Source organism: Miscanthus floridulus, chromosome 2 (genome assembly GCF_019320115.1).
Source record: "Miscanthus floridulus cultivar M001 chromosome 2, ASM1932011v1, whole genome shotgun sequence".
Taxonomy (NCBI): domain Eukaryota; kingdom Viridiplantae; phylum Streptophyta; class Magnoliopsida; order Poales; family Poaceae; genus Miscanthus; species Miscanthus floridulus.
Window position 1 is genome coordinate 84,304,905 of NC_089581.1, and position 144,179 is coordinate 84,449,083.

Below are 144,179 nucleotides of genomic sequence, written 5' to 3' on the forward strand. Positions count from 1 at the left end.
ACGGTGGTGTTGCTGGGGTGACGAATGGGCGGCTCAGCAAGGCTTGGCATGGCTATGGCGACGGCGAAGGTGAGGAGGTGCTCGGCTGCTACTACGGCGAGGAAATGAGGCCAAGGAAATGAAAATGGTGAGCACGGGAGGGAGCGGGCGGACGCTGGGGAGTTGAAGGTGCGTGTCTGCCTGCCTTGGCCGCGCTGGGCAGAGCGCCGGTGACGCGCGGCTAGCCTCACATCCACGCGGCGGCCAAGGCCTGAACCGGTCGACCACTGAAGAATTGCGATTCAGTTCGTTCAGTCGAGCGAGTAGCAGCCTGACAGCGCATTTTTGAGTCGATCAAACTCCTAATCCATGGACTTCTAGCCAAAACTTCCTAAACCAAAGTTGAAGCCCGAAGTACCCGCTACAAATCTTGTTCAAAGAACTTGTTCTAATTGCAACAGAAATGGAGTAAAATCATCCCAAACATCGGCTGTCAGCACGGTTAGGGTACAAGACTTAGAAAAATTTCTTGTGTGGAAATCTTGATTTTGCTGATTTTTGTGGGACCCATTCAAGCATGCTAGGGGCTGAATCAGTCAATGACCTAAAAATAAAAGTTGTTCCTTATGTCAAATACTACAACTTTGCTTTAGTGATCTCCTCCATGCAAGGTCTCTAACACCTAGTTCAAACTTGGTCAAACATGTCACATTTACATGATGATACACATCAAAGCATGGCTTAATGACCTTTTTACCCCTAACCATGAATATCAAAGTTGTTCATAAAGATACTCTAAACATGTTTAAGCAATTTGCAAGGTCATTCAATCATTTCATGTAGTAGTCACTCATAGGGCTAGTTAGTGTAATCACAAGAAAGCTTAAGTGTTTTTCATGAAATGCAACCATGAACAAGGTCCTATTTGCTACCCTAGGTGTTGCTACATGTTTGTGTGACTCACATCCACCAAGTACACGTGTCCACTCATGATCATATGCATAGACACATGGAGACATGAAATAACGAGAAAAGTTGCATATGTTTAAGAAACATGCGATAATAAGCAAACATTGCAGATGTTTCAATCCAATGTTTCAAGTGTCAAAGCTTATATATGAATGCTTTATGATCATGCTCATGCTATGCAAGTCAAGTTATGCAAGGCTAACACCCGAGGTGTTACAGCAGCAGCAAAAGGAGGGGCTCTCTACGGTAGTGGCTGGAGGTTGCAAGGAGGCACAGAGGCAAGGGAGATGTGATAGCTTGGTGCTCCGCCTCGGCGTCAATGGCGGTCGTCTCTAGCAGCGCGCACGTGGTACTGAGGCCAAGATAGAGCATAAGAGGGAGTGGAGAGAGTGAGGGAGAGACTGAAGAGGGGGCTTAGATGGCTCTAAATCGAGGTGAGGAGGTGGCAGAGGTGCGTGGCATGGAGGAGGATGCACGGCGCTGAGCATGGTGGCCACGGGGCATTGCCTCTAGCACGTGGTTTGTTCAGGTGTGGATGGTGGCAAATTCAATGCTAAGGACAGTGGTTTGTTCTTTCCATAGGGGGAGATCAAGGGAATATTCCATGGAACCTCACCCCTCCACTCCACCTATAAAAGGAGAACCTCTCCCCCTCATTAGAGAACAACACATCAAGGAGCAAGACCACCACACAAGAGCTACATTCTGAGGGCTTAGGCCCTAGATAGCTTGTAGAGTTAGATGGGAGTGATGTGAGGGAGAGTATGAGAAGAGCCAGACTTGTCGATGTCTCTCCAAACTTGTACCTTGACAGAATATTCGTTAAGTAAGTGTTCGGGTCTCTTATGGTATAAAGTCTTTTGATTAGTTAAGCTTTACTCTTACTTGCTTGTGGGTTCGTCATCCGTTCTTATAGCAGATACTCTAGTAGAGGGCCCTAATAAAGATAAATAACCCCACTAGAATGCTAGAGTAGTAGTCAATAGTATAGACAAGGTGTCTAGGCTAGAGGCTACCTTTGTTTGCCTCACACCCTCCAGGTTGAGGGGTTGGCAGCAGGTGGTGATAGCCCTGTCCATCCCTTTTAATCCCTCATGTTCTGGTACAATGTAGAGCCATAGGCTGTCTATGTCTAGCAGACTAGGTGTTCACTAGTGCCTAAAGTAAGCAAGTAGAAGTAGTTCTCCTTGACCCAAAAGCCATAGGGATCCATCTCTACCCTTTCCAACTTTACCCCTTGTGTTGTCCTTAGATGAATTAGCTAGAAGAGAAATCTAGGTTCCCTGTTGATATGATACCTTGAATACTTCTGGGTGAAAGCTACAATGGTAATTCTGTACGCTTGCAGATTAACTTCTATAGACATTAAGAAATACAAACATGCCCTCCAATCAGGGCTAGGAGTAGGCACTGCCTGGACTAGCTACTCAGCAGGGGGCATTATGTTGACTGGCTGCGCTTCCTTGATGGATGGAGTCATGAGATCTTGAACAAACACACCTACTGAGAGTTTAGCTCTAGAAGACCCTAGTTTAGACAGGCGGTCGGCTGCTTGATTAGCTTCCCGAATGATGTGATGAACTCGATGCCATAGAATTTCCCTACCAATTTTTTGACCTTGGCGCAGTAGGCATCCATCTTCTCACTGGTGCAAGACCAGTCTTTGTTGACCTAGTTGATGACCAAGGTGGAATCACCGAACACCATGAGGCATTTCACTCCAAGTTCAGCGGCGATATGGAGGCCATGGAGAGCTACCTCGTATACAGCAGCATTGTTGGTGGTTGAAAAAAGGATCCGAAGCACGTAGCGGAGCTCGTCGCTAGAAGGGGTGATAAGCAACACGCCTACACCGGCGCCTTCAATCTTGAGCATGGCATTGAAGTACATCTTCCAATGCTTAGGGCGGTCGATTGATATGGGATCTTGGACTCAGTCCACTCGGTGATGAAATCTGCCAAAACTTGCGACTTGATAGTCGGTCGACTCCTAAACTTGATAGAGTAGGTGCCGAGCTCAACCGCCCATTTGATGATACGACCGCTGGCTTCTTTGTTGTGGAGGATATTGCCAAGGGGGAATTTAGTGACTATGGCAATCTTGTAGTACTCAAAATAATGATAGAGCTTGCGGGATGTGATCAGGAATATGTACAATAGCTTCTGGACCTATGGATACCGAGTCTTGAACTCATTCATGACCTCGCTGATGAAGTAAACAGGTCGCTAGACCTTGTATGCATGCCCAGCCTCCTCACAATCGACGACGATAGCCATGCTAACAACCTGAGAGGTCGCGGCGATGTAGATCAGTGAAGTCTCATTGGATTTAGGCGTAGTCATAATTGGAGGCAAACTCAGGAACTATTTGAGCTTAGTGAACGCATTGCCGGCCTCCTTCGACCACCGAACCGCTCGCTAGCCTTTAGAAGCTTGAAGAAGGGAGACCTTTCTCACCCAGTTGCGATATGAAGTGGCTCAGAGCCACCATGCATCCCATAAGCTTCTGGATGTCTTTCACATAGGTCGGCCGCTTCATTCTAGTGACAGCCAAAACTTTCTCTAGGTTTTCCTCAATTCCCTAGCCACTAATAATGTAGCCTAGAGGGATACCATATGGAACACCAAATATGCACTGGTGGGATTCACTTTCCACCGGTATTTACATTGTTGATGTAGGCCTCAACGTTGTGCCCTATTTTATCTTTAAGGCAACGTTGGATGGCTCTCTGATATGTCGCACCAACATTTTTTTAGTTCAAAGGACATGGTGGTGTAACAGTAGGCATCGCACAGTATGATGAAGGATGTTTTGATCTGGTCCTCCTTTAAGAAGATCTGGTGATAACCAGAATAGCAATCTAGGAAAGAAAGCAATTCACAACCGACAGTGGAATCTATGATCTCTTCAATGCGAGGCAGACCGAATGGGTCTTTAGGGCAGTGTTTGTTGAGATTAGAGTATTCACCGCACATTCTCCATTATTTATTGTTCTTTTGAACGAGCACTGTGTTAGCTAGCCACTTAGGATGATACACCTCTTTGATAATTCGGCTGCTAAAATCTAGTTTAACTGTACCCTAATAGCCTCCTTCTTGTCCTATGTGAATCATTAGAGCTTCTACTTGATCGGCATGGCAGTTGGTGAGGCATGTAAGGAGTGCTCGATCTACTCCCTTGGTACCCTAGGCATGTTGGTAGGTTTCCATTGAAACACATCCGTGTTGGCATGCAGGAAACTAACTAGTGCGTCTTCCTATTTGGGGTCCAGATGGGCCCCGATCTTCATGGTCTTGGCTAGATCGATGAAGCCAAGGCTCATCTCCATGGTTTCCTTGGCCTTGTTAGCTTCCTAGGGTGCCTGCTTCGTTAGGATCTCCTAATCATCTTTAGGCACCTTCTAGGATTCGGTGAGGTAGGTCTCCATGCGTGTGGAGAGGACGAAGGCTTTGGTGAGGGTGAGGCTTTCCTTTTCACAATCGTAGGTGACGGCAAGGTTGGCCTATAGGGAGAGGACTCCTCTAGGCACTGGCATTTTGAGCACTAGATAAGAATAGTGTGGTATGGCCATAAACTTAGTCAGAGCCGGATGACCAAGAATGGCATGGTAGGTGGTGTACTCGATGTGGAATATCTCAATGGTGCTGAACTACACTAGTAGCATGATTTTGCTGAGGGGTTGAGATGCCCTACTAGGAACAATCCCCTAGAATGGAGAGTCAATGATGGTGGGGTCTTGCTTTGATAGGCCCAACTCCTTGAGGGCGCTGGTGAAGAGGATGTTGAGGGAACTCTCTCCATCGATGAGTACCTTCATGATGCACACCTTCTGGATGATGGTGTCCAAAATGAGCGAAAAGCGTTCAGAGTAAGGAATCTCCGCCTACTAGTCAGACCTGGTGAAAGTGATGGGCTAATCGGACCGGGGGAGGAATCTAGGATCAGTGATGGTCTCCATGGTCCTGATGGCCAGGACCCACTGGGTGGTGAGCTTCTAGTTGCACCTATTCTTAGGGGCTGCACAGCCCCTAAAGATCATGTGAACAGTCTTGCTGGGGTCTTAGAAAGAGGCTCCCATATCCCTGGGTGGCTCACGATGCTTGTCTACATCATCATCATGATCATCACGCTTCTTGTTCTGCTCTTCAAATAAGGCCTTGGCAAGGCCCATGCACTCCCTCAAGGTATGCTTCACACCCTAATGGACCAGGCATGGGCCATCGAGCATCTTGTCAAACTGTGTGTTGTAGTTGTGCTTGGCACGAGGCTACTCAATGGAGCTGATGAAGTTGTTAGGTTGGCGATGTCGTAGCTACCCTTGTTTGTCGTGGTGGTCATGATCATTGAAATGGTGTTCGCGGTCATCATGGTGGTGATCATGATTGTCAAGGCGCTGGTCATCATAGCGATCATCATCGCGGCATGCTAGGCGATTGGTCCGGGGAGCCTAGCCAACTTCTTCTTTATGGCGCTGATTGGCCTTTTTAGCATTGGTGTACTGGTTGGCCATTTGGAGCATCTCACTGATCATTATTGGTAGCTTCCTATTGAACTTCTATGGAGGTCATCATGATGATAGAGCCTATGGTAGAAATAGGTGATCACTTTAGCCTTGAGGATGTTTGGAATCCAATTCCTTACTTCTGAGAAGTGATGGATGTAGCTCCAAAGGAGCTCTCCTATCCTCTTGTAGATCCTGGCTAGGTCATGCTTTGTAGCCAACCATTTATAGGTTGCCTTGTAGTTCTCAATGAACATATTCTTGAGCTCATCCCAAGAGTCAATGATGTCAGGCTGAAGGCTTGTGAGCTAATTCATTGCAGTGGGTTGGAGCATGACTATCAGGTAATTTGCCATTACGTTGGCCTTGCCACCACCAGCTTTCACGGCGATGGCATAGCTTGTCAGCCACTGCTTAGGATTGGCATGGCCGTCATATGACTAGACCCCATAGATTTTGAACTTAGCGAGCCACTACATGGTGTGGAGCCTTGTCAGTGAAAGCTCGAGGTCCATCGACATCACCGATGATGATGGCTTGAGCGATGGCTCCTGTGGCACATGGAGTGGTGGTGGCGGCGCCTACAGCTGGTCAAATGATATTGCTGATGGTGGGCCGAGTGGCGTTGCCAGAATTAGCCTACTTAATCAGTGGAAGGGTGGCCTCGGGGTTGCCCCATTCTCAGTCATACTCTTATCAGCAGAGGATCTCTCCTGCATGGTGAGAGTTGTTAATCCTGTTAATGCGGTGGTGAATGTCGTGGAGCTAGTTGAGATGGCCCCAAACCTCCTGTCTAGGTTGGTTGACCTCCTAGTTGGCATTGGGGTTGGCGTAGCATGGCATTTTATAAGGGTTGACAACATGGTTTCCTCTCGACCCCCTTTGAAGATAGGGGCTGCTAGCCTAGAAATGGCTTCCACCTAGACGATTAGAGCAAGCCTGCCTTGACCTTATAGATCGGTTCGACCCAGTGGATTGAGATGGAGCTTGCTTTTTCATGAATCTCGAGGACCTAGACTGTCATTGCTTCAAGCATGGCAATGGCCTTTTCGAGCTCGGGAGTCTACTAGAGCCTACCCATCTAGTTCATGGCCACGGCAAGGTTGGCACTCGGCGTCGACTTGGAGAAATTCATCAGTGAGATTGTAGGTGAGGCGTCGCCCTCCTTGCTGGTCGCCTTCACCCCCACCGATGGTTGCACACCACTGGCTGCCACAGCGGCAGCGGCTACAGCTGCGCCTTCTACCATTCAGTGCTTGGCACGGTCAGTGTTCTTATTTTCTTGAGCGATGCGTGAGGAATTGGTTTCCCCATCCTGAGGGGGGCTATCATAGCTGATCATGAAAAGCTCCCTAGGGAAATGCCTAGGCGGCGATGGAGTCTCGGTGAGGGTGTCGGTAATAGTCTCAGTGACGGTCTTGGTGAGCCCTCTGATTCTGCCTCTAGATCTTAAGATGGGGAGTATGGAGTCATTGTTGAGTTGGTGAATCTGCACCACGTTGATCGCTGGTGCAAACTAGTCAATGATGGGTAGATAGGGCTCAAAGAGCATGTGGACACGACCGATCTGATCGGCATATAGATCACGCAAGGCTTCTTGGTAGGTGGTGGCCGAGTTGACTAACCCATATGGCTAGGGGCCATAAAACTTTGCATCGGGGCTTCTTGCCTGGCCCTAGGAAGATCAGATCTAGAGAGAGGTCGACGCTACACCATGCGCCCTTCTGGAGTCACCATGATGGTCAGATATGTATCTTGCCACCTCGGGCGGTGCGATCGAGTAGAACGCTTGGTGTGAACTGGCATAAAGTGCTAGAGCAGAGAGAACTCATCATTGTTAGGAGACCGATCCATGACCGACTCAACAAGCGACAAGCACTCAGCTAGCTTTTCGTCAACCCAATCTATAGAGGAGATCAAATCATTCGGCTGGACAAGTTTCCTCAATCGGCATGGCACCAAAGAGCAAGCTGCTAGAGAGGAAAGCAATCCCAGGAGAGATCCTGAGATTGGATCTGCTGGTGTAGATCCTGGAGTGATCGGTGCTGGGTTAGACTATGCCAACTGAATGACTTCCCCATCACTATTGGCATTGATGACCTAGGTGATGGATACAACCATGAACAATTGGCTAGTCCTAGGAGCAAATGGAGAGCTCAGGAGACGTACCATTAGGCTCTCCATGGGATCTAGTGCACACCCCTACCTAGCTCACCCATTGTCGACTGAAGATGCTCGGTAGTCCACCAAGGGGGCTACCCATGATGGTACATTGGTCGAAAGGGTGATCGAGATCAGGAGCAAGATGGTGACAAGACACAAGATTTATATAGGTTCAAGCCATTAGCTTAACGTAATACCCTAATCATGTGTCTGTTAGTTTGTATTGTCTATCGTATATGATTGCGTGTGTTTTGAGGCAGTCCCCTACCCGCCTTATATAGCTCAGGGTAGGGTGACATGCTGATCAGGTCTACAAATAATCAGGTAACAAATAAGATTTACATGGAATATTACATTCAGTATATTTTAATAAATTCTATGCTATCTCTAGGATGTCTCCAAGATGTCTTGCGGCGTGCGCCAAGCTATGACGTGAGCCACAAGCCTTGTTCTTGTGGGCTAGACCACCCCTTGCAGTGCGGCCCATGTAGTCTATGGTACGTACCTAGGGTCAGACCCCCATAGGGACCGTTCTCCATCTCCATTTGACCTATGGGACCCGATGTCTTGCATGTCACTTTACTCTTGCAATTCATCATAAAAGTCTTCGCTTGGTCCTTTCTCCAGCTGATGTGTACCTATGGGACCCTTCTTCATCCAACCTATGGGACTCGATGACTTATGTGTCATGTGTACCTATGGAACCCTTCTCTATCTCCATCTGACCTTTGGGCCATTGGGGTTTAATTTCTCAAACAAAGGTCTGATACTTGGAAGTCAAAACCAGGATCTGGACCAAGGAATGGAATGTCTTTACCATTGTGCTAGATGCCTGGCTATGCTGATATCTCTTTGGAGTCGCTATAGTATCCTATTGGCTATGTGGATGCCCTATAGGTTGACCTAAATTGGATATCCCCTGCAAGTGGAAACAAATCTATGCCCGCTAGACTTGCGATGGTGGAGGAGGCAGAGGTAGAGGATCCCCGGTCTGCTGTGGTGGCTCAGACATCCTTTTGGTGGCATGGCGGGGCTCTCTTGGTGGAGCATGGTGGCATTGGCGTCTACATGATTAGGTGTGTGCTATGGCAGAGAGGGCTTTGCAGCTGATCCGTGCTAGTTCGTAGAACAAAGGTATGAATACCTCCTGCTATGACTATAGGACAGCATTTTATGTACACGATAAAGTAAAGTACACATAAAGAAAGGCTATTTTGTATGAATTTCAATTGAAATCAATGCTTTTGTCACACAAAAAATAGAAAACCAGACTATCCCATAGTATGATATGAACAAATGCATAGATTAGTGCTCTTGAACACTATATGCTTTATTCTAATGCTAGTTTTGCCATTGTCCACCCAATGGTCTAAACTCTAACTGACTTTGCATACTTTTGCTGCAACAGATGGACCGATCCTAGATTCCTTATGGGAGACCATTCTCACCGACATTGACCAAAGGAGTTGAAGAGTTCATTGAGCCGAGATTTTTTGGCATGTGCAAGTAAAAATGCAACATCCATGCCGCCTCTGTTGTGCATTAGATTGAGCCAAGATTTGTTCAAATGAACTCCTTGCTGCATGGCTGTTGCAAGTTCAACAATTTTGATCAGACACATGCAAATAAGACGAGTTGGGTTCATGACAGATCAGAGCCACTCATTTTGAGCATGATCAGAGTGACTCATGACTACTACCACTACTGATACGTGTTTGGTTCACCAAACTGAGGCACAAAGCAACCATTGCATGGTTGCCAAGAGTGAGATATGTCCGGCCCTGGTCAGATTTATAATGCTCAGACTATCACATGGGCAACGAGATAATGGTAAATGTTCCTTTGTGAATGAAAATGTTTGCACAAATGCATACAACACATATACTATTCGATGCGTTTAAATATATGGTAGCAGGACTTTCTGGTTGGTGAGACTTGCTCCTCTCAAAGAAACCTTGTGTGGTTGCCGAGAGTGAAGTGAATGTAGGATGAAAGCTAGACATAGGTGAATTGACCACCATGGACATGGTTGATACTTGAAAGCCTAGTGATGTGGTGATAGGTCTTTTCACCCTCGGGTGCCATCGCACTCCCTTAGGAACCACAACTAGTTGTACCATAGAAGGCGTGTTTGATTAGAGATGCAGGAGTATTGACGTTCGCAAGTGTACACTGATGAAAATAGAGCATGTCTCCTCCATTTAGGCCAGTGAGACAGCATTAGTCTTGCAACTGGTTTTTACATGATAGCTCCTCCACTGATTTCCCAACAGTGTGTGCACTCCTTGCATTTGTGACAACACCAGAAACACAGAAAAAGAAAGCCCGCTAATGAGAGGAGAATGAGAATAGAGACATACTAGCAAGGATTCCTCAAGACTGTCAAGTTCCATAGTTGGCATGGTAGGGCTACAAGAAGACATGGTAGGACCGAGCTAGAGTGACCTAGAGTGCATGAAGATCCTTCTTCCTAGAATGTATGCAGAAACATTGGTAAGTGCCCATTCTCTGTGTGCTGAATCCAATCGCTGGGGTTTGCCATTGAGAATGAACTTGTCCCTCTATCTAGCAATGTTTATCATTGTGCATGCAAAAACTACCAGCCATAATGGCTATTGGCAGGACCTTAATGACCATATCTGACTACCAATTTATATCTAAAAAAGGAGAAATAAACAAACTTTCGATACATATGCTTTTACTATTGACATATTTCCACATGTATTGGATACTTAGTGTTTTGCAGGACATATACATCAAATACATGAGAATATGAACAAAAGGCGCAACTTAGAAAAGCATAAAGCAGAAAAATGCAAAAGAACCAAGCAAAGGCCTAAGCAACTAACAAATCTGGGTCGAGCACCAACGCAGATGAGTCCCAGGCCCACCCAGAAACCAACCACTCAAAGGCGGTCATGAGGTGGCCCCACTAGGGTGCGGGCACAATAGGTGTGTGGCCGCACCCCACTGGCTAGCTCCTGGGCCTGGCTTCCTCTAGCAGTTGCATGGCAGCATGCTTGGTCGATTTTCGATGGTTTCCAAAAATACCTACGCCAAACCGACCATCAGCTAGTATAAGAAGAGGGGTGGAGCTCTCCTTCAACACACACCTCATTTGGGCTCTACACTACACCTTGTACTCTTTTTAGCTTTTAGTAGTATTTTGGAGCTAGCAAGAGCTATCAAGGAGGGCTTGGCTCCTTGGAAGAAAACAAAGAAAGCTTGGTATGAATACAAAGAGAATTTCTTCCCAAGTCATGCTCTCATATTATCGATATAGTAGTGAATATGAACTAGACTATAGTTCTCATGTTATAATCTTGACATATGTACTAGCATATAGTTTATGTGTTATGATCTTAACATGTGCAACTTTATGCTTAACCATTCATATGACTTGTGTGAGTAGAAGTAGAGCTAAGTTGAGGTGGTGGTTCGTCGTTACTTCGGGTTTGCCCATGTCCTATGCTTGTCGATCCATAGGGTCAGAGTCCTAGGAGGTATGGGTAGTTTCTTTATACATGGGCGTGGTGCCCAGGTGCACTGGGAACATTTGGATATGATGGTAACTCCATGGTTGAGGGGTAGGCGGTAGGTGGTGATAGCCCTATCCGTCCCTTGTAATCCCCCACATTCGGGTATTGTGTAGGAGTCTTAAAGTCTCTCGCGCTTGCTGGCAAACTAGTGCTCAGAGTCTCCCTATCTATCTTACACATAGTTCTAACTCTAACCATGTAATTTGTATTATCATCAACTATTCTTTGCATGGCTATATTAGAACATTCATACTCCACCTAGGAATATTCTTTTATTCTTTGTTTTCTTTTTATCCTTGAGGTTGGCCCAGATGTGTGTCCACTATCCTTGAAATACTATTTTACCCCTATCATATACTATTTGTTTACTATGCAACTATGTAATCTTGTTCATAGCCATGCTAGACTCTTATACCTTGCCCTCCTTTGGGAAAATATAAATAATGATACCCTGAATACTTTTGGATCAAATGCTACAATGATAGATCCATGTGCTTGTGGATATTTTCTGTAATCATTAAGAACTATCGTGTTGGTGCTCCTTGGCGGTGTTGCTAAGATTTAACCAAATCTAAGTGATGGTGCTAAGAAATACCAACTGGCATTTCTAGTGCCACTGCTAGGGATGAATTCTATCTCCAAACTTGGTAGTGATGCTAAGAAACGCCAACATGCATTTCTGGCGCCGTTGTCAGGGATGGCATAGGTTAAAAGAATCTAGTAGGGCATGATCATGATCACATGCATGTAATTGTAGCCATAGTTTATGTAGGCTAACTTTGCTTGTTTTCTTCCTGTTGTGGATGAAAATAGGATAGTGTATGACTAGTTTTGTCTTGTCGGAAAACTACACCGATTATCTAGAGATGCTCCTAAGGAAGAACAGGTCCCATACCGCTTCTTGCTCCGCTACTCCGCCAGTAGTTGAATCAGTCGCCTCTACACCATCTGCTACTACTGCTATGGCCAAGACACTCCATGACTACTCCTATCCCCATTGTTGCCTAGCATGCCCGTTAGGCCCACTATCAACTGGGTAATGGAAACTTCGAGCTACGCACTGGCCTGATCACAATGGTGCAGGCAAACCAATTCTGTGGTTTGCCTAGCTAGGACACAAGTGCACACTTGTAGCACTTCCTTGAGCTATGCAACACCATCGTCATCAAAGACATCGCACCAGCAAGCATTAGGCTCTGTCTGCTTCCCATCTCCCTTGCGAGGAAGGCGAAATAGTGGTTTTTCAAGGAGAAGGAAGCAATCAACACGTGGGACAAATGTTTCGGGGCGTTCCTTGCAAAGTTTTTCCCCATGGGCAGAACCAATGCTATCACACCCAATTTTAAGGACAAAACTGAATGCAATATCTTATGTGCGCTCAGATATCAATCACACACATAAGCTGACAAATTATAAAAAGTACCATCACAAGTGTTTATTACATCACAAATATTATCACATAGTCTTCACATAAATATAGCGGTAATGTAAAGATAACTCTCTCATGGAAGCTCCATAGCATAGGGACATCAACTGATTGACTACAAGACTAGTAATCCTCAGGGAAGTCGTCATTACCATTGCAATCTATTACCCATCTAGGATTTTTATCCAAATAATGAAAATAAACAAGATTAAGTACATCTCATACTTAGCAAGTGTAACATGGGGTTCATGAGTCTCAAAAGGTAGACACTAGTTTGACTGCATTTAATTTTTCATTGTCACAATTTTAGCATTTGAGTACCAACAAGTTGTCTTAACCCATTGTAAACACATGATCAGGTAAACATGAATAATGAATAGCATAAACAAAGTAACCATTTAATGTTCATCTATTCCATAAGAATTCTAGGCCACTCATGACCATGAGTATGGCTGATATACTAGTTTTACACTCTGTAGAGGCTATACACTTTCACTGTGAGTCGTGATTCCCATTTGCCAGGGGTTTGCAAAGCCCCAAAACACTTCCAAGGTGAGCAGGTAGGGTACACTATGATGTCTTTCAGAGGTTCATCTAACAAGTTAGGGCCGCTAGGATTCACTTGGCAAGCAGATGTAGGGCTCCCCTTCCAAATGGCACATTCCACATAGGATATACACACAAGGACAGAGGCCGCACTATACCCACCGTGTCAAGCCCCTTTTACGCCATAAAGGTAACTGCTAACAAGCTAGAAAAGGTCCTCAACTTGAGTAAAGCTAGAGCCATGTGGCCCCCTATTTGCGATGCTTAACTCACATTTCTAACCGCCAACTATCATAGAAAAACTAGTTGAAATAAACACCAAGCTTAGTCATAGGGTTTTAGAACTAACAATCTCCATAGTCTCCACAAGTTTGGTGTTTGACCATTTGTAGAAGGGCATTCAAGGAATACATGGAAAATACATTCAAAATGCACAAAGAAACAAAGTATGACACTAGTATTGTGCAAAGCAAAAAGAGCCCAGAAGGAGAAGGCCCACTACCAAGCCAAATCAAGGCCTAGCCATGTGGAGAAAGAGAGCCCAAACCCAAATCAAATGATCTCCAATTGGCGTAAAACTTCACGGGCATGGCCTATACACCCCTAGAGGCCTGCCACAGTGAAGGTGGTGGCAACAGGGCCTAGTCAGGGGTCAACTGACCCCTAGGGTCACCCACCCCCTCCCTAGCGCCTCTTTGTCGCTCCTTCGAATGGCAGTCACATGGTGCCATGCAAAGGCAATGGAGACTAGGCTTTGTGCCAAATATAGATGCACACACCGCCTTACTCCACCTATAAAAGGAGGCCTACCCCTCCTCATTCCACACACCAAAAGGCAAAGAGCTTCTCCACTTTTGAGCAACACTCCAAAGGGCTTAGGCCCTAGTAGCTAAGTAGAGTAGTAAGGGAGAGATGTGAGGGAGAGTTTGGGGAAGAGCTAGGCTTGTCGGTGTCTCCCCAACTTGTACCTCGATGAGCAACTTTACTTTGATAGGTTCTCCCTGCTAAGTGAGTGTTCCTAGTTCCTTTGGTATAAAGTCCTTGACTAGTTAAGCTATACTGTTACTTGTTTGTGGGTTCAGTCATCCGTCCTTGTGGCGGGTACTCTAGTAGAAGGGCCCTGATAGAGACTAGATAACCATTGCATGCACGCTAGAGTAATAGTTGATAGTGTAGACAGTGGTGTCTTGGCTAGAAGCTATCTTCATTTGCTTCATTCCCCATGGTTGAGGGGTAGGGAACAGGTGGTGATGGCCCTATCCATCACTCATACTCCCCCATGTCCATGTTCAACATAGAGCGAAGGCCGGTATCAGCTTGGTAGACCAGGTGTAAGCCGGCGCCCAAAGTGAGCAAGTCAGAGTCGTGTTTATCTATCCTTAGACCATAAAACCATAGGAATCCATTTCAACCTCTACTAATTCTACCATGTGTTATCCTTGGACAAACTAGCTAGAAGAGTACCTCCGTTCCCTGTGGAAAATACGATACCCTGAAATTACTTCCGTGTGCTTGCGGATTATTTCTGTATGCCTTAAGAAATACCAACAAGCATTTTGGCACCATTGCCGGGGAATGGTTCTCGTATTTTCTCCATACCTAGTTCATCCTCGTATCTGTATCTTTTCTTTTTGTATAAAAAACACAAAAAAAGACTTTTACCATGAAGCCTACACCAAATCCAACCCTTTTCACTTCAAAGGGAGAGTTTCCTAAGTGACCTGCTAAACCAAAGATTTCATCTGGCTATGAACTTCACCCTAGCTTGATAGCCATGGTTCGAGCACAACCCTTCTCTGGGCTTGAAAATGAAAACCCTTTCAATCACTTGCTAGAGTTCGAGGAAATGTGTTCGTGCCTGAGCATCTCAGGCATGACATAAGAAATACTAAGGTGGTAGGTGGTGACAACCCTATTCGTCCCTCATACTCCCCCATGTCCGGGTTTGACTTAGAGCAAAAGGTGGTATCGCTTGGTAGACTAGGTGTAAGTTGTCGCCCGAAGTGAGCAAGTAGGAGCCATGTTTATCTATCCTTAGACCATAAAATCATAGGAATCCATTTCAACCCCTGCTAATTCTACACTTGTGTTGTCCTTGGATGAACTAGCTAAAAGAATACCTTCATTCCCTGTGGAAAATACGATACCCTAAATACTTTCGGGTGAAGTGCTACAATAGTAATTTCGTGCGCTTGTGGATTATCTTTGTATGCAGTTAAGAAATACCAACACCCTCATAGTTGTATTGTAAGTCCCGGGTGATCACTTATAAATAAGTCCTTAGGGAGAGGAATCTAGAGCACCATAAAACCCAATGCTCCAACGCTCTTAAGCCAAGTTGCTAAAAAGCATATTTAAGTGTTTATTGCATACACCATTAATCAAGTTACAAGATCATGGTTTAAGTGGAGCACTAGGTTCATACTACCCAATGCATTATCCCAAAGGTGACAAGGTATAAGTTCACAGCTAGGTAATCCTAGGTAACAAGGAAACACATGCATTATGAATTTAAGTGATTAAAGTGAATAGGACAACAAGGATCATCCCATGCTATACTTGCCTTGCTCAAAGGGTTCCTGTTGATCTGAGTTGTCAACAAAGAACTCTTGGTCACCAACGTATTGCTCACTGTCTGTACTCGATCAACACAGCAACATACAAGCATCCAGAGACAAACATGCATAGCAAACAAAGACTATAGATTAGAATAGTACACCAATAGTATAAAAAGATGTTGAAAAGTTTATAAATCTAATCTATGCATTACTACGATCACATAGACGCAAATTGCACTCAAATCAGATCTAAAACGGAGAAGATATGATGAAATTGGGCTCTAGATGGAAGATCTATAAATAACATGAACTATTTTTGATTTAAAATAAATCTAATTCAGATTTAAAACAAAACCCGGGACAACAGGTAGGAATATCAAGAAACCAAGGGGCTCTTTAGAAAAAGTGATAGTCGAAGGGGTATCGTTGATTGTGACCCGTTGGATTCAATATGCGCAGCTCAGATTAGATCAGGGAGAGAGAGTGGACTGGCCGGCCAGAGCAAAGAAAGAACGCAGTGATGGATAAGGCCGGCAGCTAGAATAGCTCATCGGTGAACTTAAAACAGGCCCTAGAGACCACCATCGAGCTCACGGGATAGCACGAGAATCAAGAGGAGCTCGAGACGAACTCACCTAGGGGCTTTACTAGCTTGAAGAGGACTCAATGATGACATAGAGCTCAGTGAGGTGGATGGCGTCAATATACATGGTCTAGCAACCTCGGTTAAGCGATTGGAAGTGAAAAGAATCTAAAGAAAAGCCTCTATGGGTTCCTTACTACATGGCAAAACTTAGCGAAGGGTCAAATTCATTGAAGAAGCGATGAAACAGGCTCAGCTGCTTCGACAACATGCTCTACTAAGGTTTCGTGGTGGCTGTGAGCTCTAGGTGAGGAGGCATCTTGTTCTAGGGTTAGGTGGAGGCAGCATGTGCAGGGGCTTGCTATTTATGGGGGCCTCGGCGTGTAGGTCATGCCAACCGAGTGATGACGGCATGGAGGTGGACTCCCAGCGATGTCTGGATCTAAGGCTATAGGAGATTGAATACAACACTGACGAAGCAGGCCCACCATCGATGACTAAAGGCACCAGACCGGCTAGTTAGTTGGACAGAGAGAGATGAGGGAGGCACTAGTGCATGCTTTGCTGGGCCAGCCTAGGAGCGAGAACATGGACCGCGGAAGAGAGTAGGTAAGGAAGCAAGTGGGCTGGTTGTTGGGCTATGGGAAGTGAGGGCACAGCTGGGCCACGGAAAGGCAAGGCTATGCGGGCCAAAAACCAGGGAGAGAGAGGGAAACAAATGAAATTCCTTTTTCTTTTTATTTCAATTGTTTTCCTAATCCATTTTCAAAACCATTTGAATCATTTTGGTGTTTGGTTTCAATCCACACAATACAAAAATAATATGCAGCAGCATGTATGCTCAAATATGTAGGTAGACCTTATAGTTGATTTTAATTTAACAAAATTTATCATTTACTCTATGTTTGTATGCACACATAAATGCATAAATAAATCAAATTAACCTATTTTGAAACATTGCAAATTTTAGGGTGTTACAATTCTACCCTCCTTAAAATGAATCTCATCCTCAAGATTTGGATGGTGCTTACTCAAACAACTGCGGATATGCTTTTCTCACATCCTCCTCTGTTTCCCAAGTTGCCTTATCCTCTGTATACCAATTCTACTGCACCTTTCATATCTTTATTACTCGACTCCTTGTAACCCTTTTTGTTGTCTCCAAGATCTTTATCGGGTCCTCCTCATAAGTAAGATCTTCCTTAACAGAAGCTCCTCTAATGGTATCTGCTCTTCTGGTACCCACAAACACTTCTTTAGCCAAGACACATGGAACACATCATGCACACCTAACAAACTCTCAGGCAGTTCCAACTAGTAGGCCACTTCTCTGCGTCTTGCTATAACCTTGAATGGTCCAATATACCTTGGTGCTAACTTTCCTTTCATATTGAACCTTCTCACACTCCTCATCGGTGACACTTTTAAGTAGACATAATTTCCTACAACAAAAGCCTGATCTCTTCTTCGGTTATCAGCATAACTCTTCTATCGGGACTGAGCTGCTATCAAGTTACCTCTAATTATCCATACATGTTCTTCTACATTTCTTAGAACTTCGGGCCTGAACACTTGACTTTGTCCCGTTTGATTCCAAAACAACAGAGTTCTACACTTCCGTCCATACAAAGCCTCGAAAGGTGCCATCTTGAGACTCTCCTGATAGCTGCTATTATATGAGAACTCCACATATGGCAAACTCTTATCCCTACTAGTACCATACTACAATGCACAAGCTCTCAACATGTCCTCCAAAATCTGATTAGTCCTTTGAGTATGTCCATCTGTCTAAGGATGAGAGGCTGAGTTAAAGTTCAACTTAGTCCCCAAGGACTCATGTATACCCTTCTAGAAGTGTGATGTAAACTGCGAACCTCGGTCAGACACAATTTTCCTCAACACTCCATGTAGACACACTATTCTTTCCATATATAGTCCTACCAATTTTGGTCCATGGTAGGTAGTCTTGACCGGCAAAAAGTTGCAACCTTAGTGAGTTAGTCCACTATCACCCAAATTGAGTCATAACCACTTTATGTGCATGGTAACCCAACTATGAAATCCATACCAACTTTTTCCCACTTCCATTCAGGTATCTTCCCCTCTGTTCGGCTGATACATAAGCCAGCTAAAGCTATTTTGTTGTAAGAGAAAAATACTATAGATTCTAGCTGATAAGCCGGCTGATAAGTTCAAGTGAATAGGGCCATGATGTTCTGCTTTAACTCTTTAGCACGTATCACACAAAGCAACATACTCCGCCACATCTCTCTATAATCCATACCACTAATATCTCTCTTTAAGATCCATATACATCTTGGTACTTCCAGGGTGTATGGAATAAGCTGACTCATGTGCTTCACGTAAAACTTGGTACACCTCTTATAGCCTTATTCTTAGGCACACAAAGTCTCTTCCCAAACCATAGAGTTCCATTATCATCCATATGGAAACCTGGTGCCTTGCCAATCACTATATTCTTAGCTATCTCTTTTAACTTCTTATCCTATAACTGGCCCTTGCTTATCTCCTGCTCCAAGGTAGGCTCTACAACCAATTCTGCTGCATTAGTGACAAAACCCAAGTTCAAATGCTCAAACTCCAGACACAACTCCTTTGACGTAGGTATCACTTGCACCTTGTTGGCATAGCTTTCCCTGCTGAGTGCATCCACCATGACGTCTGCTTTCCTAGGATGATAGTGCACCTCTAAGTCATAGTCCTTGATCAGCTCCAACCATCGGCGCTGCATCAAGTTCAGATCCGACTAAGTAAAGATATACTTTAAGCTCTTATGATCAGTGTAGATGTCACTCTTATGACCAATAAGATAGTGCCCCTGTATCTTCATAGCATGAACCATGGCTGCTAACTCTAAATCATGGGTGAGATAATTTAACACATGCTTCCTCAATTGTCTTGATGCGTAGGCCACTACTCTTCCTTCTTCCATAAGAACACAACCAAGACCCTGATGAGATTCATCACAATAAATGGAAAAGTTCTTGCTCAAATTAGGTAAAATCAACACTAGTGCTTTAGTCAATCTCTTCTTCAACTCCTCAAAACTAGCCTGACACTTTTCTGATCACACAAACTTGGCATTCTTCTCTAACAAAGCTATCATGGGCTTTGTAAGCATAGGGAATCCTTCAATAAATCTCCTGTAATATCTAGCTAGTCCCAAAAAGCTACAAATCTCACTCACATCCATAGGGGGCTTCCAACTCAGTACATCATTCACTTTGCTTGGATCCACTGCTATTGCACCATTAGAGACAACATGACCCAGAAAAGAGACTTCCTTCAACCAAAACTCATACTTGCTTCGCTTAGCATACAACTTGTGTTCTCTAAGCTTTTGTAAGACTAGCCTTAGATGCTCTACATGATCTTCCACATTCTTGGAGTAGACCAATATATCATCGATGAATACCACAACAAACTTATCAAGAAATTCGATGAACACCTATTCATCATGTACATAAAGTATGCAAGCACATTGGTCAAACCAAAGGACATAACTGTATACTCATACAATCCATACCTCATAGTAAATGCTGCTTTGGGTATGTTAGAGCGTCGAATCTTCAATTGATGATAGCCAGAACGAAGATCAATCTTAGCAAACATACAAGCACCTCTCAACTGATCAAACAAGTCATCAATCCTAGGCAATGGGTTCTTATTCTTGATAGTGAACTCATTAAGTGACCGATAATCAACACATCCTCTGACCACCATCCTTCTTATCAACAAAGATAACCAGTGCTCCCCAAGGTGAAGAACTAGGATGAATGAAACCTTTATCTTGCAACTCCTTTATTTGTTTCTTAAGTTCCTCTAATTCATTAACCCCATTCTATATGGACGCTTTGCTATGGGTGCAATTCTAGGTAAAAGCTCAATAATAAACTCAATGTCGCGAATAGGTGGCATACCTGGCAAGTCATTGGGGAACACATCTGGGAACTCATCCACCACTAGGTCCTTCTTGTTGGCGCTATCATCAAGCTGGTTCACTATGGCTGTCGGATGAGCTTGCAGTACCACATCAACACTGATTCTATCTCCCTTTGATGTTGTTAGAACTACTACATTCTCCTTACACTGAATCACTGCTTGGTGTTTCATCATCCAATCCATGCCTAGAATCGCATCAATGTCAAATGTTCTCAACACAATGGGGCTCACTTTAAACTCTACCCCCTTAAAGATAGACTAGTTGGGAGACAACGATAAGAAGCTTGCATACTTCGTCCAGGTGAGTTTACTAGTATGGCATTCTTCATGGCACATAAAGGTATGCTATGCATTCTAACAAAAGCTTGTGAAATGAAAGAATGTGAAGCTCTAGAATAAAAAAGAATGGTGGCAGGAGTGGAGTTGACATCAAACATACTGAGCATGACTTTGGGCTCCTCAAGTGTTGTTTCTATGGACACATGGTTCACCCTTCTAGTGTTGGTTGGCTGTGGATATACCTTCTGGTTTCTATTCTAACCCTAGGGTGTTCACTAGTTCGACTTCTCAGAGCAGTTATAAGACATGTGACCCTCTTTACCACAGTGGAAACACTTGTTGGGAGTATTAGGGGCACTGGTCTTCATTGGAGTGTTGTTGGGTGCTCCCTGGCATGGAGTCTGATTACTACTGGTACTGAGGCCATTGCTGATTTTGATTGTGGTTCCACATATTAGACGGTCCATGGTATCTCTGCTAGAATCCTTCTTGTGGTTGGTGCATGGGCAAGTATTTCTTCAAGAAGCCTAACCCTAAAGCCTCCTCTTCTTAGCCTCCATCTCCTTACGCTTATTGTCAATCACAACAGCGTGATTCACGAGTGTTTTGAAGTTGGGGTATGTATTAGACATAAGCTGGAGTTGGAGACCATCATATAGACCCTTAAGAAAGCAATGCTTCTTATCAGCATCATTAGCCACCTCATTAGGAGCATAACGTGACAATTGAGCAAATTTGTCATGATACTCGGCTATAGACATAGACCCCTATTTCAAAGCTCTGAATTCCTCCTGCTTCAGCTTTATCAATCCTTCAGGTATGTGGTAGGATCTGAAATTCTCTCTAAACCTCTTACACTGAGAGTTACACAAAAACATGCTTTTTCCGTCCACCAAATAATTACTCCATTTACTTTATCATATGTCTCTCTCTCAAAAAATTTCATATGTCAAAAAGAATAGTATGGGCTATGCTTAAAAAAAGAGAGAGAAAGAAAAGAAAAATGTCCATGCCAAAAGGCATGAGAGGAAAAAATGTATGTCAAAGAGCATGAAGAAAAGAAAAGAAAAAGAAAGAAATAAAGATAGCCCATACTTTCAAATAAAAGGCATTCGTCCAAAAGAGAGAGTCATGATTTAAAGGAGTACCAAAAATATTTAGAATTAGGAAGTTATAAAAATTCCACACACTTGCATGTCTTGATCAAAGTGTATGACTTGCATCTCCTTGAGGTCCGGTTTTTGACTTATCAAAATATGTGATGCAAGTATGCCTCAATTTCATACCTACCCAAAACTCCACTCAAAAGCCTTTAGTGGTAGGATATGAAAAGAAGGCAAAATTCCAAATGTCTTTGGTAAGGTTTCAAACACATTGAGCGATCGAGAGAATCATTTGAGGAACTTACATTTTATTTTGCAAAATTCATAAAACCTCTAGATACATGGTTAATCAAGGAATGAATGATTAGTGATTCTATTAGAACTGTTCTATCTTGCAACCGTCCAAGAACTTGAAAAAGCTATACGCTCCACAAGGATCAAGGTAAAGGGTGGATAAAAATGCCAACTTATTTGAATTGTGGAAGAATACTTTGTTGTAGGAATGGCACCTATGAAATATATTCGGCATAGTAGCAACTCCTAATCAACAACCAAGTACTTAGCTATTTGCTCGGGATGAGCAAAGGTTAACTTGGGGGATGTGTTGGCGGTCACTATCGATCAAATCTGACTACCAATTAATGTCCAAAATAGGAGAAATAAACAAACTTATGAAACATATGCATATACTATTGACCTAGTTCCACTTGTATTGGAGAAAACATGTTTTGCAGGACACATTCGAATACAAGTGGAAAACCAAGCAAAAGGCATAATCAGGCAAAGCATAAAGTAGATTTGCGCAACCAAATATCAAAGAAGGAGAAGAAAGCCCACCTACACACCAAACATGGGCCGAGCACTGACGTGGAAGGGGCCCAGGCCCACCCAGGAACTGACCACACAAAGGCGGTCATGGGGCGGCCCCACCAGTGCGACCGCACCCCTGCTACTGCCTCCTAGGCCTAGGTTCCTCTAGTGGTTGCATGCCACCATGCTACGTCGGTCCATGGTGGTTTCAAAAAGTACCTACGCCAAACCAACCATGGATCAGTATAAATAGAGGGCTAGTGCTCACCTCTCACACACACATCATTTGGAGCTACACACCTCACTACCACTTCTTTGATTTTTACTTTAGTAGTCTTTTGTGAGCTAGCAAAGCTATCAAGGAGGGCTTGGCTCCTTGGAAGAAAAGAGGAATCTTGGTATGAATACTATAAAGAGTTATTCCATAATCATGCCCTTATATCTTCAATATAGTAGTGCATATGAACTAGAGTATAGTTGTCTTGTTATAATCATGATATATGAACTAGCATATAGTTTGTGTGTTATGATCTTAACAAGTTCAACTTTATGCTTAACCATTCATATGACTTGTATGAGTAGAATTAGAGCTAGGTTCAGGTGGTGGTTCGTCATTCCTTCGGGTTTGCCCATGTCCTATGCTTGTCGATCCATAGGGTCAGAGTCCTAGGGGGATATGGGTAGTTTCTTTGTACATAGGTATGGTTGAGGCTATCCTTACCCTCACACTCTCCATTTTCACTCCCTCTCACTCTCTCCTGCTCCACCGCTTGCAAAAATATTTTCCACAAAGCTCAAGTGCAAGGAAACTCTATAGAAAAATCCTACAATCATCACCACCAAGCCCAGCTCACAGGTAGTTTCTTTGTACATGGGCGTGGTGCTTGGGTGCACGGGAACCTTCAGATATGACGGTGGCCCTATCTGTCCCTTGTAATCCCCCATGTTCGGGTACTGTGTAGGAGGTTTAAAGTCTCTCGCGCTTGCTGGTAGACCAATGCTCGGAGATCTCCCCATACATCTTACACTTAGGAACATTCTTTTATTCTTTGTTTTCCTTTTATCCCTAAGGTTGTAATCATATAGTTTGTATGATCATTAACTATTCTTTGCATGGCTATATTTGACCATGCCAGCTCCACTTAGGAACATTCTTTTATTCTTTGTTTTCCTTTTATCCCTGAGGTTGGCTCAGATGTGTGTCCACTATCCTTGAAATACCATTTTTACCCCTATCATGAACTATTGGTTTACTAATGCAAGTATGTAATCTTGTTCATATTCGTGCTAGACTCTTTACACCTTGCCCTCCTTTGGGAAAATATAAATAATGATACCATGAATACTTCCTAGTGAAATGGTACAACGACAGATCCGTGCGCTTGCGGATAATTTCTATAATCATTAAGAACTATCATAGTTAGTGTTTCTTGGCAGTGTCACTATAGTTTACTCAATCTTAGTGATGGTGTTAAGAAATATGAACAGGCATTTCTGGCGCCGTTGCCGAGGATGGACTTAAAACCTCCACACTTGGTGATTGTGCTAAGAAATGCCAACAAGTATTTCTGGCGCCGTTGTTGGGGACGACATAGGTTAAAATAATCTAGTAGGACATGATCATGATCACATGCATTTAATGGTAGCCATAGTTTATGCAGGCTAATTCTTCTTGTTTTCTTCCTATTGTGGATGAAAAAAGGATAGTGTATGAGCGGTTTTGACCTACCGAATAAGTACATAGAAAATTCAGAGCCACTCCTAAGGAGAGAGCAGGTCTCTTGCCGCTTCTTCTTTTGTCACTCCACCAGCAAGTAAACCAGTCACCCTCGCACCATGCGCTACTACCGCTATGGCCAAGACACTCTTCGACTACTCCACCCCCGCTGTTGCCAACGTGCTCATTAGGCCCACTATCAATACAGGAGCTAGAAACTTTGAGCTTCGCTACTGACCTAATCATGATGGTGCAGGCAAACCAATTCTGTGATTTACCAAGCGAGGATGCAAGTGCACACTTGCAACACTTCCTAGAGCTGTGAGACACCATCATCATCAAAGACTGTCGCACCAGCTAGCATAAGGCTATGTCTGTTTCCCTTCTTCCTAGCGGAGAACGCGAAACAGTGGTTCTACAAGGAGAAGGAAGCTATCAGTACAAGGGACAAATGTTCCGTGGCGTTCCTCGTGAAGTTTTTCCCCATGGGTAAAACCAATGCCCTGAGGGGGGGAAATTTTAAACTTCAAGCAGACTTCATTGGAATCCATCCCTGAGGTGTGGATGAGGCTACAGGATTACATCCAAGCATGCCCTGCACCACGGGATGGAAAATTGGCTTGTGCTCTAGAACTTCTATGAAGGGCTAATGCCCATGTCAAAGGGGCACATGGATGCCGCTGCTGGAGGAGCGTTCCTTTCCCTCACCATTGATGGAGCCACGGCTCTCATCAAAAAGATGGTGGCCAATCAGAGCTAGGGGAGGAACAAAAACAACAAAAAGGCATGCATATCGTGAAGGAGGCAGATATGCTTGCTGCAAAAATGGATCTATTGTTGAAAATACTTGACGAGCGTGCCGTCAACAAGGAAGCAATGAAGAGCACCGTCAAGGCCATGGACTCACAAATGACTTGCGAAGTCTATGGAGAGGTCGAAAACTTGGGAAATGACTGCCCCAAGACCCATAAAAACGCGGCCTACATCAACAACGGGTTTTGATAAGGTAACAACAACGGGTGGAACAATCAATCCTGCCCACAAGGAGGTAATTTGAGCTTTAACTCGAATTTCAATTCAAGTCAACCCTCCTTGAAAGACCAAGTTTTAGGTCAAGCAAAAATAAACAAAAATATCACTAAAAAGTTAATGTTTAATGATAAAATGATTGAAAATGTAAATTCAAAACTTGAAAATCTATCCTCCTATGTTAAGAACCAATTAAGTTTTAATAAAATGATAGAAACTCAAATTGCTCAAATAGCTGTTGCTATTCCTGTCAATCATTTGGGGAAAATCCTAGGGCAACCCAAGAATTACCCCGAGTTTGTTCATGCATCTGCAGAGCAATAGAGGAGAAGTCTTGCCAATGGACTATAAACGTCAAGCACTTGCCAAAGGTAAATCAGTAGTTATCGTTTTAAAATACAAAATTTCAAAATTTCAAAATTTTTAAAATTCAAAATTTAAAAATTTACTTCAAAATAAACTTTTTAGAAAACTAAAATAAAAATCTTTTTTGATTGTTTAGATTTTTCTATTATCATTTCTCATTTTTAAAATATTTATGAAAATTCAAAATATAATAAAAATTTTGTGGAAAATCAATTTTGGGAGCAAAGTTTCGAAACCGAGGGAAACACCAACGGCTACATCTTCAAAGTGGCCGTTGGGAGCAACCTGCGAAAGGGGGGACCGAGCGGGCCCACCTCTAGGTGCAACCGCACCCTACCTGGCGCCGATGCGGCTGTTGCGCTCCAATGGCTAGCAGCCATTGCTCCTACCACATCACGGTCGTTGCTCTGCTCTTTAAATACCGAGAGCTCGGGTTGAGGCTCTCCTTACCATCACACTCTCCATTTTCACTCCCTCTCATTCTCTCTTGCTCCACCACTTGCAAAAATATTTTCCACAAAGCTCAAGTGCAAGGAAACTCTGTAGAAAAATCCTACATTCATCACCAAGTCAAGCTCGCGGGTAGTTTCTTTGTACACGGGTGTGGTGCTCGGGTGCACGGGAACCTTCAGATATGACAATGGCCCCTAGTTGAGGGGTAGGAGGTAGGTGGTGATAGCCCTATCTGTCCCTTGTAATCCCCCACGTTCGGGTACTATGTAGGAGGCTTTAAAGTCTCTCGCGCTTGCTGGTAGACCAATGCTCGGAGATCTCCCCGTCCATCTTACACTTAGTTCTAACTCTAATCATATAGTTTGTATGATCATTAACTATCCTTTGCACGGCTATATTTGACCATGCCGGCTCCACTTAGGAATATTCTTTTATTATTTGTTTTCCTTTTATCCTCGAGGTTGGCTCAGATGTGTGTCCACTATCCTTGAAATACCATTTTTACCCCTGTAATGAACTATTGGCTTACTAATGCAAGCATGTAATCTTGTTCATATTCATGCTAGACTCTTTACACCTTGCCCTCCTTTGGGAAAATATAAATAATGATACCCTGAATACCTCTGGGTGAAATGCTACAACGATAGATCCGTGCACTTGCGGATATTTTCTATAATCGTTAAGAACTATCGTAGTTGGTGTTTCTTGGTGGCGTCGCTAAGGTTAACTCAATCTTAGTGATGGTGCTAAGAAATACCAACAAGTATTTCTGACACCATTGCCGAGGATGGACATAAAACCTCCATACTTGGTGAATACGCTAAGAAATGCCAACAACGACCTCTCCTCCATCTCAACCCCTAGGGTGGGAACAGAGAGGATCAAGATCCACCAAGTACGCCTAGCCTTGACAAGGCTAGGTGCACCCCACTCACTCCTCCAGGACTAAGGGGACAGCTATCCCCTTAGTCTGGACAGATGCCATCACTACACCACGCTATGTAGACAAGACAACACCGCCAGGCAGGTGATGACCACTACTGGCATCCCATCATCCAAATATGGCCCGACAAGATAGTTGTATGACCCCACCCACTACGGGATGGGACGTAGGACCCCAGGCCTTGACTTTCAAGACCAATCAAGCCAACAAGGACCATGACCCTATGGGTCAGGATCGAGGCCACTAGCACCATGACCAGCAGGATGACCAATGACCTAGGAGCGGCTACCTACTCCCTCACTGTCGCCATGATGCCTCCTTGGAGACCAGGAGATGATGACGAAGGCCATGGCAAGCTCACGTCGCATAGGACAGCTAGCGAACCACCACCGTGCCAACAATGACATCATGACTAGCATTGTAGCATCACACCACGCCATGCCTCGATGTGGGCACTAAGACCAAGACGATAACCATGCTCGAGCAGTATGATGATGCCTGTTGACGGTCATTAACATCAATCATAAACGTAAAAGCTACCCCTAGTTTATGCTCCTATTTATCATCCAAACTTAGTGATCCTCTCTATGCTCCTGTTTATCCTTAGCCTTGTTGCTACCCCTAGTTAAGTTAGACTATAGCCAATCTCACATGTTTCCCTATGGATACGATACTTAAAATACTTCAGGATGAAAGCTATAGCGGTATCCTGTGTGCTTACAGATCTTTTCTATGTGTGTTAATAAATACCAACAAGCTTTCTAGCGTTGTTGCTAGGGAAATGGTTGCTGAATTAACTATGAACCTAGCTTAACTTTGTATCTTTTCTTTTGTCTTAACTTTTCTTTTAGCATGGAAAGCACACCTATATATCAATATGCTAAACCTATGAGCGCATGCCTAGAGCCAGCAAAATCTTCAAAAGCCTATCCTAACACCCGGCTATGAGCTACGCCCGTGTTTAATAAAATTAATTCAAGAACAATCCTTCTCGAGAGAAGGCAATGAAAACCCATACTTTCACCTATGAGAGTTTGAACAGACCTGTGCATGCTTGCATATTGCTGGTATGTCAGATGAAGCCTTAAGATGGAAGTTAATCATAGGAAGTATGCAAGGAGATTGGAAAACGCTATGCTCTAGATTTTGCTTATCTTTCTTTCCCATCTCTAGAGTGGTTAGGCCTTCGAAAAGAGATTCTAAATTTTGGACAACTAGAAAAAGAATCTCTTGGCACATCGTGGGAATGTATTAATAGCCTTATTACCACTAGCCCAGACCTTGCTATTTCAGACCCAATGCTTCTTCAACATTTTTATATGGGTCTTAGCAAGCATTCGACGCAATCCCTTGATATAGCTTCTAAAGGAGCTTTCCTTTGTTTCTCTGTTAGTGAAGCAAGGACTATCCTTGATAAAATTATTGGAATCACTCCCTACACTAGTATTCATGATGAACTCCTCGAGGAAGCGAAGGAATCATCTCCTGAACAAGAAGAGGAAGTTTTGATAGCCAAATCACAATCACTCCAATCCTAAGATTTAGCTATCAATCCCGAACCATCATTACCCCAAAATCTAAATCATCTAAAGCAAGGAGAAATTCAACCTTTGGAAAGCTCTTTTGAAATTAAGGATGATCTTTTTGAAGCTGAATTTTGGGAAAAGTTTAAATTTCTAGCTTCATAAGAGGCCTTCGAGTGAATACAATTCAAATCCTCTCAAGAAGAGATCTCTTAGAAAGCGTCCTAAATTAAATTCCTATGGGGAGCATCTAGAAACCCAAGGATAGAATGGCAAGTGATGCCATAGAAGGAGAGCCAAGTCATTTAGAAGCCACTGCTATCTTCTCCCCTTCTATACCCACAATAAATGTCTTATTCAACCCCATCCGTGACCTCAATGATCCCTCTTATGCTCTTTCTCCTAAGTCTCATGATGATCCAAGAAATCCACTAAGACAACCAAAGTATAGGAATCATCAAGGATCCAAGGAAGACCAAGAAGAGAAATGACAATGGCTAGAGGATATTAAGAATTCATGTGTCGATACAAGTAAAGATTGGTTGGACGAGGTCAAAACTATAAGGGTAGAACCCAAACCAAATCCCAACTGGTGAGCTTAAGTCAATCTCCTTAATAAACATGACTCATCATGGTTTGGAGGTGGCCTTGAATAAGATCAACCCAAGAGTTACCAATCTAAGTAAAAATTTTCATGAAGAATCAACCATGGAGCTTGAAAAGGAAGATGACATCAACAAGCATGGAAGCTAATTCATAAACACCTTCATACTTCCTAGTGCTCGAATGAGAAATATGTGCATAAAGAAATCTCCTAAATTAATTCATAAACACCTTCATACTTCATAAACAAGCATGGAAGATGACATCAACAAGCTCGAATCTAGTGCTCGCATGAGAAATCTCCTGAATTAATTGATCTCTCTACTACCACACACGAGATCTTCAACCCCTTCATACTTCCTATACATAAAATTTTTGAAAGGGTGGTTGTAGATGTGTTTGTATATCATAAATATTACAGATCTCATTGTGTGTTGGTATGAATTTTGAGATAGGTACACAAAGATCGATGTTGGAGGGGGAAACCACTTCACTAACATGAGGAGCATTCAAAGGTTTTCCAAGGATGAGCTTTTGTCCTAAAATAAGCACTTTTGGGAAATAACCTGAGCTTTTACCTTTTGGTGTAATACCTTTGTGAGATGAGCATATAGAAATATAATTGTGAAAATATACCTTTGGGTATTTTTGTCACTAACAATTTTAGGTTTAAAGTAAAAATAATGAATGATGAAAACGCAAGGTATGCCCAACCAATGATCATGCAACATTGAATCGCACATGAGAGTTCTATCATCCAAACATGGACTTCTCTAAAAAATCTTATTCCATGTTGCTAATTTAACATGGTTGTCTCTACCTTTAAGCCATGCTCAATTTGCTAAATAACAATCATGCTCTTTCATCTCTATTTGAGTAAATCCCTCTATTCACTCATGCTACCTTTTCTACACTAGTGTGTTTTGATTTGGAATATTAATTGAACATGATTATTAGATCAAAACATGCTTGTATAGAATTTGGTTGTATATGTAGACTAACCCATGCAGGAAACTCTCAACTCAATTTAGGTAAGTCCCAAGATGAATTCAAATCGAAGATGAAGCAAGACACATGATGAACTCTAATAACATTGCGCAAAGAAGACATAGCTCATTCGTCATGGATGGAAGAACTGCATAAAACAATGAGTGGAGCGGAAGGTCCAACAAGGTGTCAAAGATCAAAGAGCAAAAATATGGCATGACAAAAGGATGAGAAAGAAAGGGTGCAATCTAGGAGACAAGAAGCTCATGAACAACTCAAGATGCGAGGCTAGCCGAACAAGGAAAACTTCAAGCAAAAAGGGAAGGGACTATCACGAGTCATCTACTCTTCGTCACATGGTGTCATCATGCTCCAATGACAAAGGTAACATCCTAAGGTAAATGGTCATTATTTAAAAATCTTTTCCTTGATTCTATTATGCATATAAATAAGAAACAAACATGTTTGAGTTACAACTTGCTTGATCCAACCTGACGAACTCAACATGTTTAGTTCTTTAAGTTTGTTCATAACACCACTTTCTTGATCTCATAGTCTTAACCAAATGAGCTAAAAACTTGCACACCTTATCTCTGAAAGATGATAGTTGTAATCATGTAAAGCTTGATGAAAAAGTTGAACAATCTTTCCATGGGATAAGCAATTCAACCCTTTTAGCTAAATGTACTTAAATGCTACATTCATGATCAATGTTCTGATCTTACCGCCCATGTTATAATTGAACAAAGCAAACATCAACTTCATCTTGTTCAATATGCCTAAGGTTAGAGAAGAATAAGTAAAGTTTTGGTTCTGTTGGTGTTTTCTCACCAATAGAGCCCATGCACTTAAGATCTCTACCTTGTCTTTATAAGCAGGACACACTTCAACCAAAGTGTGGGAAGTTATTCAATTCCCAAAACTTCTACAAGTGAAAGTTCTTAACTTGTCAAACCAAAATCAAACTCAAAACCAAGATGGGTTTGGCACAAGAAAGTGGCATCACCATTAGAGGCACCACCACAGGAATTCTCGTCTTCAGAGCAAACCGAGGTACTCGATCAATGAACTTCACAAGGAGAAGTTCGGTTTGAAGGACTTAAAACACCAAACCCTCACTGAAAGAGCTAGCTTAGGGGACATGTATCTCCATCTACCTAGGTAAGTATTCTTTCCCTTTATTTTAGTTTTTAGTTTCTTTTAAATAGTTAAAAATGATGAATGAAAACAAAAAATAAAAGAGTGTGTGTGGTAGTTTGATTTAAGAGTTGTTAACGAATAAAAAGGGACTCTAGATAATCTCTTAAATTGAAATGATGAATAGTTGCTCTATTGTAATTCCTTTCAAGTACCTAGTTTTCAGCCTTGAATTCTTCTGAGTTTTGGAATAAAACTATTTTGATATAAATATTTACTCTGAACTTGAAACTCGTGGGTGGCATATGCCTGATCTAAGTCTAGGTAATTGATGGATATGATACAAGAAGGTTTGAGCTGCTGTTTATCTTGTTCCAAGTGACACCAAAATTCTAGAGATTTATTTTTTGAAGCTTGAATTCCTACTAGGGCCATACATGTTATTTAGGCTAGGAAAACTTCCACATATATGTTGCTTGCTTGTGCATTGAGTTTTGTCAGTCTGTGACCCTTATGAGAGATTTATCATGCTCTTAAATCAAGATCACTTACACACCACCTACATATGCACTACTCCTACACTGGGGGTAGGTGCAAAAACATGCCATTCCATTTAGATCCATCCAAAAATGTTTTACTCCTACACTGAGGGTGAACACAAAAACATGCTTGTTAGGTTTCCACTCAAAATAAATGCTCCAAGTTCTTGTTGCTATCTCTCAGAAGTTTTGTTGCAAAAAAGAGCCACGGGCTATGCAAAAGTTATTCATAAAAAAAGAGAAAGTTGAAAGAAAAAAAATGGACACAAAAGTGTTCAAGATATTGAAAATAATGGGTACTTAGGTGCCTGCCTAAAAAAAGAAGAATAAAGATAGCCTTGTCCTCTCGCAAAAATATTTCCAAGTTTTAAAAGAGAAATATGTTTTCAAGGAGCAAAGTAGAATTAGGTTAGCCACCATATATCCATACATATGCACATCTTGATTTGATTATATAACTCAACTCTTTTTGGATCCAAGGTTTTACTTTACAATATATGCATTGCAAGTATGCTCTAGCTTTCTCCCTACCTATGAACTCCACATAAGCCTTAGTGGTAGGAAGAGAAAAAGGCATAGCATCTTTATTGCCTTGGTGAGGATTCACAAATACCACTTATATTGAGAGACTTGAGAGTGTCATACAATGGAATCTCTGAGTTTTATTTTGAAAATTTATAAAAACTCCGAAACAATGGTGGAACAAAGAACTTAAGACATAGTGCTTGACTTGATTGATCTGTCTTTCAATTACTCAAGAACCAAGTGAAGGCTAAGAAGCCCCATGATTGAAGGTAATATGGGTAAGTTCGAAAGTCATATTAGTTTATTCTAATCTTGAGGAGAATTTTTGATTGAATGCATGTGTACTTTTGAGGCGTGAAAGCATTGTACCAAGTCCTGATCCATTGCTAAGTTTAGTTTTGCTCAGGGACGAGCAAAGGTTAAGCTTGGGGGAGCTTGTTGACGGTCATTAACATCAATCATAAACCATCAATATATCCTACATATATACTTAATTCAATCACCAAACATAGGTATAATATTTAAAACTAATGAGTTCCATGAGTTTTGGTGATTTCATGACTTTAGGAGGATTTAATCAGAAAACCATCAAGGATGACCTATTCGTCAAAGCAAATCATGTTCAACCATGATGGAACCGACATGGAAAGCCTCTAGAACACTCCAGAAGGCAAACCACTGCAACCTAGCTCGAGCTGCTGCCATGTGGGGCCGGCCAGCCCCACTTGCAGGCCTACCAGCTTGTGGGGACCCCGTGTCAGTCTCTCCTCGCTACATCGGTTCTCCACCGCCTTAAAGATCAAATCTACACCGTTGCTCAAGGTCAGTTTGATCCGAGGGTCTATATTTTACGTTGCCCCATATACATACGCCCCTATACCTCCTCTAGTAGGGCATCCTAAAAATCTAGAAATCAAAAGCCACAATTCATATCCTCATATCAGGATCAAACATCAGCGATCAAGAGAAGAATAGTCCTCCACATTAGGATCGATCCTTTGTAAATAGAAATAGTGAGATAGAGAGTGAGGGAAGAGTTTGGAGGAAGTGTCGGCCTATGGGTGCTCTCTTTACGGCTTGTACCACTGTGGATCCAAGTTCTACTTGAGCTTGCTTCTGAGATTTCTCTTGTAGTCAACTTCTGATTCAAGTAAGTAACGTGTTTATATTATTCATTAGGTTCACAACTCGTTCGAGTGCTTTATTCTTTATCCAGGAAGAGTAAAGTAGTAATTGTGGTGTAAGTGTGGTGCTTAGACTCTGGTTACTTGTGGATGCACCCTGCATTCCGGACCAGTGGTAGATCGTGAGGGTGATTATATAGCCTCGTTGAGTCCTTTGTAGTCCACCTCTCGTCTATAGACCAAGTAGAACGTGGTTGCAACAGAAAACATCCTCTGCTGGTGTCTTCCCTTAGTAATATCCCCAGTTGAACAGTAGAAGACATAGCTCACCCAAGTCAGAACTAGAGAACCTTAGTAATCCTCTCTATGCTACTATTTATCCTTAGCCTTGTTACTACTCCTAGTTAAGTTAGATTGTAGCCAATCTCACACATTTCCCTATGGATACAATACTTGGAACACTTTCAGGTGAAAGCTATAGTGGTATCTGTGCGCTTGCGGATCTTTTCTACGTGCGTTAATAAATACCAACAATGCTAGGACAAGATGGCCTTCCTTGCAGGTCAAGATAGCTAGTTTCTCCCTCCCTCAGGCTCACGACCACTCGGTCGGGAGAACCTCACTATGTATGTAACATCTCTCTATGTAACCTAGCCCCTTGACTCTATATAAGGGTGGCCAGGCCTCCCTTCTAGGGGGATGAACTCTCAAGATTTTATTCGGGTAGTCCTCCACCAAGTTTCTCCTATCTCTTTCCCTCTTCTTACACACCTCATTGTAAGAACTTTAGAACATTCAACCGAGGAGCATGCACTCGATCTTCTCTGAGACTAGACGTAGGGCTCTGGCTTAAATTAGTATAATTCCTTGTGTCTTTGGATGATACCATCGTCTTCCTAGAGCAGCACAACACACGTATAAATTCACTCGTCAGATGACAAAACACCGACAACATGTGTGGATAAAACAATGTTAAACCTATAATATACTCCTTGATATGAGTGATCTCTCTCATGAATTTCTTTTATTCTAAGAACATGGCTATCATTTTTTTGTTCATGAACCTCCATGTGCTCATCTCTTTTTTTTGTTTTTGCACTCGGACCTTTGTGTCCACAATTTTTTTCTTTTTCTTACTTTTGCATAGCCATGCCTCTTAAACCACATATCGCTAGAGATCACTATTTTGTAGAACATGGACTATTTATTTTAAAACATGTGTTTTTTTTGTCTACTCCCAGTGTAGGAGTAGAATATTTTGGTGGATGGAGTCATCTTTTAGGATATTCCTGGTATAAAAATAGTTTATATATGTGGCATGTATGTGATCTTGATATTGGGGGCATGATAACTTTCTCAACAAGGGTAAACAAGGCTTGACAAAACTCAATGCAGGAGTAAGTAGCATAAGTTTGGAGGTTTGAACTTCTAATCACTAGATATGGCTTTGGTAGGAATTTGAATATTATTAAGGAGCATGCTATTTGAATTTTGATTTTATAAAATAAATCCCGATCTCTTTGCATGCGAGAGCAAGGTTCATTTTTATCCTGCTTTGTCACACAATTCAATTACTTAGATAACATGGGGTCCCTATGATGAATTGTTCACAAGTATGGGAATATTAGTTAGGAATAAAGAGTATGCAAATTTTACCAAATGATAGCATGGAGGTTGAGCGTCAATTGTTTAATTTGCTAAATTTTAGTTGCACAAACTATCGTTGGAGAGGAAGGAATTAAGGGGAATCACAGGTGGTTTAACTGAACTAGAAGTTTAGCCAATCCTCTCTGAAGCTATTTGTCAACGTGTTGGTGGCAGATCTCGAATGTGGGTCTATTCTACTTGAGAGATCTCCCCCACACTTTATTTTTATACCTGTTTTATTTAACAGAAAAACAAAAAAAGAAACAAATAAGGGTTCTACCAGCTAAAACACTAGAGAGCCTAAATCTTATTAATTATTATTATTTATTTTATATTTTTAATTATAATTTATTTTTTTATTTGTTTTTATTTTTTATTTTATTCGTTCACCCAACTTTTTATCTTTTTAGCATAACTCAAAAAAGGTTTAGGTAAAGATGCATTGTAATCCTAGCCTTGATTTATCTCCATGATGTATTACCTCTATCATGTATTACCTACATTGTCATGAGCCATACAATCAAATCAAGATATGCATGTGTGTAGAGTATTTGGTGGCTAAAACTAATAAACAAAAACTACTATGTTGTATAAAACATATCTCTCTCTTTATTGGGACTTAGAATATTTTATTGGGACTTAGAATATTTTTGTGAGAACATGGGCTATCTTTATTCTCATCTTTCTTTTCCTTTCATCATCTCTTTTCTTTTCTCTTTTCTTTCTTCATTTTTTTCATTTCTTTCTTTCTTCTCCCTCTTCTCTTTTTTAAGATGATAGTCTCATGCCTCTTTTTGCAACAGAACTTTGAGAGAGATATCAATATGAACTTAGAGCATTTATTTTGAGTGGAAACCTAATAAGCATGTTTTTGTTTACTCCCAGGTGTAGGAGTAGTGAACCTCAATTAAAAGCATGTTTTTACGCCTACTCATAGTATAGGAGTAGTGCATATTTTGGTGGCGTGTTGTGATCTTAATTTTAACCGCATGATAAGTTTCTCATAAGGGTCAACAAAGCATGAAAAAACAAAACGCATATACAAGCAGCATATATGTGGAAGATTTTCCTAGTCTAAAATATATATATAGCCATGGTAGGAATTTTAGCTTTATCATACATAAACTCATCATGATTGATTTTTCATTTTTCAAAAGATAAAATCTGAAACTTAGTTTCACTTTAGAACAGGATAAATAGCAACTTAGACCATCTCATATCATATCCGTCAACTACCTATACTTAGATCAAGCATATGCTAACTACGAGTATCAAGTTCAAAGTAAGTTCTAATATTAAATCAAGTATATCCAACACTCCGGAGAATTTCGAACTGAAAACTAGGTACTTGAAAGGAATTACAGCAGAGCAACTATTCATCATATCCATAAAAAGATTATTGAAGAGAGAATTTTAAACTCCGTTTATTTATAAGCAACTCTTAAAATATTTAAGAAACTATATTTATTTTATTTTATTAATATTAAATATATTAATAGCAAATTATCATATATAATTTTTATTTTATTGCCAGAAATGCTTAGAAAATAAAATAAAGTGAAAGGATACTTACTTGGATAATGGAGGTGCGCCTCCCCCAAGCTAGCTTTTGACATATTTTGTTGTATCAAAGTTTTACATATATTTATTTTGTTTTATATGCAGATAAGTTTTTCAATGCAATGCAAAAAAGTAAATATGCTAAAGGAAAATTATGCAATTGGAAATAAATATGGATAACTACCGAGTTACATTTCGGCAAGGGTTCGGTGTTTTGAGTCCTTCGAACCAGACTTCTCCTTGCGAAGTTCATTAGTTGAGTGCCTTAGTTGGTTCCAAAGATGATGATTCTTGTGGTGGCGCCTTTGATGATGGTGACTCTGATGGTGGTGCCACCATCTTTCACCAAACCCGTCTTGGTTTTGAGTTTGATTTTGGTTTGACAGGTCATCCTTCTTGACTTATTCTTCCTCCCTTGTTCTTTGGGGATTGATTTTCTCGATGTGGTTTTGAGCGAGGCCTATTGAGGTGGTTCTTCTTAACCTGTTTGTTAGTTTCATAACTATTGAAAACACACTTTACCTTCCATCCTGGAAATTGAAAGTGGATTTGTTCCAATCTCACATACATGATAGCATCTGTAGTGTTGAGAAATAGACTTCCAAGGATGAGAGGAATTTCTTCATCAGCTCCCATGTCTCGAATTATGAAGTCGGCAGGAACATAGTCATTCTTGATTTTCACCAAGATGTCTCTTGCTACTCCCTCTGGGAGTCGAATTGTTTAGTCCACCATCTGTAAATAAATATGTGTAGGGGACAAATGTCCTTCTAATAAATTATCATAAGTTACCTTGGACATGATGTTGACACCTAATCAAGATCGTTGAAGGCGTTGTGAAACACTTGTGGTCCAATTGAACATTCAATCGTTGGTAGGCCTGGATCTCCTTTTTTGGCGATGAATGGTGAATGTACAAGATAGTTGAAGTTATATCCTTCACCATGCCTTGTGCTTATCATGTTGACATACTCAAGCTTTCCTTTCTCAAACTTGAGTTCCTGTGTTCCTTGTAGCTAATTCTTCTTGTTCTTACCTTTGGCTTGCTCAAGTGTAGTTGGAGGTTTTTCCTGTAACATTTTAGTGGACAAAAATTTACCGATTTTAAAGGAAAACTTCTCCATTCTATCTTTCACTAGTATATTGCCCATGCTAACGCTCCGGTAAAATCGACCAATACAGTTATCACCCTAGACATTCTATTGTACACAGAACTTGACAAAACAAATCACCAAAGAGAGTATACATTGAATTTCATAACAAAATAATTAAAGGTCGATTCTATAGTGGTGTCTACCAATTTAGACTTGTGTAAGCGTCCAGGCTGAAATACTTGATAAAAATCCAGTGTGTTAATGTTGTCTCATCAAGTGCCAACCCAACTGCATTGGTGGTACCCTGACAAAGAGGTCCTGTGGGGACCAACCATATGGAAACCGAAACTTTTAGTTTTACAATACAGCCGGGAAACTTGCAAGTCTTAGCTCTGTAGGGAAGAAAACAAACTAGAGGAAACTTCAACTCCCAGAATCTCAAAGTTTTTAGGGTGGCCCGATGTGCTGCTTCCCCATTGCCTGAACTGCTTCAAGTCCTCCTGCAGCACTATAGCAGCCAGTTAAAACAAATTCAATCAGACAAGAGGTAATGTACATGTTCCATACGAACCAGCAAGGAGGTCAGCTAAACATGAGTGATTAGGGGATAGCTTTCTGTGGTACATAGTTCATGAAGAACTAGTAGTAATTAACAAGTGTAATTGGTCAGACTCACCAGGCTGTATAGCTCTAGTCTTATACATAGTATATGTGCAGGTGTGTTGCATTATTTTGTCCTATTGCTTGCCATTTTGCAGCAGTAATCTCTCCATTCTTCATTTGGCTTCGATACCATGTTACAAATAAAGGAAGACTGAATTGGATTAATACTACTAAGGCCTAAAAGGGGGGACAATATATAGACTATATGGAGACATACGAAGAAAACCCAAGACACAGGAGATTACACTAATACCCTTGACTATTATACCTTAACACCCCCTCTCAAATGCAACGTGAATGCAATGGCATTGCATTGGAGAGTTGTTACTACACACTAGACTTGAAAAATAAAAGAGATGAATTACTTCCAAAATCCAAAATAAAAGATGTCGAAGCGTGCAACTCTTGAACAATGTCAATGTAGAAAATGATCTCCTTCATAAGAGGGTACTGCCTTCACAACATGTACTTCAGCAAATACCTCAAGTCTTCACAATACAGTACATCAACTTTTCAAATATGAACCTTGCTTTGGAGACTTTGAACTCAACGAGAATAGATATGTGTCAAATAAAGCCAAAGGAAGAACAAATAGATCACTGCTGCCAAATGGCAAGCTGTAGTGCATAATAGTGATCACAACAAATAGATGGCCATTGATCATGAAGTGAAGCAAAATGGCTACGAAAGAGACCAAGAGGGCATAGTCGCATCAATGATGACAATGACGATACTCAGCTAACCAAAGAAAAAAATAAAAATTGACGGATTTGACGAAGGGCGGGCCTGGTGCAAGCGGTAGAGTCTTATCGCCTGTGATCAGAAGGTCCTAGGTTTGAGTTGCGGTCTCCTCGCATTGCACAGGACGAGGGTAAGGCTTGCCACTAACAACCTTCCCCAGACCCCGCACAGAGCGGAGCTCTCTGCATTGGGTACATCTTTTTTTACTGATTTGACGATAAATTTGTGGACTCACACGGTATCAACAAATTGTAGTGTAGAGAACTGGACTTGAATGGATGCTGATGCAACATATGCAATGGAATTAAGAAAAAAAAATGGACCTCAATATAAGCAGAAGGAATGATAACAGCATCAGGAATCAAACAGCATCAAAAGGTTTGGAAGCACCACCGATGTTTGAAGAGCGGGAGCAGACTAGGCACAAAACAGAGGAGCAGACTAGGCGGATCCGAGAAGCACACCTCCACGACGGCTGGATGCAGTAGTGGAGAAGCAGAGGAGGACGAGCATGCGGTGTGCACATGGCCTGGCGGTGCGCGAAAGGGCGGGCAGCGTAGACGATGCGCACACAGGCGGGCTGCGTGGACGACGCGTGATGGACGAAGGTGAAGGGCTGCAGGCATGCGGGCACCATGGACTGCCCCAACAAACGGCAAATAGCTCCCGTGTGGATGGCGTGCATGGGGGCGAACGACGGCTGAGGCGGATGTAGACGCACAGCGCGGTAATGGGCTGCACGGACAACGCGGTGACGGGCGCGTGGGCGAAGACGAACTGATGCGCAACAGAGATCGGACGGCGCGGATAAAGACCACGTGGCGGAGACCACGGACGACGCAGGTGAAGGCCGCGAAATGACAAATTCCCCATGATCGCATGCGTAAAGAAGACCACGGCAACGCGCGCACGCATGAGAAATCCCAGGTGCACGGACCGCACGAACGCTCGCGACGGGACCGCAACGTGCATCTCGACAGGGATGATGGCACCCGACGAAGGATGATGGCTGATTTGCTGATCTAGATATAGCGAAACAGAGTTGCTGGCTTGAACGAATTGCGACGGCTGCTGCTGTATGACTATTGGACATGAAGAAAAATAAAATGAAAATCATAGATCGACGAGGTCTGCCCTCAGAATAGAGATGATCATCCGAGGGCAGCGCAACAAATAGAAGGACGGTGGTAGGATCGAAAACCTAGAGCTTTAGTACCATGTTACAAATAAAGGGACACTAAACTGGATTAATGCTATTAAAGCCCAAAAGTGTGTGTGTTGGGGGGATATATAGAGTACATAGGAAAGAAACCCTAGACACAGGAGATTACACTAATACCCTTGTCTATTATACCTTAACACGTGCCACCAAGCTTCTTGTAAAGCGAGGCTGGGCATTAATGTATGTAAGATGCGACAGGATTTCATGAGTAGAATGTCTTTTCTTGAAGGATTAAGTCCACTTTTGATCCCTCAACTATTGTGTTGATATAATTTTAACCCTCAACTACAAAATCGTCTAGTACCTGGTACCCCAACTATCAAAACCGTTCACTTTTAGCACCTGAACGGGGGCAAGGTTGTTTTGACCGACGTTGAGCAGGTTTTGACCACGCCACGTTGTTCGGCTTTTGGTGGTGTGTATGTGTGTGGGACCATAGAGATGGATGGATATGTGGCTGTCGTGACTCGCTGGTGGGAAACAAAATAAAATAACAGAGACAAGGGAGGTAGAGGCATGGTCGTCGTGCTCCCAAGGCTCGTCCACCATGGACTGACTACTAGAGCTTCGTCAACCGGCGATTCCGGCCACCATTCATGAATCCAAGAGCGCATGGGGAGGGAGGGGAGGATGAGGGGTTTCTTGTAGGCTAATCATCTCGGCTGTTGGCTGCTTGAGGGAGATCGACAAGGGCAGTTTGCTTGCTAAGCAGCAAAGAGAGCGAGCAGCGTGGAGCTTGGGGTGGATGGGCAAGCTCTGGGTGATGAAGAGCACCACGGTGAGGCACCACAGCGGTTGACGAGCTTGGCTAGGCCCCGGGCGCTCAACACCTCGGCATGCATGGCTGCTACAGAGCGCGTACATCGAAGGACGTCCGGCGCGCATGGCACAGCTGACGTCCGAAGTGGTGTGGCGTGCGACGGCAACGGTGGCTCCAAGGCAGAGCAACGATGGGGCTGAGCCGACGGGCCCGCATGGCCATGGCTTGTCGGCAACCGGGCAACTGTGTTGCTCTCGCCGTTGCCCTGCTCGCGTGTCACGGGCGTTGTGCTGCTCGAGCGCCACCGCCCTGCTCGAGCGTCGTTGCCCTGCTCGCGTGCCGCCGCTGCAACTTGGCAACTTCGCCCTACTCGCGTGCCCGCGCGTCCCAATCGCGTGCGCTAGCCGGCCATGGCGCAGACGCCTGCTCGTCTGATGGCCCCTGCGTGTGAGCCCAACGGCGGCGTGGCAGCCTACGAACGAGTGCAAGGGGAGCAGCGACCACAGTGGCGTAGCTGGTGGTGCTCAAGCTCGACATCCATGGTGCAGCCGCCTGCTCGTCTGGTGGCGGAGCAGCGTGCACGCGCGAGCCCGACGACGGCTCGACTAGAGTTGCACCTCACTGTCTCGTCACCGTCAGGAGCTACGCCTCACTATCTCGACTGGAGCTACGCCTCACTGCCTATCCGAATACTGCTGGAGCCGAAGGAAGGAAAGGGAGGGAATGAATGAGTGACGTGCGGGCCTCACATGTCGTTGAGATGCAGGCCAACGTCCTACGTGACGGTCAACGCCAGCGTGACGTGGTCAAAACCACTCAACGTCGGTCAAAACAGCCTTGCCCCCTCCCAAGTGCTAAAAGTGAACGATTTTGACAGTTGGATACCGGTACTGACGGTTTTGTAATTGAAGGTTAAAATTACACAATAGTGAGGGACCAAAAGTGGACTTAATCCTCTCTCGAACTGGAAAATGGAGCAACAGCAGAAAGGCTATACGGTGCTGAGTGAATAAAACTAAGATTGGTGTTTGGAGGCGCGAGGCCAACAGTTCAACGGCTAGATGATCTTTCACCAAATAAAGGAGCATGGAATTCAACTTTAGCAAGTTGGATCTCTTACCTGTTCTGCAGATGTAGCCATCTAAGAAAATGTTGACAGAATGCACATTCACTGTATAGTACGGGCAACGTCTAAACATGTACACACTGAAATGTAAATAAACACACTGAAAAAACATAGCAAATCAAATGTCCGATACGTGTGATGATGTATGAAATCGATTATTTGCTGGCCACGCAGAACATTTTCATGAATTTTTCCACAGCCAATTGTACCTTCCATTTCAGCAAATGTGTGCTATCACAGTGGCAAAGTCTTCAAGCACTTCAAATCCCTGCCAAGCCTGTAAACTTGACCCAACGATAGGCTGACGGTGGTTGTCTGGTCCCCATAGTGAACCCTTGCAAGGGAATTCTGCCCGCCACTAGACCATAGCAGAGCTTCATGGAGGCTCCCTTCCTTCCAGCTGATGTTTACAGTCACACCACCTCGGGCCTTTAGACCTTTAACATAGCCTTGAGGCCACTTGTTGCGGGGTAAAGCTGGGAGAAGGTACAAGTCGGTCCCAGTGCTCTGTACCAGCATTTCCGACAATGCAGCTGGGAACCTGTAAGAGAACCATTTGTTTTTACAAGATCTCCAAATATATTAATTAAAACAAAGAAACATGATTACAAAGGTTTGGGATAACCAATCGCAAAAGACACATGTAGCTCTAAGACTACGACCAAAGAGTCATCACAGTGACTCGTACAGAGGCGTTCCCAAACAAAGGACCAAAGCAGTCCAAAAAATGTAAACATGCACTTCCGCTGTAAACGACATAGGGGATGTCTTCGTGGGGGGCACGGGGCCTTAAGAAAGAACTGGCCACGACGAAGACACCAAGGATCCTCATTATCGCACTCCAATAGTACAACCAGCGCTCCCCTCAGCTATCTGATCGGGTATGTCTTAGAGGATTTACAGTCTTGAGTCGTAGATGCTGATTGAGTGCTACTGGACACAAGAAATTAGCTTCATCTCTCCAATCGTTAAATCTGAGGACCAGCAACAGTCAGCGGTCAACCCGAACTGCTTGAAAAATTATACCACTTCCATATCGATTGCCTACTGAAGAGCAGAGCATTAGAGTGCTGTCTGAAGCAAGACCTCTCGAGAAAGTAGCTTTGAACTGAAACTTCTTGCTCCAAAAGAAACTACTAAGCAAGCTGGACACGCAAGAACAAGCCACGCCAAGCAAGTTGGACACGTAAGAGCACATGCCGCAACAGGAGACCTGGAAGGCCAACCTTCCTACACAAACCTTTCTGCACCTGTATGAACATGTGCCTGCCACCCTTGACCAAAAGCCAAGAAAGGCTGACATGGAGGGCCCCAACAGCAGCAGCATCGAGCACAGCAGTCACAACAGTGCCGTTTCCCAGGGAAGCTCGGCAGCCAGAGAGCAGCAGCACGGTGCCCGGCGCCACCACTAGACCACGACACCGATGACCGCCCAAATCAGGGCAGGTAGAAACGTGACGGAACCTTTCCGTCGGGCCAGCCATGTTTGGCGGGGGCAATGACTAGCTGCCATCATGGGCGGATGCACGGAGGCTGCAGCCCCCCCATGTATAGGGAGCAGGTCCTTGTGGCCGAACTCACAGCTCCTCTAAACCAGCCTGTCACCAGACACCAGAAGCCATGCCCCCCTCCTGTTCCCATCTGCGTCGGCGTTGCGGTGTCCGACGGACTCCCAAGTTCTGACTCCGTCACTCCGAGCAGGGCTGCAGGCTGCAGGCTGCAGGTGCTTAATTACTTGTTGCCTTGCTGAGGTAAAAACGTGTGCAGTCATCTTGCTTGCTGGTCAGCCATCAAACCCCACAGCTAGAAGCCTTGCTTGTTGTAATGTGGGCGCAGGTTGCCTTGCTTGCATGGCATGTGGCGAGCGCACGGCATGAGGGCGTAGTGATCGCGTTGGCAGGTGCTTACAATGTGCTCGACGAAAGGTATGTGCATCTCTGTATCTATCATGAAACTGTATTGCCAGCCTTTCCATTATTGTATAGCTACTATGATTTCTAGGCTTATATTATTTAGCCCCCCTTGTTCTGTTTCTGGATCCGCCACTGGCTGCCGTGGCCAGCCCATCCAACCCATGGATGGTGCTGCCCACATTAACCTCCTTGCAAAGACTCGCCTCAAGTCTTGCCCTCGCCGCAACAGCACGATGGAGGAAAAGGCAAGACGACCGCGGCCCCGCTGATGAACAAGACCGCTGCGCCCGCGATTTAGATGCAAGTGACGACGCCTACCCGACGACGTTGCCGCTGTTGGTAGACTGGACGACCAGCAGGACACCCACTTCCCTTGGTGGCAGAGCAAGTAGGGACCAAGTGCACTCCAAGGGCAAAGATGACATCGAAGCCAGCCGTGGGGCAGGAGGATCCGGCGGCGCAGATGGGGATGGAGTCGAATTTGGCGTGGCTTGAGGCTCTCATGGCCCCGGCACCTACATAGGTGGAGGTAGCGATGGAGCTGACCTCTGGGAGGTGGCGATGGCGGATGGAGCCGACCTCTGGGATGGAAGAGCCGCCGCCACTGGAGACGAGGATGACGGATTCACAGCCGGGGACGAAGGCCCTAGCGGCCATGGCAGTGGTGCCGCAGGCGAAGGGTATGCGATCTCGCGGCCAGAGCCTCCCTAGGTTGTAGCAACCAAGAGCCGACACCACTGCCGAGCCACCGTAGGAGCTGAGCACCATGAGAAGGAGGAGAAACTACTTCACAATGCCACACCTAGAGGAGCCGAGCCACCGTTGTCCTCGATGCCGCACCCATCCGGGCAACTACTTCACAACTAGGTAGCCTAAAACTTGGGCAAGATAGGAGGGAGGGTGGGCAGGGGTGGCCCACATTCCCCTCGCCGGTGAGCTCGCCAGAGGAGCACGGGGAGGGGGCCGGAGTCTCCGCTCTCCCTCGCTAGGACAACCACAACTCTCGCTAGGACAAGCACAACGTGGCCCTCTATAAATAGCAATGATTCTATTGCTAGTTTTTTTTCCCTGGATTTGAAGTCTAGCACATTCTGCATGTCCAGTAATACTTCCTCCATCTAACAGTTTAAATCGTTTTAGCCTTCGGCACGGTGACCAAGGAGCAGCAAAGCATCGCAGATTTCCATTTAATCGTGCGCTGACGCTGCTGAAAATGTCGTTAGCCCACTCATAATCGTGCACTCACGCCTACAACCAGTTCTTTTTTCATTTGATCTTCCATTAGATGTTGCCTAGACTAAAATTTGGCTGCACCACAGAACAAAACTTAGCCGCCAACGCATCAAAATTTCATTGCCAGCCACTCCTCAAGTTCGTTTTTGCCATGGCCTATATAAATCACCATGGAGGATCGCTATGCCCAGGTACTTCCAGCGAACTATCCCCCTCGCTTCCTCTCTTTCTCTACCTCTGATTCATGCTGGAGAACCAAAGCAATGCCTGTGGGGGGGTATAACCCCATGTACCCACGGCAATGGGCATGGGTCGCACTGCCTGGGGAGGTCCAGCCCAAAAGATCAAGGCCTACGGTGCCCAGTTCTGGTCGGCGTGCACTGCAAGGCAATCAGAAGATATCTTGGCGATGAAGGAAGATCTTTTTCAGACATGATAGATATCGTATTACTTGTAAATACTTACCATATAACCGAATAGATCTAGGCCTAAACCGACTTGTAACCCTACCCCTCAGACTATATAAGGCGGGTAGGGACCCCCCTCGAATTCAGTTCATATTCAACACTATCCAACAAAGACACAGGACGAAGGGTATTACAGTTGATCAGACGGCCCGAACCTGTCTAAATCGTTGTCTCTGCACCTTGTGTCACCATCCGGTTCCTAGTACGCGCACCTCCACCGATCATCTACTACCGTGGGTATACCCCTCGGTAGACTGCCAACCAGATTTCGCCGACAATGGCGCGCCAGGTAGGGGGTGTGCGTGCTGATTCCATGGCCAACACGATGGTCACTTTCCCAAGCTCCATGCCTTTCCCGAGCCAGGCCAGATCTTCACGGTCGAATCCATGACTTGGGTCATCGGCCCTGACGATAGCAGGGAAATCATGGAGGCGGTGCTGGATCACCCTGCGCCGATCATGCCAACATCTACAACGACATCTCCGATCCCGACGCCTCGCCGCTGGGTTAAGAGATCCATCAACAATAACGATCTGATCGAAGCCATCGATTGGGTCACGGACCGCTTAGCGGAATGTCAGCTCCTCGTGGATTCGGTCTTAGATCGATCTAGAGCGAGCGACGAACCTCCTGCACTCCAAGGTCACCATGCCACTAATGCCAAGCGCCCCGCTCATGCACGCCATCCGAGGTGGCAAGATGAAGATTTTGTGATCACGGCAACTCCGGAAGGGCGTACCATTCAACACCGACCACTCCCCGCCCCAACGGAGAGCGTACCGAGGCCCTATCCTTTTGTGCTAGTGGGTGAAGATCCGATGTGTCAGGACGCCATGCACCATCTTTTCGCCGACCACACCGAGCGCAGCCACGTCAACGACTTCTATCAGATCGACTTTCTTGAGGCCGACCAGCCTGCGCCAATGATAAACATAGTGCAAATCCGAACAGATCTTCCGGATGACATGCTCCATACAATCCTAGAGGAAAGCCCCGAGCCATACTCCGAGGGCTCTACCAGCACCTGCCCACCTTTCCCTCTAGGCTTTGGGAGAGAGCTCTTCATGGTTAGCCACGATAGTGTTGCTATCGATGGAGAGACCAGTGTCCAGCACCGTGAACGTGAAACCAGGAACGCCGATCGCCAACGGCGTCGCAATAAAGAAGACGTCGTCCAAGCTGCCGAAGGTGACCCGCCGCCTCTCGCTCGTAATCTCCAACAGGAGTTCCTCATGGTGGACAACCAGCAAGTAGAGCAGACGCCGAGCGCCAATCTGGCTGTGGCCACCCACGAGTTGGCTCGACTCCTGCCAATGCCGGAGGTACTCAAGATTCAAGCGTTGTTTAAAGCAGCTCAAGTCCAAGTCAACGACATCCAAAACCCAGCTCCGTCTTATTCGACAGCGACCACACGCAGTCGTAACCCCCGTAGTTTTCGCCGTGATGGGGGGAGTCGTTACCATAGCAGCCAAATCGTCCAAGGGGGGTCCAGGGGCAATGTTGCCATCAATCCTGGATCACAAGAACCACGAAATCAGCGACCAGCTCGTAACGCCAACCAAGAGGTTAATCAACCCGTGCGCGGTGACGCCCGTGACCGCATCAACACCAATCTCGATGCCCGCAATCACATCGAGAACAATCGTGCCCAGCGACATCAAGCACAACTCCAATGCCGACAGGAGTACGACGACCAACACTGGCAACCCTGTCGGACCTCCGACCACTCCCCGCTATCGAGCCGATAGGACCCCACCCCTTCACAGCAAGGCTGCGAGTTGTATAGTGGCCCGCAGGCTTCAAGATCTTCGGGGTCGATCCCTACGACAGCAAGGCTAATCCCGAGCAGTGGATGCAGCTCTACAAGATAGCCGTACGTGCCGCCGGGAGAAACAGCGACGTAATGGCAAATTATTTGCCTGTCATGCTCTCCCAGACAGCCAACAATTGGCTTATGGGCCTAAGGGAGGATTCCATCAAATCTTGGGATGATCTCAAGAAAGTCTTCGTCGAGAATATCATGGCAACGTGCCAGCAACCTGGCACGAAATATAATTTGGAGAAACTCCATCAGACCTCTGGAGAACCTCTGCGAAGCTACATAAGGCACTTCTCCGAAACAAGGAACACCATCCCCAACATCGGGGATAGCGAGGCCATCTCCGCTTTCACCAGAGGACTAGAGGACTCCATCACCATCAGGAGCTGCGCTCCAAACTTTATCGCAAGAGGCCACAGACCATCGGCGAACTCCTCGAGGTTGCAAACTCATTCGCAGATTCCGAAGAAGCTGATCGGCAGTTCAAGGACAACGTTGCTCGTGCTTCCCGCTCGCATCGCCACCCACGTCGTGATGATGATCGCCGCGAAGAACGGCGTTATGAAGATCGCGACAGGCGTTACGACAATCGCGAACGCCGGCATAATGATCGGCCAGAGGGATCGAGGACTGCACCGCCACGTTGCCGCCGACCGGAAAAACTTCATCAACAACGTAGAGCAGCCGCGCACTAAACGCAATTTCAATGCTGCCTACGAAAAACTCCTCGACGGTCCGTGCCCAATTCACAAGAACAGCAAGCACACCATGCGGCAATGTTATGGCATGGCCAAAGCTTTCCGCGATGAAGAGAAGAAACTGGCAGACACTGCAAGGACGACGAATCAGATGATGGCAAGGAGGAGGAGCGTCCTAAGGATTGACGACATGCTTTCCAAGATGCCAACAAGACCGTCGCCACAATCTTCAGAAGACACGCGCTCCAAGAGCAAATGCCAGCAGAAGCTTACCGCTCGGCAGGTCATGTCGATCACCAAGTACGACACGGTCGCCGATCCCAAATATCTGGACTGGTCGGAGCATCCTATCACATTCAGTAGGGCCGACCAATGGCAGATATCCCATACCCAGGGCGTTTTCCACTCGTACTGGATCCAATCATCCGCAACGTGCGGTTCAAGAAGGTCCTCAGTCGACGGTGGAAGTACCTTCAATATCATCTTCGCCTAAGCCCTAACTGAGTTAGGACTCACTAAAGACGATCTCGTTCCTGTTGATTCTCCATTCTGAGGTATTATACCTGGCATAGCATCACATCCTTTGGGGCAGATCACCTTGCCAGTCCAGTTTGGCAGCGCCGACCACTTCCGTACTGAGTACGTGAATTTCTTTGTGGCAGACTTCGACACCGCCTACCACGCCATCCTTGGCTGACCAGCTCTCGCCAAGTTCATGGCCAGTGCCCCATTATGTCTATCTGGTGTTGAAGATTCCAATGGAGCAGGGCGTCCTCACCCTGCGCGCCAACGTCTCCACCGCCTACGAATGCGAAAGAGGACTCGCCATTGCCGAAAGCGATGGACCTCTCGTCCAGAATGGAGGCTTGCATCGCCGATTCTAAGAAGGTCCATACATATAAAAGCTATGACCCGACCAGTGTCATATAGGCTCTGCGATCCAGACGGCGTCGACACCCCTAATTCATGGCACATTGAACACCTTGGGCATTTCTATCCTTGAGATGTTCTACTAAAGATATGTCCCTTTTTATGCATATATGCATCTCAATAATGATTTTATCCCTGATGTTTTCCATAATTTTTCTCAAGTTATTTATTTCTCCATGCTAAACATCTTTAAGATGACGCATCCTATCACCCTTCGATTCGCCGACCAACCACGTTCTCCTTCGCGTTATCCAGAAGAAGTCCTGTTCTCGGTCTAGCACCTAAACGTGCAAGGGCAATAGTGCTCTACGTCATGGGCAGTCGGCAGTGGCTCCTCGGCAATACCTATATTCCTAAGCGCGCACAGGAGCTAAGCTCTTAACTTCATGGGGTGTGGAATAGCCGGGGCAGATAACAAGATAAAGGACTAACAATGCATTGTTAATATTAAATATTAACATTTCGTACATCTTAAACATAATGTTTCATACATAGTTGTTCGGCATAACACAGATAAATTTGTTACATGTCATCATGGTTGAGGATCAGCATCGCCGAACAGATCTAAGTCGTCCGCCAGCTTGATTGCCGAATCAGACACCTGTAGCGCGGTGATTTGCTCGTCGCTTAGATTTCGGGCAAAGCCACCATCGATTCGTTCGAGCTTCACCGAGGGGTAGAATGACCAGACAACCGCCACGCCACGAGCGTAATGCTTGAAGTTCTCCAGCACCGACCTACACCTCTCCACGATGACATCTGACTGCGGTCGCCTGTCGGGCTCCGACAACTGTGGGTCGATGAGGTCCAGCACGGGCTTTATCCCATCGATCATGGCCTTCATCGTCTCTTTACTGGCCTCCAGCCGCAGCGCGAAGTCGCTAGAACTACGCCTGACTATTGGTTCGGATCACTACAGACAAGGCAATCGTCTTAAAAAGCTTCTCATAGCAAGATGAGTATTAACATGAAGAATAACTCACGTTGCAGTTCGTCGGCGAGTCGTTTTTCCGCCGTACGAGCTTCATCCCTTTGTTTCTCCACTAGCGCTGTGGCTTCCCGCGCTAGCAGAGCTTGGGTCTCTGCCTCCGCCTTGGCGTTACGCGCCAAGCGCGTTTCGGTTTCCGCCTCCACTTTGGCAGCACGCGCCAAACCCGCTTCGGCCTCCGCCTGCCTCAGAGCTTCAACAAGCTCTATACCAGTAAAAGATTTCGGTTAGCATGGGCAAACTGAAGATATGAAAGCAATACACCGAAGGGCCTAAGGCCTTACTTTTTTCTCGACTTACACCATCGCCTAGCTGATTCTTCAGCTCCCAGTTCTCCACTTCAAGTTGAGTCTTTTCTGCTCGCAGCTTATCCTGGTCAGCATGTGCTCCAGCCAGCATCTTCTCCAGATTCTTCACAGACTCAGCGTAACCTCTGGTTTTCGGCAACCGACGAAGCCGCCCATTCTAGCTGGCAGTCTGCGGCTCTCGGAGATCTTCATTACCTCCTGCGGTGACCAGCAGTTAACAGGCATAATCTGCAATCTCAATTGGTTGCACAGACTGACTAACTTCAATTTGGCCAGACATCGACGCTAGCCCAGCCCTGAGCTTCTTCACCTGCTCGCTCGCCTCCTCGTCCTCCACCACCTCCATCGTATCTCCACAGGCATACGAAGGTCCGCAAAAGCCGAGGAGGAGAATCCCAGGTATTTGGCGCTTCACGCTAAATTTCTTCAATCACCTCGGGGGACTCCCTCGCCTACCTCGACGCTCGGCCGGCTCGTGGTCGGACGGACAGGATAAGTTCCATCCCTGGCGTCTGAGCCTGGGGACTGGCCCTTAGCTCTGGGTGACTGCTCGGCTCGGCAGCAACATCTTCGTTCATTCGCTCCGGGTGCTCGGGGACTTCGTCTTGGGGACCGATTAGGTACCGATTTAAACCTATAGCCACCCGAATCAGGCCAAATCTATCCCATAGATTGGTATGACAGTTGCAGAGTTTGATGGCCCTGCTCATGAACTCTTATGACATGGTGTGCGACGATGGAATTCAAGGTGCTCCTTTACTCAGTTTTCAGTTTTGCCATGTCTTCCTTCTGGTTATGGTTTCATTCTTCCGCTTTTGTTTCATGCCATAGTTGACGAAGATGGAGTGCAAGGTGATGGTGCAGCCTATGGAGTTCATGTTTCTTAAGCCGCAGCAACAGATGATGTTCCCGTTTCTTCAGATGTGGTAGCGACCGATGGCGTTCATGTTTCTTCGATGCAAGGAGATGCAGCAGCAACCGACGTTTCTTCAGAGCAAGGAGATGCAGCAGCAACTGGTGCGCACCCCCACAATTGCATGGAGGGAGAGTGGGTCGTCGTCCCCCTTGGGCTTCCCAGAGGCCTCTGCTTCGTCGTACTCCTCATCACCAAGCTCCAGGAGAAACAGGCGCTGGTAGACCTTGTTGTGGCCGTGGCCGAACTTCTCATTGCAATTGAAGCAGAGTCTGAGGCGCCGACGCTCTTCCATCTCGGCCGGCAGCAGCCGCTTTACCTGGCAGCCTTCGACGGTCAGTCACTGCTGGTGGCGCCGGCAAAGCGAGTGTGGACACGACCAGTGCCCTGAGAGCCCGCAGGATGCCCCTGGCCAAGGAGCGGGCGGGAGCCGGTGGAGCTGCCAGCTATTCGCGCAGCTCGATTTTGCATGCAGACTCATGGTGACAGCCAAGGACTGGGGGTTGTGGATCTCGACGTTGAGGGAGAGGGGCGGTTGGAAGCCCGCTGTGAACAGCTGGACGCGGTGTGCTTCACTGAGGGTGCCCTGCGCGAGGGAGCAGCGCCTGGAACCGATCCTGGAATTCCACCATGGTGCTGGTGTGCTTGCACACCGTCAGCTCGCCAAGGGGGTTGGAGAGGAGTGGCAAACCGAACCGGAGGTTGAGGCACTCGGTGAAGCGGCACTATGGAGGAGTGCCCACATCGTGCTGAACCTGCACATACCACAACTGTGCGCCGTCCAACAGGTTATAGGAGGCCATCGAAACCTTCTCTTCAGCAATGCGCTGCTAGAAGAAGTATGACTTGCAGCGGTTGATGAAGGTCAGCGGATCGCTGGTGCCATCAGTACTTGGGGAAGTCCATCTTCTCGAATTTTGGAGGATAGTCATTGTAGTGTTCGCCAGTGTGAGTGAAGCCAGAGGAGATGTCCCCCAGTGCGATGAGATGGCTGGTGGGCTTGCTCCAGGTGGGTAATCGCCTAAGAGTGACCGGCAGTGGTGGCGGACAGGGCGGTGACTGCGGCTGTGAGGTCCTTGAGTTGGGACACCCTGGCGGGCTTACTCCAGGTGGGTAATCGCCTAAGAGTGAGCGGCAGTGGTGGCGGGACAGGGCGGTGACTGCAGCTGTGAGGTCCTTGAGTTGGGACACCACAGTGCCCGGCATGATGGCGTCGGCGGCTGCGTGGAGGTTTTGGGCGGCTGAAAGGGGTAGGGGAGGATGGCCTGGGATCGAATACCAGGATGTTATGTCGCCGGTATGGCGGCAATGGTGGAGGTGTAGGTAACTCACCTCGACGACATAGATGTTGATCGTAGTCTCAGCTGGGATTGGAGTGAGGTTTTGCTCGTCGGCTCCCTATTGTGTTTAGAGGAAGAAGAGAGGGATTAGGCAAAACCTTTCTTGCTTTCTTCCTTCCAACGACTCCTTTACATAGCCATGAGGCCTGAGTTTATTCCTGAAATCTATCTCTGTGATTTCCTAAAATCACTCTCAGTCCTTTCCTTTGTCTAATTCAGTGACTGCAGCCACTGATTTGGCTAATTCAGTGATCCTAGCCAGTGATTGCTGCTGCTGGCTTCTTCCTGCACCCTATGACAACAAACTACAGCTATGCCAAACAGGCCTATTACGCTATGCTGTATAAACTAGATACAAGTTAAATGATCATGTTTACCCGAAATTTGCATCAATTTGGAAAGGTGGATGTGCGGTGAACAAATTGCTGTATAGGCCTCCTTCCCTTGAAACCTCGTGCTCTGGATCCACCAAAGTGATTAGCTGCAGTATCATTTTGTATGCATGGTCACCAGTTGTGAAGACAGGCCCATAGGGCCATCTTCCATGAAGTAGACCAGCCTGGGCCTTCATCACCTGAGCAATGGATTTGTCACTAAACAAAGTGAACATTTCTGGCAGTGTCATGAAACTGTTGAAAATTTTAATATTTACAGATTAACTTTATATGGAGCTGAAAACGAAAACGTCTGATCTAGCAGCAAATACATGGATAAGCCTTTGCAATTTCTGACCAAGCATAACAAAGAAGAAAATGATTTTGATTTGCCAAATGAAGGTACACAGTCCAAAGAAAACAACTTTGAAATCCAATATTTCTATATGAACATAAGTACCTGCTTTGAGGTTGATCGCTCTTAGAGGAATATGTTTTAAGTAGTTTACTCGAATTGAAAACAACAAAAAACTAATACATATTCTTATGCACATTTACTTTTAGAAAAAAAGGTACCTCTTTTATAAAGACTGTTGGCAACAGCTTTGCAGAGGTCAGGTGTTTCCTCAAGTGACATAGTATGTCCAGGATAAAGACCAAACAAGTGAGACACATGTCTGTGATGAATCTCAGGATCCTGAAAGTCTTGTGCCTACACATAGAAGATAGAGCACAAGTGTTAAGACAACATTGTAGCAGAATATGAGATGGAATGATAGCAAAAGAAAGAGCAGCATCCACTTACCCACTCCATGATTGTACCATCTCTAGCAACTTTCATTGGTGGGAGATGTGGCAGTGCTTTTTTTATTCTCTGAACGACATTAGTGTCGTATTTACCTAAAATCTGATAAATGTTCACAATGCATATTTATTACTGAAACAAATAGATGATTCGGGAAGAAATAGAAATTAAGATTATTCTTATTTTCAAACTATAACACTGCAGTAGGGACAAAAAGGACAAAAGACTTACATCAGCAGACAATATAACAGCTGAGAAAACTTCCCTTATAATTGACATGTCCATAGTTGTTGAGTAGCTCACACAGGCCTTCTTACCATCTGGAGCAATAAAATAATGTTCTGGAGAAGTAGAAGGATTGGTCTCCAAATATCCCCTGTGTCCTTCAGTTAACCAATCCAACAAAAAGGTAGCTGATCCTTGCAATATTGGATACGCTGTTTTCTCTAAAAATTCCTGCAAGGAAAGTGGAATAACTCACATTTGATCTTGTTTAATTTTATGCAACTTTTAAAATATTCAGGGAATGTGAGCATGCAATTAGTTAACAGAAAACAGTTAGTTCAGAGTTCACCAAATCATCACATGTAATCAAAATAAACTATCCATGTATTACAATGTGCAGAAATAATTGACATAGATAAAGCTTGTGTATCAGTAAACGACACTCTAGTGCAGTTTTTAGAATAGCACTGAAGTGCAGCATGTGAATCATTGAGCATCTTCAGCACACTATTGACATAACAAGTGTTGGCTGCCAGAGGGCCGCTTGGCCAACAGGCCGCTTGGATTGTATTGCAAAAAATGACTTAGAGATACAAAGATGCTAACCACTGCATATATAGGCAAGTGGTGTACCTACTCCTTAGCATATTCTAACTGCATAAAGCAGATGCTATGATTCCTACTTGGTTGCCAAGGCACCATGATCAACTTGGTTGCCAAGGAAACACATTACAGTGAATAGTAAATATCTATAGTAGGTAACTTAGAAAAACAAGAACACTAGGCTAACTACTGACAATTCTCCCCTTTAGCCTTGTGGTCCTTGGAAGTGATGTGCTTGAGCCCAATTCTTCCCCTCATCTCTTCAAATTTTGATCTTCCAAGAGACTTGGTTAGAATGTCAGCTAGCTGATTAGTGGTGGATATGTGATCAGCCTTGATACTTCCATCTTCCAAGCAGTTTCTGATGAAATGGTACTTGATTCTGATGTGTTTACTGCGCTCATGAAAGACTGGATTCTTGGCTAGAGCAAGTGCAGACTTACTGTCAACCTTCAGTTCGACCACTTCCACATTCCTTCCAAGGAGGTCTGCTAGCAGCCTGGATAGCCAAATAGCTTGTTTTGCAGCTGTGGTAGTGGCAATGTACTCAGCTTCACAACTAGATAGAGCCACCACCTTCTGCTTCACAGACTGCCAGCACACAAGATTGCTTCCCAGGAAGAACAGAGTGCCGCTAGTGCTTTTGCTGGTGTCAATGTCCCCAGCCAAGTCACTGTCGCAGTATCCAACAAACCTTGCTCTCCCTGGAGCCTTTAGTGTAGTGAAGTCCGAATTCCAGAGTACCAGCCACATATCTCAGGATGCGCTTGATGGCAGCTTGGTGCTCTGCTGTTGGCCTCTCCATGAATCGACTGACAAAGCCAACTGAGAAGGCTAAGTCAGGTCTTGTGTGGACCAAGTATCGCAGGCTGCCCACCAATCTTCTGTATTGGGTAGGATCAACTTCTGCAGCCGTGCTCTGCCTGCTCAACCTCAGCCGCTCCTCCATTGGTGTATGGGCAGGGTTGCAGGCATCCATGCCTCCTAGCTCAAGGATCCTCTTGGCATAATGGGTCTGCCTCAGAGTGATCCCAGCTGAATCTTGATGTACTTCGACTCCCAGGTAGAAGGACAGAAGGCCGAGGTCGCTCATGTCGAAGACCTTCTTCATCTGAGCCTTGAAACCTTCTATGGCTTGAGTGCTGGCACCGGTGATGATCAAATCGTCAACATAGACACCGATCAGCAGCAGCTCCTCCCCTGTTCCTCGCCTGTACATCGCAGCTTCATGGTCGCTTTGCTGGAAACCCATCTCCTTGAGGGTGGCATCCAGCTTGGCGTTCCAAGCTCGCGGAGCCTGCCGTAGGCCATACAGAGCCTTGCGCAGACGGTACACCATCTTCTCCTTCCCGGCGACGGTGAAGCCAGACGGCTGCTTCACATACACCTCCTCCTTGAGGTCGCCGTTGAGGAAGGCTGATTTGACGTCCATGTGGTGGACGCGCCATCCTTCTTGGGCCGCCAGCGCGAGGAGAACTCGGACGGATTCCATGCGCGCCACGGGAGCAAACGCGTCGTCGAAGTCGATCCCTTCCTGCTGGACGAAGCCCCGCGCCACCAAACGCGCCTTGTACTTGGTCACCGCGCCCCGCTCGTCCTTCTTGAGCTTGTAGACCCACTTCAGAGTGATGGGCCGATGACCGGGAGGAAGCTCCACAAGTTCCCAAGTGCAGTTCTGCTCAACTGCCTTGATCTCCTGCTCCATGGCGGCCTGCCAGGCAGGATCGCCTTCAGCCTCCGTGAAGTTGGCCGGCTCGCCGGCGTGCGTGAGGTGAAGCTCGGCGAAGAGACGTGAAGCCGGCAGCGGTGTGGGTGCGTCCCCGATGATGTTGGGCATGGTACGGTACCGCAGCTGCTCGCCACCGTAGGAAGCATCAAGGCGATCGTCGTCGTCCTCGAGCGGTGACGCGAACTCAACTGGGTCCGCCTGCTCGGTTTCTGCTGCTGGTGAAGCAGAGGAAGCTGGTGAAGCAGAGGAGGCTTGTGGATCGTGCTCCCCTGGAGCTGGTGACGGCGTGTGCGGCGGAGCTCCGTCTGTGTCGACTCCCCAGAACTCGATGTCGAAGTCACTGGAGGCGGAAGCAGACGTCCCGGCGGCCGAATTGGACCAATCCCAGCCGCGCCCTTCATCAAACACCACGTCGCGGCTCACCTTAACGCGTCCCGTCGCCGGATCGAGGACCCGGTAGGCCTTGGCGCCCTCGGCGTAGCCGATGAAGACCCCAGCCTTGCCGCGGTCGTCGAGCTTGCGCAGGTGCCCGAGCTCCCTTGTGTAGGCGACGCAGCCGAATGTACGCAGGTAGCTCACCGCCGGCGCTCGTCCGTGCCAGGCTTCATAGGGGGTCTTGCCTTGCAAGCTTCTTGTCGGCGCGCGGTTGAGCAGATGCACCGCCGTCATTACCGCCTCCCCCCAGAATTTGGCCGGCATGGACCTCTGCTTCAGGAGCGCGCGCGCGGTCGCCACGACCGTCTGATTGCGCCGTTCCACAACACCGTTTTGCTGCGGTGAGTGTGGTGCAGAGTAGTGCCGCTTGACTCCTTCGGCGGCGAAGTACTGCGCCAGCTCGCCGACGGTGAACTCTCCTCCATTGTCGGTCCGCAGTACCTTGAGCTCACGGCCGGTCTCCTTCTCTGCTTCGGCCTTCACCCGCTTCACGGCATCCGCAGCAGCATCCTTGGTCGGCAGAAGCACCGCCCACATGAAGCGGGTGGCGTCGTCCACCATCAGCAAGAAGTAGCGGCGCCCTCCTGGCGTCGCCGGCAGTCACCGGCCCACACTAAGTCGCCGTGGACGAGGTCCAAGGGCGCCTGCGCGCGGTACTGCGCCTGCTGCGGAAATGGCTTGCGGCGGAGCTTGGTAGTGACGCAGGTGTCGCAGACTTGCTCCGCATGCTTGATCACCGGCATCCCCCTCACCATCTCCTTCTTGCCGAGCTGGTGCAGCGCCTCGAAGCTGAGATGCCCGTAGCGCTCATGCCACCTCCATGACTCGTCCTCTTCGTGGCGGCAAGACATACCGGCCACGCGGCCTCCAAGTGCAGGACGTACAGCCGACTGGGCCCGCGATGTACCTTGGCGAGAAGACGACTACGCCGGTCCCAGATGCGGAGCACTCCATGATCAATCTCCACCCTGGAGCCTCCTTCGTCGAGCTGCCCCAAACTCATAATCGAGTTCCGGAGCGCTGGGATGTAGAAGACGCCGTGGAGGACGCGCTGATCTCCGTTTTTGGCCTGGAAGACGATGGAGCCGGTCCCCTTGATTTCCACTCGAGACGAGTCGCCGAAACGCACCGTGCCGCGCGCCGTGGTGTCGAGCTCGGCGAAGAGCTCCCGGCGGCCGGTCATGTGATGCGTGGCCCCGCTGTCGAGGTACCATCCGTCGAGCGCCTCCTCGTTGGCGCTGGTGTTGAGGAAGACACGCGCGCGCGGCTCGTTGATGTCGAGGGAGACCGTGGCCTTGGAGCAGACGGCTTCGTCCTTCTCGTCAAGCTTGAGGAAGCCGTGGGCGAAAAACAGAGCACCATCATCGTCCTCTGCTTCTGCGACGTGCGCAGCACCGCCACGCCCTCCACCGCGCCGTCCACCTCGATCACCTCCAACACGGTTGCCTCCTCCGCGTTGGTTGCCACCGCCGCCGCCGCGGTCACCACCACCACGGCGCGGCTGGCGGCAGTCGCGCGCCCAGTGGCCGCGATCACCACAGTTGAGGCAGGTGTCGTCGTTTACCCCGCGATCGTCGCCACCGCCTCTGTCTCCTCCACCGCGATTTCCCTTCCCGCGCTGCTTCTTGCCACCGCGTGGACGACGTCGTGGTTCCTTGCCCGACGCGGAAGCGGCAGCCTCCTCCTTCTCCTTGGCACGCCACTGCTCCCTTGTCAGCAGCAGTCCACCGATGGCGGCCGGTTCCGCGTCCAACGCCTCCATGTCGTCCACCGTCTTCAAGCGTCCAGACACCTCCTCGATGGTGAGGTCCTGGAAGTCCAGAAGCGTCTCGATGGCGATCCGGAGCTGAGCGTACTTTGGCGGCACGGCGCGCAGGAGTCTCTCCACCGCGCGCTCTTCATCGATGTCGTTGTCGCCGTGGAGAAGAAGCTGCTGCTTCAGGGCCATCAAGCGAAGGGTGAAGTCCTCGATCTGCTCACCTGGACGGAAGGCGAGCTTCTCCCAGTCGCTGCGGAGTCGCTGGAGCGTGGCGCGGCGCACTCGATCGACTCCGATCCGCGCGGCGGCGATGGAGTCCCAGGCCTCCTTGGCCGATCCCTTCTCGGACAGCGGCATCTGCATCTCCTGTGGCACGGCGGCGATGATCGCCTCCACCGTGCGCCTGTCCTCATGGTATGGCAGGTCCTGGTACTCGATCGCATCCCAGAGTTGCCGCGCCTGGAGCTTCAGCTTCATGATCGAGGCCCACTCATGGTAATTTGTCTTGTTGAGCATCGGCCAGGTGGAACTTGCGCCAGAGTCCTTGTACACGGTCTGGATCACCGGCGAGCGGCCCCTGGCCCGTCCGCGGCGGCGATCCTGATCCCGATCGGGCGACCGCGTCTGCCTGCGCTCGCGCTCCGGACTCCTCCACGGAAACGGGCGGCGATCACGCGGCGGATCCTCCTCCACCAACTCTCGACGCAGAGCCGCGGCCGTGGCGGCTGCGTTCCGAGCTGCTGCTGCTGCGCCTGCGCGGCTGCGGCCTCTGCCGCGGCCAGACGCTGCGCCCGCTGCTCGGCGGCGGCGGCGGCTGCTGCTGCTGCTCTCTCTGCGGAGGTGGCCATGCTCTTCCCTGTCTCTCAACCGGCTCTAGATACCAATTGTTGGCTGCCAGAGGGCAGCTTGGCCAACAGGCCGCTTGGATTGTATTGCAAAAAATGACTTAGAGATACAAAGATGCTAACCACTGCATATATAGGCAAGTGGTGTACCTACTCCTTAGCATATTCTAACTGCATAAAACAGATGCTATGATTCCTACTTGGTTGCCAAGGCACCATGATCAACTTGGTTGCCAAGGAAACACATTACAGTGAATAGTAAATATCTATAGTAGGTAACTTAGAAAAACAAGAACACTAGGCTAACTACTGACAACAAGTTGGCACACATGATTCAAAATGGTACAAGTACAAAACGTAATGAGAAAATGAAAACATACATCTTTCGTTCTTTCTGGTGCTAGTATGCTACATGTAACACGTGTAGTTCACATGACCATCAATTCCTAACACATTTCCTAGTGCTGATTGCGTTGTGCTTTTACTATTCATAGACAAGTGTCATGACCAATTAGAGAGCATGCCCTCCCATGATGACAGCAGATGAGATTCAACTCATAGTAACACAAGATATTGCGCAGAAGAATGGAAGTACCATCAAGAGGTCACTAAATAAAAATGACCATGACACTACTCTGTCTCTTCTAATATCTGTCATGTGGGGACGCACGTACACCAGGCGTAGACAGGCTCGTGACGTGCGCCGTGCCACAGAGCGCGCTGCACGCGCAACAGACGCGCGCGAGGACGCGCTGGAGGACGTGGCCACCGTGAGTGGCTAAGCTAGGAAAGAGAGATTAGTTTCCTATTTATATTCCTTAAGATTAGGAGTGATTGGTTGAGGCCTTGGCCTTATATGCTGTAACCGAACAATGGATTTGGCAAGCAAGATTATTATCGTTTAATCTCCCTCTTTCTCTCAACCAACAAGCCTACGGCGGAGGGGTAAACCTCGCCGGAGAAGACGGACCGCGGCTACGAACTCCGTAGCCAAGGGCCAGCTACCCGAGGGCTCGACGCCCTTGACAATATCTAACTATGGAAACACTAACAATTCTCTTTTAGTGTGATACACGAAAGTAATGTATATTTTGTTCCTGTGCGGCTCACTTTGTCCAAAGTAAAACAGTAGTGCTCCCAGAGGTGAGTTGCAAGCCAAGCCCCACCCATTGGCCATAGAGCCCATACAGGATCACCAGCATCTGGTGATGTTTTTGCCCATAAGTCTGTGACTTGATGACTGACCCAACCGCTAGAATCATAATTCACCTGTCAGAAAAAATATAAAAAATCAGATGTAGCAAAACATGAAATATCTAGCTTTAGACTGTTCTGTTAGAATTTGAGTAATTGTTGTCTGTCAATAAGACCGACGCACCTTCTTATTTACACAGCTTTGATTATAACTGCATACTAGTATGGACTCGTGCAATAATACCTACTCAGCCTTCTGTTAGTTTCTAACACTAATCACTGTCAATGTATCTCAAGATGGCGGATAGGCTTGCTAAGAGGGGCCTCTCTCATCCAGATAAATGCCCACTATGTGATCAAAGAAGATGAGACGATATAGCATAGGCAAGACAAGTATGGTTCAGATTATTCAATCCACTGAACCTAGCAGATTCAGTCCCCCAACAAAATGAACTGAGTTTTGCTAACTGGTGGCGCAAGAAGCTAACAAGGAGCACAGAAAAGGAGTGAACACTTTAAGGTGCCTGGATTGTTTGGAAACATAGGAATGCATGTGTATTTAAGGGGGCATCTCCTTCGATTAACACGATTTGGAGTGAGCTGAAGGATAAGCACAGCCTTTGGTGCATGGCTTGGGCGAAGAAACTACAAGGGCTGCTTGGCGCTTGCAGCCTAGGTCACTTTGGGCTAGGTCGAGTCGTTTGTTCGCTATGTGTTTCAACCATGAGTCTGTGTAATTGCCTCACTCATATCTGGTCCCCGACCCCCCCCCCCCCCCCCCATCTGTCTAATACAATGAAACGCAGCTCTCCTGAGTTTTCAAAAAAAAAAAAAAAGATTGGCCAACAAATACCAGAGTCATCATATATTACACAACTACCAATGTACTGCAAATGCAATGAAGCTAAGCCTAGCCCACTTGGTTGAGGGTGTGAACATACGCCCAAACCACCCAGATTCATGTCCTGGTCAAGGAGAATGTGGGTGCTTATTTTCTTAATACAAAAGCCACCTAGTTTCTCCTAGGTTGGTCTAGGTTTTTCTGAACATCACTAACACCATTACCTACACAAGTACCACCACAACCACTGCCACTGCATCCACAACCAGCAAAATTACCGTAAACACACGCAGTGGATCCACTACCAAGACCATGAATCAACCTTAATCATATAACATCTTGATCATGGCCTCAATAGTCAATATTCACCAATTCTGCCAGGTCATCGGCATCCGCCACCTTCCCCAACTACTAACTAGAAGCACCTAGGCACCTCAGCCTCCACTAATGCCTCGACAAAGCCCTATCCACCACCACTAAATGCAGTTCCCCAGCATAAATTTTTACTACATCGACCTCTTTCATAGACGATCAAAACAATTGCAACCATCAGGAGAACACAATGTTTGGTCAAACCCACTAAATCTAGTGTGAAGAGGACGAGGTAGAGAACCTTTGAGACCTTCGGATACCTTACACAAGAACCTAGTGTGAAATAATAACCTAGCACCTACTCCTTTTGTGTGCATATTATCGAAGAAAAATTCTCCTCCATGTTCTAGTTTCTTTTACCTAACTTTTAATGAGATTTCTTAAATTGACTTATAGGTGCTATTTGTCCAATAGTATTATCCTAAACGCTAAATGGTAAACAATCGGTCAACCTTTGTTTACTGTTTAGGATGTTTAGATGGTGTTTAAATGTTGTTAAATGGCCTAAACGGTGTCAAGGGCAGTGAGCCCTAGGGTAGGGGGACCTCGGCTACGTAGATCGTAGCCGCTGTCCGTGATGGCCGGCCGGGTTATACCCCCTTGCCGCCGTTCTTCGTCGGTGGGTTATTCCCCCTGCCGCCGGCTTAGGTAGAAGAAGAGAGGGGATTAGATGGTAATATCTTTCTTAATTGCCAAGCGTTTGATTACAGCATATCTATAGCCTCCGGCTCAACAAAAAGAGTAACAAACTCCACTAATTAAGGACTAACCAAAAATAGCTAAAAGATCTCCTACTTTCCCTCCTAGCCACTGCTGGAGGCCGTGCCCTGCGTGCTTGCCATGCGTGCAGCAGCGCGTTCCTGGGCTCGGCGCATGTCACGGGCCCTATGGCGCCTCGTGTACACTTGTTTGAACATGACATCTCCCTCCCCGTCGAGAGCCAGCTCGTCCTCGAGCTGGAATTGGGGGAACTTGGTGCGGAACGGCGCGACGTCTTCCCAGGTTGCTGATGCTGCCGACGTGCCCTTCCATTGGATGAGCACCTGATGTACGCCGCGAGCCAGGCGGTACCGCACCGCGCGCTCGGGTTCTGGGCTGATGGCGCCATGATGCATGAGCGGCAATGGTGGAGGCGCGGTTGGCGGCGGCCCGTGATACTTCTTGAGCAGCCCCACATGGAACACATTGTGGATGCGGGCGCGGGAAGGAAGCTCCAGCCGGACGGCGACCTCGTTGATGAGTTCGACGACGCGGTACGGCCCGAAGAAGCGCGGCTTCAGTTTGCCGCCCACAGCCTGAGGAAGAGACGACGCCGCGCGCTGACGTAGGCGAAGCAGCGCCCAATCACCGACCTGATAGGTGACGTCTCGGTGCGCACGGTCGTAGTGGCGCTTTTGGTACGCCTGTGCCTGCTCCAGACGGTAGCGGATGTCCTCCAGGAACTCCGCGCGCTCCTCCATGCTCTTGGCGACGGCCGGCACCCTGGTTTCCCCGGGTTCATAGGACCGGATGGAAGGAGGATCGCGCCCGTAGACCACGCGGAAGGGGGTGTCCCGCAGGGACGTCTGGTAGGCCGTGTTGAAAAGGAACTCCGCCCACGGAAGCCACCGGAGCCACTCGCGCGGCCTGTCTCCTGCCAAGCACCGCAGGTACATGAGGATGACGCGGTTGGCCGACTCGGACTGCCCGTCAGACTGGGGGTGAAACGCCGTGGTCATCTGCAGCTTGGTCCCCATTAGCCGCATCAACTCCTGCCAGAACGTCGACGTGAACACCGTGTCCCGGTCGGAGACCATGGACTGTGGAACACCGTGGAGGCGGACAATGTCGTTGAAGAAAGCCTGGGCGACGGATTCAGCGGAGTACGGGTGTGCCAATGGGATGAAATGGCAGTACTTGCTGAATCGATCCACCACGGTGAGGATCACCGACTTGCCGCGGACCCGTGGCAGCGCCTCCACAAAGTCTAGCGCGACATCAGTCCACACGCCCTGTGGAACCGGCAGTGGAAGAAGGAGACCCGCAGGATGCTGGTGCTCGGACTTGTAGCGTTGGCAGACTTCACACGTGCACACCCGTTCCTGCACAACTTGCTTCATGTTAGGAAAATGGAAGTCACGACGCAGCCGGTGGAGCGTCCACTGTACGCCTTCGTGTCCGTCCTCATGTATGGCCCCCACAATTTCTTGTAGCAGCGGGGAGTCGGCCGGGATGTACAACCGCCCGGAAAATTGCACCATGCCGTCCACCCGCGCCCAGGGAGCTGGTCGGGTGCCCGCTGTGATCTCGCCATGGAGAGCAACAAGGGCCGGGTGGTCCAGCTGGGCCTGCCGGAGCTTGGCGATGAAGTCGAAGCGCGGAGCAGAGAGGGCAAGTAGCTCTCCCTCCACGGTGTCGCGCCTGGACAGCGCGTCGGCGACGGCGTTCGTCGCGCCTGGCTTGTACTCGACGAAGAAGTCGAAGCCCAGCAGCTTGCCAACCCAGTGGTGCTGCGGAATGGTGGCCAAGCGCTGGTCCAGTAGGTACTTCAAGCTGTAGTGATCCGTCTTGACGGTGAAACGGCGCCCCCAGAGGTATGGTCGCCAGTGGCGCACTGCCTGGACCAAGCCAATGAGCTCACACTCGTAGGCTGCCAGGGCTTGATGTCGAGGCGCCACCGGTCGGCTGAAAAAGGCGATCGGATGCCCCTCCTGGATGAGGACAGCACCAAACCCGTGGGACAACGCGTCGCACTCGACGACAAAGGGCTTGTCGAAGTCCGGCATAGCGAGCACCGGTGCCGAGGTGACCGCCTCCTTGAGGGCGAGGAAGGCCGAGGCAGCCTCAGGACCCCATGCGAAGCCCTCCTTCTTGAGTAGCGCGGTGAGCGGCGCGGCGATGGAGCCGTAGTTGTGGATGAACTTGCGGTAGTATCCCGCGAGCCCAAGGAAGCCACGCACCGCCCGCGCCGAACGAGGTACCGGCCAGTCGTGAATGGCCTGCACCTTGGCGGAGTCCATGGCCACCCCCGCCTCCGAGATCGTGTGGCCGAGGTAGGCGACAGAGGCGACCCCGAATGCACACTTGGAGCGCTTGACGAAGAGGGTGTGCCGACGAAGCGCGCTGAGGACGGCGCGGAGGTGACGCAGGTGGTCGGCCCATGACTTGCTGTAGATCAAGATGTCGTCAAAGAAAACAAGTACAAACCGGCGAAGAAACGGGCGCAAGACGTCGTTCATGAGCGCCTGAAATGTGGCCGGGGCGTTGCAAAGTCCGAACGGCATAACCAGGAATTCGTAGAGGCCGTCGTGTGTACGGAACGCCGTCTTGTGAACATCCTCCGGTCTCATGCGCACTTGGTGGTATCCCGAGCGCAAGTCGAGCTTGGTGAAGTACTTGGTGCCATGGAGCTCATCCAAGAGCTCGTCGACGACGGGGATCGGAAACGCGTCCTTGACCGTCATCGCGTTGAGGGCGCGGTAGTCGACGCAGAATCTCCACGAGCCGTCCGGTTTCTTGACGAGAAGGACCGGCGAGGAGAATGCGGAGTCGCTGCGCCGGACGATGCCATTCTCGATCATGGTCTCGCACTGCTTTTCCAGCTCAGTCTTGTGGGCGGCCGGATATCTGTAGGGCCGCACTGCCACTGGCGCGGTGTCCGGCTTGAGGATAATGCGGTGCGCGCGGCCACGCGCGGGAGGCAGGCCCTTCGGCTCGGCGAAAACGTCGGCGAAGGAGGCAAGCAGCTCGTCGAGGAGGGGCTCCGCCACCGAGGCAGAGTGGATGCGCGGCGGTGTGGGCGGTGTGACGCTGCGCCAGCAGACCTGCTGGTCCGCCACCCTGAACTCCATGGTCCCGGCGGCCACGTTCCAGACAATATCACCCAAGGTAGCCAGCCATTGAGTGCCTAGCACCAGGTCATATCCGGCCAGGGGCATGATGTACAAGTCGACCGCGAATGGCCGGCTGTCGATGACGATGGGCGCCTGGCGCAGAACGCCCGGGCAGGCGATCCGTTCCCCGTTGGCCACGGTCGCAGTCAGCCGAGGCCGAGGCTCGACGGCCAGGCCGGCCCGCTGTGCGGCCACCTCGCCGATGAAGCAGTGGGTGGAGCCCGTGTCGATGAGGGCGATCAACGTGGCCGCGCCCACCTGCACCTCGAGTTGGAGAGTACCACACACTGGAACGCCGGCGACTGCGTGGAGGGAGTAGACGGGTGCCTCCTCAGCAGGCGCGTCCTCAGCCAGCTCGACGCCGTCGATGTAGAAGATGCGGCGGCAGACTCTGTTGTGGCCGCGTGAGTATGGCTCGTTGCAGTTATAACAAAGGCCGAGGCGGCGCCGTTCCGCCTGCTCCTCCGTTGAGAGGCGCTTGCCCCCGCTGCTTGGTGGTGGTGGTGGCGCCGGTAGTGCCAGGGTCTGCGCCTGGGGTGCTGGCAGCGCCTGGACCGCGGGTGCCGGCCGGATGGGCGCAGGGAGGGCCGCCAAGACGCCTGGACGTGGAGCGGGCGGTGGCCCGAGCGCGCGCTGCGCCGCCTTGCCGGGGGTGGAGTTGAGACGGTCGAGCTCGACCAGTTCCAACGCCCGTGCCAGACTCATGGCTGCCGCGAGGGTCTCCGACGCGTGGATGCGCACCTGGTGGCTGAGCGGGGGCAGCAAGCCGCCGGTGTAGAGCTGCACCCGCTGGCCTTCCTCGAGCCGGCCCGCGCGAGGGAGAAGCGCCTGGAAGCGGTTGGAGTACTCCTCGACCGTCCCGGTGCGACGGCACTCGGAGAGCTCGAACAGCGGGGCGGACCGCAGCACCGGGCCGAAACGCAGGTTTAGGAGTTCCTTGAAGCGCCCCCATGGCGGCGTGCCCTCGTCCTCCTGAAGTTGGACGAACCACAGTTGGGCCACATCCTCCAGGTTGTACGACGCCATCCACACCTTCTCCTCCGGCATGGTGCGTTGCTGGCGGAAATACGACTCGCACCGATTGATGAAAATCAGTGGGTCGGACTTGCCGTCGAAACGCGGGAAGTCCATCTTCTGGAACCGCGGGGGGCGATCCGTGTGGTGCTGGCCGTCGTGGTGGGTGCTGGAGTCGGTCGACGAGCCGACCTTTTCCTTCATGCCCGCCATGTCGGTCTGCATCTTTGACATGTCGGTGGTCAGGGACTGGAGCATCTACATCACATCGGCCATGGTTGGTTGATCGCCATCGGCCATGGTTGACGGTGCGGACGTTGCCGTGGGCGAAGAGGAAGGAGATGGAGGCGGCGGCTGGGATGGTGGTGAGGCTGCGGTGGAAGATTGGGTGGAGGTGGTGGGAGAGGATCGACGAGACTGAGATACCAGGTTGTCAAGGGCAGTGAGCCCTAGGGTAGGGGGACCTCGGCTACGTAGATCGTAGCCGCTGTCCGTGATGGCCGGCCGGGTTATACCCCCTTGCCGCCGTTCTTCGTTGGTGGGTTATTCCCCCTGCCGCCGGCTTAGGTAGAAGAAGAGAGGGGATTAGATGGTAATATCTTTCTTAATTGCCAAGCGTTTAATTACAGCATATCTATAGCCTCCGGCTCAACAAAAAGAGTAACAAACTCCACTAATTAAGGACTAACCAAAAATAGCTAAAAGATCTACTTTCCCTCCTAGCCACTGCTGGAGGCCGTGCCCTGCGTGCTTGCCATGCGTGCAGCAGCGCGTTCCTGGGCTCGACGCATGTCACGGGCCCTATGGCGCCTCGTGTACACTTGTTTGAACATGACAAACGGTTTTGTACAGTAACACTAAAATATAAATATTTATGTATGTAGTAGTCAAATATGCTAGAGGAAAAAAATTTACTCATGTAACAATAAGTATTCTATAAAAAAAAATCCAACTAAATCCCACTCCATTACTGTTTAGGATGTTGAGATGGTGTTTAAACGGAGTTAAATGGCCTAAACGGTTTTGTATAGTAACACTAAAATATAAATATTTATGCATGTAATAGTCAAATATGCTAGAGAGGAAAAATATTTACACATGTAACAATAAGTATTCCATCAAATAAAATTTCCAACTAAATCCTACTCCGCTTCATATACTTACGATGTTAATTAGCTAGGTACCAAAGTGGTAGTTGTAATCCTTCACTGACTCGACAACAACAACAACAACAAAGCCTTTTAGTGCCAAACAAGTTGGGATAGGCTAGAGTTGAAACCCAACACGAGCCCCAAGTCACAGTTCAGGCACGTCAATAGCTGCTTTCTAAGCACTCCTATCCAAACAAAGATCTCTACGTATATCCTAACCTTTCAAATCTCTTTTTATTGCCTCCCCCCCACGTCAGTTTCGGTCTTCCTCTACCTCTCCTCACATTGATATCTCTAACTTATGACTCTGCAATGCACTGGTGCCTCTGGAAGTCTCTTTTGGACATGGCCAAACCACCTCAACCGATGCCTCGAGGACATAGCTATAGTATGGCTAACCGCTGTTCAACCATATTTTTCAATCGAACAAGATGCCTGATGAATGGAGAAGAAGTACATTGGTACCGATCTACAAGAATAAAGGGGATATTCAATGTTGTACTAATTACCGGGGAATTAAGTTGATGAGCCATACTATGAAGCTATGAGAGAGAGTTATAGAGCATCGCTTGAGAGCAATAACGCGGGTCTCTATGAACCAATTTGGTTTCATGTCTGGAAGGTCAACCATGGAAGCCATTTTCTTAATAAGACAAGTTATGGAGCAGTATAGGGAGAAGAAGAAGGACCTACACATGGTTTTTATTGACTTGGAGAAGGCTTATGATAAAATACCAAGGAATGTTATGTGGTGGGTTTTGAACAAACATAAAGTCCCAACGAAGTACGTCGGGCTCATTAAGGACATGTACAACAATGTTGTGACTAGAGTTCGAACAAGTGATGGAGACACGGATGACTTTCCGATTAGGATAGGATTACATCAAGGGTCAACTTTGAGCCCTTATTTGTTTGCTTTAGTGATGGATGAGGTCACAAAGGACATACAAGGGGACATCCCTTAGTGTATGCTTTTCGCGGACGATGTAGTGCTAGTTGATGAAAGCTGGACAGGAGTGAATCAGAAATTGAAGTTATGGCGGTAAACTTTAGAGTCCAAAGGTTTTAGACTCAGTAGAACTAAAACTGAGTATATGAGATGTGACTTTGGCACTACTATTTGGAAGGAGGAAGATATTAGTTTGGAAGGTCAAGTAGTGCTTAGGAAAGATACCTTTTGATATTTAGGATCAATGCTACAGAAAGACGGGGATATTGATGAAGATGTTAGCCATAGAATCAAAGCAGTGTGGATAAAGTGGCGGCAAGCATCTGGTGTCCTATATGACAAAAGGGTGCCACAGAAGCTAAAAGGCAAGTTTTATAGGACGGCGATTAGACCTGCTATGTTGTATGGTGCAGAATGTTGGCCTATGAAAAGACGACATGTTCAACAGATAAGTGTCGCGAAAATGCGTATGTTGCGCTGAATTTGCGGTCATACTAAGAAGGGATCGAGTTCGGAACGATGATATGCGTGATAGATTAGGGGTAGCACCAATTAAAGAAAAGCTTGTCCAACACCGGTTGAGATGGTTTGGACATGTTCAACGAAGACCTCCAGAGGCACCGATGCGTATTAAAATCCTAAGCCAGGATAGTAACGTGAAGAGAGGCAAAGGAAAACCGAAGTTAACTTAGGTAGAGGCAATAAAAGGAGACTTGAAAGGATGAAATATACCCAAAGACTTAGCCTTAGATAGGAGTGCTTGGAAGACAGCTATTCACGTGCCTGAACCTTGATTGCTTCTGCTGGGTCTCAACTCTAGCCTACCCCAACTTGCTTGGGACTTAAAGGCTTTGTTGTTGGTGGTGGTGGTGGTGGTGCTACCCCTAGCCGGTCACATATATCATTGTTCCAAACTCGGTCCATCCTTGTGTGACCACAAATCTAATGCAACATACGTATTTCCACGACACTCAGTTGTTGGACATGTCATCTTTTTGTAGGTCAACATTCTGCTCCATACAACATAACGGATCTAATCACCGTTCTATAAAACTTGCCTTTGAGTTTTTGTGGTACCCTCTTGCCACAGAGAATGCCAGATGCTTGGCGCCACTTCATCCACCCTGCTTTGATCCTATGTCAAACGTCTGCATCGATATCTCCAACCTTTTATAGCATCGTTCCTAGATAACGGAAGGTATCTTTCTTAGGCACCACTTGACCTTCCAAACTCACATCTCCCTCCTCATGTGCAGCATTGCTAAAGTCACATCTCATGTATTCTGTTTTAGTTCGACTTACTCTAAAACCTTTGAACTCAAGGGTCTGCAGCCACAACTCCAGTTTTCTATTTACTCTTGAATGGCTTTCATCAACTAGCACTACATCATCTGCAAAAAGCATACACCAAGGGATATCCCCTTAAATGTCCCTTGTCACTTCATCCATTACCAAGGCAAAGAGATACGAGCTCAAAGCTAACCATTGATGGAGTCCTATTTTAATCGAGAAGTAGTCTGTGTTACCATCATTTGTTCAGACACTAGTCACAACATTATTGTACATGTCCTTGATGAGGGTAATATACTTTGTTGGGACTTTATGTTTGTCCAACACCTACCACATAACATTCATTGGTATTTTGTCATAAGTCTTCTCCAAGTCAATGAAAACCATGTGTAGGTCCTTCTTCTGCTCCATGAACCGCTCCATAACTTGTCTTATTAAGAAAAATGCATCTATGGTTGACCTTCCGGGCATGAAACCCAATTGATTCGTAGATACCCGCGTCGTTCCTCGCAGTCGATGCTCGATAACTCTCTCCCACAGCTTCATCGTGTGGCTCATCAACTTAATTCTCCTATAATTAGTGCAACTTTGGATGTCTCCCTTGTTCTTGTAGATTGGTACCAATATGCTTCTTCTCTACTCCTTAGGCATCTTGTTCGATCGATAGATATTGTTGAACATCTTCGTTAGCCATACTATAGCTAAGTCCCCGAGACATCTCCACACCTTGATCGGAATACCATCAGGGCCCACCGCTTTATCCACTTTCATCCTTTTCAAAGCTTCTCTAACCTCCTGCTCTTGGATCCTTCACTGACTAAATGGTGAAAATGACCATTTAGCCTATTTAATCATGTTTAACTCGATTGCATTTAGACCGTTTAGACGGTTTTTTATGGCTTAAACGGTCCAACCGTTTAATTCATTGTTTAGGGCCTAAACAACATAGTGGGACTTCATTTACCGTTTAAACATCGTTTAAACGATCATTTAGGCAAACAGTGCCTCCTAGTACGATTTGCATTTTAACCATACACATCAAAGTTCTAAAGAATCCAAATCCTAGCAAATTGATCATCTAAGGAAATGAGGAAAAAATACAGTTTCTGCAGGAACTTCCTGATATCAGAGCCACCTGCCCAGGGCCATGGGTTATAGCTGGTGATTTCAACCTGATATATAAGGATGAGGACAAAAATAATGCCAACTATAACAGGGCCTCTATGGAGCGTTTCAGACGCTTTATAAATGATCTTGCTCTTAAGGAAATTCCACTACATGGTCGCAAATTTACATGGTCAAATCAGCAGCATTCCCCTACTTTAGTCAGGCTGGATAGGGTCCTCTGTTCAGTGGATTGGGAGGAAAAATTCCCTAATTGTTTATTGCAGTGTATGGCTTCTAATGACTCAGACCATTGCCCTCTCTTACTTGGTCTGCGGGATAACAAGGCTGGTCGCCGTCGATTTCATTTCGAAGCCTTTTGGCCGAAGCTGGATGGGTTCCATGAGGCTGTTTCAGTGGCATGGAACTCTGTAGCAGCTAGGTCGTGTCCTTTTATTTCCCTGGACCTCAAATTTAAGGCTGTCTCCAAGGGGTTGCAGAGCTGGAGTGACAAGAAAGTCGGACATATAAATTCCGAACTTGTCCTCGCCAGAAAAATTCTTCATCAGCTTGAGATTGCACAAGATGCTCCAGTTCTCACCGTGAGAGAAATTTGACTGAGGAATAACCTGAAGAAGCACAGCCTAGCGCTGGCTTCCCTTAAGCGCGCTATCGCCCGGCTGCGTTCAAGGATTAATTGGCTAAAGGATGGTGACGCCAATACAAAGCTCTTTCAGCTGCATGCCCGTCATCGAAAGAGGAAAAATTTCATTGGGAAGATAGTTGATGAAGATCAAATATACACCAATCATGCCGACAAAGCTTCCATCATTGATGATTTCTATAATAGCTTGTTGGGCACAGGTGTGGACAGGGATAATACAGTTGACCTTACTGAATTGGGACTGAATACCCAGAATTTGGCTGAACTTGACCTCCCTTTCACTACAAAAGAGGTCTGGAGAACTATTGAGCAGCTGCCTCCAGATAAAGCACCCGGGCCTGATGGTTTCACGGGTCGTTTTTACAAGTCCCGCTGGTCAATCATAAAGAATGACATCATGGCTGCAGTTTCGGCAATTTGGAGCAGAAAATTTGTCAATTTCGAGGTCCTCAACACAGCCTTCATCACCCTACTTCCTAAGGTGGACACCGCAGAACGACCAAAAGATTTCCGGCCTATTAGCCTAGTTCATAGTTTTTCTAAGCTGATCACAAAGTTGCTGGCCAATCGTCTGGAAAGCCGGCTGCAACATTTGCTGTCGCCCAACCAAAGTGCTTTCATTAAGGGTCGTTTTATCCAAGATAACTTCATGTTGGTCCAGCAAACAGCAAGGTTCCTCCACCAGCAAAAAACAGCCACAAATTCTCCTCAAATTGGATATATCTATGGCCTTTGACTCGGTGTCGTGGCCTTTTCTCCTTGAGGTGTTGCAGCATTTGGGCTTTGGGCCGATTTGGAGAGATGTAGTCAGTGGTCTGTTGGCTTCCTCTTCCACACAGGTTCTGTTGAATGGGATTCCTAGCGACCCTATTGTCCTACCCGCGCGGATTGCGTCAGGGTGATTCCCCTATCTCCTATGTTGTTCATCCTAGTTATGGACTTCTTAGGCACACATGGTTTCAAAGGCAGCCATAGAAGGGCTCCTGCAGCCCCTATCTAGGCAGGTTCTGCAGCACAGGATTTCGCTCTACGCCGATGATGTGGTGCTGTTCCTTAGGCCGGAAAGCTGGCGACATCAACTTGATAATGGAAATTCTCAATCTTTTCGGTGATGCTTCAGGACTTAAAACCAACCTACAAAAGAGCAATGTCTTACCCATCAGGTGTGGTGACATGGAGCTGACCACCATCCAGAGCCTGCTTCCTTGTGCAGTATCAAATTTCCCTTGCCAATATTTAGGTTTGCCCCTCTCCCTTAAGAAGCTCACTAAGGCGCAGATCCAGCCTATTATTGATAAGATTGCTAATCAGTTGCCTGGTTGGAAAGCGGACCTCATGACAAGGGCAGGGAGGAGAGTTCAGGTACAATTTGTGCTCACTGCGTTATGGCCATTGACTTCCCTCCCTGGGCCATCAAAGCTGTGGACAAATTCAGACAAGGATTCCTTTGGAGGGGAAGAAGAGAAGCAAAAGGGGGACATTGTCTTGTGGCGTGGGGAAAGGCGTGCCGTCCAACGGAGCCGGAAGGATTGGGGATTTCAGACCTGAAAAGTCTTGGATGGGCACTGCGGATGCGCTGGGTTTGACTTCAGAAAACTGAACCCCACAGGCCTTGGGCAAACTTTCCTGTCCAGGTTCCCGGACAGGTCCAAGCTTTCTTCAATTTAGCAGTTGTCTCTAAAGTTGGCAGCGGAGCACGCATCCTTTTCTGGACAGACAGATGGCTGAATGACCAATCAAATGCGGACCTCGCCCCTCATCTTCTTGCTGTAATACCAAAGAGGACAGCAAATAGACGCACAGTTGAACAAGCTCTTACTGATCATTCTTGGGTTCTAGATATTCGTGGTGACATGTAATAGTGGAGTTTCTCAATCTATGGGATCTTCTCTATGACTTCCAGCTACAGCCGGAGGTTGAAGACTCTCACATTTGGCATTTTTCCTCTAGTGGACACTATTCGGCCAAGTCAGCATATGAAGGTTTTTTCCATAGGATCCACTCTTTTTGGCCCATATGAGAGAATCTAGAAATCCTGGGCTCCACCCAAGTGGTTCTTCATGTGGCTGGTCGCACACGATAGATGTTGGACTGGCTGATCAGCTGGCAAGGCGGGGGCTGCCACACCCGGCACAGTGTCCTCTATGTGATCAAGAGGAGGAAACCATTAATCATGTTGCTGGTGTCTTGTGTCTTTGCTCGGCAGTTCTGGTTCTTTCTACTCCAACATTTTGGGATCCATCAATTCAGTCCACAGCCTACAGATGCTTCTTTTGATTTGTGGTGGGAAAATTCAAGCAATGCCGCTGCTGGGTTAACAAGGAAGGGGTTAAACTCTCTTGTGATTCTAAGCTTGGACCTTGTGGAATCACCGCAATAGATGTGTTTTTGATGGAGCTACTCCCAACTTGGTTGGTGCATTGGGTTCTGCTTTGGAGGAGAGTTGGCTGTGGACTTTGGCTGGAGCGCGGGGGCTATCTTTCTTGGGTACCCCTCCCCCCCCCCCCCCCCCCCCCCCCCCTCCCACAGTAGTTTTCTGTAGCCTGGAGTCAGTATAGCTTGGTCGCCTCTTGGTTTATGCAGGCGCGTATGTAATTTTGACTTTTTTTTGTGTGGTGTGGTGTGTGTTGTATTTGGGGTCTCTTCCCCTTTTTTTCTTCTAAATATAATGAAGCACAGTTCTCCTGCATTTTCGAGAAAAAAGGTCCTTCAATATTGTTTAACCATGCATTGTTGTCCTTAAACTTTTCCTGCATTCTCATCTGAGTCCATGAACTCTCAAATCGATCATCTAGATCCTTCAGCTTTTCATGAGGTTCATTCTAAGTTCACTTTAGGCCCAATCATGGACCTAAATTCACACTTCGAATGAACCACTTGGAAAGTTAAAGAACATAGATTATCACTTTGAGAGCAAATAGAGCCACATGAGAACATGAGTGTAGAAAGGTAGAGAATCACCACACTCACAAATGTGGGTGGGGAGCCTTTCGTATATATAGCCAATAGGCATACATGGAAGTCACATACATGGGAAGCTATTTCCTGTACAAGGAAACTATCCTAGGCTATACATGGCAGCTAGCCTATCTAGGGAAATACCAATCAATCGTTAATTGATCTAGATATATACATATCCTAATACCTGCCCTGCAGTCGTAGCGGAAGCATCACGGACGCATAGACTGGTCCGAAAATCAGTGAAGAGCTGGACGGGCAGACCCTTGGTCATGATATCTGCGAACTGAATGCGCAGATGGGACATGGAGAACACGGAACTGTCTCAGAGCGACCTTTTCGCGGACGAAGTGGATGTCGATCTCGATGTGCTTCGTGCGGCGGTGGTGGACGGGGTTGGCAGCCATGTAGACGGCGCTCACATTGTCACAGTAGACAACCGTCGCAAGCGGGATGGAGATGTGGAGCTCCTGTAAAAGCTGACGCAGCCAGCAGCACTCGGCAACAACATGGGCCACTGCTCGGTACTCTGCTTTGGCACTGGAGCGAGACACGGTCGTCTGACGCTTGGAAGACCAGGACACCAGGTTGTCACCGAGGTAGACGCAGAAGCCAGAGGTAGAACGGCGCGTGTCTGGGCAGCCAGCCCAGTCGGCGTCGGAGTAGGCTGTGAGCTGGTCAACGGCACCGGAGCCCAAGTGCAGACCGGCGGATAGAGACCCCTTGACGTAGCGCAGGATACGCTTGATCAGCGCAAGGTGCGGCTCGCGGGGGTCGTGCATGAAGAGGCAAACCTGCTGGACAGCATAAGCCAGGTCCGGCCTTGTCAGAGTGAGGTACAGGAGCGCACCCGCAAGACTCCTCTACTCCAAGGGATTGGCAACTGGGGCGCCCTCTGAGGCGGACAGCTTGGTCCGGGCATCCACTAGGAGTAGCTGTCGGATGGCATTCAGCCATGCCAGCACGCTGGAGGAGATCAGCAGCGTACTGCCGCTAGGAGAGGAACAGCCCGCTGCTGTCCCTGCGTCACCGAGATGCCGAGGAAGTGGTGTAAATTGCCGAGGTCCGTCATGGCGAACTCCGAGTGAAGGCGTGAAGTGACATGCTGGAGAAGGGCCAGGTGACGACGCGGTGACGATGATGTCATCAACGTAGAGGAGGAGGTAGGCCATGTTGTCGCCATCCTTGTAGACGAACAGGGAGGCATCCGACTTGGAGGTGATGAAGCCGATGCTGCAGATGAAGTTGGAGAAGCGCTGGTTCCAAGCACGCGGCGCCTGCTTAAGTCCATACAAGGACTTCTGCAGCAAACAGACAGAGTTAGGAGCAGCGGGGTCGACGAAGCCTTTCGGCTGCTCGCAGTAGACCGTCTCCTCGAGGTTGCCGTGGAGGAAGGCATTCTTCACGTCGAGCTGGCGTATGGGCCAATCTCGCGATGCAGAGATGCTGAGGACGGTGCGGATCGTGGCCGGCTTGACGACGGGGCTAAATGTCTCGTCGTAGTCAACACCGGCCTCCTGGGAGAAACCACGGACAACCTAGCATGCCTTGTGCCGGGCGAGGGAGCCGTCGGAGTGGAGCTTGTGCTTGAACAGCCACTTGCCAGTGACGATGTTCGCACCAGGCGGCCGAGGTACGAGGCGCCAAGTGCCGTTGTCGATCAGCGCCTTGTACTCTTCCGCCATCGCAGCGCGCCAATTGGGATCGGCGAGTGCACTGCGATAGTTCACCGGGACCGGCGAGGCGACGGAGGCAGAGAAGCCGTAGCGCTAGACGGTGCGGAGGCTGCCGGTCTGTGAACGTGTCACAGGCCGGGCCACTGGTAGTGCAGGTAGCACAGCTGGTGGCGCTGCCTGTGCTGCAGTCGTTGTTGCCACAGCAGCAGGGGCCACGGAGGCATCCGCAGGAGCTACCGGCTCGGTGGCCGACGCTGCAGGAGGCCGGGCACGGCGAGTGTAGACGGCACTGAAGCGTTGGCCTCCCAGCTGTGGCCCGCCCGCAGGAGGAGCAGCTGGAGTGTGCCCGCCCGCAGGCGTAGCCAGGGGGCCCAGCTGGAGTACAGCCGGGTCCAGGAGCGCCGGGAACGAATCCTCGCTGGTGGCAGCGAGTGGCGGAGTAGTGCTCGCTGGTGTCGGCGAGGAGAGTCCCTGCATCAGAAAATCAAGTGAAGACGGCATGGAAGCCGCCGATGGTGCTGCTGAGAACGGAAACACGGACTCGTCGAAAATGACATGACGAGAGATGATAATGCGACGAGTAGACATGTCGAGGCAGCGGTAGCCCTTGTGAGAGGATGGATATCCAAGGAACACACAAGGTGTGGAGCGAGGGGCGAGTTTGTGTGGGGAGGTGGCAGTGAGGTTTGGATAGCAGAGGCACCCGAAAACGCGAAGTGAGGAGTAATCTGGGATGGTGCCGTGAAGGAGTTGGTGAGGGATTCTGTTGTGGATGGAGGAGGGACGCCTATTGAGGAGGAAGGTGGCTGTGAAGAGAGCCTCAGCCCAATAGGGAGGTGGCATTGACGCATGGAGCATGGTGCGGATGGTGGTGTTGGTGGTGCGGAGCATGCGTTCAGCCTTGCCGTTTTGTGGGGAGGTATAGGGGCAGGAGGCGTAGCAGAATGCCATGGCTGGTGAGGAAAGAGGTGGTGGCGTGGTTAACAAACTCGGTCCCATTATCTGCTTGAAAGGATTTAGGTGTTGTGCCAAACTGTGTCTGAGCGTAGGCAATGAACTCGACAATGTGGCGGTGCACCTCGGATTTTTGGCGAAGTGGAAAGGACCAGCAGTAATGAGAAAAATCATCTACTAAAACAAGATAATATTTGAATCCGGAGTTGCTAAGCACAGGAGATGTCCACACATCACAATGAACTAAATCAAACGGAGCATTGGTTACAGAGGTGGAGTGACTGAAGGGGAGTCGCACGTGCTTGCCAAGTTGACAGGCATGGCAAAGGCATGGCGAGCTCTTATTGTAGGAGATGACCGACATGCTCCAGAGAGTGGCGAGGCTGGTTGGACCAGGGGTGGCCGAGGCGGTGGTGCCACAGAGACGATGTGGTGGCGAGGCTGTAGGAGTGAGCTGGTGTGGAGGGGAAGGTGTAGAGGTCGCCACCACTATTGCAGCGAAGAGTCACGCGCCCCGTCTGTTGGTCCTTGACAGAAAAGCCACAAGCGTCAAATTCAATTGAGCAAGCATTGTCACGAGTGAATTGACGAACGGAAAGAAGGTTGCGCACTAAATCAGGAGCAACCAGAACATTGTTAAGATGAAAAACATAATTAGGAAAAGACAGTGTGGATGTGCCACGACAGGTGATAGGAATTGTAGTGCCGTTGCCAACCGTGATGCCGGAAGAGGGTGGGGGAAGACGGGACAGGAGTATACCATCCGAGGACGACATGTGGGCAGTGGCACCAGTGTCGAGGACCCAGGGGGAAGACCCCTGGAGGGACATCTGGTTCAGGGCGGCAATGAGGCCGGCCTGATCCCAGCCGCCATGCTGCTGCGGAGGTGAAGGAGAGGCGTCGGAGAACTGGGCGGGGGCGAACGCCGTGTGCGCCTGGGCTGAAGGGAAAGCGCCGAGGACCCCAGGGCCACGCCAAGCCGGGTTCGGTGTCGGCGGACGCCAGGACTGCTGCTGCGGCCCGCCCGTCCAGGGCTGCTGCTGCGCTCCGCCCGTCCAGGGAGCGTAGCAGTACCAAGGGCCCGCTGGCGGAGCAGAGGACCTCTACCCGTCCCCAGAGTTGGAGCCGCCCCTACCCTTCTTCCAGCGACCGCCTCCGCTGCCCTGGCCGCCGCCGCCGTAGCCACTGCCAGAGCCGCTGCTGTGGCTGCCCTGGCGACCGGCGGTGTAGCCGCTGCTCGTGTTGCCAGGAGGTGATGCGGCAGCCTGTGCCACACGAGGCATGGAACGCCGTCTGGGCAGCGACGGAGCCCTCGTTGGCGAGGCGGAGCTCCTTCAACACGAGCTTCTCACGGGTGGTGGCGAAGTCCAGCAGCGGGTGGGAATCGGCGATGTTGTCGGCGGTGCTGGCAAAGCGGGGATTGAGGCCGCGAAGGAAGTTGAGGACGAGCTCCGAGTCGGTGATGGTGCGGCCGACATCGCGCAGAGCATCGGCTGTGGCCTTCATCCGCTGGGCGTAGTCGTTGATGGAGGAATCGCCCTGGGTCATGGAATGGAACTCGTGACCCAGGAAGATGGCGCGTGGAGCCTTGTTGGCCTCGAAGAGGCGCCTGATGGCAACCCAGAGCTCGCGCGCAGTCTGATTTGGTGCCTGTAGCAAGGCCGATGACGTCCGTCCCGGCAGAGCCGAGGAGCCAGCTGCGGACGCAGGCGTCGGCAATGGCCCAAGCAGGATCAGTGGGGCTGGCCGCAGCCGTGCCGTCGACGTGCGGAAGGAGACCGAATTTTCCACAGAGAGAGGTGAAAAACGGCTCCCACTGGTTGAAGTTGGGCTTCGTCAGTTCCAGGGTCACCGGGATGTGGTTCTTGACATTGATCATCGCGTAGGGGGCGACGAAGATGGCTGGAGCAGAGATGGAGCCCATAGCAGCCGAGGTGCTTGAGGATGTGGTGGAGCTGGTGGCAGAGGAGGTCGACATGGGTGACCTGGGAGGGGGAAGAACGCAGCAGGGGGAGGGCTGTGCGGTGGGAGGGAGGGAGAAGGAGGATCTAAATCTCTGATACCATGTAGAAAGGTAGAGAATCACCACACTCACAAATGTGGGTGGGGAGCCTTTCGTATATATAGCCAATAGGCATACATGGAAGTCACATACATGGGAAGCTATTTCCTGTACAAGGAAACTATCCTAGGCTATACATGGCAGCTAGCCTATCTAGGGAAATACCAATCAATCGTTAATTGATCTAGACATATACATATCCTAATAATGAGAAAAGTTTAGGGACCTACGCTATACTTCACTCAATCATTTTTATTCATAGGAACGAGTGTATTGAATAGCGTACACCGACCAATTCAACCCAAAAGCTTAAGTTGATAGGGAAAGGTACACTCCCTCTCAAGTGTAGGCTGCTCCCTTATGCCTAAAACATGGAAATAGGAGTCAGCTGCAATTATTTTATTTAATTGCACCCACTAGGATTCAAACTCTAATACCGTATTGAGTTGACCAATGCAACCCAAAAGCTTAAGCTGATAGGAAAAGTTGGGCAATTCACTTATACTTCAATAGAGTGGAATTGTTTGATTTCAAAGATGCAAGAAGCATAGATTCCTATCCCCTGCTGCAATGCAAATGCTACATTCCATTTGTTACAAACATCAAATACTTACATTAAGGTGTTTGGAAAGAGAATCTGCTAGCCAAAAATCACAATACTAACTGCTTACAGGCTTATAGTGCATGCCGTTACTAGTTAGTTCGCATGTATTGATGATTCCTACATATTTGCGCACAAGTTCTTGTAACTCGCTCATTAAAGAAATGCTTGTAACTAAAACTTAAAATCCTGCATTCAGGTTTACAGTGTCATATTATAAGTCATTAGCAACATGACAGAAAAATTCTCCATCATCCTGATAATATCCAACACAGGGTTCAGCAAGAACAACACTAAAAATTCACATTGATATACATGTCACTACGTTCAGTAGAGATTAGAGAGTAAAAACTAAAAAGAAATGCTAATTTTCTCACGTATAGATGGTAGAAAACTATAAACATTAGATTTTTCTGCCAATTGACTTACTTTTGCTGTCTTAGCCCCATTGACTGAGAGGGAGCCAATAAAGTCAAACAGTGGTTCTTGGCATTCGCTAAGGTTACAAGGAAGCGCAGGCCAGTAATTCATTTGCAGATTTATATTTGGATGGGGTGCTGCACTGGGAAATGAATCATACATCATGTTAATTCAAACATGGGATGATGGGATGGTGGAAAATAGTGGAAACAGAAAATATAAGAGAACAAGATAATGCACACAAATAAGAAATTTTCGGAAAAGTTATTAATCAGTAGTTACTAGGAAAAAAGAGGAAACAAAACAATTTTAATGTAATGCAGGAGAACCAGCATTAGAAAGATGTGCAAGTTTGGATTTATACATGATTGTTCGACACTAAATATTTTTCCGCTTTTTTCTTTGCAGAAGTAATCTAGATTTATGTACATCTTTTTGGAATTATAAAAATTTATTGCCATCTGCAAGTAAACCAGGATAGTGTCTCTGAGCATGACCCAATCAAAATATATAATAGCAAGGGCCAGTTTAACATTGTAGTGTTGTCCTTACATAAAGCTGCTGTGGAAAAGTGGGTAAGAAAATTTAAAGCTTATTTAGCAAACAAACTAAAGCCATATGGTATCATTCTTTTCTTCTTAATATAATGATACGCAACTCTCCTGTGAATTCGAGAAAAAAGAATATGGTGTATTCTTCTAACATGGCCATTAATTTGTTTGTGTTTGGAATATTACAGTATCTCCAATAGCAATTTGACTTAGAAAAAAGGGCTTAGCCAAACAGCAAAACATCTAAAAGAAGACCAAAAAAGATTATCACAATACCAACGACTAAAAGATGTGGAAACTAAATGGTGATGTTTAACAGAATTTTCCCAAAATAAAAACTAGTAATTAAAGGATTGACTTAGGGTGAAATCCATATTCTGCTCCAGCTATTTCCCTTCGAAAGCTATAAACAAAGTAATAATCCAAGAAATACATAATTTAATAAGGCAAAGAAATAAAGAAAAACAAAATGTCATTGCAAAACCATACTCCCATGGTGGTGAAGGGTCATTGCTCCATATCCCTTGCAGATTGGAAATTTGGGTTCCAGGCCTTGAGCACGAAATGAGTAGATAACGACCAAACTGAAATAGAAGTTCCACAAGAGAAGGGTCTTCATTGTCTTTGAAAGTTACAATTCTTTCTACCGTAGGCTTCACAAAATCTTTAAGGGCTGTCAATGTGGTGCGGTCAGATATTTGAAAAGCATAATCTGATACAGTAGCACACTGAGAACTAGTCCCTGCTGACTGAACTAGCCTACTCCCCTGAAGATGATAATTAGAGCCTTGTGATAGTTGCAAGGAAACACGCTGGAAAAGAGTCTGGTAATCATCAATGTGGTAGGCTTTTAGCTGTGAATATGATGTGCTCCTAGCAATACTTAATGTCGTAAAAGCAGACACTGTTGGATCCAATTTAGATTCTGAGGGTTTGATGAATGCACTTTCAAATGAAGTAGTGGCTGCAAGAAGTAAAACAACAGAGTCGGCACAATCAAGTTTCAGCATGTTATCATTCAATACTTCCACTGTGCTATTGGCACCATTTATCTGCAGATAAAGAATTGCACAAAATTTAATTCCAATGGGAGGATCAGCAGCAGTATTGCCCTCTTGAGGTCTTTCGCCTGGACAGCTACCCTCCATGATTATTTCATTTGCATGTGTTACACGAATCTTGTGGTTTAGTGTAGTAGTTAAAGACACTGTGAAAGAGACATTTCCTGGTTTGTTTGCAGAGATTTTAGTCGCAATGACTTGATGTGGATTTGAGGAGAAATGTTCCCTTGAGTAGACTATCTCCCCAACAGTATATGTGACGGTGACTGTTGCAGTGTGAAGATCTAGCTCTCGTTTGTAATTTGTGTACTTGATCTTCTTACCAAAGACCAGATCAATATCCCCAAGAGGTTGAAAGACCTTCAGTAGAAACATAGGTAATATTTCAAATTGGTAATGTCTCCAATTCTTTTTGCGTAGTTACATGATCCTTCTATCGATCTAGAAGTACAACACATACCTGTGTTTGGTCACCAGACAGATCATATGCAGCAGCTGTGGCTTCAGGGTACTTTCCATTGTCAACAAAGCTCCTTACTTCAGAAAGAACAGCAGGTGCTTTGGGATTTGTATAATTACCAGGCCCACCTGTCCATAGAGTGTCATCTGCACCAACATTTTTTCTTTGAGATGTTCACAGACATTTTTAATACAAAGCAATCAGCTAAAAATAAAGGTAATTACAAAGATATTTACAGAAATGTGAAACAAAGATTTCAAATTTACCAACTTGGATGCTTAAATTCTCCTTTCCTCCAACTGCACCGCTGAGCACCTTTTCTCAAGCTGCAATGACTAAGGGTGTGTTTGGTTTTGGGATACTGGGGACAGAACGATCATATCCCTGTTATCTGGTATGGGACGGTCCCAGTATTATGTTTGGTTAGAGGGCTATGGTCATCTCTGTTTCCTATTTGGTTGAAGTGACCGAAGAGATAGGATGAGAGCCACTCTTTCACACCGTTAGCCACCATCAAATTAATCGTCCATGGACCCACACGTCATCTTCTCTACTTTTTATAACTATGGTTGTTTTGTTCTGGTGCCTAATCTCAACCTTCAGTCATTCACGCAAAGGAGTCAATCCAGCTCCTCATCCTTGCCCATTGGAGTCAGAAGGAGCGCCCGACGAATGCGGCCGTTGGCAACGGGAGGATCCAGGACGCCATTTCCGGAGCTTGTACTGGAGTTCTCCTAGAGCTCGCACTGCTGCCCACCCATGTTGGTTGCGCCGGAGTCCGCTGGAGCTCCCACCGCCGTCCACTGCGCGTTGGTCTGAGGCCGCCCGTCCATGCCGACGCGGTCGAAGTGAGCCAGGTCGGAGAAGTGGCCGTTGTGGCAGAGCTGGCCTGGTCAGCGGCGACAAGGAGCCACTACGGGCATCTTAGAGGACAACATCTTAGCATCTAGGACAGCATCTTAGACTAGCATCTTGGCATATGCTTGGCTGGCTAGCAGCCTATAAATATGTACCCCCAACCCCTCAGGTTGTCATGGCATTTGGAAATAAAACCAAAAAATTGCTCCAACTGCTAGTGTCATCCTCTCTCGATGAGAGTAAGAATTCTACAACTATCAAGAGTAAGAATTCAGCGACTAACATGCTCCCCAACTCTACTTCGGCGCACTATTTTGTCCCTACAGCAAAAACTTTCAATGAAAGATTTAGGCGAGCTCCACCACTTTCTTGGCATGCAAGTTCAGAAGTGCTCAGGTGGTCTCCTACTTTCTCAGAGATGGTATGTCTTGGAGATATTGGCTTGGCACATGCAGGCATGACAGACTGCAAGCTGTGTAGCTCTCCAGTTGATATTCATCCTAAGTTGTCGGCCACTGCTGGTTCACCTGTTGAGGATCCTACTAACTTCTGAAGTCTGGCTGGAGCCTTACATTACCTCACCTTCACGTAGGCCTGACATCTCCTACGTTGTTCAGCAAGTCTGCCTTCATATGCATGATCCTCAGAGTCCTTACCTTGCAGCCCTCAAATGCATTCTGCGCTACCTTTGGGGCACCTTGGACTTAGGCCTTTTCCTTCACCCCACGTCCCAGTCAGATCTTGTGGCATATTCAGATGCTGTCTTGGCAGGCTGTCCGGGCACTCGTAAACCACTTCGGGTTATGCAGTCTTGCTTGGTGACAACCTCGTCTCCTAGTCGTCGAAATGTCAGGCCACCGTGTCTCGTTCCAGTGCTGAAGCCAAATATCGCGTTGTGGCCAATGCTGTTGCAGAAGCCACCTGGCTAGCTCCTACTGGAACTTCACACTCCCCTCCGCCGTGCCACGTTGATCTACTGTGACAACATCAGCGCTATTTACATGTCCAGCAATCCAGTTCAACACCAGCATACCAAGCATATTGAGATTGATCTCCATTTTGTTCGTGAACGTGTGGCTGTTGGCGACGTCCGTGTTATGCAGGTTCCATCTTCCCTACAGTATGCCGGCATTTTCACAAAAGGGTTGCTTGCCATCTTCTGTGTTCACCGAATTCAAATCCAGTCTCAACATCCGAGGAACCAGTGTTTCAACTGCGGGGGCGTGTTAGACAACGTGTCTTGGGCTTTGTGGCCCGGGTATAGTTGGCCAGGCTATGTGCCTCGGACTCGAAGTCCAGCACGTATGGTAGATTGACTTGTATTTGGTAAGGAAGAGGATGGCTCTGATTCTATAAGCCCCTGTCCCTATATATACCATGTATCTCTCTAATCAATCTACTAATTCTTGCCATATACTCTGCTTTCAAGATCAAAGCAATACACAAGAAACGCAAAGGTTTCTTTTGGAAAGGACAGGAGCAAACCAATGGAGGCAATTGTCCTGTATCTTGGGAAAAAGCAAAAAAAAACCACTGCAGTATGGATGTCTGGATTGGGCTCTGCGTCCATGTTGGTTACACGTTGGTTATGGGCTCTGCCAATCCAAGTGCCACAAAATGCATGGGCTCCGTTCAATTTTGCCATGGAATCTATTGTTGGAAATGGGGAATCAAGTTGGTTCTGGTCTGATTGGTGGCTGCAGGGTAAAACCATGGCCGAGTTTGGCCCCAACTTATACAGATTGGTATCCAGAAAAGATGACAATACACAGACTGGCTCAGGCCCACCACAACCGAAGCTGTGTGTAAGATAACTGCGCTAGTTTTAGTGGGATACCTGCAAGTTTGAGATTTCTTGGGACAGATTGGTTCTGCAGAATCAACACCATTAGGCGCCCCACCCAGTCTTACAGCAGCAAATCAGTCTATGCTGCTTTTCTTTCTGGGAACCAACATGTTTGCCCCTTGGAAGAGTTGGGCACACCTGCCTTGTAAATATTTTGTTTGCTTAGCCATATACAGCCAGTGTTGCACAGCCAACCACCTTGCCAAACGAGGGCTGTCGGCTGCCCCATCCATCTGCTTGTCCATTCTGTGATCAAGTGGAGACAATACAACACATCCTTATTCCTGCATGTTCCTCCGTCAGGTCTGATTCTTGATTTTTCAGAGATTAAACTTGGTCGTTCTTGCACCTCCAATCTCCTCAACATGCTTCTCTAGTTGGTGGGGAAACACCATTGGTCTGCCCCAAAGGAGATGTGCAAAGGGCTCAATTATCAGGTCATCCTTGTGGTTTGGAGCCTGTGTTTGGGGGAGCTTTGCCAAACATACATACTCCCTTGCAGTCGGTGACTGATGAGCGTAGCTTATGGTGCTTGGAAATCGTCTCTGTCCATGACCAAGGTCTCCAAGTTGGCTTGGCCAGTGTTCTTTGGTCATCTTTTTTCTATGCTAGTGGCACGTCTGTAACCTTATGTGTTGGATCTGTGTGGTGTGTGTTCAGGTGGTACTGCTCTAGCCCCACCCTTTTGTACATTTTCTCCATTAGGCCCCCTTTGGAACGCGAGATTTTTCCCGTTCCTGCGTTTTTCCTATGAAAAATAAACTGAATCCTGTGAAATTCCTGCGTTCCAAAGGGGCCATGAATAAAGGGCTATTTTGATTGCTACCATTGCAATTTGCCAAGTTTGGAGAACTACCACTGCTATTCACCTATTTTGAAACGTACCATTACAATTCTATGATTCTTTGAAATACGCCATGGTGTACGCTTAGAAAGAACTCAGGCCCACCTGCAGACCTATTCGGCCACCAAGTATTTGCCCATGGTCTTCTTCTTCTTCCTCCCTTTCTTCCTCGCCTGGTCCCTCCATGGCCGCCGCCCTCCGTGAGCTTCCCCGCCACGGCCACCCTCCACAGCCTCCCCCGCCTCACGGACACGGCGGAGGCCGACTGGCCGAGCTACAGGCGAGCTTCACATTAGAACGACTGCGGTGGGGCTGGGACGTGAGCCGTGGCCGGTGGGCTGGCATGGAGGAGCTTGGCCAGAAGACCAGCTCGACCAGCGCGAAGGAGCTCGTCAAGCACTCAGCGGCAGCACGCATGCGGGAGCACAGCAGGCGACCAGCGGCGGATCGCGCTCGGGTAGGCGACCAGCGGCGGATCGCGCTCGGGTCGTAGCCAGCGATGAGCAGCGGCCCACCCGTGTACGGGAGCTGGGCTGGCCACGATGGCATGGGAAGTTGGGGAAGAAGCTGTTGTGGAGAAGAAGATGTGGAAGGAAGGAGATCACAAGGGGGTCCACAGGTCAGTGGCATATAGAGAGAGAAGAAGGTAGAGGGGCAGTTTTGTCTATACGAAAATAGAATGACGTCATGTATGCCTACAGGTGGGCCCGAGTCATTCCCAAGCGCATATCGTGACGTATTTCAAACGATCAAAGAATTGTAATGGTCCATTTCAAAATAGGTGAATAGTAATGGTAGTTTTCAAAACTCTAAAAATTATAATGGTACCAATCAAATAACCCAATAAAATAAAATGACATACAACTCTCCTGCATCGTTCAAGAAAAAGGTACATCATGTGAGGAGTTAATTAAGAACCTTCATTTCCGTCCAAATTAACTGATACACGGCTAAATAGAGAGCAAAGAAGTCGACCTAAAGAACCAAAGTTTTTTCCCCCTTGAACTGATATTAGATAGTGGAGCAAAGCATCCAAGCACTATCCAAGAACATGGATGGAGGGGAAGCGGTGGCTTACGGTTAAGCTGGAGCCTTTCAGATTCGACGCCGCCCCAGACCATGGCGCCGAGGCGGCCGTTCCCGATCGGCGCCGCGTCGGTGAAGTACTTCGCCGGGGAGCCGAAGACCACCTTGAGCGGCCGCGCCTCTTCATCCGCCGGCCACCCGGCCGCCGCGGCAACGGCCTCCGCCTCCGACGGGCGACGTACCCAGACCCACTCGACGCCGGCGTCGGAGCCGCAATCGCTGTCACTGTTCATGGGTGGGGCCGAGGAGTACAGCTAGAAGCCTAGAACCAGTAGCGTATCTGACGAGCAAAGCAGCCCGTGTCCAGATACGCGCGAGGCAGGGATGGCAAACGGCGGATTCGTCTCGGGACGGAGTCTCCTTATCGGAAGCCCCCCCAGTCGTGAACTCAGTGGGTATTTGGTTCCGCCTACCGTTTTGGGCTGAAAAAAAAATGATTAATGCTGATATTAATTTATTAGGAGCGAAAAATACTATTATTTTACTGAAAACATACCGCTGATATAAATGTTTATTCGGGCTGCCCGGCTCGGCCCGGCACGGCCCGGTAGGGCACGACACAGTAGAGCACGATGGGCCGTCGGGCCGTGCCTCCCCAGTCCACCGTGCCTGGCCGACGGCCTAGGCACGGCCCATCGAGCCACTTTTCCGTGCCAGGCCGGCCTAGAAAGCACGGCCTTTTTAACAAGCTAGGCCGCCCCGAGGCCCACATCAGCAGGGGGAGGGAGAGAAGACGGAGGACGAGGTCGAGGCGCTGTCCTACGGGGTGGCGCTCGAGGCGACAACGTGGAGGAGGACGCGGAGGCGGTGATGGCGTCGAGGCACGTGACCGCGTGGAGGAGGCCGGGGAGGCGATGCAGAGGCGCGGTGATGAGGCGATGCAGAGGCACTGAGCACGGCCGGCGCGCGGCCTCAGATCGGCCGCTTGAGGCTGCCGCGCTCGAGGCCGATGCCTGCTCCGCGGCCACGTGGGGAGGCGAGGAGGAGGTAGCCGCCGGAGCTAGGAGCGGCGGAGCTCCGGATCTCAGGGGTAGGGAGGGAGGTCATCATACCTGCGCCGGATCTGAGCAGAGGAGGCACGGCAAGGGAGCCCGTCGTACGCCGAGGGAGAGGGTGGGAGGGAACCTGCCGTGCACCGAGGATGAGGAAGAGAGGGAGGCCACCGGATCTGAGCTGAGGGAGGAAGGGAGAGGGAGAGGGAGAGAGATCCGCACGGGGAGGGAGAGATGGAGGACGGGGGAGGGAGGGAGGGCGCTGCCTGGCCTCGCCGGCATCGAGGGAGGAGGGCACGTCTGTGGTGCTCCGACTCGACGGTGGGGCAAGGAAGGAGGAAGAGGAGGCGGCGACACGAGCCAGCATGGAGGAAGACGAATGGCGACGGTGTCGGCTCGGGGAAGACCTCACGACGGCTCGAGGAGACAAGGAGCGGCGAGGCTCTCGACAGCAACGGCGTTCTTCGGGGAAGGGGAGGGGCGGCCGTCGCGAGGCGCGACGCGAGGAAAGAGAGGGGGCGTCCGCGAGGGAAGAGGAGGGGGCCGGGTCGGGTGGCCGTTGCGAGGCGCGGCGCGAGGGAGTGCGCTTATATATGAGGAGGGAGGAGGCGGGGACGATGGGCCGGCCGCGCTGGGCCGCGGCGCCGCGCTGGGCCTTGGAGAGGGGAGGATGAGTGAGGAGGGAGAAGGGGAGGGCGGGCCGCTGCCAGGCCGACCGACTCAGGCGGGCCATGCTGTGCCAGCCCACGGGCCTGAGCAGTGGCCCAAGCACGGCCTGCTCCCTCGGGCCGGGCCGGGCTCGTGTCGGGCTAAAAAAGCGGGCTTCGTGCCGTGCCGTCATGGCTCGGGCTGCATGGACATTTATAACGGCTGATAAGTTCAAACGAGCAAGAAATTTGGTCTTTAGACACATGCATGGAGTATTAAACGTAGATTAATTACAAAACCAATTGCTCAGATTAAGACTAATTTACGAGACGCATGTATTAAGCCTAATTAGACTCATATTTAGTCTTTCCAATTAGTACATAAATACCTGATATGACATCTACTAAACTTTTTTTTTTAGCGAAGAAAGGATTTTATTAGCTACCCCAGGCGAATTATAATCGGTACTCAGGATGGACCAAACCCTCGTCTAGCTAATAAAGCTAATTCATTAGCAACTTAATTGCATTCTCTCTTTACTTGGGAGCCTCCGATCTGTCTCTTGCCTTGTCGCTCCTCTTGCCTCTATGATTGGGCCAACCTCCGACCTGTCCATGACTCTTGAGGGAAGAAATAATTCTTGCGCAGTCTGATTCAATAATTATCTGTGATAATCCCCAATGATGTACCCAACATAAGCCTTCAATGCACGCAAGGGCCTCTGCCTCCAGCGCACTGCTGCATTTTCTAACAAATTTCCAAGTCTTAGAGATCAATGAGTTAAATGCATGAGCGGTCTCTGAACTTATCATAGGGTGCCACTTAGGTCTATAAACTTGAAAAATGCATTTCTAAGACACTAAAGTTGATAAATGGTGAACCGGAGATCTATATCGGACACGTGGACAATTTATCCAACATGGCATTGCCACTGTGGCGCTAACGATGTCTAGCACTTTGCATTTAACCCATCATTTTTTTATTTCTTTTTCTCTCCCTCTTCTTTCTTCTCTTTGAGACTTGAAACCTACCGATGCAATTGGCCGTCACCGCTGCAACCTCCGACCTCACTGTTGTAGTTGTCGCCTCCTCCAGCGGCCCCATCGGCAACCTCCTTCCCCACTGACACCTCTATCCTAGGCAGCCCTTCTACGAAACCCATCTACAGCCGCTCCGTCGAGTCGAAGATCCTTGACTCGGAGCAGCAGCGGGATCAGCCCAGCACCGGTGCAGCATGCTCGTCGGTCGACCACCGGTGGGACGCCGAGCTCGTCAACGAGCTTGCCAAGCGCGACCTCAGGTTCCAGTTCTTCAAGCTGATCGTGTAGGCGTCGCACGGCGATAGGGCTTCAAGGAGAAGTACGTCGGCCCCATCGTGCTCTTTTACGCGAACAAGTGGGTGCTCTCCAAACAAGACGCACAAGTCCTGTGCGACCACGGACGAGGGCATTGACCCGCAGAACCCGGAGGCGACGCTTCTCGCCCTCGACGACGCTGCGGAGGAGAGGGAGTGGGGGAGCATCCATGCGGAGGTTGGGACCGCAGTTAGCGCCCTATCTGCCACGCTGGGTTCGCTACGCGACGTTGTCGCCCCAGTTGGCCAAGTATGAGATGGTCATGCTTGCGATGCTCGTTTTCCCTTTTCGCGCTTCTAAGACTTGTTCTCTGCGTAGGTCCTTATGGGTCGCAGCCGGGAGAAGTCCTGGTTCCTTCGTCACGAGAGGGGCATTTGGGACCGCCTTGCCGGGGAGGCGCGGTGGAATGAGGAGCTGGCCGCACAGATCATTGCCGCCTGCCAGGAGGTGGCAGAGCTTGCTCCCGCCGCCCAAGAGTTGGCCGACCTCTGGGTCAGGGAGAAGGACGCCCGCGATGACTCCCGTGAGGCTGGGGAAAAACTCATGGCGCTGATCGAGAGGGAGCGTGTGGACGCCGTAGAGGCCGAGCGGCTACGAAAGGAGCGGGAGGACCTGCTCCAAACCATAGAGGAGCTCCGCACGGAGTGTGGCTTGGCCCACCAAGAGCACGCCGACTCCCAGCAGCGGATCATCCTCCTTGAGGGTGAGCTTCAGGGGGAGAAGGACCTAAAGGTCACGGCCGAGGGCGTGTCTGCCTAGCTCACCGCGGAGGTCGGTCAGCGCCAGGATGAGGTCCGGTGCCTAGAGGCCAAGGTGACCCAATAGCGCAGCAAGGTGCGCGAGCTCCGGGCGAACGTGGATGGTAAGCTTCAGGTTTCTCCTGCTGTCTTTCTCTCTAGAATCTGTGGTGGGCCCTTTGACACGGTCGCCATGTGATTTGGGCAGGTCTTGACAATAGGCTTGGCGTGGAGGTAGCGAAGAGCCGTGGCTTGGAGAGGGAGCTCAACGAGGTGAAGGCCTCCCTCCTAAAGGAGAGCGACGAGCATGACACCCTGCGCGTCACCGTCCAACTGGTTTGTGATGACCTCGAGCTAGCCCCGGTGCAGGAGATGAGCTCGCTCGCGGTCCACGTCGTCCGAATCACGAATCGGGCACGTGAGATGGCGAGGGATGCACTCCGCTTCGGCGTTCATCGGTCGTTCGCGATCGCTCGTTCTCATTATGAGAACATCGATCTGGGGATGATGAGCCAGGGCTTCGCCCCCAGCTACACCGAGGCCGAGCTGGAGGAGATCGAGGGGTCAGTGGCTCCCCTAGCGCAGGACTTATCTGCCAAGATTGAAGACGAGGTCGTCCCCCCAAGGGGAGGGGTTAGTTAGTTAGTTAGTTAGGCCAAGTAGTGATCTTGTAATAAATGGACATATTTTAATTTCTACTATGGTTGAATAATCTTTTGGTTCTTTGCCCTTTTTATGAAAAGGTTAATGCGTTCCGACCCTTTCATTGGTTTAAGGCTATAAAGCTCGGGGTGTTGGCGAAAAAAACTCTGATCACGCAGGTGAGCAAAAACGCCGTAGCCCGCTGGGGCATAGGTTTCTTGCAGTCCGACCAGTTTTACTCAGCGCTTATTTCCACGGCCTTTGCTTTAGGTCTTAATGTAGGAGAGGGTCAGGGCGCAGAGAATGTTTTTAGGTAGATATACCCCCATGAGTCCCCGAGTGAGGCCTGACCCCTTGCCATTGCTGGGGTCGGGGGTCACTGAAGATCAAGGAGACATGATGGCAAAACCAAATAGAAAATGTACTCGCATTTCGGAAACATTGTTCTTAAATTTCGCAAGTACATGTGTAGGCTAGGGGTAAAAGAGACGTAGTTGTTCAATGTTTCAAGCGTTGGCGAAGACTCTACCATCAATGGTCTTGAGCTTGTAGGTTCCTGGTCGAAGCACCTCCATGACAATGTATGGTCCTTCCCACAGTGGAGAGAGCTTGTGGCGGTTCTTGTTGCTCTGAACAAGGTGGAGCACCAAATCCCCGACGTTGAATGCCCAACCCCGCAATCGACGCTCGTGGTACCGGTGTAACGCTTGCTGGTACTTGGTCGAGTGGAGGAAGGTGACATCACGCGCTTCATCGAGCTGGTCCATGGCGTCCTCAAGGGACGCCTCGACCCCTTGCTCGTTGTATGCCCTGACTCTCGGTGCTCCGTAGTCGAGGTCAGTTGGGAGGACTGCCTTAGAACCATAGACCATGAAGAAAGACGTGTAGCCAGTCGCCCGGCTAGGGGTCATCCTCAAGCTCCAGAGCACCGCGGGAAGCTCCATGACCCATCGTCCGCCGAACTTGTTTAGCCGATTGAAGATCCTAGGCTTGAGGCCTTGCAAGACCATGTCGTTTGCGTGCTCGACCTGTCCGTTCATGCGGGGCTGAGCCATGGTGGCCCAGTCATCACGGATGTGGTAGTCATCATAGAACTAGAGGAATTTCTTCCCAGCGAACTATGTGTGTTGTCCATGATGATCGAGTTTGGGATTCCAAAGCAGTGGACGATGTCGAGGAAGAACTGCATGGCTTGCTCGAACTTGATCACGGAGATCAGCTGAGCCTCTATCCACTTTGTGAACTTGTCTACGGCGACGAGCAAATGTGTGTAGCTCCTAGGTGCTCTTTTCAGAGGCCCGACTAGATCAAGCCCCCAGACCATGAATGGCCACGTGATGGGGATCGTCTAGAGCGCTTGGGCTGATAGATGGGTTTGACGAGCATAGTACTGGCACCCTTCGCAGGTGCACATAATTTGCTCGGTGTCAGCCACCATGGTCGGCCAGTAGAGGCCCTATCGGAACGTGTTTCTGACCTAGGGTTCTAGGTGCAGCATGATGTCCACAAACCCCACCGTGAATGTCCTTCAACAGTTGCCTCCTTTGTTCGATGGGAATGCAATGCTGTAGGATCCTGGTGTGGCTTCATTTATAGAGCTCCCCCTCGATGATGACGAAAGACTTGGCTCGACATGCGATCCGTCGAGCCTCCATTTTGTCCGTTCGAAGCATTTCATGGAGGAGCCAATCGAGGTACGGGGTCCTCCAATCAGCTAGAAGGTCAGGCTCCACCATCGGATCCTCGCCAACCTCCATGACTTCGGGGTCTAAAGGAGCGAGTAGTCGGTCAGCCCCCGAGCCTAGGGCAGGTAGCTCATCCTCGATCTACCCCTGTTCCTCATAGCGGATCGAAGGCTTGTGCCAATTGCTGGCGAAGACGCCTGTCGGCACTGGGTCTCGGCTAGACGCCATCTTCGCCAGCGTGTCGGCCACCTCATTGAGCCGCCTCAGGATGTGATTGAGTTTGAGGCCATTGAACTTGTCCTCCAGCTAGCAGACTTCTCGGTAGTAAGCAGCCATCTTGGCATTGTGGCAGCTTGACTCCTTCATGACTTGATCGATGACCAGCTGTGAGTCACCTCGGACATCAAGCCGTTAGATGCCCAACTCAATGGCGATGCGTAGGCCTTTGATGAGCGCCTCATATTCGGCCACATTATTGGAGGTGGGGAAATAGAGGCGGACCGTGTACTTCATGCTGTATCCCAAGGGGCGAAACAAAGACCAGCCCCACGTTGGTGCCTTTCCTCATCAGTGATCTATCAAAGTACAATGGTCCAGTACTCCTAGTCGATAGTTGTTTGTGGCATCTGGACCTCGGTCCATTCTGCCACGAAGTCGGCTAGTGCTTAGGACTTGATGGCTGTCCGAGGGGCATATGAAATGCCCTGACCCATCAGCTCGAGTGCCCACTTCATGATCCTCCCCATGGTGTCTCAGTCCTGGATGACTTCGTCAAGAGGAAAGGATGCCACGACTATCACCGGGTGCGACTCGAAGTAGTGACGTAACTTCCTCCTAGGCGATTAGGATGGCGTACAAAAGCTTCTGGATTTGCGGTTAGCGAGTCTTGAAATCGGATAAGACCTCACTAACAAAGTATATAGGGCGCTGCACTTTGAGGGCATGTCCCTCTTCCTCCCGCTCTACCACTAGGGTGGCGCTGACCACTTGTGTGGTGGCCTCAATGTAGAGCTGGAGTGGCTCTCCATCGATCAGCAGGGACCAGGATCGAGGCTTTCATCAAGGATTCCCTTGACTTTGTCGAGTGCCTCCTGAGCCTCGAGAGTCCACGCAAACCAATCGGTCTTCTTCAGAAGCCGATATAGCGGGAGGCCTCATTCGTCGAGGCGTGAGATGAAATGGCTAAGCGCGGCGAGGCACCCCGTTACTCGCTATACCCCCTTTAGGTTCTGCATCAGGCCCATCCTTGTGATGGATGTGATCTTCTCCGGGTTGGCTTCGATGCCACGCTCAGAGACGACGAACCCAAGCAGCATGCCTCTCGGGACCCCGAAAACATATTTTTTAGGGTTGAGTTTGATGTCGTTTGCTCGTAGTTTTGCGAAGATATGCTCTAGGTCAGCTACAAGTTTGTTAGTCCGTTTGGACTTGACCACGATGTCGTCTATGTAGGCCTCAATGGTTCGCCCGCTGAGGTCTCCAAAACACTTGAGCATACATCGCTGGTATGTAGCTCCCATATTTTTTAGACCGAAAGGCATCGTGACATAGTAGAACAACCCAAACGAGGTGATGAAAGAAGTCATGAGCTGGTCAGACCCTTTCATGGCAATCTAATGGTACCCAGAGTATGCATCAAGGAAGCAGAGGGTTTTGCACCCCGAGGTTGAGTCGACTACTTAGTCTATACGTGGCAAAGGAAACGGATCCTTCGGACATGCCTTATTGAGACTCGTGTAGTCAACACACATTCTTCATTTCCCATTGTTTTTCATACAAGGATGGGATTTGCTAACCACTTAGGATGATACACTTATTTGATGAATCCGGTCGCCAAAAGCTTTGTGATCTCTTCACCGATGGCCCTACACTTCTCCTCGTCGAAGCGACGTAAGGCGATGCTTCACCGGCTTGGAGCCTGGCCTAATCTTCAAGGCATGCTCGGCAGCTTCCCTCAGGATGCCCGTTCGAGGGTTTCCACATGAAGATATCTCTGTTGGTGCAGAGGAAGTCGACGAGCGCGCTTTCCTATTTAGAGGAAAGCATGGTGCCGATGCACACCACTTTGCCCTCGGAGCTACTAGGTCTATGAGGACCTCCTTGATGCCCTCCTAATACCGTATTGAGTTGACCAATGCAACCCAAAAGCTTAAGCTGATAGGAAAAGTTGGGCAATTCACTTATACTTCAATAGAGTGGAATTGTTTGATTTCAAAGATGCAAGAAGCATAGATTCCTATCCCCTGCTGCAATGCAAATGCTACATTCCATTTGTTACAAACATCAAATACTTACATTAAGGTGTTTGGAAAGAGAATCTGCTAGCCAAAAATCACAATACTAACTGCTTACAGGCTTATAGTGCATGCCGTTACTAGTTAGTTCGCATGTATTGATGATTCCTACATATTTGCGCACAAGTTCTTGTAACTCGCTCATTAAAGAAATGCTTGTAACTAAAACTTAAAATCCTGCATTCAGGTTTACAGTGTCATATTATAAGTCATTAGCAACATGACAGAAAAATTCTCCATCATCCTGATAATATCCAACACAGGGTTCAGCAAGAACAACACTAAAAATTCACATTGATATACATGTCACTACGTTCAGTAGAGATTAGAGAGTAAAAACTAAAAAGAAATGCTAATTTTCTCACGTATAGATGGTAGAAAACTATAAACATTAGATTTTTCTGCCAATTGACTTACTTTTGCTGTCTTAGCCCCATTGACTGAGAGGGAGCCAATAAAGTCAAACAGTGGTTCTTGGCATTCGCTAAGGTTACAAGGAAGCGCAGGCCAGTAATTCATTTGCAGATTTATATTTGGATGGGGTGCTGCACTGGGAAATGAATCATACATCATGTTAATTCAAACATGGGATGATGGGATGGTGGAAAATAGTGGAAACAGAAAATATAAGAGAACAAGATAATGCACACAAATAAGAAATTTTCGGAAAAGTTATTAATCAGTAGTTACTAGGAAAAAAGAGGAAACAAAACAATTTTAATGTAATGCAGGAGAACCAGCATTAGAAAGATGTGCAAGTTTGGATTTATACATGATTGTTCGACACTAAATATTTTTCCGCTTTTTTCTTTGCAGAAGTAATCTAGATTTATGTACAATCTTTGGAATTATAAAAATTTATTGCCATCTGCAAGTAAACCAGGATAGTGTCTCTGAGCATGACCCAATTCAAATATATAAATAGCAAGGGCCAGTTTAACATTGTAGTGTTGTCCTTACATAAAGCTGCTGTGGAAAAGTGGGTAAGAAAATTTAAAGCTTATTAGCAAACAAACTAAAGCCATATGGTATCATTCTTTCTTCTTAATATAATGATACGCAACTCCCTGTGAATTCGAGAAAAAAGAATATGGTGTATTCTTCTAACATTGGCCATTAATTTGTTTGTGTTGGAATATTACAGTATCTCCAATAGCAATTTGACTTAGAAAAAAGGGCTTAGCCAAACAGCAAAACATCTAAAAGAAGACCAAAAAAGATTATCACAATACCAACGACTAAAAGATGTGGAAACTAAATGGTGATGTTTAACAGAATTTTCCCAAAATAAAAACTAGTAATTAAAGGATTGACTTAGGGTGAAATCCATATTCTGCTCCAGCTATTTCCCTTCGAAAGCTATAAACAAAATTAATAATCCAAGAAATACATAATTTAATAAGGCAAAGAAATAAAGAAAAACAAAATGTCATTGCAAAACCATACTCCCATGGTGGTGAAGGGTCATTGCTCCATATCCCTTGCAGATTGGAAATTTGGGTTCCAGGCCTTGAGCACGAAATGAGTAGATAACGACCAACTGAAATAGAAGTTCCACAAGAGAAGGGTCTTCATTGTCTTTGAAAGTTACAATTCTTTCTACCGTAGGCTTCACAAAAATCTTTAAGGGCTGTCAATGTGGTGCGGTCAGATATTTGAAAAGCATAATCTGATACAGTAGCACACTGAGAACTAGTCCCTGCTGACTGAACTAGCCTACTCCCCTGAAGATGATAATTAGAGCCTTGTGATAGTTGCAAGGAAACACGCTGGAAAAGAGTCTGGTAATCATCAATGTGGTAGGCTTTTAGCTGTGAATATGATGTGCTCCTAGCAATACTTAATGTCGTAAAAGCAGACACTGTTGGATCCAATTTAGATTCTGAGGGTTTGATGAATGCACTTTCAAATGAAGTAGTGGCTGCAAGAAGTAAAACAACAGAGTCGGCACAATCAAGTTTCAGCATATTATCATTCAATACTTCCACTGTGCTATTGGCACCATTTATCTGCAGATAAAGAATTGCACAAAATTTAATTCCAATGGGAGGATCAGCAGCAGTATTGCCCTCTTGAGGTCTTTCGCCTGGACAGCTACCCTCCATGATTATTTCATTTGCATGTGTTACACGAATCTTGTGGTTTAGTGTAGTAGTTAAAGACACTGTGAAAGAGACATTTCCTGGTTTGTTTGCAGAGATTTTAGTCGCAATGACTTGATGTGGATTTGAGGAGAAATGTTCCCTTGAGTAGACTATCTCCCCAACAGTATATGTGACGGTGACTGTTGCAGTGTGAAGATCTAGCTCTCGTTTGTAATTTGTGTACTTGATCTTCTTACCAAAGACCAGATCAATATCCCCAAGAGGTTGAAAGACCTTCAGTAGAAACATAGGTAATATTTCAAATTGGTAATGTCTCCAATTCTTTTTGCGTAGTTACATGATCCTTCTATCGATCTAGAAGTACAACACATACCTGTGTTTGGTCACCAGACAGATCATATGCAGCAGCTGTGGCTTCAGGGTACTTTCCATTGTCAACAAAGCTCCTTACTTTAGAAAGAACAGCAGGTGCTTTGGGATTTGTATAATTACCAGGCCCACCTGTCCATAGAGTGTCATCTGCACCAACATTTTTTCTTTGAGATGTTCACAGACATTTTTAATACAAAGCAATCAGCTAAAAATAAAGGTAATTACAAAGATATTTACAGAAATGTGAAAAAAAGATTTCAAATTTACCAACTTGGATGCTTAAATTCTCCTTTCCTCCAACTGCACCGCTGAGCACCTTTTCTCAAGCTGCAATGACTAAGGGTGTGTTTGGTTTTGGGATACTGGGGACAGAACGATCATATCCCTGTTATCTGGTATGGGACGGTCCCAGTATTATGTTTGGTTAGAGGGCTATGGTCATCTCTGTTTCCTATTTGGTTGAAGTGACCGAAGAGATAGGATGAGAGCCACTCTTTCACACCGTTAGCCACCATCAAATTAATCGTCCATGGACCCACACGTCATCTTCTCTACTTTTTATAACTATGGTTGTTTTGTTCTGGTGCCTAATCTCAACCTTCAGTCATTCACGCAAAGGAGTCAATCCAGCTCCTCATCCTTGCCCATTGGAGTCAGAAGGAGCGCCCGACGAATGCGGCCGTTGGCAACGGGAGGATCCAGGACGCCATTTCCGGAGCTTGTACTGGAGTTCTCCTAGAGCTCGCACTGCTGCCCACCCATGTTGGTTGCGCCGGAGTCCGCTGGAGCTCCCACCGCCGTCCACTGCGCGTTGGTCTGAGGCCGCCCGTCCATGCCGACGCGGTCGAAGTGAGCCAGGTCGGAGAAGTGGCCGTTGTGGCAGAGCTGGCCTGGTCAGCGGCGACAAGGAGCCACTACGGGCATCTTAGAGGACAACATCTTAGCATCTAGGACAGCATCTTAGACTAGCATCTTGGCATATGCTTGGCTGGCTAGCAGCCTATAAATATGTACCCCCAACCCCTCAGGTTGTCATGGCATTTGGAAATAAAACCAAAAAATTGCTCCAACTGCTAGTGTCATCCTCTCTCGATGAGAGTAAGAATTCTACAACTATCAAGAGTAAGAATTCAGCGACTAACATGCTCCCCAACTCTACTTCGGCGCACTATTTTGTCCCTACAGCAAAAACTTTCAATGAAAGATTTAGGCGAGCTCCACCACTTTCTTGGCATGCAAGTTCAGAAGTGCTCAGGTGGTCTCCTACTTTCTCAGAGATGGTATGTCTTGGAGATATTGGCTTGGCACATGCAGGCATGACAGACTGCAAGCTGTGTAGCTCTCCAGTTGATATTCATCCTAAGTTGTCGGCCACTGCTGGTTCACCTGTTGAGGATCCTACTAACTTCTGAAGTCTGGCTGGAGCCTTACATTACCTCACCTTCACGTGGCCTGACATCTCCTACGTTGTTCAGCAAGTCTGCCTTCATATGCATGATCCTCAGAGTCCTTACCTTGCAGCCCTCAAATGCATTCTGCGCTACCTTTGGGGCACCTTGGACTTAGGCCTTTTCCTTCACCCCACGTCCCAGTCAGATCTTGTGGCATATTCAGATGCTGTCTTGGCAGGCTGTCCGGGCACTCGTAAACCACTTCGGGTTATGCAGTCTTGCTTGGTGACAACCTCGTCTCCTAGTCGTCGAAATGTCAGGCCACCGTGTCTCGTTCCAGTGCTGAAGCCAAATATCGCGTTGTGGCCAATGCTGTTGCAGAAGCCACCTGGCTAGCTCCTACTGGAACTTCACACTCCCCTCCGCCGTGCCACGTTGATCTACTGTGACAACATCAGCGCTATTTACATGTCCAGCAATCCAGTTCAACACCAGCATACCAAGCATATTGAGATTGATCTCCATTTTGTTCGTGAACGTGTGGCTGTTGGCGACGTCCGTGTTATGCAGGTTCCATCTTCCCTACAGTATGCCGGCATTTTCACCAAAGGGTTGCTTGCCATCTTCTGTGTTCACCGAATTCAAATCCAGTCTCAACATCCGAGGAACCAGTGTTTCAACTGCGGGGGCGTGTTAGACAACGTGTCTTGGGCTTTGTGGCCCGGGTATAGTTGGCCAGGCTATGTGCCTCGGACTCGAAGTCCAGCACGTATGGTAGATTGACTTGTATTTGGTAAGGAAGAGGATGGCTCTGATTCTATAAGCCCCTGTCCCTATATATACCATGTATCTCTCTAATCAATCTACTAATTCTTGCCATATACTCTGCTTTCAAGATCAAAGCAATACACAAGAAACGCAAAGGTTTCTTTTGGAAAGGACAGGAGCAAACCAATGGAGGCAATTGTCCTGTATCTTGGGAAAAAGCAAAAAAAACCACTGCAGTATGGATGTCTGGATTGGGCTCTGCGTCCATGTTGGTTACACGTTGGTTATGGGCTCTGCCAATCCAAGTGCCACAAAATGCATGGGCTCCGTTCAATTTTGCCATGGAATCTATTGTTGGAAATGGGGAATCAAGTTGGTTCTGGTCTGATTGGTGGCTGCAGGGTAAAACCATGGCCGAGTTTGGCCCCAACTTATACAGATTGGTATCCAGAAAAGATGACAATACACAGACTGGCTCAGGCCCACCACAACCGAAGCTGTGTGTAAGATAACTGCGCTAGTTTTAGTGGGATACCTGCAAGTTTGAGATTTCTTGGGACAGATTGGTTCTGCAGAATCAACACCATTAGGCGCCCCACCCAGTCTTACAGCAGCAAATCAGTCTATGCTGCTTTTCTTTCTGGGAACCAACATGTTTGCCCCTTGGAAGAGTTGGGCACACCTGCCTTGTAAATATTTTGTTTGCTTAGCCATATACAGCCAGTGTTGCACAGCCAACCACCTTGCCAAACGAGGGCTGTCGGCTGCCCCATCCATCTGCTTGTCCATTCTGTGATCAAGTGGAGACAATACAACACATCCTTATTCCTGCATGTTCCTCCGTCAGGTCTGATTCTTGATTTTTCAGAGATTAAACTTGGTCGTTCTTGCACCTCCAATCTCCTCAACATGCTTCTCTAGTTGGTGGGGAAACACCATTGGTCTGCCCCAAAGGAGATGTGCAAAGGGCTCAATTATCAGGTCATCCTTGTGGTTTGGAGCCTGTGTTTGGGGGAGCTTTGCCAAACATACATACTCCCTTGCAGTCGGTGACTGATGAGCGTAGCTTATGGTGCTTGGAAATCGTCTCTGTCCATGACCAAGGTCTCCAAGTTGGCTTGGCCAGTGTTCTTTGGTCATCTTTTTTCTATGCTAGTGGCACGTCTGTAACCTTATGTGTTGGATCTGTGTGGTGTGTGTTCAGGTGGTACTGCTCTAGCCCCACCCTTTTGTACATTTTCTCCATTAGGCCCCCTTTGGAACGCGAGATTTTTCCCGTTCCTGCGTTTTTCCTATGAAAAATAAACTGAATCCTGTGAAATTCCTGCGTTCCAAAGGGGCCATGAATAAAGGGCTATTTTGATTGCTACCATTGCAATTTGCCAAGTTTGGAGAACTACCACTGCTATTCACCTATTTTGAAACGTACCATTACAATTCTATGATTCTTTGAAATACGCCATGGTGTACGCTTAGAAAGAACTCAGGCCCACCTGCAGACCTATTCGGCCACCAAGTATTTGCCCATGGTCTTCTTCTTCTTCCTCCCTTTCTTCCTCGCCTGGTCCCTCCATGGCCGCCGCCCTCCGTGAGCTTCCCCGCCACGGCCACCCTCCACAGCCTCCCCCGCCTCACGGACACGGCGGAGGCCGACTGGCCGAGCTACGGGCGAGCTTCACATTAGAACGACTGCGGTGGGGCTGGGACGTGAGCCGTGGCCGGTGGGCTGGCATGGAGGAGCTTGGCCAGAAGACCAGCTCGACCAGCGCGAAGGAGCTCGTCAAGCACTCAGCGGCAGCACGCATGCGGGAGCACAGCAGGCGACCAGCGGCGGATCGCGCTCGGGTAGGCGACCAGCGGCGGATCGCGCTCGGGTCGTAGCCAGCGATGAGCAGCGGCCCACCCGTGTACGGGAGCTGGGCTGGCCACGATGGCATGGGAAGTTGGGGAAGAAGCTGTTGTGGAGAAGAAGATGTGGAAGGAAGGAGATCACAAGGGGGTCCACAGGTCAGTGGCATATAGAGAGAGAAGAAGGTAGAGGGGCAGTTTTGTCTGTACGAAAATAGAATGACGTCATGTATGCCTACAGGTGGGCCCGAGTCATTCCCAAGCGCATATCGTGACGTATTTCAAACGATCAAAGAATTGTAATGGTCCATTTCAAAATAGGTGAATAGTAATGGTAGTTTTCAAAACTCTAAAAATTATAATGGTACCAATCAAATAACCCAATAAAATAAAATGACATACAACTCTCCTGCATCGTTCAAGAAAAAGGTACATCATGTGAGGAGTTAATTAAGAACCTTCATTTCCGTCCAAATTAACTGATACACGGCTAAATAGAGAGCAAAGAAGTCGACCTAAAGAACCAAAGTTTTTTCCCCCTTGAACTGATATTAGATAGTGGAGCAAAGCATCCAAGCACTATCCAAGAACATGGATGGAGGGGAAGCGGTGGCTTACGGTTAAGCTGGAGCCTTTCAGATTCGACGCCGCCCCAGACCATGGCGCCGAGGCGGCCGTTCCCGATCGGCGCCGCGTCGGTGAAGTACTTCGCCGGGGAGCCGAAGACCACCTTGAGCGGCCGCGCCTCTTCATCCGCCGGCCACCCGGCCGCCGCGGCAACGGCCTCCGCCTCCGACGGGCGACGTACCCAGACCCACTCGACGCCGGCGTCGGAGCCGCAATCGCTGTCACTGTTCATGGGTGGGGCCGAGGAGTACAGCTAGAAGCCTAGAACCAGTAGCGTATCTGACGAGCAAAGCAGCCCGTGTCCAGATAAGCGCGAGGCAGGGATGGCAAACGGCGGATTCGTCTCGGGCGGAGTCTCCTTATCGGAGCCCCCCCAGTCGTGAACTCAGTGGGTATTTGGTTCCGCCTACCGTTTTGGGCTGAAAAAAAATGATTAATGCTGATATTAATTTATTAGGAGCGAAAAATACTATTATTTTACTGAAAACATACCGCTGATATAAATGTTTATTCGGGCTGCCCGGCTCGGCCCGGCACGGCCCGGTAGGGCACGACACAGTAGAGCACGATGGGCCGTCGGGCCGTGCCTCCCCAGTCCACCGTGCCTGGCCGACGGCCTAGGCACGGCCCATCGAGCCACTTTTCCGTGCCAGGCCGGCCTAGAAAGCACGGCCTTTTTAACAAGCTAGGCCGCCCCGAGGCCCACATCAGCAGGGGGAGGGAGAGAAGACGGAGGACGAGGTCGAGGCGCTGTCCTACGGGGTGGCGCTCGAGGCGACAACGTGGAGGAGGACGCGGAGGCGGTGATGGCGTCGAGGCACGTGACCGCGTGGAGGAGGCCGGGGAGGCGATGCAGAGGCGCGGTGATGAGGCGATGCAGAGGCACTGAGCACGGCCGGCGCGCGGCCTCAGATCGGCCGCTTGAGGCTGCCGCGCTCGAGGCCGATGCCTGCTCCGCGGCCACGTGGGGAGGCGAGGAGGAGGTAGCCGCCGGAGCTAGGAGCGGCGGAGCTCCGGATCTCAGGGGTAGGGAGGGAGGTCATCATACCTGCGCCGGATCTGAGCAGAGGAGGCACGGCAAGGGAGCCCGTCGTACGCCGAGGGAGAGGGTGGGAGGGAACCTGCCGTGCACCGAGGATGAGGAAGAGAGGGAGGCCACCGGATCTGAGCTGAGGGAGGAAGGGAGAGGGAGAGGGAGAGAGATCCGCACGGGGAGGGAGAGATGGAGGACGGGGGAGGGAGGGAGGGCGCTGCCTGGCCTCGCCGGCATCGAGGGAGGAGGGCACGTCTGTGGTGCTCCGACTCGACGGTGGGGCAAGGAAGGAGGAAGAGGAGGCGGCGACACGAGCCAGCATGGAGGAAGACGAATGGCGACGGTGTCGGCTCGGGGAAGACCTCACGACGGCTCGAGGAGACAAGGAGCGGCGAGGCTCTCGACAGCAACGGCGTTCTTCGGGGAAGGGGAGGGGCGGCCGTCGCGAGGCGCGACGCGAGGAAAGAGAGGGGGCGTCCGCGAGGGAAGAGGAGGGGGCCGGGTCGGGTGGCCGTTGCGAGGCGCGGCGCGAGGGAGTGCGCTTATATATGAGGAGGGAGGAGGCGGGGACGATGGGCCGGCCGCGCTGGGCCGCGGCGCCGCGCTGGGCCTTGGAGAGGGGAGGATGAGTGAGGAGGGAGAAGGGGAGGGCGGGCCGCTGCCAGGCCGACCGACTCAGGCGGGCCATGCTGTGCCAGCCCACGGGCCTGAGCAGTGGCCCAAGCACGGCCTGCTCCCTCGGGCCGGGCCGGGCTCGTGTCGGGCTAAAAAAGCGGGCTTCGTGCCGTGCCGTCATGGCTCGGGCTGCATGGACATTTATAACGGCTGATAAGTTCAAACGAGCAAGAAATTTGGTCTTTAGACACATGCATGGAGTATTAAACGTAGATTAATTACAAAACCAATTGCTCAGATTAAGACTAATTTACGAGACGCATGTATTAAGCCTAATTAGACTCATATTTAGTCTTTCCAATTAGTACATAAATACCTGATATGACATCTACTAAACTTTTTTTTAGCGAAGAAAGGATTTTATTAGCTACCCCAGGCGAATTATAATCGGTACTCAGGATGGACCAAACCCTCGTCTAGCTAATAAAGCTAATTCATTAGCAACTTAATTGCATTCTCTCTTTACTTGGGAGCCTCCGATCTGTCTCTTGCCTTGTCGCTCCTCTTGCCTCTATGATTGGGCCAACCTCCGACCTGTCCATGACTCTTGAGGGAAGAAATAATTCTTGCGCAGTCTGATTCAATAATTATCTGTGATAATCCCCAATGATGTACCCAACATAAGCCTTCAATGCACGCAAGGGCCTCTGCCTCCAGCGCACTGCTGCATTTTCTAACAAATTTCCAAGTCTTAGAGATCAATGAGTTAAATGCATGAGCGGTCTCTGAACTTATCATAGGGTGCCACTTAGGTCTATAAACTTGAAAAATGCATTTCTAAGACACTAAAGTTGATAAATGGTGAACCGGAGATCTATATCGGACACGTGGACAATTTATCCAACATGGCATTGCCACTGTGGCGCTAACGATGTCTAGCACTTTGCATTTAACCCATCATTTTTTTATTTCTTTTTCTCTCCCTCTTCTTTCTTCTCTTTGAGACTTGAAACCTACCGATGCAATTGGCCGTCACCGCTGCAACCTCCGACCTCACTGTTGTAGTTGTCGCCTCCTCCAGCGGCCCCATCGGCAACCTCCTTCCCCACTGACACCTCTATCCTAGGCAGCCCTTCTACGAAACCCATCTACAGCCGCTCCGTCGAGTCGAAGATCCTTGACTCGGAGCAGCAGCGGGATCAGCCCAGCACCGGTGCAGCATGCTCGTCGGTCGACCACCGGTGGGACGCCGAGCTCGTCAACGAGCTTGCCAAGCGCGACCTCAGGTTCCAGTTCTTCAAGCTGATCGTGTAGGCGTCGCACGGCGATAGGGCTTCAAGGAGAAGTACGTCGGCCCCATCGTGCTCTTTTACGCGAACAAGTGGGTGCTCTCCAAACAAGACGCACAAGTCCTGTGCGACCACGGACGAGGGCATTGACCCGCAGAACCCGGAGGCGACGCTTCTCGCCCTCGACGACGCTGCGGAGGAGAGGGAGTGGGGGAGCATCCATGCGGAGGTTGGGACCGCAGTTAGCGCCCTATCTGCCACGCTGGGTTCGCTACGCGACGTTGTCGCCCCAGTTGGCCAAGTATGAGATGGTCATGCTTGCGATGCTCGTTTTCCCTTTTCGCGCTTCTAAGACTTGTTCTCTGCGTAGGTCCTTATGGGTCGCAGCCGGGAGAAGTCCTGGTTCCTTCGTCACGAGAGGGGCATTTGGGACCGCCTTGCCGGGGAGGCGCGGTGGAATGAGGAGCTGGCCGCACAGATCATTGCCGCCTGCCAGGAGGTGGCAGAGCTTGCTCCCGCCGCCCAAGAGTTGGCCGACCTCTGGGTCAGGGAGAAGGACGCCCGCGATGACTCCCGTGAGGCTGGGGAAAAACTCATGGCGCTGATCGAGAGGGAGCGTGTGGACGCCGTAGAGGCCGAGCGGCTACGAAAGGAGCGGGAGGACCTGCTCCAAACCATAGAGGAGCTCCGCACGGAGTGTGGCTTGGCCCGCCAAGAGCACGCCGACTCCCAGCAGCGGATCATCCTCCTTGAGGGTGAGCTTCAGGGGGAGAAGGACCTAAAGGTCACGGCCGAGGGCGTGTCTGCCTAGCTCACCGCGGAGGTCGGTCAGCGCCAGGATGAGGTCCGGTGCCTGGAGGCCAAGGTGACCCAATAGCGCAGCAAGGTGCGCGAGCTCCGGGCGAACGTGGATGGTAAGCTTCAGGTTTCTCCTGCTGTCTTTCTCTCTAGAATCTGTGGTGGGCCCTTTGACACGGTCGCCATGTGATTTGGGTAGGTCTTGACAATAGGCTTGGCGTGGAGGTAGCGAAGAGCCGTGGCTTGGAGAGGGAGCTCAACGAGGTGAAGGCCTCCCTCCTAAAGGAGAGCGACGAGCATGACACCCTGCGCGTCACCGTCCAACTGGTTTGTGATGACCTCGAGCTAGCCCCGGTGCAGGAGATGAGCTCGCTCGCGGTCCACGTCGTCCGAATCACGAATCGGGCACGTGAGATGGCGAGGGATGCACTCCGCTTCGGCGTTCATCGGTCGTTCGCGATCGCTCGTTCTCATTATGAGAACATCGATCTGGGGATGATGAGCCAGGGCTTCGCCCCCAGCTACACCGAGGCCGAGCTGGAGGAGATCGAGGGGTCAGTGGCTCCCCTAGCGCAGGACTTATCTGCCAAGATTGAAGACGAGGTCGTCCCCCCAAGGGGAGGGGTTAGTTAGTTAGTTAGGCCAAGTAGTGATCTTGTAATAAATGGACATATTTTAATTTCTACTATGGTTGAATAATCTTTTGGTTCTTTGCCCTTTTTATGAAAAGGTTAATGCGTTCCGACCCTTTCATTGGTTTAAGGCTATAAAGCTCGGGGTGTTGGCGAAAAAAACTCTGATCACGCAGGTGAGCAAAAACGCCGTAGCCCGCTGGGGCATAGGTTTCTTGCAGTCCGACCAGTTTTACTCAGCGCTTATTTCCACGGCCTTTGCTTTAGGTCTTAATGTAGGAGAGGGTCAGGGCGCAGAGAATGTTTTTAGGTAGATATACCCCCATGAGTCCCCGAGTGAGGCCTGACCCCTTGCCATTGCTGGGGTCGGGGGTCACTGAAGATCAAGGAGACATGATGGCAAAACCAAATAGAAAATGTACTCGCATTTCGGAAACATTGTTCTTAAATTTCGCAAGTACATGTGTAGGCTAGGGGTAAAAGAGACGTAGTTGTTCAATGTTTCAAGCGTTGGCGAAGACTCTACCATCAATGGTCTTGAGCTTGTAGGTTCCTGGTCGAAGCACCTCCATGACAATGTATGGTCCTTCCCACAGTGGAGAGAGCTTGTGGCGGTTCTTGTTGCTCTGAACAAGGTGGAGCACCAAATCCCCGACGTTGAATGCCCAACCCCGCAATCGACGCTCGTGGTACCGGTGTAACGCTTGCTGGTACTTGGTCGAGTGGAGGAAGGTGACATCACGCGCTTCATCGAGCTGGTCCATGGCGTCCTCAAGGGACGCCTCGACCCCTTGCTCGTTGTATGCCCTGACTCTCGGTGCTCCGTAGTCGAGGTCAGTTGGGAGGACTGCCTTAGAACCATAGACCATGAAGAAAGACGTGTAGCCAGTCGCCCGGCTAGGGGTCATCCTCAAGCTCCAGAGCACCGCGGGAAGCTCCATGACCCATCGTCCGCCGAACTTGTTTAGCCGATTGAAGATCCTAGGCTTGAGGCCTTGCAAGACCATGTCGTTTGCGTGCTCGACCTGTCCGTTCATGCGGGGCTGAGCCATGGTGGCCCAGTCATCACGGATGTGGTAGTCATCATAGAACTAGAGGAATTTCTTCCCAGCGAACTATGTGTGTTGTCCATGATGATCGAGTTTGGGATTCCAAAGCAGTGGACGATGTCGAGGAAGAACTGCATGGCTTGCTCGAACTTGATCACGGAGATCAGCTGAGCCTCTATCCACTTTGTGAACTTGTCTACGGCGACGAGCAAATGTGTGTAGCTCCTAGGTGCTCTTTTCAGAGGCCCGACTAGATCAAGCCCCCAGACCATGAATGGCCACGTGATGGGGATCGTCTAGAGCGCTTGGGCTGATAGATGGGTTTGACGAGCATAGTACTGGCACCCTTCGCAGGTGCACATAATTTGCTCGGTGTCAGCCACCATGGTCGGCCAGTAGAGGCCCTATCGGAACGTGTTTCTGACCAGGGTTCTAGGTGCAGCATGATGTCCACAAACCCCACCGTGAATGTCCTTCAACAGTTGCCTCCTTTGTTCGATGGGAATGCAATGCTGTAGGATCCTGGTGTGGCTTCATTTATAGAGCTCCCCCTCGATGATGACGAAAGACTTGGCTCGACATGCGATCCGTCGAGCCTCCATTTTGTCCGTTCGAAGCATTTCATGGAGGAGCCAATCGAGGTACGGGGTCCTCCAATCAGCTAGAAGGTCAGGCTCCACCATCGGATCCTCGCCAACCTCCATGACTTCAGGGGTCTAAAGGAGCGAGTAGTCAGGTCAGCCCCCGAGCCTAGGGTAGGTAGCTCATCCTCGATCTACCCCTGTTCCTCATAGTAGATCGAAGGCTTGTGCCAATTGCTGGCGAAGACGCCTGTCGGCACTGGGTCTCGGCTAGACGCCATCTTCGCCAGCGTGTCGGCCACCTCATTGAGCCGCCTCAGGATGTGATTGAGTTTGAGGCCATTGAACTTGTCCTCCAGCTAGCAGACTTCTCGGTAGTAAGCAGCCATCTTGGCATTGTGGCAGCTTGACTCCTTCATGACTTGATCGATGACCAGCTGTGAGTCACCTCGGACATCAAGCCGTTAGATGCCCAACTCAATGGCGATGCGTAGGCCTTTGATGAGCGCCTCATATTCGGCCACATTATTGGAGGTGGGGAAATAGAGGCGGACCGTGTACTTCATGCGTATCCCAAGGGGCGAAACAAAGACCAGCCCCACGTTGGTGCCTTTCCTCATCAGTGATCTATCAAAGTACAAGGTCCAGTACTCCTAGTCGATAGTTGTTTGTGGCATCTGGACCTCGGTCCATTCTGCCACGAAGTCGGCTAGTGCTTAGGACTTGATGGCTGTCCGAGGGGCATATGAAATGCCCTGACCCATCAGCTCGAGTGCCCACTTCATGATCCTCCCCATGGTGTCTCAGTCCTGGATGACTTCGTCAAGAGGAAAGGATGCCACGACTATCACCGGGTGCGACTCGAAGTAGTGACGTAACTTCCTCCTAGGCGATTAGGATGGCGTACAAAAGCTTCTGGATTTGCGGTTAGCGAGTCTTGAAATCGGATAAGACCTCACTAACAAAGTATATAGGGCGCTGCACTTTGAGGGCATGTCCCTCTTCCTCCCGCTCTACCACTAGGGTGGCGCTGACCACTTGTGTGGTGGCCTCAATGTAGAGCTGGAGTGGCTCTCCATCGATCAGCAGGACCAGGATCGAGGCTTTCATCAGGATTCCCTTGACTTTGTCGAGTGCCTCCTGAGCCTCGAGAGTCCACGCAAACCAATCGGTCTTCTTCAGAAGCCGATATAGCGGGAGGCCTCATTCGTCGAGGCGTGAGATGAAATGGCTAAGCGCGGCGAGGCACCCCGTTACTCGCTATACCCCCTTTAGGTTCTGCATCAGGCCCATCCTTGTGATGGATGTGATCTTCTCCGGGTTGGCTTCGATGCCACGCTCAGAGACGACGAACCCAAGCAGCATGCCTCTCGGGACCCCGAAAACATATTTTTTAGGGTTGAGTTTGATGTCGTTTGCTCGTAGTTTTGCGAAGATATGCTCTAGGTCAGCTACAAGTTTGTTAGTCCGTTTGGACTTGACCACGATGTCGTCTATGTAGGCCTCAATGGTTCGCCCGCTGAGGTCTCCAAAACACTTGAGCATACATCGCTGGTATGTAGCTCCCATATTTTTTAGACCGAAAGGCATCGTGACATAGTAGAACAACCCAAACGAGGTGATGAAAGAAGTCATGAGCTGGTCAGACCCTTTCATGGCAATCTAATGGTACCCAGAGTATGCATCAAGGAAGCAGAGGGTTTTGCACCCCGAGGTTGAGTCGACTACTTAGTCTATACGTGGCAAAGGAAACGGATCCTTCGGACATGCCTTATTGAGACTCGTGTAGTCAACACACATTCTTCATTTCCCATTGTTTTTCATACAAGGATGGGATTTGCTAACCACTTAGGATGATACACTTATTTGATGAATCCGGTCGCCAAAAGCTTTGTGATCTCTTCACCGATGGCCCTACACTTCTCCTCGTCGAAGCGACGCAGGCGATGCTTCACCGGCTTGGAGCCTGGCCTAATCTTCAAGGCATGCTCGGCAGCTTCCCTCAGGATGCCCGTTCGAGGGTTTCCACATGAAGATATCTCTGTTGGTGCAGAGGAAGTCGACGAGCGCGCTTTCCTATTTAGAGGAAAGCATGGTGCCGATGCACACCACTTTGCCCTCGGAGCTACTAGGTCTATGAGGACCTCCTTGATGCCCTCCGTGGGCTCAAAGGATCTTGCCACCCATTTGGAGTCGGGTGCCTCCTCAGCAGTCCCTTCCTTGATGACCTCGAGCTCCTCGGAGGCGATGATTGCCGAGGCACGCTCACAGCACTCAACCTCACACTCATAAGCGCATTGGAAGGAGGTGTCGATGGTGATGACCCCACGCAGGCCTGACATCTTGAGCTTTAGGTAGGTGTAGTTGGGGATAGCTATGAACTTCGTGTAGCATGGTCGTCCTAGGATGGCGTGGCAGGTCCCATGGAACTCGACCACCTCAAAGGTGAGGGTCTCTGTCCTATAGTTGGTCGGATCCCCGAAGGTGATGGGCAGGTGGATCTGCTCGAGCGGTATGGTTTGCTTCCCTGACACGACACCGTGGAAAGGTGCCCCGGTCGGTCGGACGCACGACCGGTCGATGCCCATGGCATCAAGTGTCCCGGCGTACATGATGTTGAGGTCGCTGCCTCCATCCATCAGCACCTTGGTGAGGCACTTTGTGATGACGATCAGGTCGACCACGAGCGGGTATCTTCCCAGGCTATGGGATACTATCCGGATGGTCGGATCAGTTGAAGGTCATGGTGGACTCCGACCATCGGAGGAAAAACAATGTGGCTGGCTCGGCCAGCGTAGACCTCACTGGCGTGCCATCTTTTGGTGGCACTTGGAGTCATAAGCTACCGACCCACCGAAGATCATGAGGCAGCCATCGGGCATTGGGAAGCCACCATCCTTTCCCTTGGCATCATCTACCATTCGGTTTGGGCTTCTTCCTCTGGCCCCTTTCTGGTGCCCTCGGACACGAAATGCTTCATGAGAGCACAGTCCTTGTATAGGTGCTTGACAGGGAAGGCGTGGTTTGGGCATGGCCCCTCGAGCAGTTTTTCGAAGTGGTCGAGAGCACCCTCGGTAGGCGCCCGACCACTTTTCTGCTCAGTGGTGGCCACGAGCGAGTCCCCATGTCGCTACTTGTTCTTCTTCTTATTAGGATGGCTAGAGGTGCCTTCATCGGTGCCCTCGTCCCGCTTCGCCTTGCCCTTAGAGCAGGTCGAAAATCGCCCTGACCGCTTCCTCGCCTGAGGCATGGCTGGTCATGATATCAAGGAGCTCCTTGGTGGTCCAAGGGCCTTTGCGTCCTAGTTTATGGACCAAGGACTCGCAAGTGGTCCTCGGACAGGAAGGCCTCGATGACATCGGCATCGGTGACGTTGGGCAACTCGTTGCATTGCCTAGAGAAGCATCGAATGTACTCGTGGAGAGTTTCCCTGAACTTCTATCGATAATTCTTTAGATCCTAGGGGTTCCCCGAGCACAGTGTTGGTGCTGTAAAAGTTTTCCACAAAGATCTCCTTCAGGTCTGCCCAACTTTGAATTCAGTTGGGCGGAAGGTGCTCTAGCCATGTCCGTGCCTAGTTGTCCAGGAATAGGAGGGTTGCGGATGGTGAAATAATCACTATCCATGCCACTGGCTTGACAGGCAAGACGATAATCCTCGAGCCACTAGGCCTGGGTTTTGTTTTCCCAGAGTACTTCGGGATATTGGTCGTCTATCGGTATTGCGGTAGAAAAGCTACATTGAGGATGTGCCGACCGAAGACCTAGGGACCCGGTAGGTCGAGGCTTGGGCTCTGATCCTCGCCGCTATCATAGCGTTCACCACGATGAGGATGGTAGTCGTGGCCAACCTGCTCCCTCTTGTCTCAGGTGTACTTTAGGATATTGGTCGTCTGTCAGTATCGCGACGGAAAAGCAGTGTGTAGATTTCATGATGAGCCCATCGGTCTTCGAGCGTCATAGGATTCAGGAGCCCTCAAAGCAAGGCCATTGTGGCGGTAATGTTCTGGCTTGCCCGGGCAAAATGCGGGAGGCCTCCAGTCGTCCTCGATGATCCTCCGGTTCACATCATGGGTGATAGCCCATGCTCGGCCACCGTCTCCAGCGGCGCTCGATCTCACGCTTGAGCTCGGCATGTTCCTACTCCAGCAAGAGCCACACGTCTTCGATCTCCTTATGCCATGCCCATAGCTGCTCTACCCACAAGCAAGGTGGGGCCCCTACATCTCCCTCGACATCGTCGTTTGGGTCATACATAGAAGTAGCCCCTCCCTCGTGGACGCTTTTGACACTGTCCCTCGAGGGTGTCATCCATAAAGCATTCTCACGAGGGGTGATGGCTTCCTCTCCTAGAGTCAGAGTCAGAGATCGACTTTGAGTCTCCTACGAGAAAGTCATGGAAAGATTCCATGACATAGTGCATCATACCCACAAATTCATCATCCGTGGGAGACGGGTGCACGCGCTGTGCTGTGAGGTGACCAATGGTCCCTACTGGTGTTGCGTAGACCAAACGGGAACGCTGTCGAGGCATGCTGGGTGAAGTATTCCGGGGAGAGTGGTTCTCATCCGGGTAAGCTACGTCGTGACGTTAGCGAACAAGAAGGTGAGATGGCATAGGTCCTCCCAGGATGGTCGAGGTCCTAGGAAGGTGTTGAGCTGACACTCCAGCCTTCGGTAATCGAGGCCGAGGGGCTGGTTGCTCCTGGGGCATGGGCCTCTGGGGCATGCAGCCACAGCTCCTCAAGGGCCTCTACGATCACACTGAGGCTGGTGGAGTGAAGGAGTTGGGTGGGAATAGGAGCCCGCGCCAGCTCTCCCTCCTTGGCAATGAAGAAATCTAGGCTCCCAAAGCGCACGTGCACGCCCGGGACCCTGCTAACACCGTGGCTTGCCATCTATGACCGGTAATTGTCGACGAGATGCTCAAAAGGCCCCTACCTAGTGCACCAACTTTCTGTGTTTTGGATCATCGGCTAGTAAATTTTGTGATTTACGCGTTTGACCCTGAATGGCTGTTCGAGGAGGACACAAGGATTTATACTGGTTCGAGCTGAATATCCCTATGTCCAGTCTATTGATGCTCATGTTATTGGCACTATTTGTAGTAGGGGTTATAAATGGGCGAGAGAGGGAGTCCGGTCCCATGTTTCTGGTGGAAGGATCGTATGCTAGCTATTGAGGCGTATGGGCATTATGTCTTAGAGATGTCGTGCCTTGGAAGCATGCCCTTCCAGGGGCGTCCATCTTCCCCTTTGATAGAAGAAGGGGAAGATACAGGTTACATGAGAGAGAGATAAGGGAGGAGAATAGAAGGCCTCTGTGGTCGCAGCACCCTTCCTTTCCTTCATGCGGGTCCCGCCGACCCTATAGATTACGATGGGCACGGCTCCATGTCAGTTACTCTGTTCATCACTAGCGCTATACGTTGATGTCGTCAGTTGGTCGTGGCGCTCCATCCCGTGCAGCGAGCGACATGGTTAACGGACACCCCTTGTCGGAGGTCGTACGTGGATTAGGTAGCACAGCATCGGACACGCCCGACGTTGTTGGCAACGTGTGCCCTTAAGTGTGGCCCATCGTGCCCATGGGTCACGTTAGGATGTGCCTACTCCCTTTTCTAGTGTTAGGAGTTTGACCTAGGGTCTGTACTCTAAGACCCGTAATGGTTGAGGGCGGTACAGAACCCGTCGGGCGAGGCGGAGTCCCCCTTCGAGGGGTCTGGCGAAGCTGAAGTCTCTACCTAAGGGATCGGGCGAGATGGAGCCCACGTCCTCGGGGTCGGACGGCATAGGGTTTACACCCTCAAGGTCGGGCGAGATGGAGCCCACGCCCGAGGGACCTAACAGGAACGGAACCCGCGTCCTCAGGGGTCTGGCGCGTCGTAGCCCGCGCCCTCAGGGTCAGGCACGACGTAGCCCGTGCCCTCGGGGTTAGGCGAGACGAAGCCCGCGTCCTCGGGGTCGGGCGTGACGTAGCTCGTGCCCTCGGGGTCGGGCGAAGCCGAAATACGCCCTTGACCACCCGAGGGAGTTAGCGCCCACAGGCCATTGGCTTCCTACTTTCAAGGTATTCTTAATACTGATGCCCGACAATATGCAAAGGTCTATTCTTGGCTTCTTGCATGCACGCTGCCTCGCAGCCGCCGTCGGCCGCCACCTACTTCGGAGATGCAATTCCTCGGTATCCTTCCCATCTGTCCAGCTTCAAGTTTGGCACGGTCGTACCTCAATGACCTTTCTCTGCCTTCTTGCTTCTCTATCTCATTTCTACTTGTGGCGCGCGGCCTCTAGGGGCGAGGGAGCCTGTCTGCACCGGTGAGCTAGGTTGTTGAAGCGGAATCGAGCGTGACCTTGCTGTCATCAGGACATTTTCGTTTGTCTTATGAGCCATACTATTTCAGCGAACAAACAGTATTTTCCTCTCACAATAAGCCATGGCTTTTCAGCAAAGCGAACAGGGCCATCGTCCGTTGCCGCTGTTCGCTGTGTATGGCGCCGTGGAGAGGAACGTGAGGGAAACGATGCTATAGATGGGTTCCGCAGAGGGGCCACATAGGAGAGAGGTGCCAGTGGGGAGGGAGGTTGCCTGACGGGGCCGCCAAAGGAGGCTACGACAGCCAAGCGGTAGATCCAAGAAAAATTTTAGGGGGGCTGAACAAAAGTGCGACAACAACATACCTCCGACTGCTGCTCGATCTTAAGTCTCAGTCCCGACCTACACGATAGAACTTTGCCTAAAAATTCATGGGGGCTCTAGGGCTCCGGTATCGGTAGGGGAGGCTCGAGCCCCCCCCCCCTCCACCGCTGAAATCTGCCCCTGACGACAGCAATAGTGGGGGTGGAGGCTACGGCGGTGACAAGCCAATTGCATCGGCAGATTTTGAGTCTCATAGAGAAGAAAGAAGAGGGAGAGAAAAAAAGAATAGAAAAGATGAGGGGCTAAATGCAAAGTGCTAGGACATAGTCCGCGACACAGTGGCAATGCCACGTTGGATAAAATGTATATGTGTCCGATGTGGACCTACGGTGCACCACTTATCAAGTTCAGTATCTCAGAAATGCATTTTCTAAATTCATAAACTTAAGTGGCACACCTTGACCAATTCAGGGACCCCTCGTGTATAACTCAAGATCAATGTTTCATTCTCGTCCCTGGCAACAGCACCCACACCAGCATCACCGGATTCCAGGTAAGAGCCATTGGCCCATCCTTCCTGCAGGAGTTCCCATCGCCGTGCCAGCCCATGGACTCGGTCGATTTGTGTTGCTACTTGTCCATCTTTTTGCACTTCTTGCTTTCCTTTGCTGTCACGCGGAAGAGCCAAACCTGCTGATTCCAGGCTTTCACGGTAGCTTAGCAGGAACCCGACCGAAACCAGCACAGGTACTTGTCCCGTATCATGTGTTATTTAGTTGTGGACATGCCAAGCGCGCCAAAGAAGCAGCATAATCAGACAGCGTTGTTCCTTTGAGCACCTGTAGGAGGGGTGCGTTTGGTTGCTCGATATCCATAGATGGTATATCCAGTATTTGGTTTGATGAATCATTTAATAAGAAAATCCCAATATATGGAATATATCATAAGATGCTTGATTTTCTGGTTCGTAAAAATCTTCCGCACCAGCTTATCTATGCCTTGTAACCTTTGTGATTAGTAAATAAATTAAGGATTATTAGTATGTTATATTATTACTTAGTAATTATAATTGTAGGATTAATTTTGATTAATTCTAATACATTGAACTGATCCTCGTCTGGCAAGTTCTAGTGTTCAGACATAGGGAGCTGCAAAATCCTTGCCTGGACAGACGACCATAGCATGATGACTTGTTTCATTCTCGTCTTCGCACAAATCACAAGCTGGCGATACTTTAAGTCTTCTTTTGAATTTGTTTCCCTTAGTGGGTAGAATATCCCTGCTCAACTTCTTGGCAAAAATTCTCACCTTGGGAGGGACATCACAGCTCCAAATATTATTCCACAAAATCCTATCACCCGCCGGCCTGGAGCTAGAAGTTGAACTACTATCCCTTATCTGATCCATGAATGTCACATTATTACTGAAAATATTCCTGAATTTTTCCGGATGCCATGCAACAAAGTCGTCCGTTCTTCTTGATGCGAGCCTGATTCTTGAGATGGCTTCTATATCTACAGCATTGAACAGACTATGTAGCATGTTAGGCCAATCTCAATGCTAGTTTTACGAGAGTTTTATACACATTAGATAAGATGTCACTTTTCAGAAAAAGTGATTTTGACCCATATTGATGAAGAGAGAGAAGGCTATTGTCGACGAAATATGGTCGGCAGTCTACCTAGGGGTATGCCCAAGGTAGTAGATTGTCTGCAGACAGATGCGTAAGCCACAAACAAGACGGTGACGCAAGACAAACACGAAGTTTTATCCAGGTTCGGCCGCCAAGAAGGCGTAATACCTACGTCCTGCGTCTGATTGTATTGATGTATGTCAATGAGAGATGTTTTTTAGAGGGGTCCCCTGCCCGCCTTATATAGTCCGGGGGGGCAGGGTTACAGATCTGGAAACTAATTCCTAGCCAGTTACAATTGCCATAGGTGGCCGGATAATGATTCCTATTCTAACCGACCAGGATCTTGCTTGATCACCAAATCTGCCTTGACTCCTTGCGCGGGACTCCAAATAGGTTGGCCGGGCCGCGCGTCGTCTTTTGATGGACCGGACCCTCTGATCTGGGCCGGCCCAAGCCTAGCCGTAAGGGTATAGGGGTTAATACCCCCACAGCTAGTCCCCGAGCACCATGTATTATGCTGCGACACGCCATTTTAACCTTCTCCGACAAGTAAGGCTCGAAGTCCTTGACCTCTCTGACCACCGTTGTCGCCGGAGAAGTAGGTTGTCCGAAGAATGTATGGTGCTCTTAAGAAAAAAGAAAAAGATTTCCATCCTGTGAAGTGTGTCCCACTTGTATTTCTGAAAAGAAATGTAAGTGAAACTTGAAGCGTAGCATCCTTGATCATCAGAGGCAGTAGGGGTCGAAAAACAAACACATTCACTGCAAGGTGAAGTGTGCCCACTTAGTCCCCGAGCCTGGTAGTAGGTGACGTAGACACGTGGTGCCAGGGTCTAAAAAGAATTCCCAGTTGAGTTGAGAACCCAATCAGTCGTACAAGCGATACGAGATGCACCGGCAGGTGCATCGTACCGATGTAGTCCCCGGGCTTGCTGGAAGGCGAAGTATGAGCCTTGTAGCAATGCCTAAATAAATGTCTCTCAACTATATGTGAGTACAAATCACATGTAGCCGAGGAGAACGATCTCCGAGCAGTGGTCGGGACAGTTCCCGAGCACGATAGTAATCCGTTTAATCAGTCAAAGCATAAGGGTCGATTAAATAAACACATTCACCGCAAGGTGAAGTGTGCCCACTTAGTCCCCGAGCCTGGTAGTAGGTGACGTAGGCATGTGGTGCCAGGGTCTTTGAAGAATTCCTAGTGACTGTTGAGAATTCCAATCATCGTACAGGCGATACGAGATGCACCTGGCAGGTGCATCGTACCGATGTAGTCCCCGGGCTTGCTGGAAGGCGAATTATGAGCCTTGTAGCAAGGTCTAAATAAACGTCTCTCAACTGTATGTGAGTACAAATCACATATAGCCGAGGAGAACGATCTCTGGGCAATGGTCGGGACAGTTTCCTGAGCACATTAGTATTCTGAGCAGTCCCCGAGCACGACAGTGGTCTGGGTAGTCCCCGAGCACTGGCAGTGGTCTGGGCAGTGCCCTGAGCATGGTAGTGGTCTAGGGCAGTCCCCTGAGCACGGTAGTGGTCTAGGCAGTCCCCGAGCACGGTAGTGGTCTGGGCAGTCCCCGAGCACGGCAGTGGTCTGGACCATCCTTGAGCACAAGACATGCGGCGAAAAAACGAACGCCGCTTGTACTATTATTTGGTGTATTTATTTATCTTCGTATTCTGTCAAGTCCAATCATACATGTCTGGTCAAAAAAGCAGACAGGTATAGCACGTCATACTGTCTTTTTGCCCTTTCTAGCAAACAGTCTCTTGGCACCTGTAAAGAGGTGCGTCAGTGTGGGCCCTCTCACACTAGCAACGAAGAGGCGCGTACACTGGTAACGAAGGGGCGCAGTTTATTGGCGTAGATCTCGAGGTTGTGAAAACAACCGCCTATGGCGCGTGCGCACTGTCTCCCAAGAATCTCGGGCGAACGAAATGACGGAACCCTTGGTTATTTATAATATAGAACTGGTAAGTTACTTTTTACCGATCCCCATTATCATTCGCCACCGTAGCCTTCTTCTTCCTCTTGCCGAAACCTATACCTCTGAAATCATCACCAATCCCCCCTCCACCGCATCCACCCCTTTTGCAAGGATGGATTAATGGCGAAGAGAGACGCCTAGAAGAAAGCCAGAGTCATGGCGAAGGAGTGGTGGAAGTCAAGGAGCAACGAGCAGACCATCGAAGACCTCGTCACCATGGGAGTGCTCCACAACAAGGCACTCGCGGGATGGCGCGCGCCGGAAGGAGAAAGCTTTCCCTGATCCACAACCAGGTGAGATTGTGGTTTTCGAGGATTTCTTCAAGCGGGGTTTTAGGGGTTCCTAGTGCACCCTTTCCTTCAGGGGCTCTATTTGTATTACGAGATTAGGATTTGCAATCTGCATCCCAACTCGATTCTTCTTGTCTCCACCTTCATCCATCTTTGCGAAGCCTATGGTGGCTTCTAAGCCCCATTTCGACCTCTTTCGCCACCTGTTCTATCTGCGGAAGAAAGGGAGCGGAGGCTCGAAGATAGCCGAGGCGTATACCTCAATCTACGTGATGGGATGAAGGCCCAGTACCTGCACTGCCCTTGGAACACATCGCTGGACGACTGGTACAAGAAGTGGTTCTATATCCGTGAAGAGCCAAACACGATCACCCTATGCGACATGGGGTTCATTTGGGAGAAGAAGAATAGCTGGTCAGAGAAGCCTGAGCACCTGGAACAGATTGTAGAACTGCTTGGGATGATCCCGTGGGGGAAGCTGGATGGTCCAAGTGTGGTTGGAAACTTCATCAACCGAAGGATCCAGCCCTACCAGAGGAGGGTACATCCTGGCTACGAATACCAGGGGAGCGCGGATCCAACAAGGACTAGAAAAGAGGCGCTTGACAATATAGAAGTCAAGGCCAGGATTGGGGAGCTATTCAACTTAGCCAATCCCAATTATGTCAGGTTAAACGACATCGAGAACGCCTTCAAGCTGGCCCGACCTCCCCCAATGGTAAATTATGCTTCCTTGTACCTATAGAGTTATGTTGTAACAAAAATTGACTGTGTTGTTGCCTTATGTCTCCCAGAGTAATGGTTGTGATAGGGCAATAGTGTTCATGTCTCCACCCCCTGGTGTGGATTGGCCGCAAGTTGCTGGCCCAACCGCCCAGACCAGTGCTAGGGCCGAAGACGTCAACTAGGCCGTACTCGAGGTTGGGGAGGAGGCAATGGCCAGGTCTGCTGGCAAGCGGCTGGTGGCCCACAAACGTCGCTAGGCCATCTTCCCGCTGTCAGATGATGAAACAGAGGATGCGGACATCTTCCGACTCGTCCCTCGAAAGAGGAGGAGACAAATGGAGTTGACGGAGCAGGGTGGTTCCTCTGTGCCAGTAGGGATCGCATCACCGACCACTACAACACAGAGGACCAGCGGCAAAGGAGTCGAGCACCAATCCCCGACGCCGGTACTGGTCATGGGAAAAGACCCGGCGGAACTTGTTGAGCACGTGGAGCAAGCACGGTCGAAGAGACGCTCCTTCGCCACGTCGTTCCGTGCTTCCAAGCTATAAGTATTTGTAACCTTGATGTAAGCTTACAATTTGTATTGAATACTATTGTCTTCTGAACTTATCTCTGATATATTAGGTCGGCGTCCACCGAAAATACCGACCAGCTAGCCGGGTGCGGCATGGCTTCACCAGCAATGGCGGAAAGAACTGCCCAGCAGCCAGCTGTCGGAGGAACCTGTAGAAGAAAATACACCAGAACCTCAGCAGACGAGCGGCCTAGACGACAGTCCCTGAGCAGCTGATCGAGAAGAGAGCCAAGCCAAGTACAAGTGCTCCGAGCACTAACCCTACTAAGGGGGATACTTTGGCACCAAGAGGACCTAGACCAAGCTAAGGAGCAGCAGCCGGAGGTGGCACAGAGCACGCTTGCCGATGCTACGGCTCGTGGGAAAGCCATAGTGGTCGCAGAGACTACAAACCCTAGACCAGCGCCACCTCCTGAACAAGAGGCCGAAGAGGACGAAGTAGAAGAGATTCTAGGGCCGTCCCCAAGACAAACGACAACATGTATATGTGTCGCACTGGTAGAATGACGAGTGGGTTATGCATGAGGAAATCCCAGAGGTCGAAGAGACCCTAAAAGTTGAACGAGCGGCAAAACGTAAAGCTTCCCGATCCACAACCAGGTGAGATTGTGGTTTTCGAGGATTTCTTCAAGCGGGGTTTTGGGGTTCCAGTGCACCCTTTCCTTCAGGGGCTCTATTTGTATTACGAGATTAGGGATTTGCAATCTGCATCCCAACTCGATTCTTCTTGTCTCCACCTTCATCCATCTTTGCGAAGCCTATGGTGGCTTCTAGCCCCATTTCGACCTCTTTCGCCACCTGTTCTATCTGCGGAAGAAAGGGAGCGGCGGCTCGAAGATAGCCGAAGGCGTATACCTCAATCTACGTGATGGGATGAAGGCCCAGTACCTGCACTGCCCTTGGAACACATCGCTGGACAACTGGTACAAGAAGTGGTTCTATATCCGCGAAGAGCCGAAACACGATCACCCTAGTGCGACATGGGGTTCATTCGGGAGAAGAAGAATAGCTGGTCAGAGAAGCCTGAGCACCTGGAACAGATTGCAGAACTGCTCGGGATGATCCCGTGGGGGAAGCTGGATGGTCCAAGTGTGGTTGGAAACTTCATCAACCGAAGGATCCAGCCCTACCAGAGGAGGGTACATCCTGGCTACGAATACCAGGGGAGCGCGGATCCAACAAGGACTAGAAAAGAGGCGCTTGACAATATAGAAGTCAAGGCCAGGATTGGGGAGCTATTCAACTTAGCCGATCCCAATTATGTCAGGTTAAACGACATCGAGAACGCCTTCAAGCTGGCCCGACCTCCCCCAATGGTAAATTATGCTTCCTTGTACCTATAGAGTTATGTTGTAACAAAAATTGACTGTGTTGTTGCCTTATGTCTCCCAGAGTAATGGTTGTGATAGGGCAATAGTGTTCATGTCTCCACCCCCTGGTGTGGATTGGCCACAAGTTGCTGGCCCAACTGCCCAGACCAAGTGCCAGGGCCAAAGACGTCGACTGGGCCGTACTCAGGGTTGGGGAGGAGGCAATGGCCAGGTCTGCTAGCAAGCGGCTGGTGGCCCACAAACGTCACCAGGCCATCTTCCCACTGTCAGATGATGAAACAGAGGATGCAGACATCTTCCGACTCATCCCTCAAAAGAGGAGGAGACAAATGGAGTCGACGGAGCAGGTGGTTCCTCTGTGCCAGTAGGGGATCGCATCACCGACCACTACAACACAGAGGACCAGCGGCAAAGGAGTCGAGCACCAATCCCCGACGCCAGTACTGGTCGTGGGAAAAGACCCAGTGGAACTTACCGAGCACGTGGAGCAAGCATGGTCGAAGAGACGCTCCTTCGCCACGTCGTTCCTGTGCTTCCAAGCTATAAGTATTTGTAACCTTGATGTAAGCTTACAATTTGTATTGAATACTATTGTCTTCTGAACTTATCTCTGATATATTAGGTTGGTGTCCATCCGAAAATACCGACCAGCTAGCTAGGTGCGGCATGGCTTCACCAGCAATGGCGGAAAGAACTGCCCAGCAGCCAGCTGCGGAGGAACCTGTAGAAGAAAATACACCAGAAACCTCAGCAGACGAGCGGCCTAGACGACAGTCCCCTGAGCAGCTGATCGAGAAGAGAGCCAAGCCAAGTACAAGTGCTCCGAGCACTAACCCTACTAAGGGGGATACTTTGGCACCAAGAGGACTAGACCAAGCCAAGGAGCAGCAGCCGGAGGTGGCACAGAGCACGCTTGCCGATGCTACGGCTCGTGGGAAAGCCATAGTGGTCGCAGAGACTACAAACCCTAGACCAGCGCCACCTCCTGAACAAGAGGCCGAAGAGGACGAAGTAGAAGAGATTCTAGGCCGTCCCCAAGACAAACGACAACATGTATATGTGTCGCACTGGCAGAATGACAAGTGGGTTATGCATGAGGAAATCCCAGAGGTCGAAGAGACCCTAAAAGTTGAACGAGCGGCAAAACGTCTGGTGGTAGAAGTCTAGGTATGTTTGGCTTGACCACTTGATCCTGCTATTTAGTCAAACTGTCTGACTTAGCTTATTTATATATAGGACTTGATGAAGACCGCAAAGTACCGAAAGAGGTGCTTCGACCAGATTGAGGGAATCACGGCCAACAATAGAGAACTGGCGGCCGAGGTGGAACGCTTGCGCCGCCAACTTGAAGCCACCGACCAGGGGAGGACGGAGCAAGAGACACAGAACCAGAACCTGGTCGTCCAGCTCAGTAACAAAGAGCATGGAAAAAACAAGTAAGTTGTCATTTTATCACAGCAAGTGCATGACATGTATTGCTGCATTATTGGTAGTGACAGCTGTAGTGCAGGCTTAGAAGCCTAAAGTAACCCACCTCCAAGAGGAGAATAGCCATGTGACCGCAGAGTGTGGTCGCCTGAAGGAGGACAACGAGAAACTGGCGCGCGACCAGTCTCAACTCTAGGACCGCACAACCAAGATGAAGGAGGAACTGAAAAGTAAGTGTTCCAGACCACCTTTCTCATTCTGTTGCCCACCTTATCTTGTCGTGCCATTACATTTTGATGTCTTATATGGTTTGCAGTTTTAAAAGTCAATGACCAAGAAACATCTAGAAGCCATGATGAAAGATCAGTGATGGCTAGAAGGCGCGATGCCTAGAGACCACCGAGGATCGGGACACATGAAGAACTAGTGCCAAGAAGTGGCAACTGGCATGTTGCCCTGTCCTCGACCTTATTGACCCGACGCTCACAGAGGAAGTGCCAAGGATGCCACAACTCGGACTGGTCGAGAGATGCCGAAAGGCATGGGGATGGTTCCAAGAGTTCGTGAAGGAGGCGGGTGAGTACACGGGTGCACATGTGCTAAGCATGGTGCGTGCCCGCTACCCCCTGATCGATCTCAAGCGCCTGGAGGCTGGGTACCCAAAGGAGGTAGACCCAGACAAGGCTGAGGAGCTTCGGATGGCCCTAGCTGGACCTGTCGTCAAAGATAATTGGCGACATTAACCTATGTGGAGGTGGGACAGCACCTGTACAGGGTACGCCATCGACAAGTCAACTAGAAACGCCATCAGTTGCAAGCCAACCGACGAAGCCTACGGTCTCGACCAGCCAGGCATCGGCGGGGCCATCCTCTTTAGCTCGACAAGCACAAGAGTCCCCGAGACTCGAGTAGGATATCGGAAGCGGTGAGCAGTAGGTGCCATGTGCCCCGACCAGCCAATGGAATAGGCTTAGAGCTGTAGAAGAAGGACATAGTTGTGTTATTGTAAACTTGGGCCTCTTTAGGCAAGCTTGTAATAACATAACTGTATATTATCATAAGCTTGTTTGCTTTGTATAAAACGTATTTAAGCTTGAAACTCATGTTGGTGTAACTAAGTTAGAACATGTTAACGTTCTATTTAGTTGTACCATTTTACTCGACATGTCATTCCAAAAAGTTTGTGCGGCCCTAGTTTGCCATGTGGTCGGAGTGTGAGGTGCGTGACTTGTGCACACGTAGACGTGGACAAGTCAAACCAGGGGGGACCTGCCGATCACCCGTAGCGTAGAGAGTGGATCCCATGCACGCATTGGGAGGAACTAGAGACAGGGCCTGCTCCTAAAAACCGTAGAAGGAATGGTGGTCGGCTTTTGCTAGCTAAGTTAGAATAACCATAAAATTCGAAGTGACACATTAGAGTGGTCAGAGAAATTATAATAGCTTTATTAAAGTAAATCAAAAGTACAATAGGAGTACATATCTCAGTGGTTAAGCATAGAAACGTCTAAGCTTGTCGATGTGCCATGAGTTTGGTACGTCCGTACCAGTCCAGGTGAGCTAACCTATAAGACGTTGGTCGTGTGACTTCCTTGATCATGAAGGGCCCCTCCCATGGGGTTGCGAGTTTATGGACACCAGCCTAATTCATCTTCCACTTCAGGACCAGGTCCCCTGACCATGAAGAACCGCTCTTTAATGTTCTTGTTGTAGTACCTGCACAAAATAGCAAGGTATTTGGCTGTACGTACACAAGAATCGAGCCGCTTCTCTTCTGCGCTATTCACTTCTAGCTCCCATACTTCATTGACCTTGCCTTCATCGAAGTTCTCTACCCGTGCTGATCTAAAAGCTATATCTGCTAGGAGGACTGCCTTAGCGCCATAAACCATAAAGTATGGTGAGACGCCGGTGTTACGACTAGGCTGAGTTCTGAGGCCCCAGACCACGGACTGGTAAGTCTTTGAGCCATCTTCCGGGAGCTTTGTCATTTTCTTTGTACATCCTCTTCTTCAATGCATCCAAGATCATGCCATTAGCCCACTCAACTTGTCCATTAGCTCTAGGGTGCGCCACTGAGACGTATTTTACTACTATGCTCCTTTCATCGCAGAAGTCCCAAAAAGCATTCCCGGTGAACTGAGTACCTAGATCAGTGATGATGCTGTTGGGTATGCCAAAACGGTGGATGACCTGGTCGAGGAACATGACAGCCTTTTCTGAGGATGCCTGTACAAGAGGCATGTATTCTATCCACTTAGAAAATTTGTCGATCAGCACAAAGACGCACGTAAATTTCCCAGGAGCCAGTTTAAAGGGCCTGATCATATCAAGTCCCCATCATGCGAAGGGCTAGGAGGCTGGTATTGTCTAGATCTCATGTGCTGGTATGTGGATTCTCTTGGAGAAGAACTGACAACCCTCATAGTGGTGGACTAGCTTCTCTGCGTTGGCTACTGCTGACGGCCAATAGAACCCTGCTCGGAAAGCCTTACCGACCAGCGTTCTTGAGGCCACATGGTTGCCGTAGGAGCTAGAGTGGATTTGGTCCAGGAGATGTTTGCCATCTTCCTGGGTTATACACTTCATCAATATTTCCTCCTTTGCGTTCTTGCGCCATAACTTGCCATCGACGAGCAGGTACTGCTTACTACGATGCATCAGGCGCTCGTTTTCTGTCCGATTAGTGTAACCGCTGCCATCTATTTGGTACTTGATGAAAGGTATTCTCCAGTCGGGCTCATGAGTGGTCGGAGGTGGCTCGGTGGTGCTCGACGCCAGAACCGTAGCCACCAATTGCTGGTCTAGAGGCTTGTCTACCATGGAATCTTCCTCTTCGATGGAAGGCGTGAGTAGGTCTTGGACGAATACGCCATATGGGATTTTGGCTCAGGATGATCCTAACTTTGATAGCGCATCCGCTGCTTGATTCTTATCCTGGACCACATGTATGTACTCGATGCCATAGAACCTACCTTCTAGCTTTCTGATCGATTTGCAGTATGCATCCATCTTTTCGCTAGTCGTGTCCCAGTCCTTGTTGAGTTGGTTGATGACCAGAGCCAAGTCTCCATAGACATAGAGACGTTTAACGCCAAGCTCAACCGCAATGCGCAAACCATGTAGGCATGCTTCGTACTTGGCAGCGTTATTAGATGCTGGGAAATAAATCCTAAGAACGTACCGGAGCTGCTCCTTGGATGGTGACATGAAAAGGACTCCTGCTCCCGCACCATCAATGTTGAGAGAGCCGTCGAAGTACATCATCTAATACTTGTCAGATCCCGGAGAGGCAGGCGTGCTTAAGTCTATCCACTCGACGATAAAATCGACAAGTGCCTGAGACTTGATTGTAGTACGGCTTGCAAATTCCAAGGAGAAGGGGCATAGCTCCATTGCCCATTTGATGATGCGCTCGTTCGCATCCTTGTTGCTAATGATGTCTCGCAGAGGGTACTCAGTCATGACCACCACACGATATCTATCAAAGTAGTGTTTCAACTTTCAGGATGTTATCAGTATGGCATAGATCAACTTCTAAATCTATGGGTACCTAGTCTTGGACTCATTGAGTACCTCACTGATGAAATAGATTGGTTGCTGTACCTTGTAGACATGGCCAGGCTCATCGCGCTCGACCACCATGGCCGTGGAGACCACTCGATTAGTAGCCACAATGTAAAGCAGGAGTGTTTCGTCTTCTCTGGGAGCAATGAGGACTGGAGGTGACGTAAGGTATTGTTTCAGCTATGTGAAGGCAGCGTCTGCTTCCTCCGACCACTCAAACTTTTTGGATGCTTTGAGTAGTTTAAAGAACGGTAATCCTTTTTCGCCTAATCTTGATATAAAATGGCTGAGGGCGGCCATGCATCCGGTAAGCTTCTGAACATCCTTCACCTTTTTGGGCGGCTTCATGTCCAAGATAGCTTTGACTTTCTTCGGGTTAGGGCGTATGCCATCGTGACTGACGATGTTGCCAAGTAGTATGCCAGAAGGAACACCAAAGATGCACTTTTTTGGGTTTAATTTCCACTGGAATGTGTTAAGGGCTGCAAAGGTGCATTCTAGGTTGTCAACAAGGGTATGAGCTTCCTTGGTTTTGACAACTATATCATCAACATAAGCCTTGACGAGGTTGTCTTTTATCTCATCTTTGAGGCAGGCTTGTATAGCGCGTTGGTAGGTAGCCCCGGTGTTCTTGAGCCCGAACGACATGGTCATGTAGCAGTAGGCGCTGAAAGGCATGATAAAAGATGTCTTGATCTGGTCATCCTTTTTGAGAGCGATCTGGTGATAACCAGAGTAGCAATCAAGAAAGGAAAGCAGCTCACAACTGGCGGTTGAATCTACAACCTCGTCTATGCGAGGTAAGCCGAAGGGTTCCTTAGGGCAGTGTTTGTTGAGATCAGTGTAATCAACGCACATTCTCCATTCATTATTCTTTTTGCGTACAAGAATCAGGTTGGCTAACCACTCCGGATAATACACTTCTTTGATAAATCTGGTTACCAAAAGCCATGTAACTTCTACCCTAATCACCTCCTTTTTATCACGAGCGAATCGTCGTAGCTTCTGCTTGATAGGTTTGGCCTTGCCGTTGAGATTCAAGGAGTGCTCGATCAAGTTCTGAGGTACACTGGGCATGTCAGCAGGTTTCCATGCGAACACATCCACGTTGCTCCTCAAGAACCTGACGAGCGCGTCTTCCTATTTGGGATCCAGGTTGGCCCCGATAAGGGCCGTTCTACTGGGATCACCGTCGACCAGCTGGATCACCTTGTGCTCCTTGGACTTGATGTTCTTGCATGGAGCCTCGAGCTCTAGGATCTCCAGGTGGTTGGCCGGGGTCTTCTTGGCATCGAGCATGGTCTCCCCCATGCGAATAGAGAGGTCGTGAGCCTCTGCTATTTTGAAACTGTCGTCCTTGCAGGTATAAGCTGTGTACACATTGCCTCGGAGGGTTAGAACTCCTTTCTCAGTAGGCATCTTAAGCACCAGATACCTGTAATGAGGTATGTCCATGAACTTGGTGAGCGATGGTCGACCAAAAATAGCATGGTAGGTGCCATCGAAGTCAGCGACCATGAAGTTGACATAGTCGGTGCGGAAGTGGTCCTGGGGTCCCAAACTGCACAGGTAGCATGATCTGCTCGAGAGGTGTAGAGCTCTGTCTGGGGAGAACACCCTAGAACTATGCCTCGTATGGCTTGAGGTCCGCCTGGGCCATCTTCAGGGCGGGCAGACTATTCTTGAATAGTATATCAATGGAGCTACCATCGTCGATCAGTACTCTATCGAATTAAACCTTGTTGATACAAGGATCGAGGACTAGGGGAAAATGTCCTAGCTTAGGTATTGCGGCCCATTGGTCCTTTCTGCTGAAGGAGATTTCACGGTGAGACCACAGAGGGAGCCGTGGATCGGTGAGGAGGTTGTCGGTGTTGGCCACGTTCAAGCAAGCATGGGCAAGCAGCTTACATTCTCGTTTGGTCTCGATGGATACTTTGCCTCCGATGATGGTGTGCATGCGATCGGTTGGCTTGACGTACTTGTGACGAGGATCTGCGTCTTCATCATCGTTGTCCTTGTTGTGTTGTTCCCCTACGTCGTTAGGCTTATCGGACGTATCCAAAGCCTGTTGGCGCGTGTAAATAGACTTGAGAACGCGGCAATTCTCCATGGTGTGGTTTGACTTAGAATGGAGCTGGTAGGGCCCTTTCAATGCTTTGGCGTAGTCATCTTCGTAGTTACAACGTCTGCCACCTTTTTTAACGGTGTTGACCTCGCCGTCATCTTCCCGAGCACGCTTGCCCCTGTAATCGTCGCGGCGGTTACGCCACTGATTACGTTGGTCGCGGTGGTCGCGGGAGTCGTTGCGCTGGTTGCGGTGGTCAAAATTGTCATTCCGACCATGGTTGCTGTGGTAGTCATCATGGTGTGGGGGGTGGTCGGAGCGTGGAACCCTTGCTGCTTCTTCGATAATTATCTTTTTAGCATCGTCGGCATCCGCATATTTCTTAGCGGTGGCCAGGAGCGCTGTGACCGATTCAGGTCTCTTGCAGAGGAGTTTGTCCCTCAGGGCGTCGTGGAAGTGGAGGCCAGTGATGAAAGCCTCGATTGCCTCATTGTTGAAGATTGATGGGACCTTGATGCGCATCTCTGAGAAACGCTGGACGTACTCACGCAGTGGCTCATCTTTTCGATCTTGAATCCATTGCAGATTGTATTTGTTGCCGGGTTGTTTGCAAGTAGCAATGAAGTTGTCGATGAAGGCTTGCTTGAGCTCTTGCCAAGTATCAAAGTAGTTCGCCAGCAAGCTGACCAGCCATTGGTGACCTACATGGCCAACAGCGACTGGGAAGTAGTTAGACATAACGTGCTCGTCAGCCATGGCTGATCTGCACGCAGTTTTGTAGAGCATGACCCATAATTCGGGGTTCTCCTTGCCGTCGTACTTCTGAAGTTTCTCGAGCTTGAAGTTCTTGGGCCATATGACTTGGCAAAGGTGTGGAGTAAACAGCTTCAAACCCGATGGGCCATGGGCAGTGTCATATTCCATACAGCGATAACTTTTGTGGGATGCTCGATCGTTGGCTCTCTGGTTGATGCGATCGCACAGATCGCGTTCCCCAAGGTAGCGGTGGAGATCGTTATTGCCATCACGGCGATCCCGGTTGCCATCCTAATTAACCCTACAACCGCGGCGATTATCGCGGTTATCTTGGCGGTTGTTGTCTCGAACATCGTGGTAGTTGTCCTCCCGATGGTGGTTGTCGTCCCGACCACCATCATGACCACTATTTCTGCCTTAGCGGTTGTCTAATGGGTCATTGTTGCGTGAGCCACGTTGGTTGAGTGGCTATGAGCAACTTGGGTATTGGCAGCTGTGGCTTGATTTGACTAAAACGGATGGAGCCTAGGCTTGATTCACCATCTCTACGGTCTGAGCCATAGCAGCCATCAGATAAGCTTGTATATCATCGCGAAACTATCTGGGTTTTGGGGGTGTTGGGTAGTCCAGTTGCATTGTCGCCATGGCGAATAGCTACATTGGCGCTTGGAGTCTTGAAGACCTAGTTTGTCCCCCACCCTAGTCGAAAGCATTGTTGAGGTCGCGTGGCTAGGACCCTTATGCGTCTTGCCTCCTCTTCTGCTTCAGCTTCAATTTGCCGGTGATTAAACCGGTCAATATTGCGTGCCTCGCGTGCAATCCTTTCTTGTTCTATTTTGCCAATTGCTGGCAGTTCATCATTGCTGACAACATTGATCAAATCCCCTCAGCCTTGGCAGGGAAAGACAGGAATTGCGGGAACCCCAGGGGCATGGTCTAGGATATCTAGATCATATTCGACTGCCTTCATCATCGTGATGCTGGAGCTCGGTGTGGATGGAGGCATTAGATGCTGATGCCAGACGAGGAGCTGGAGTCACCCTCTTGGACCAGTGTGGATGAATCCTTCTTGATAATCCTCAATCCGGATCATGTTGACGAAGTTGCTTGGCCTTTTCCGAGGCTGATGTACAAAACACAGATCCGAGCAGCGTTGTATGTTATACACATAGTTGGAGGCAGCATTTCGCAGGCCGTAGAGCTAGGCCTGGTAGTTCTCCGTCTAAAAGGTCCTAATGGCTAGAGGGGGGGGGTGAATAGCCTAATAAAATTTCTACAACAACACTTAACAAAGTGGTTAGACAATTATGAGGCGAAGCGAGTATTGCGCTAGCCTACTTAAAATGCAAGCCATCTACCATAATTCTAGTTTAGATAGTGTCTATTCACACAATAGCAAAGACACTATCCTATGTTAGTGTGCTCTCAAAGACTAACTAAAGAGCCACACCAACCAAGCAAGCAAGCTCTCACAACTAGCTACACTAAAGAGCTTGTCAACTAGTTTGCGGTAAAGTAAAGAGAGTGATTAGGATAGTTATACCACCGTGTAGATGAAGAACCAATCAATCACAAAGATGAATAACAATGAAGACCAATCACCTCGGAATCAATGATGAACACAATGATTTTTACCGAGGTTCACTTGCTTGCCGGCAAGCTAGTCCTCGTTGTGGCGATTCACTCACTTGGAGGTTCACGCGCTAATTGGCTTCACACGCCAAACCCTCAATACGGTGCCGCACAACCAACATAAGATGAGGATCACACAAGCCACGAGCAATCCACTAGAGTACCTTTTGGTGCTCCACCAAGGAAAGGTCAAGAACCCCTCACAATCACCACGATCGGAGCCGGAGACAATCACCACCCTCCGCTCAACGATCCTCGCTGCTCCAAGCCGTCTAGGTGGCGGCAACCACCAAGAGTAACAAGCGAAATCCATAGTGAAACACGAACACCAAGTGCCTCTAGATGCATTCACTCAAGCAATGCACTTGGATCACTCCCAATCTCACTATGATGATGAATCAATGATGTAGATGAGTGGAAGGGCTTTGGCTTAGCTCACAAGGTTGCTATGTCAATGAAAATGGCCAAAGATATGAGCCACAGTCGGCCATGGAGCTTAAATAGAAGCCTCCATGAAATAGAGCCATTGTACCCCTTCACTGGGTACTCTGTGCTCTGACCGGATGCTCTGGTCCACCTGACTGGACCCTAGACCAACGTCCGGTCCACAGATGGACACCACACATCATCAACTTCAAACTGATTCTAACGGCTATGAAGTTGACCGGACACTCCGGTGAAACTGACTGGACGCTGGAGCCTCAGCGTCCGGTCGAGTACAGTAAGGGTCGAAACCTGGTTTTCCTTGACCAGACGCATCCGGTCCACCTTGACCGGACACAGCCCAGCGTCCGGTGGTAAACCCTAGCCACTGTACCGACAGTCAACACGACCAGACGTAGGTAGTCAGCGTCCGGTGCTCCTGGATCCAGCGTCCGGTCATTGGACCGACGCTGGCATCAGCTCTGTTCTCACTTCTATCTTCTCCACCCTAGCTCCAATGTGCCAACCACCAAGAATTTGCATCCGGTGCAATAGAAAATAGGCATTCCATTTTCCCTAAAAGTGCCAAATCCCGCTGAGCATCTAGTGGCAAATATTATCAAGGGTGGTAGCTCTCCACTAGATCCTAAATGCATATGCAATGAGTTAGAGCATCTAGTGGCACTTTGATAACCGCATTCCGATACGAGTTTCACTCCTCTTAATAGTATGGCTATCAAACCTAAATGTGATCATACTCTCTAAGTGTCTTGATCACCAAAACAAAATAGCTCCTACAAGTAATACCTTTGCCTTGAGCTTTTTGTTTTTCTCTTTCTTCTTCTCAAGTTTAAGCCCTTGATCATTGCCTATGCCATCATCATTGTCATGCTATGATCTTCATTAGCTTCTCTTCTTGAAGTGTGCTACCTATCTCATGATCACTTGATAAACTAGGTTAGTACTTAGGGTTTCATCAATTCACTAAAACCAAACTAGAGCTTTCACCAGTCGAGGCTCATACTTGGAGAGCCGAAGACCCATCGCGGAGGCTAGCCGGCGACGAGCGGAGCGCCCTTTAGGAGTAGATATGACCATGAGATCTGTACCAAGTCATGTAGGATAATTGGCCCGAGCTGGTCATGTAGATCTATTGTGGGGAGCAGTTACCTGCTCATTAGGTTGACTTTGAATTATACTTACCAGAGCTAGGGTTTCAGTGAGTTTGGTGCCGACCCAATCGATGGAGTCGAGCAGGTCGGTGTTGTCGATCTGCTTCCCTTTGTAGCGGGGAAGCGGGCGACGAGTGGTTGGCGTGGCTGAGGATGATGCAGGCATGGTCGAAGCCAGATGTACTGTGGTCGGAGCCAGATCCATCGTGGTCGGAGCCGTATCCAACGTGGTCGGAGCCGTAGCCGATGCAGGTGAAGCAGTGGTCGGCGCAGACTGAATCCATGCTTCCTCCGTGGTCATGGCGATGAAGTAGTCGGAGCCGGTGGTCCAGGTGATCTGGCCGACGGTGAACGTGAGGCCATTGGGCGTAGCCATAGAGCCGAAGATGATGACCATCTTGTTTGCTTGGAGAGCAGTATGCACACCCCCTACCTAGCACCACTATCGACGAAATATGGTCGGTAGTCTACCTAGGGGTATGCCCAAGGTAGTAGATTGTCAGCAGACAGATGCGCAAGCCACAAACAAGACGGTGACGCAAGATAAACACGAAGTTTTATCTAGGTTTGGCCGCCAAGAAGGCATAATACCTACGTCCTGCGTCTGATTGTATTGCTGTATGTCAATGAGAGATGTTTTTTAGAGGGGTCCCCTGCCCGCCTTATATAGTCCGGGGGGCAGGGTTATAGATCTGGAAACTAATCCTAGCCAGTTACAATTGCCATAGGTGGCCGGATAAAGATTCCTATTCTAACCGATCAGGATCTTGCTTGATCACCAAATCTGCCTTGACTCCTTGCGTGGGACTCCAAATAGGTTGGTCGGGCCGCGCGTCGTCTTTTGATGGACCGGACCCTCTGATCTGGGCCGGCCCAAGCCTAGCCGTAAGGGTATAGGGGTTAATACCCCCACAGCTATCGTTTTACGGGATGAAATGAGAGGCTTTTACTTATGTGCCATTATAAAAGTTGGTAATTACCCACAAGCTATTAAAAAAGTTGAGTTTTCATAGGTGCCACTGCTCTGAACTCTTTTGCTCTCCACGTCCACTTCTGTCAAATTTGGCTCTAACGGTGTCAAACTGATAGTGTGAAAAATAAAAAATACTCTCATGTCTAAATATGCAATTAATTTTTTTAGCATCTTAATGGTCTCAAATAAAATAACTCAAAACTAGAAAGTTGTAGATCTTGTCAAGATCTACAATATTTTTATAAAAATTATCTTCATTTAATTTCCGTATAAAAATGTGATTTTTCTAAGACATTAATAATATCAAATTATTTTTTTACAGAATTAAATGAAGATAATATTTTTATACAAAAATTGTAGATATTGTCGAGATCTATAACTTTCTAGTTTTGAGTTTTTTTATTTGAGGTCATTAAGATGTCAAAAAAATTAAATGCATATTCAGATCTGGGGGTATTTTGGACTTTTTACAATCGCGGTTTGACATTGTTAGAACCAAATCTGATGGAAGTGGCATGGAAGACAAAAGAGTTCAGAGCAGTAGCACCTATAAAAAACTTTTTTAATAGCTCAGCGGGTAATTACTGACTTTTATAATTGCACACTGAGTAAAACCTCGTGAAACGAACTGGCGCTGTTTCCTACGACTCGAAACCCGCACGAAACCTGGGGGTTTTGTTTTCTTTTGTACAAGAATCTAACATATTATAAGTGTGATACGGCTCGAAGGTGGCACTAACTAAAATAGATAATTCCTAATGTCGGTCCAAGAACGCCTAATGTACTGTTGTGCAACTTAATGTAGAAAATTAAGGCAATTGGCTTACCACTCTGTCCAAGATCGGTCTTGCCTCCACCTGCCTTCCTGCATGAGTCGATTGGTCATACATCGTGTCTTCATCGTCGGAGGACTCGATGTCAGGCGTAGTCATCTTCTGTCCATTAGTACCCTTAGCCTGCAATGTGTCGCACGCTTGGTACCAAGCTTGGTACCGCCTGAACTCACGGTTCATGTGCAGCTCATTGTTGCCGTCCATGTTGTCGTGCATCTCCTCCCATTGCTCAATGAAGGACTGGTGGTGCCTCTCCTAGTCAAAAATCTTCTTATTCCTTCTAACGATCCAACCTGCACGTATGTCATCGTTACTTGAATTCATGTACATGTCACCATATTAATAGAAATGGACCATCACGAGACATTTGAAATATCAAAACACTTACTTGTGTAAGTCAACGCCAGTCGAGAATAGAGCCGTAGGCCAAAGCTGTCTCACTCCAAATTGGCGTGCAACCCTATCTGGAAGGTGAAACTCGACAGCATAGAAACAGATTAGAGGGCACCTCATCCTATAGAAGTCATCGTCGAACCCACAGACGTTGCTCAACTGAAAAGGAAGTGCGCCCTCTCCACCATACAGCTCCCACTCCACCTGCAACATATCCAAACAAGATGTTAGATGGTATACTAATCCTTTTCAAACCAGCATGAAAAATAAAATTTACTTACACTAGACGCCGTCAGCATATCTAGCTTGTTCGTGAACTCAATGTACGCCTGGTCTAACCTCGCGTATGAAACCCTAACCTAGTCCCAAAGGTACGCCCATGTTGGCTGTCGACTTGGAGGCTGACCTTGGAACCACTCACGATGAGCCAGAACCTCTAGACGTCCAACTGGAAGATGAGCCCACATCCACAGCTATAATAGGTACACGCACTCACCAAGTGATGGGTTAGACGAAGACCGACGACACCCCTCGCACAGCTGCCGGTATAGAAAACATAAGACTACAAAGCCCCAGCTATAGTGACCCGCCTGGTCCTAGTTAGTGAGGCAGTGGACCCACATCCAGGACGCACTATCACTCGTGGCATCGAGGAAGAGAACACAGGCAAATAGGTGTAGGATCCAAGCTCTGCAGTAGTACCCAACTGTCTCCTCATCTGCCTCCTCGGAGCACTGTGCGAACTCTTCCGTAGCTAGGAGATGGGAACTCTAGAAGTGTGAGCCCCTTGCTCGCCAGCTCACGCCCAAGGAAGGCCTCCACTCATGCTCTCCAGCCCTCTAACCTGCACTACCCGGTGACTGGGTTGCCATGAATCCTTAGGCCTAGCATCTTCTAATAGTCCTAGAGCATGACTGTCATCTCCCCGAAAGGTAGGTGGAAGTTGTGAGTCTCTAGCCGCCACCTATATTAAAGACAAAGCAAGATTACTTGTCAAAAAGTCAATCGCATGAACAAATGGCCATGAATAGAGGCAATGATTCAATTCAATACCTATCAACCAAAGTAGTTATGGCCACTGAGTTGAACTTAGGCAACCCACGATGGACCTAAAAAGAGATGACATCCATGCCAGCTCTTTGCAGAAAAGAAGTGTACCTATCATCGTACTGCATGTCCAAGAACCCACTGTGGGTTCTAGGACTGAAGGAGCAGAAGGTCCTGCATCGAATAAAACATAGTCTCCTGTTACTTCATGAACACATGTACGCTCACCAAATTTTGAACAAAACTTATAGATTATTACCTGCCCCATCGCTATGAGACGTCCTCGGTGGGTCGCCTCGTACGTCGGGTCAAGCAGGTGGAATTGCTCCATCTAGGAAAAAAAGTGAATGAATTAGAATTTCAATATACAATGAAACATGAACTTAGAAATGTATAAGTAATTGACACAAATACAAGCATAAATTGAGACATGCATAATTAATTAATTGAATACGACAAATATAAAATAATAAAATCAACCAATAGTCGCACCTCACTAATCTGCCAATGGCAACTTCGTGAGTTATGGCCAAGTCTACCGCACTTGCCGCACTCGTACTGCTCGGGGTTAGTAACAAATGGAGTTCCTCTCTCACGCCTCGTTCTTCCGGGTATCTAATCTATAACCATCCTATGCCTTGTCTTCTGCCTTGATCCACGCTTGTTCCAATGGTAAGCTAGATCCACAATGTACTTCAGCCCATCATATGGAGGTCACTCTCTAGGGTCCCAGAAAGGCACAAAGCGGGGCTCCATATGTGCACAAGCGTGTCAACACTGAACTCATGAGGTATCCTCCTCTCAATATTATAGTTGCGATACCTAGCTGCTGCCACCAAATGAGAACATAGAAAGTGGTACTGCCTTGGTTTACCACAAGTGCACTTGAAATCTTGGAGGACAACCACATGTATCCTCGACTCTCGGACCTCATCGTCAGACATTGTATAGCCCCTATGCTCGACCTGATAAGTCCCTATGGCGTGGTCGAAGCATGTAACCTCATGTGTGCTAGCCCTTTCTCTTGCCTTCTCTAGGTGTGCCTTTGGTTTTGGAGCCCATATCTCTCCATCACTCCGCAACTACAATGCATGGGTGTGTCTATCGTTGAACTAGGCAACAAGCTTATAGAAGGTGAATTGAATGATTGCATTCATGGACATACCATGTATCCCCAATAGCAACTTATTGAATAACTCCACCATGTTGCTGCACTGAAACTCATACCTTCATCCATCGACGTCGTGAGCTCTCATCCATTTCTCCAAATCCCTCATCAAACCTATGAGCCATTATCTACCTTCTGCATTTGATGCGGTTCTGACCTGCTCCAACTTTTCCTAAAAGTACTTGTCCTCAAGCTGTCGAGTAGCCTCCTAGAACAAATTAAAGTTACCCTTCACACCATCCTTCCGGAGTAGATTCTCGGCAAGGTGCCGAGTACACCAACGATGGTGCAAAGGTGCATACCCCTCTATCTGCTCTCGCACGGCATTAAGTATGCCTTGGTGCCTATCAGATATGACGCCAACCTCCCTGCCAGGACCAACCACATGTATCCAGACTAGCCTCAAGAACCATCCCCAACTGTCATTGTTCTCCTTCTCAACCAAAGAAAATGCCAAAGGAACCAACTTGTTGTTTGCGTCACATGATATGGCTATAAGAAGTGTGCCCTGGTATTTGCCAATCAAGAACATACCATTAATGGAGAAGATGGGATGACACTGCCTAAAGGCCTCGACACACTGAGGGAAGCACCAAAAAGCATGAAAGAATATTTGCCTCCCATCCTTCCATGCATTTGGTTTTGGGATGTACTCATAATGCATGCCTGGATTCACCGCTTTGATTGCATTGAAAAGAACTGGCAGCTGCTTATACCCATCCTCCCAGTCCCCATATATCATCTTCCACGCTCGCTGCTTAGCCCTCCATGCTTTATGTAACACCTCTGGTGTTTTGACCTAGCACTAAAACTTGTCATGTCATCATATGCATTGCAAAGCATTTATAAGGTAGAAAATTTTGAATGCATTCACTAAATAAGCTTTATTTCATAATGTTGTTATTTCATGTGATGTGATTCAAAACCCTAAATAAAGATCATGACCACAAGGGTCAAATTTCATGTGATCATGTGAGGTCATGTGTCATTTGACTCAAATAACCTAATGGGCCATGTTACTGGTCAAAAATCAAAGTTAAAGAAAAAGGAAAACAAATCAAATTTGAATTCAAATTCAAATCATAAAAGTCCTTTTTGCCCCTTTTGACTAATTCAAAATCCATGTGGAATTTGGGGTTGAGGCAAAAAGCAAAGTTGAAGATTATTTTATGTGGATCAACTTTGGTATTCAAAATTTTTCAAGTTTACATATAAAATTTGGAGTAATTTTGAAATGATTCAAATGCTTAAATGCACCCCAAATTCAAATTTCAAAATGGAGGCAGAATTTGAAAATGTTCCTTGAAGCAAAGTTGTAGAGTTTGAAAAGTTGAGCAACTTTCATTTTTGGAGATTTTCAACTTCTTTAGAAAATTTGTGAGTAATTTGCAAAATTAATGCAGTGGCAATTATGTAAATACTTCAAAATTGAAAAGCAGCCGAGCGCCACCTCTGTGCTTGCCGCCGGCGCCACGCGGTTGTCACCGTCGATCATTTTGTGCCGCTTCTTCGCGCGTTGACACACAGCCGGTGCCATGGCGAGTTTGGGCGTGCGCTGTCGACGCCGGGCAACCCCTTCCCGGCTATAAATAGCAGCAGCCGCCGCCGTCGTCCCCGTTTTTCCCCTCTGCTCTACTCCGCCGCCAGTTAGCTCCGCCGCTCGCCGTAGCCACCGTCGAGCCACGTCCGTCGTGCCCAGCTATGCCAATGCGATCGCCTCAGCCTTGCGCTTCTCTACGGCTTGCTCACGTCGCTTGGGTTGGCCGGAATCGCCCGGCGCAACGTCTTCTTCCCCGAGACTGGTCAGAGCTCTACCACCATCGACTCAACATGGCCAGGCTGTTCCAGACCGTCTCCGTCTTCACCAAACGCACCGGCATGATCGTGGTGAGCTACTGAACGCGATACTCGCTTTGTTTTAGACTCTACTACGCCGTTGCCGGGGTTACGCCGTGAGCCGTCGTTCCCGAGCCGCCATGGCCGGCGTGGAGCCTTCTCCGGTGCGCCTTCTACCGATCTGAGGGCTGGGATGGGTTTATAGGAGTGTGTACATCATTTGGGTGCGGTCTGCCTCACCGGAGCATCACCGTCAGTGCATTTTGGGCCGGCCAGTGATGGCAGCGCCACCATGACCTGTATGTGTCCCTGACGAGTGGGGTCGGGCTGTCAGTGAGAAAGAAGGAGAAGAACAGTGAGGTTTTATTATTTTCTAATTTTGAATAGTGCTGAATCTTTGGAAATTTGTAGGAAAATAATCATAGCTCCGAAAATTCTGAAATTTTGTGTGTAGCCTCTGTACATGCTCTAGTATGGTTTAAAAATATGAAACTTGAAATTTGAATAAATTTGTAATGTTCAAATATTCAGTCCATTAATTGATAAATGCAATTTCCATAATTTTTGTAGGCCACTATATAATTCCAAAAATTATGAAATTTGTTTTGGTATACTAATTTGTCATGAGGAAGCTTACATAAAATTTTGAGGTCATTTGGAACAAGTTCATTTTTGGGCTTATTTTCAAATTAATTCAAAAATAAATAAAAGCAAACCCTAAGTGTTTGATTAGTGTTGGATCTTGTTTTGGTCATGTTTTGTGACTAGTAGGGTTTCAAGATCCATTTGGTCAAGTCACATGTGTGGTTCTTGATGGTAGGATTACAAGTTGGTTTTGTTGGTTTGCAACTGTACCGTGAAGGAAAATCATATTCGGGGTGTTTTTACATTTCATGTACCGTGAAAGCATCATGTTTACATTATCATCATGTTAAAGCATATGTTATCATTTTGTGTAGAATCCGAGAGTGAAACGATTCTAGTTGAGCAAGTTCTGGAAGAATCCCCGGTTGTCACGGGATTCGATAATCATGATACTGATCCGGAACCTGAGATCGTCAACGAAGGCAAGCCCCGGTTTATGCATTAAACCCTTACCTTGTTACTTTGAAAAGTTTATCACCTATGTTACTTATTGCATTAAGTTGATTAATTCAAATGTTACCTACTTGATGCATTGCCTATCTTGTTAATTGTTTACCATTCTTAAAGATGTTTTCATTTACAAAGGCGTAGAATGCTTAGTATGCTTTATGATAGGCTTTCAAAATAAAAGTTTTGATACAATAAAAGATGGCATACTGGCCAAAGAAAGAAAGAAGATTGAATGAACTAGAGACTAGTCGGATGACTTATCTTGAATGTTGGGTAATATTGCCGACTATGTCGCTTAAAGGCCACTCATTGTGGATCTTCTGAACGAGACACTTTGTAGTACTGGTCACATACTCCGGTAAGCCTACTTCGGCTAATCTGATACTAAGACGAATGCCCACGCACTGGGAGTGGAGAGATAGCAGGAGTAGCGTGTACCCTCATGGCTGGAATGTGGCTGGATTTGAGGTGTGTTGTGCTCTCAGGTGGCGTGGAGACGTCTTAGTATAGGAGGATCCGGTAGCAAGGTTGATGTATGCAAGATTAAGTTCTACATATGTCGTGTGATAAGGAATCCCTAGCTGGGACTTGAATCAATTCGAATTGCCGGTGCTCCGCGGATATGAAGACTCGATTCATTACAGAAGCAATGCAAGACTGGTGAATTACTAAAATATGAGAAAAGAATAGAATGAGAAGGAATGGAATATGGGAAATGTACATTTAGTTGAGATAATGAACTAAAAGGACTTAGGAGTAAAATGTGAAAATAGGATGAAGAATAGTAAGCTTTTGGCAAAGAACTTTTGAATCTTGCTACATCCTTACCTTGCCCCAACCCCTGCATCTTTAAAAGTCTTACACCCCTTTATGTCAGGTTAGTCATGTTGAGTACTTTTGTACTCAGGGTTTGTTAACCCTTGTTGCAGGTGAGTCGCATGCGCATGCTTGTTTTGGTCCCTGCTGCATGTCTGTGTTTGAAGTCAATGATGATGAGGAGTGATGAATGGCCTTTGAACAAGGCACTAGTTTATATGATAAATAAAGTTAATGTAATATTATCCCGCTACTATGGTTGTATGACACTTATGGTATTGTAAGTTTGAAAACAACTGGTTTGTAACCTATGTTATCTTAAGACTTCCGCTATCTTTACTCTGATGTATATATATTTGAATAAACTGTTATAATCTACAATGTCTATGATTGGGATCCTGTTTGAAAAGAGAATCGTGGATGATTCGGGTTTCCCAAGGACACCCGATAGACCTGTTGAGTTGTTGAGAACTCATGAACGCTATCCGAGGTCTGTTAAGACAACGATAGATGCACATGGGCCCTATTTCTTAGGAGGTTCTGCCATACTTTACCATAAGTTATCATATAACCTCCATACAATGCCTCAACGGTCCTGATAATTATCCTCACCTTCATGTTGGGTTCTCCCTGCAAAATTCCCATCAACCGCTTAGCAATGAGGGTAGATGTCAACTACCGATGTCTCAGTGTTAGCTCATGGTCAACACAATTGTGTGGTCCGACAACTTTTGTGATCTTCCATTTTTCGGTTACCTATTGCTTCCTTGCACAAACCCTCTATGGGCAGTGTTCCTTGTCACACACAACTATGTAATGGTGCTCCGCATATGAATGCAATACCTTGTAAGGTCTCTTTTGTATCACTGCAAAAGCCTGCAACCACCTTTTCAAAGCAGGGAGGTCATTGACCACCCTTCCATTCTCAATTACCATGTTAGGATCGGCCTCAGGAGCTTCTAGGAGCTCATCATCACGTCCTTATGCAAACACCTGATCGGAATGAGCAAGATCGCTGAACTCATGAACTCTAGGATCACGGCGGCTAGGAAAGATATGCCTCATCATCTCAATATCACTCTCTGTCAGCTCTCCAACAGGGCAATCATCATCAGAATCTAGAGCCCTAGCCATCTCATATGGCTCCGAATTATGCATAATTTCAACACTATTGGAGCCATGGAATCCATCTCCAAAGTGCACTTGCGCAGCAACAGGGGCACATCCACATTCTCAGGAATGTCTCCTACAACATAAGTAGAGAAATGAGGAAAGAATGAAAGAAATAGATATAAGGAACGGGATAAGCTCCCAAAAACCATATGGTTAAGACACTTACTCGGATGATTCTGTGTCAAAGGGATCTCATAAGGAGGATCTATCACAGAAACATAAGTCTGACAACCATCTCCAACTACCACATTCGGGGTTGATTGAGCGTCGGGAACCGTAGATGCAATCTCCACATATAGATACGGTTCCGAAACGGGAGGGTCGATGTGTGATTGCTGATCCATTGCTGGGGTAAACCCATGATGGATGGGATCAACTAACACCCGACGCATAACCACGTCCAAATATTGCAGCTGGCACTTTATAGCCGACGTCACATAGTTCTTCCACTGATCCGCACAACCAATTGAGATCATTCGCCTGAAGATATTGGGAGGAGAACCTAGGTGCAGTACACCATCAACCGCAATGCCATCATCCCAAGGCAATGCAGCTCCTCCCGAGCCCTTACAACCATCTCACTAAATGAAGGCCTATCATTGAATAGCACAGGCACGCTTTGCATGTCAACAAACTCAACATATCTATAGCGATCACTTTCAACGGTGCCTCCATGATATATGGTCACTAGGTTGTCCATCTAGTTCAAACACGTAACGAAACACATGTCCTTTAGTCCAAATGAGACGATAGATAGTACCTAACAAGTACTTTCTAACTATAAACTAAGTAAATAAGATAATAACTACATATATATATACAGTGTACGTCCCTAAATAGCTAGATCATATTTAGTTAACTAAATATGTAACTGCATATCTAAGTAGCTATCTAACTATATCTATGTTCCTATGTATCTATGTTTCTATCTATCTACATATATATCTCACTACATCACTAACTAAATCAACTACCTGAATCATCACAATAACTATTAAATAAAAAATGCCAACTAAGTAGGTACATTGCATATTCATAATTTTTACCTTTCTAATGACTGATCCGCGGACGTCGACGGAGTCGCAGCGGACGATGAGCGTGGGTCAGGCCGATGATCCGAGCCGGCGGTGGCACGACCGACCGTTGTAGGTGGCGGGGTTGGCAGTGGCACGACCGACGATAGCGGTGACGCGGGATGCCCGGGGCTCCGCGCGGCAAGTCTGGCTCGACGGGCGCGGGGGGCACGGCGGCCGCGGCCGAGGCCAGCGGTGGAGGGCGGCAAGGTGGGCGAGGGGACCGGGGTGCGGGCGGAGGGACGCTGGCTGCGGTATGGCGGCGGCGGCGCGGCGCTCCTGCACGCCGAGGCTCGTCGGCCGCGGGCGCGGGCCGTCCGCGGTGGTGCGGCGCGGCGCGGCGCGGGGCGGGGGCGCAGGCGCGGGCGCGAGCGAGGAAGGCTGCTGGAGGCGCAGGCGCGGGTGGCGGCGGCGGCGGCTCTGCTCTGCGGGCGAGAGAGGGAGAGGAAGAGAGGAAGGGAGGCGTGGGGCCTGACGCCGAGCTTCCTGCCATAGGAGCTCGGCGCCACCTGGTGCCGAGACGTGTTAGCTCGGCGTCAGCATCTATAACGCCGAACTAAGGTTATATTTTCTGAATTCTTTCCGTCAAGGATCAACGTAGAAAAAAAACTAAAATATAAAAAATTCGGGCACACGGGTCGAATCTTCAGGTCCCTGTTTCTCTCCGCTCCGGGCATCTCTCCAGTCT

At 48.4% G+C, this 144,179-nt stretch overlaps 3 protein-coding genes, 1 long non-coding RNA gene and 2 pseudogenes across 4 annotated transcripts; all 6 read right to left on the reverse strand.

Moving 5' to 3' along the window:
* Window positions 1-42,108: 42,108 nt before the first annotated feature.
* LOC136526589 (alpha-L-fucosidase 2-like) lies at window positions 42,109-87,734 on the reverse strand (annotated as a pseudogene).
* On the reverse strand, window positions 49,652-51,850 carry LOC136539183 (uncharacterized). The gene is made up of 3 exons (XR_010779582.1): window positions 50,512-51,850; window positions 50,223-50,432; window positions 49,652-50,152 (listed from the first exon to the last, which is right to left on the reverse strand). It is a non-coding gene; the product is annotated as an uncharacterized lncRNA (long non-coding RNA).
* A 4,537-nt stretch (window positions 87,735-92,271) lies between the features above and the next one.
* Window positions 92,272-92,709, reverse strand: LOC136536768 (uncharacterized). Its single transcript, XM_066528953.1, has one exon. The coding sequence runs from the start codon at window positions 92,707-92,709 to the stop codon at window positions 92,272-92,274; it is 438 nt and encodes a 145-aa protein (XP_066385050.1).
* Window positions 92,710-95,906: 3,197 nt separating this feature from the next.
* Window positions 95,907-103,246, reverse strand: LOC136536769 (alpha-L-fucosidase 2-like; annotated as a pseudogene).
* A 4,479-nt stretch (window positions 103,247-107,725) lies between these two features.
* LOC136536770 (uncharacterized) lies at window positions 107,726-108,163 on the reverse strand. The gene has a single exon (XM_066528954.1). The coding sequence runs from the start codon at window positions 108,161-108,163 to the stop codon at window positions 107,726-107,728; it is 438 nt and encodes a 145-aa protein (XP_066385051.1).
* Window positions 108,164-110,714: 2,551 nt separating this feature from the next.
* LOC136536771 (uncharacterized) lies at window positions 110,715-111,491 on the reverse strand. The gene has a single exon (XM_066528955.1). It carries the CDS (start codon window positions 111,489-111,491, stop codon window positions 110,715-110,717), a length of 777 nt encoding a protein of 258 aa, XP_066385052.1.
* Window positions 111,492-144,179: the final 32,688 nt, after the last annotated feature.

Coding starts and splice junctions, on each gene's coding strand:
- LOC136536768 (XM_066528953.1), bottom strand. CDS start 92,709: ATGGAGCTTCCCGCGGTGCTCTGGAGCTTGAGGATGACCCCTAGCCGG.
- LOC136536770 (XM_066528954.1), bottom strand. CDS start 108,163: ATGGAGCTTCCCGCGGTGCTCTGGAGCTTGAGGATGACCCCTAGCCGG.
- LOC136536771 (XM_066528955.1), bottom strand. CDS start 111,491: ATGGATGGAGGCAGCGACCTCAACATCATGTACGCCGGGACACTTGAT.